The sequence below is a fragment of the Lucilia sericata genome, unplaced genomic scaffold (genome assembly GCF_015586225.1).
Source record: "Lucilia sericata isolate MDLA Ls3-8-SP2 unplaced genomic scaffold, ASM1558622v1 Contig000609F_arrow, whole genome shotgun sequence".
Taxonomy (NCBI): Eukaryota; Metazoa; Arthropoda; class Insecta; order Diptera; family Calliphoridae; genus Lucilia; species Lucilia sericata.
In genome coordinates this window covers 130,207-274,385 of record NW_023994616.1, presented here as the reverse complement: position 1 = coordinate 274,385, position 144,179 = coordinate 130,207, and the positions used below count along the sequence as shown (strand labels likewise).

Sequence of the window (144,179 nt, the reverse complement as noted above, 5' to 3'; positions counted from 1 at the left end):
AAACGTTTGTATAGTGTTTAATAATAGGACTTATCCTCCAATGTTCTGAAATTCACGACCAAGAGATCGTTGTATCTTTGAATTTTCCAATCAGTGTTACTAAAGGCCCAAATAGATTACACAAGCTGCTTATCAAAAATGCTTTTTTCATTCGCACACACACTACACAAACATTGTTCGTACAAACACCGATTTTTTCACGTTTTTGTGGACTTTCAAAGATACAGATCTTAATTTTTCTTAGAAATGTAAATTTTTTGAAAAATTTGTTATTGATGAATATAAACCATACAAATGGTTTGACAAAAATTCAATATGTTTGTGTAAAAATCAATTTTTTTAAATTTTTGTACAAACAAACAGCAAGCATTTGTACAAACACGAAACACCCTCATACACTACACAACAGGCTTGCACAAACTTAAAATATTGGTATGTTTGTCGAGCCGCTTGTGTAGTCTATTTGGGCCTTAAGGGATGTAGTATCTTGAATAACATCACTATTCAGACATTTGGATCTAATTTCGACATAAAAATTTCAATTACAGCGAAGTTTTCCAGGGTTTCATTATCCTTTCTGCAATCGCTACAATCGTACGGGTCTGTTCTACTTATTCTATGTTTACTAAGAGTACTCGTTTCCGTTTCGGAAACCTCATAAAATTTAAGTGGACCTTTGGTATACTCTCTCTTATATTTTAATTCAGCCTTTGTTACGTCGAACAGTTTAGCATCCATCAGTTTATAGCAAGTATACTTTCTTATTATGTTGCCTTGATAATAGACCCCAACTTGGTGTTATTGCAATCACGAAGAAAAGATGGATTTGTACCTCTAGTCTGCCTCTGGACTATAAACTGGTGATAATCAAATGTATATTCGGCCTTTCCTTGTAATGATTTGACATGGCGTCGTACCAGAGAACCACTTAATCTAGCCCACAGAGCAGAGTTTCGAACTTTTTTTGTCCCAGTTATTGGGATGTGGTTTAAAACCAAAATCACGGGAAGAGAATTTCGATTAAAAGACTGATGAACGGTAAGTCTATAATTCGGTATAAGTTCGGTGCTGTTGCCGAAGCCAAAAGATATCCCACAGGAGGAGTGACTGTGGGACTAAACTATGGAAATGAATTGGTTTACTCTTTTCATACCAGATTTACCACAGTGTGTTCTATATAAGAACTTATTTGATGGATTTGTGTCTACCGAACACGTCTCTATGTGCCGACTCAACAGGGACCATCCCATCTGCGTGGTTTTAAACGGAAGTGATGTGAGTCGTCTAGTCAGTTCACCCAGTGGTTGAAAAAGTACCACCGTGAAATAAGGCCAACAAGGCAGCTGTTTGCGTTAAGCACTTCGACATCTTGTATATTTCGATGTATTTTAATGTAGATTCATAAACTCGTTTTATCTTTCAATTGAGAGTGATTGCAACAACATATCTCAACGGATGTTTACTCTAATATTCCCTTTCACCACGATCTCGTGGGACAAATATCTTAAGGCTGTCTACAATTTATATTTCCCGTATTCGATCGGTCACATCTAATGTTTGTATATACATAATTGTCAATATGTACGTCCAGTATACATTGCAGATGTGTCTTCTAGATGACTTTGGTAAAGTCGAAAATTAATACAAAAGGAATGGTGAAAGAGTGTACTTTACTATTATATATTCTTCTGCATCTGAAGAACACTTTTTTTCATTTGAACACACTTTTCATTTGAATATTTCGTTTGACCACGATCGCGTGGGACCAATGTCTACAATTTATATTTCCCGCATTCGATCGGTCACGTCTAATGTTTGTATATAATTGTCAAATATGTATGTCCAGTAAACATTGTAGACGTGTCCTTCCAGATTACTTTGGTAAAGTCCAAAAAAAGTATTCTTCTTCTGCACCTGAAGATCACTTTCTTTCATTTGAACGAATTACTCTATACATTTGATCTTTTAGTAAATTTTTGTTCAAAAGGCAACCGATTCAGGTATAAGTGATTTTAGAGGCACCAGCCCACGTTTACAAAATTATCCCGGGTAATCTTCTCCAAAAATATTCATTTTCGTTTAAAGAGGAACAGATTCTAGTGGAACCTTTTGTAGATTTGATAAAATTGGATCAAAAAACAATCGATTATAATATAATCGATCAATAAGGAGAACTGTTCCCAATTCAACCTAATGTAAAATTGTTGAACTGGGAATCTGTTGACAAATTATAATGAATAATATTTGGAATCGCACTTCAATTAGTGAAGTGTACAGCAATGTTTCTAAAGCTTTGATAAAATGAACTTTAAGTGTGTTAAATCTATCTCATTTATCCTCTAGGTTTTCTGAGATTTTTTGGCTAATGAAATATGTGAATTCATATTATTTCTAACATAATTTTAAAACAATTAAAACATGTACATTAGAGTGGCTTCAAAACAAAAGTTGCTAATGTTCACAAAATAAGAATGGAAGTTCCGGAAAACAGCCATTAAAGTACTTTCTATGATAAACAACTCGCTCTTTATTCACCAATATTATCGCCAGGGACGAGGTCACCCTATTGTACATACATATGTGTCAATATAATCCTAATCCGTACTAAAGATAATTATTTACTCCTACCCTAATATGTCCACACCAATTTATTAAGATACATACATATTAATTCTTATAAATACAACCATGTATGTATGTATGTATGTATGTGGTGTATAAATATTGGACATATTACGTTTTTTATAAACATGGACTCATACATAGCGATAAACTTTCACACATCTTTAGAGAGTTAAAAAAGAATTAACAAGGACATTCGTTATAAGTGATGATGATACTGACGATAATGATGATGATAGCAGTGGTTGGTGATGGTGTTGGCAGTTTTGCGTACTATGAGACTAGAACAACCTCCTAGGAGTTACTGGTGCCGTATATTGTGCAGTATTGCTGCTGATGATATTTGATGATGCCAATGTATCTTCCTGGGGGAGAATAAAAGACATACGGCTTAACTTGAAATGAAAAAAACACACATCCACAACACATTGTTTTAATCGTTGTTCCGAAAAGTATAAAAAAATAACAACTCCAAACAATCTACCAACAGCTAAAACAAGACAAGAAATGAAACGAAAGAAAAAAAACAACAAACAGAAATACAAGATGAAACAGAAAACGTGTGTCAAATAACGCTATTATGGCTGTCATAGCAATGAGAAATATATTTTGATTTATGAAACTTTTCTTTTTTTTCATTTTGGAAATGTAAGTATGATTTTTATATATTGCTGGATTTTTTTGTAATACACGTTATGAAAACGACAAGAATGAATAAAAACCTTTCAAAAACTACACATACTACCCCTTATTTATACTTTATTGTAGGTTTATTTTTTTTCTTAATAATTTTATATTGTTCAAAAAAAAATACACACAAAAAAACGAAAAATATTTATAAATGTCTTTTATAGTTACATGATGTGTGTATTTATCTTCCACTTGATTTCAACTAAATTATAACTAGATTGATTTCGATTTAATATTGTGTATAGAGCATTTTTTATTTATTTTTTTCTATAGAAATAAAACCCATAAACTGTGCTGCTGGTAATTGGCTGTCATTTAATTTAAATTACGAATTCTTTAAAACTAATTGGCTTTATGAATGTTATTAAAAGTTATCAAGAATATTAATCAATTTGAAAAAATAATAAATTAACAATTTCTTTTTTTCTTGCATTTAATAATGCAGTTAGTGTTTTTTATAAAAAAAGGATCATAGAAAATGTTGCTTTATAAAATGTTAATAAAATTGAAAATTGGTTATGAGAATTATGCTTAACATTTTAATAGTATTATTCTATAGAATCGGAATCAGGAAACCAACATCACGCTTTTGCAAACATCATTCTTTTACTTACAAACGCTAAACTTTTTTTGGTCGTAGAATAGTAGATTAAAAACAAAAATTAACCTTAGATCACTTTAAATGTTTCAATGACCTCGAAACTTGTTCCCGGACGCTTTACGAGCGACAAATTCAAAACTTTAATTTCAAAATTAAACAAATACAGACGGGTTTTCCAAATGGACGTTTCATTGACTTGACAATGAGCGCAAGAAATTCATATTTGCTTAACTAAATTACATATGTACATATAACAAAATCTATCTTTTAATGAAACCTCCACGGAATGATTCTTCAGTAAAATTATAACCGTTAAGACCGTTGAAATATGTTTTTTCGCTTTTAATAAAATGGAATTTGGAAAAATTTATTACTAAATCCCATTGTAACAAAAGAAATATGTCTGGTAGACAATTTTAAACCTATAGTTAGATTCAAAGGCTCTGGAAACTTTATTATAAAACATGTTTATACCCTACAGCACCATTGTGGGAAGGGTATTATGTGCTTGTGCTGATGTATGTAACTCATAAAAATCTTGTTCCTACACCCACCGATCGATTCAGAATCACTTTCCATGTACGTCCCCTCCCTATCCCTTTCCGACCACCTGTCCGTCAGGCTGGATGGCCATGTAAACCTTGTGCGAAAGGTATAGGCCGGATTTTCCAGATATTTTAATGATATTTGAACCGTACGTATTTTTCGGCCCAATGGTTTGAAATCGGTCCATTATTTCACCTAGCATCCATACAAACGGACAATCCATCCGATTTGGGCTTTTTAGCTTATGACTACTCCAAATATATTTGTATTTATCTCTTCAGAAATTGGCACAATTAAGTAGTATATAAGTATAATTGACATTGCCAATTTTTGATTGCCCTTATTACTGGTGTAGGACATCATATGATCGATTATGCCCAACAATCCATTATTTTTTATATAGTTTCATATATCTAGCCCCTACTGTAACTTCAAAAATAATTTCCAAAATAATTTCAAAAGCCTTCAACTAATTCTGTCCATCTAGACTTTGATTTGGAACCACAGTGCGTATAACGATATTAATTACTCTATAATTTAATAATGAGTACCCGCTATGAATATTTGGTAAAAATCTAAAGATTTTGTCCATTTTCAATACCAAACAACACTTATCGTCAAAGAGAAAATGTATTGAAAACATTAGCATTCTAACATTAACTCTACCTGTTGTTTCCCAAATTCTTCCATATATTATGAGTAATTAAAATCTGACCTGACCATATCCAGAAACCTGTGATAAAAAAAATCGTTTGAAGCTTTATAGTCCAGACCTTGCAACGACCGATTGCTATTTGTTTCGGGTGATACTGAAAGCACACTCTGGGATACGCTTCGTGACCTCAGAATGAATAAGTCCGAGGCTAGTATGTTGGCATTTATAATTAGTGGATATACAGCTTTTCGAGTTCCACTGTATACTATAAAATTGAATGAAGGGGTTCAGATGAATGTGGAGCATGTAGAGGGGACAGCGAAATGCTGTAAAAGTATTTCTATCTTTGTCAGGTTTTCGTTAAAATTACATCCAAATATATTGGGAGCGATTTTTCAATATGTTCTTCGATCCTCGATTGCTCTATCCAAACTAAAGCCTTTTGACTATATTTAGCTTAGCCTATTTTTTTAAATCCCAAGTAGACAAACACCAAAATAAATATAGTTTAATATACCTATTAAAATACCCAATTTAATTGAGTTTAATCCACAAATCTTAATAATAGTTCTATCAATATGCATACATTAGAATAGAATTTATTGCTTTTCTCAAAATCAAAAGTACCATTCAATTTTGAAAACACACAATAAACTCAAATGCCAATATATAACGAACTATTATCCTATTCCAATATACACATTTATCTATTTTATGACTACAACAAAAAAAAACATTTTTTTGGTTAAACTTCTTCGTCTCCTTTTCTAATAAAATTGGTTTATGTGAAAGGTTGTTATCCTAATTTATGTCCTTTCCTTTTGTATTTGCAAATCCATCACTTTTATTAAAAGCTTAAATTTGTTGTTATTTTTTTTTTTTTTTTTTTTGCCTGATTTGAAAAGTATTAATATGTAAGAGTGTTAGTGCCAGTATAACAAATCTCTTATTGGTAGGATTTATTTTTATTTTTTTATTCATATAAAATTTATTTTTTATTTTATTTATTATCATAATGCCATTTAGTTTTCATGTATTCGTAGCATTTTGTGGGACTAAAAATAACGGATGTCCTTTGGCTTTAAAGCTTCCGTTTTGTTAATGCGATGATGATGATGAAAGGAAAAAAGAAAATCAGTCAATATTTTTGTATTTATATTAGTATTTTAGGCAATTTTTTTAATTTAATGCAAATCGATTTTCTTCTCATCCAAAAGTATCTAAATATACTTAATGTTTCTTTCACCATTTGGAGGTGTAGAGCTTTAACCCTGAAAGATCAACAAATAAGGATGTAAAGTGATTATTAGAATTTTATGGTCATAGTTATTTCATGGTAAAGATTTATGAATAAAAGTAATGGAAATAAGTTTGGCTTGTTTCTTGTAAGAAGAAAATCACCATAATTGTGGGTTTAGTTTAAGTTTTTATTAGTAATAAAATATAATGATTTTTGATTTATTTAAATTGTTAATTTTGGATATATAAAATGTTTGCATTCCCTTAATTGTTTTTTTAATTTTTGATTAATAAATGATTTTGTGTTTTAATTTATGCAATTAATTAGTTAATATTTTGAATTTAGTTAATATTTTGAAATTATAAATAAACTAGATGTAGCTAGTATTCATCGCGAACACCATTAAAATACAAATAAAAATCCAAAACTATTTAAGGTCTGTCCGCCCTACTTTACTCCAGACATGGAAAATTCAGTACTGTAGTACTTTTTGATATCGGAACTTTTGAAAAATAGTTAATAGACCACTAGTTCATAGTCTATAGTATAGTGTATAGTCTAGTCTATAGTATAGTGTATAATCTAGTCTTTAGTCTAGTCTATAGTCTAGTCTATAGTCTAGTCTATAGTCTAGTCTATAGTCTAGTCTATAGTCTAGTCTAGTCTAGTCTATAGTCTATAGTCTAGTCTATAGTCTAGTCTATAGTCTAGTCTATAGTCTAGTCTATAGTCTAGTCTATAGTCTAGTCTATAGTCTAGTCTATAGTCTAGTCTATAGTCTAGTCTATAGTCTAGTCTATAGTCTAGTCTATAGTCTAGTCTATAGTCTAGTCTATAGTCTAGTCTATAGTCTAGTCTATAGTCTAGTCTATAGTCTAGTCTATAGTCTAGTCTATAGTCTAGTCTATAGTCTAGTCTATAGTCTAGTCTATAGTCTAGTCTATAGTCTAGTCTATAGTCTAGTCTATAGTCTAGTCTATAGTCTAGTCTATAGTCTAGTCTATAGTCTAGTCTATAGTCTAGTCTATAGTCTAGTCTATAGTCTAGTCTATAGTCTAGTCTATAGTCTAGTCTATAGTCTAGTCTATAGTCTAGTCTATAGTCTAGTCTATAGTCTAGTCTATAGTCTAGTCTATAGTCTAGTCTATAGTCTAGTCTATAGTCTAGTCTATAGTCTAGTCTATAGTCTAGTCTATAGTCTAGTCTATAGTCTAGTCTATAGTCTAGTCTATAGTCTAGTCTATAGTCTAGTCTATAGTCTAGTCTATAGTCTAGTCTATAGTCTAGTCTATAGTCTAGTCTATAGTCTAGTCTATAGTCTAGTCTATAGTCTAGTCTATAGTCTAGTCTATAGTCTAGTCCATAGTCTAGTCATAGTCTAGTCTAGTCTAGTCTATAGTCTAGTCTATAGTCTAGTCTATAGTCTAGTCTATAGTCTAGTCTATAGTCTAGTCTATAGTCTAGTCTATAGTCTAGTCTATAGTCTAGTCTATAGTCTAGTCTATAGTCTAGTCTATAGTCTAGTCTATAGTCTAGTCTATAGTCTAGTCTATAGTCTAGTCTATAGTCTAGTCTATAGTCTAGTCTATAGTCTAGTCTATAGTCTAGTCTATAGTCTAGTCTATAGTCTAGTCTATAGTCTAGTCTATAGTCTAGTCTATAGTCTAGTCTATAGTCTAGTCTATAGTCTAGTCTATAGTTAGTCTATAGTCTAGTCTATAGTCTAGTCTATAGTCTAGTCTATAGTATAGTCTAGTCTATAGTCTAGTCTATAGTCTAGTCTATAGTCTCTATGTCTAGTCTATAGTCTAGTCTATAGTTCTAGTCTATAGTCTAGTCTATAGTCTAGTCTATAGTCTAGTCTATAGTCTAGTCTATAGTCTAGTCTATAGTCTAGGTCTATAGTCTAGTCTATAGTCTAGTCTATAGTCTAGTCTATAGTCTAGTCTATAGTCTAGTCTATAGTCTAGTCTATAGTCTAGTCTATAGTCTAGTCTATAGTCTAGTCTATAGTCTAGTCTATAGTCTAGTCTATAGTCTAGTCTATAGTCTAGTCTATAGTCTAGTCTATAGTCTAGTCTATAGTCTAGTCTAAAGTCTAGTCTATAGTCTAGTCTATAGTCTAGTCTATAGTCTAGTCTATAGTCTAGTCTATAGTCTAGTCTATAGTCTAGTCTATAGTCTAGTCTATAGTCTAGTCTATAGTCTAGTCTAAAGTCTAGTCTAAAGTCTAGTCTAAAGTCTAGTCTATAGTCTAGTCTATAGTCTAGTCTATAGTATAGTCTCTAGTTTAAGTCTATAGTCTAGTCTATAGTCTATTCTATTATTCAATGTTTCTCCGATATCCAAATTTTAGTATATGCTTCAGATGGGAGATATTAAGCTTACAGTTGCTAATCCAACCATTTAAGACATACTAGCCATGTATGTCCGTCCGTTCGCCTGTCTGTATGTCTATATTTCCGTCTGTTAAAATCACTATTGGGCCCAAAGAGAAGATAGGGTACGTAAATTTGTAAAAATATTTTGCGTGGATTCAGTTCATTTCCTATTGGAAGAAAGTAATATCGCTCCACTATTTCCCATACAATTATCCTTCCGAAATACTGCTCAAAATCTTATAAATATTACCCAACATTCATCATAATAATTGGACCGAATCCTTATAACAGGCTCTCCGCAAACTATAGAGATTTTGATATAAATATAATAATAATGTACGAAACAAAATGGAACTATAATGAGCCAAGTCCATATGTAGGTCCAACTTCTCAAATTTTCTTTAAATTTTGTAGACATGTTAATCTCTAAATCATAAAATCTATTCTAATATCACTAAAAGATTTTAAATTTAAAGGTATGACTTCCATTGTAAATATTTAGATTAGTTAACAAAATTATTATTAAAGATTAAGCGGTCTTTCTATATATGTATGTATAGAAAAAGTTAAGACCTTTTGTTATTATTAAACAACAAATACCAATAAATTAATTTATAAATTCATACGCACACACTTGCAATATCTAATAAAATGTGGATCTAAGCTTTTCTTCCTGTCAGTTCTGACAGACGGTATTAAAATATCAAATAACTAATAAAAGAGTAAACTTTACCAATACCATACTTTTGTGTATTTAGTACGTGATTACCAGTAAGATTAGTTTTATATACATATATTTTGTTTTTATAGCATTACTGTTGTTACTTACTGTTTTCTAATATTTTTTACTTTAATAAACATTTAACAGTTTCATATTTATTCTACAAAACTTAATCTTGATTTACGTTTTTATTACTTTCATTCTCTAGTTTTTCTTATATGCTTAGTAGTCATACATTGTTGTCATTATGTAGTAAGACTGTGATACATAGATCTCCCAAGCAGTTTTTAAGAAGTACATGTATCGCTTAAGATAGTAATTTTTTAATGTCTAACTATGTACTTAGATCAATATTTCTTTGTATCATTTACCACTTTGTAATTGTAATAATAAGTGAATTATCACTTTAGTGTTCTGGAGTACTGTGCATAGAGATCAATTGACACTTTAATTTCCCTAAGTAAACTAAAGAGTAATCAACTTCAACCACTTTATGTACTACACCTTAACTAACTATTTACTTAAAGCTCCAAAATTAAGTTATGAAAGTACTAAGTAAGTTCTAAACACCCAGCACAAACTGCAGGGACATTACACTTAACCCAGTTCAACGGTCTTTTCAGATGCTGCTAGTTTGTGTGTGAGTTCATGCGTGCTTCCCATAGTGCTTTCTGTGTCCAGAAAAAAAGTCCTATACTTTTAATATTTATTTATCAGTTTAAGTAAAATTTTTGTAGCAAAATTACTGGAATTTCATTTAATCATTTAAAATATTCTAAACTTAACCTATTATTTGGATATCAATATCTATTATCTTGACGTAATAGATTAATGGATTAATCTGACTATGAATGGATTGGTATTTATACGAGAAGATATAAAATTCCCGAATTAAAACTACCTTAGTTTTATGTTACAATGAAATTTTTAAAACCCTTAATTTAATTTTAACCACTGAGCTTTTGCCAACACCACTTATTTATAAATGATAATGAGAACTATTTCAAACTACTGTGCGCTTCCTGCATTAATATTCCTTTAAGTGGATGGATGCGTGTTTGTGTAAAAGAAAATCATTATGATTGTAAACCTTAAGATATATTAACTCACCTTCAAACACTTTATTATTTCCTTTGTACAATTTTTTGATGGTTCTTTTTTTTATCCAACTTAATTTTGAAGTTTTTTCTCCTTTTTTGTTGTCTTCTGCTTCATTTTATTTTATATTTTGTTATTTGTGCTTTTCACGTATTTTTACATAACTATATGTTGCTGTTTTTGTGTAGTAAGTATTGTGTATTTTTTTATTATTGTTTTTTTTTCTACTTTTTTATTCATATATAAATTTATAAATGTTTTCCCTTCCTTTTAACATTTTTGATTGCATTGTACGAAACAAAAACAAAATATAAATAATATAAAAAAAAGAAAAGAAATAAAATAAGTAAACATTTATATATTGTTCTTGTTGTATGTATCTCAAATTTTCTTTGTTGTTGTAGTTTTTAACTGATATAATCCCCTCGTATTTTTGTTGTATTAGTTATATATTATTTCTTCATCTTCTTGTCTTTAACATCTACGTATTTCTTGGGAAATTTTTTTTTTTGTAAGTTGTATTTTTTTTTTTTTTTTGTTTTATACACATTTCATAGAATCGAATATTTGTTGTTATGTTTCGTTATGTTGTTGTTAGTGTAAAAGAAGCATGTTGTTATTTTTGTACTTTTATTCCTGTGACATGTTATTATAACTACTTGTCTTTCAAGCCAGATGAAAAAAACACACAATACAACACATACACAATCTTACATACTTCATCCAAAAGTTTTTATCTAAAATAGAATCGTTGATTACGTGACTCTTTGTCAATGAAAAATGAAATCCAACCATACGCTGAGGAAATAGCAAAAGTGAAAAAAAGAAAAAGAGAATAGGAGGGCAAACCGGGGAGAGGAAGGAGGGGGAAAAAAACGAAAACAGGGGTGGGGCGAAGGGAAAGAAAGGGGGAGGAGGGGGGGGCGAACAGGGAAGACCAACAACAAGAAAAAAGCGGGGGCAGAGGGAACGAAAGAGGGGAAGAAGCGACACAACGGGAAAAGAACAAGAAAAGAGCGAGCGAGCGAGAGCGAGCGAGCGAGCGAGCGAGCGAGCGAGCGAGCGAGCGAGCGAGCGAGCGAGCGAGCGAGCGAGCGAGGAGCGAGCGAGCGAGCGAGCGAGCGAGCGAGCGAGCGAGCGAGGAGCGAGCGACGAGCGAGCGAGCAGCGAGCGAGCAGCGAGCGAGCGAGCGAGCGATAGATCTATCTAGCGAGCTATCGAATATCGATCGATCTATCTATCTATCTATCTATCTATCTATCTATCTATCTATCTATCTATCTATCTATCTATCTATCTATCTATCTATCTATCTATCTATCTATCTATCTATCTGTCCGCAATAACTAATTCTATATCTGATGTAAGCACCATTAGGCCCAAATGGGAACACTTAGGGAACTTAGGTCTGTTTTCGACACGAATTTCTTTATATTGGTAAATCCTGAAAACAGCGCAGCGTATACATACATCTGTACGTTGCAAAATATAATATGTACTACATGCTTTTGTATATTCGTAAATACTTTTTCTTCTTTTTTTTTAAGAAATTTGATTCGTTAATACTTTATGAATCAATACGTATGAATGTTTGTTTTTCGTAGTAGTACATCATGAAAGTTTTGTACTTGTAAGTATTTGGTTGCTGTTGTCATAACTAATGCTGCAAATGTGATTTTACAAACGACACATATTTTTCTTTTCAACCAAAAATGAAAACGACAAAATAAAATAATGAAACCGAATAGAGATGAAAATAGCAAAGTCATGGATTCTTTTTTTTTCATTCGTTAACAATACAAAATGTACTCTTATTCCAGTGTAAGTGGAGTAGATGTGATATTAAAATTATTGAAAATATAACAATAAAATAACAAAGATGAACTAAGAAAAACAGTTAGATAGTACAAAAACAAAATAATAGAAATATAAGCTATTAAAAATGGAGGAAAAATAATATTTTTATAACCTTTTTAATAATTATGTTGGGCAAAACATTATTTATGGATTTACTATTTTTTCAAGACTATCAAAATGATCGATGCTATTATTTATGGAACAGAACATCATTCGTCGCAAAAGTTTAAGTGAATACCTTGGATCCAATTTCCCATGTTTAGACTACCCAAAGGGTGTAAAAAGTGTGTTTCTGATATCCATACAAATTCAAAATATTCACAACTATTATAATTATAATTATATAATTATAATAGTTGATTTAGTATAGTATATGAATATGCTACTATATAATTATAGTAGCATATTCATATATACAATATAAATTATAGTAATTCTTATTTGTCATACTTAAATTTAAATTGTTCATAAAATTCGTTTATGTTTATGTACGATATTTATTGAGACTCAGCCACGAGCAAATAAAAAATGAATCAACGTATTAGACCACCTCTTGTGTTGGCGGTTTTTTAACCTATTTGTCAAATAAAATAGCATAATTTGTCGAGTTTAGTGTCTGTGTCTATGTTTTGGTTTACTTATAAATTTGACAAATAAAAGTATTAAAAAAATAACACTGTTTTTGTATCATGTTTTCTTAACAATAGAAATTGAATTGTTCGATGATAACAAAAAAAAAAAAAACACTGATATTTTTTTACTAAACTTTTGTTATAATTGTATAGCAATTGTTTGCTATTAACAAAGATAATACAAAAAAATCAAATAACATTGTCAATTAAACTCTTTGTATACTCAATCAAATACAAATGCAATGCGTATATGAAACAACGTCTAATATTTTATAATTGAATTTATTTAAGTCAAAAATAAAATAAAATCAAATAACAAAACGAGAAATAGGTTACTCTATCATGAAAAAAATATTTATTTATGAAATTATAAGCTCAGCTAACAAACGAATTGTCTGCGAAAATAATATAATAATTGTATTAAAATTGTTATTTTCATTTTAATTTAATTAAATTCTCATTAAAATCAAATCACAAAACACCCATTGCCTATTTTACAAATTCATTAAATACACACAAATATTTTAAAACATATAGATATAGAGATTCTATTAAAACTTTTAAACATGAGCTATAATTTGTATTACGGGGCATATGATTATTATCAAATTAAATGTGTGAACTACATATTAATTATACGAGGCGATGATTTTTTTTGTTTATTAGAAAATGTCATTTAAAAACAGTGTTGCCAGTAGCTTCAATAAAAAAATTGGTCTAAGCATTCGTTAGAGTAAAAAAATAAAAAAAAGAGTTTTTTGAAGAAAGTAATAAAAAAAATATTTTTAAAAAATTAAAAAAAATAAATTTTTTTTGGAAACATTGAAAAAATGCTATCTAAACTCCTTTGGTCAATTTTAGCTAGGACCAATAGGTGAAGAAATGTTAGTTAGTTAGTAGTTAGTTAGTTAGTTAGTTAGTAGTTAGTTAGTTAGTTAGTTAGTAGTAGTTAGTCAGTTAGTAGTTAGTTAGTTAGTTAGTTAGTTAGTTAGTTAGTTAGTTAGTTAGTTAGTTAGTTAGTTAGTTAGTAGTTAGTTAGTTAGTTAGTTAGTTAGTTAGTTAGTTAGTTAGTTAGTTAGTTAGTTAGTTAGTAGTTAGTTAGTTAGTTAGTTAGTTAGTTAGTTAGTTAGTTAGTTAGTTAGTTAGTTAGTTAGTAGTTAGTTAGTTAGTTAGTTAGTTAGTTAGTAGTTAGTTAGTTAGTTAGTTAGTTAGTAGTTAGTTAGTTAGTTAGTTAGTTAGTTAGTTAGTTAGTTAGTTAGTTAGTTAGTTAGTTAGTTAGTTAGTTAGTTAGTTAGTTAGTTAGTTAGTTAGTTAGTTAGTTAGTTAGTTAGTTAGTTAGTTAGTTAGTTAGTTAGTTAGTTAGTTAGTTAGTTAGTTAGTTAGTTAGTTAGTTAGTTAGTTAGTTAGTTAGTTAGTTAGTTAGTTAGTTAGTTAGTTAGTTAGTTAGTTAGTTAGTTAGTTAGTTAGTAGTTAGTTAGTTAGTTAGTTAGTTAGTTAGTTAGTTAGTTAGTTAGTTAGTTAGTTAGTTAGTTAGTTAGTAGTTAGTTAGTTAGTTAGTTAGTTAGTTAGTTAGTTAGTTAGTTAGTTAGTTAGTTAGTTAGTTAGTTAGTTAGTTAGTTAGTTAGTTAGTTAGTTAGTTAGTTAGTTAGTTAGTTAGTTAGTTAGTTAGTTAGTTAGTTAGTTAGTTAGTTAGTTAGTTAGTTAGTTAGTTAGTTAGTTAGTTAGTTAGTTAGTTAGTTAGTTAGTTAGTTAGTTAGTTAGTTAGTTAGTTAGTTAGTTAGTTAGTTAGTTAGTTAGTTAGTTAGTTAGTTAGTTAGTTAGTTAGTTAGTTAGTTAGTTAGTTAGTTAGTTAGTTAGTTAGTTAGTTAGTTAGTTAGTTAGTTAGTTAGTTAGTTAGTTAGTTAGTTAGTTAGTTAGTTAGTTAGTTAGTTAGTTAGTTAGTTAGTTAGTTAGTTAGTTAGTTAGTTAGTTAGTTAGTTAGTTAGTTAGTTAGTTAGTAGTTAGTTAGTTAGTAGTTAGTTAGTTAGTTAGTTAGTTAGTTAGTTAGTTAGTTAGTTAGTTAGTTAGTTAGTTAGTTAGTTAGTTAGTTAGTTAGTTAGTTAGTTAGTTAGTTAGTTAGTTAGTTAGTTAGTTAGTTAGTTAGTTAGTTAGTTAGTTAGTTAGTTAGTTAGTTAGTTAGTTAGTTAGTTAGTGAGTTAGCACCACGATCTCCTATCGGGGTTAATGTCTCAATATTCAAAAATTGCTACATTTCGGTTATTTCTGGTGTTAATTTACCATAATTACCTCAATTTGAATAAATTAGCAACACTGCATAATTGTAATATTTTAATTCTGTTAATTTTAAATGAAATATAAACATTATTATACACATACATTTCCTATAAAATTAATACATATTATTATAACAAATTAGAATGCTATCTAATATTAAATATCTTCCAACTATCAGCTGATCATACACATATTTATTAAAATCAAACTTCAGCACAACTCCAAAATACCTTTCCCACTAAACGGAAATAGCAAAATTTCTCAATATATGTAAACTTTAATGTTTAATGTTGTACTACAGTAAAATATTTTTAACTGTAATTTGATGTTCCCAATACAGTAAGATTGTAAGCAAATTAATAAAAAATGGTTCATTGCCCATACAAGTGTAAGCTTCAAATATTTGGCTTTTAAGTATTACCATACAATTCTGTTTGCATTACAACATACGTAAAATTAAATCAGTTACATTTTTATTCCGATATATTTCATACCTAAAAACATTTATAAGTATAACAGAGATAAATTTTCCAAAATCTACAAATCTTGTTTCCTAATGAACCATAAACTGGAACAAAATTTCTAATAAACTCAATGCAAATCATAGATAATAAAAAATAATATTAAGAAAAACAATTTTAATTGATAGATTTTGTTGAAGAATTTTAAGAAAATGAATTACATTTTTTTCCATTTGTAAACTACTTGAAAATTGTATTTGATTGCCAATGCCAGAGCACTTCATCGACTGTAAATAAACAAGAGAGCGATACAATATAAAATGAATGAATAAGAATCCATCTGGTTTTGTTTTAGAAATGGAAATAAAAAAACACAATAAAAACTTAAAGAATTGTTGTTGCATTTAAATCACTTGCAATACAAACAGAAAATAGAAAAAATATTTATTTATTTTCTTCTATTTTGTATTTTAAAAAGCACACAACACACAGAGACATGCACATTCATGCATGTATACATATTACATTTACAAGTACATTTTATACACTCACATTCATTTCATTACATTCATAGAAGCAGATACATTCATCCACAACAGCTTGCGAACTAACATATTGTAATTGGCTAACGTAATGCAAACCAACAACTGCAACTACAATAATAACTATACTACAGAAGCAGCAGTGGCAACAACAGCTACTACCATATAGCGTACAATTAGTGGTAGTAGTTGTTGCTGCAGAATAACATCAAGAGGAACTATTGTACAACATCAGTTGTAGAATCAACAGCAGTTGGAGCAATTAACATTGGAAGAAGACGTATGCTATTGCAATGAATAGATGAGTGAAATGACTTTTTGGCCATTGTAATTAAAATCAATACAGTTGAACATATTGGCTAAATATATACACACAGATATACTCATATAAACGTACATATATTATATACAAATTCGAATACATAAATATACATACATTTCACACATATTTGTAGGCAGATACTACGTATGTATGTTGGATATTTAAAAGAATGTGGTAAAATGAATATGTATTTGTATGTGTTGTTCATATGCACATATTTCCATTCGGATTAGGGTCGTATCTTAATATAGTTTGAGTATAATTTTTTTGCTACATCTTTGTATTGGGGAACGTGTTTTTTCACTCTGCATCATTATCCATAAGCTAGTCCATAGACTAGTTAATAGACTTATATATACACTAGTATATAAACTAATATATAGGCCATTTCGTAGACTACTCAAAATCCTAGTTTGTAGACTTTTATATAGACTAGGGAAAAAACTGAGCTACTGACTAGACTAGTCCAAAGACAAATCCATAGGCTACTCAATAGGCCAGCACATAGACTAGTCAATAGACTGGTACGTAAATAAATCAATTGTTTAGTCAATAGAATAGGCCATAGACCATATATAAAATGCCTTAGACTAGTCTATGGACTAGGCCTAAGACTAGACTTGCCAATATGATTTATCAATACACAGCACATACACATGTTGAATTTTATCCGGATATAATCATTTAATAATGGGTTATGTGGTAATGATTTTCAGAAGTGGACCTTACATGGGAGCTAATACCAATTATGTACCGATTCGAAAAAATTCCGTATAATGATTTCTACAAACAAAATATACACTTATGTCAAATTTTATCCCCATAACTTTGATTGTCAATGTGCGTTTAAGTAATTTTCGGAAATGGTCCTTATGCGGGAGTTGTTACCAATTATGGAACGATCTGGAAAAAATTTCACACACAAAACCAATTTAAGTCGAATTTTACCCCAAGTGCTTTATTAATTAATGAAATATGTATGCGCGTTTAAGTAATTTTTGAAAGTGGACTTTATATGGGAGCTTTGGTCAATTACGGACCTATCCGGACAAAATTTCGTAAAGTGATTCATATAAAAACAAAAAAGATGTGTGTCAAATTTTAAAAAGATAACTTTATTTGACAATGAAATATGTGCGTGTAAGTGAATTTCGGAAGTGTACCTTATATGTATGCTATGATCAATAATGAACCGATTCGGAAAAAACATATTAAAATCGAACTTTATCCCTATAGCCATGATTTTCGGAAATGGACCTTATATAGGAGCTATGACCAATTACATGCCTATCTGGAAAACATTTCGTATAGTAATTCATATATAGACAAAACATATTTGTGTCGAATTTTGTCACAATAGTTTTATTTATCAATGAAATATGATCGTTTAAGTGATTTTCGGGCCTTATATGGGAGATATGACCAATTGTGGACCGATACAGATCTACGTTGATAGTATGATTTCTGTTCATATTATATTTACATGTACACAATTATGTGTAGATACCAATTTATTGAGGGAGTTATTAATAATAAAGTAATTTCCGGGAATATATACCTTTGTATGGGGGCTATGGAAATTTTGGATCGATTGTAATGATTTTGAACGTAACTGATCCCTGCCTTGATAAAATAATGTTTGATATGGTAGTTTCTGAGAAAACATCTTAAGAATTATGAATTACTCATAACTTTTTACGATGTGAACCGATTTTGCTGATTTTTAATACCAAACTGCTTAGGACAATAGTAAATATTTTGTAATGAATTTGGTTCATTTCCTTTGCTAAGTTTTTACGTGAGCGTGTTATACACAGGCAGACGGACATAGCTAAATCGACTCAGAATTGCACAAGGACCCCGAATATATAATTATATACTATGTTGAGTCTTAGATAAATATATCTTGGAGATACACACGGAACGACAAACTTAGATATACCCTCTATCACCACTGATGGTCCCTACAACCATCTTAGTTATAATATACACATTCACTCAATATCAAATCGATTAAGCCATGTTCATCCATTTGTCCTTTTGACTGTCTATCGTGATAAAAATTGGAGCGATGCACAGTGGTATAGGAAAAAAAAAAGAGGGAAATAATTCGGTAACTTCTAAACGGTTAATCCGATTTTAATGAAATTTGGTATGCACAAAAAGGAGGTGTTGTCGAGTTTAGGTTTTGAATTTGGACCTTATAGGCCAACCAGGGGCCCGGCGGGGGGTCCTCAAATTAGGACACCTTGGATTTGCTACAAAACGTTAGCATTTGAAAATATTCATGAATTTAAAGATTTACTTTATCTTTTAGATATGGACTACTGTGATACCGATTATTTTACAAAATTATATTAATTTATAAAAAAAAAATAAATAAAGACTATTTTTATATAAAATAAATACTTGTTAATTTTTTTTAGGGATAAAGAATAAAAGATTAATCGTAAAAAGTGGCTGTAAAAATTCATAAAAATTTAGGTAGTAAAACATGCCTAACAAATGTATGGATGAAAATAATAGTGCTAGGTAAATTTTCTAAAAGATGTTGAGTTTTCCCTAATTAATTTGTCACTTAAAAAACATTAGGTAGGCATGTTATATATCAATGGAAAGGTAATTTTGTCTATTTTTCAAAACTGTATATAATTTTTGAAAATTAAAAAATTCGCGGAATACTTTTTTTTAAAAAAATTAAAAAATGTTTTTTATTCAGTTTTTGCGAAGATACAAATTTTTCAAATTGCAATAAAAATTTTATTTATGAATATTTTTTGATGAAATTTTACAGTTAGGTAGATTTTTTTACTCAAAATCTAAAATTAAATAAAAAGTTCGAATTTTCTTATTAGAAATCCCGGAATTCCCAAAAAAGTTTTAAAAAATCCCAAAAATGAGATTTTTTGGTTTTTTGCCTATTATATCCATACCAGGGGCGGGGTTATCGAAACCCGTTACAAAATGATTAAGAACATATTGGGTCATATAAAACAGGTCACTATAATTTGATATCGACTATGCGATTTGAGAATTTATGCTCAAAATTGAATTTTCTATAAAAAAATAGGGTTTTTTGGATGGACCTGGTCCCCTCGGTATCAAAAATTTTTAGGTTTTGTTTCATTTATCGTATTTTATGTAAAGTCAGCTTTTCAAAAAGTATAAATTCTATATACATCTTCTTAGAAACTTTTTAGATAACTTAAAAAGAAAAAGATACTTTTTTCCCAAAAAAATGGCAAAAAATCGCCTTTTTTTAATTTTTTAAATTAAAATGCCTATAACTTTGGACTCAGTCATGATTTTTACATAATTCTTTCACTGCTTGATATATAGACTTGTTGTTAAGCGAATAAAAAAAAATGGCGAAAATCGGGAATATTTGGACATGCTATTATCAAAAAACTAAAGTAAGGACGGTAAAAATTTTAAAATTTTAATTTTCAAATGCGAATATCTCCTAAACTATAAGAGATAATTTACTGCTATGACGACATTTTTTATAGTGCTCGATGGAGATTCTATATACGAAATTTTTTTTAAATCGGAACTCAAATGAAGAAATAGGATCGTTTTAAAAATTTAACATAGCCGAGGTGTCCTAATTTGAGGACCCCCCGCCGGGCCCCTGGTTGGCCTATAAGGTCCAAATTCAAACCTAAACTCGACAACACCTCCTCTTTGTGCATACCAAATTTCATTAAAATCGGATTAACCGTTTAGAAGTTACCGAATTATTTCCCTCTTTTTTTTTTCCTATACCACTGTGCGATGTTCTAAGTAGCATAGAAGTGGCATACGGTACATCAAATGTGAGAGAGATTTTTATTTTAACCATTACGATGCACCAACAAAGTTTTAATCTTTCTCGGTGTGTTGCTGCAATAAAAAATCTAGCGGCCAATAACATTTTTGGTTATACGCCTATTGTAGATATTCATGTATATGAGTAGGTACACATTCATTAAAAACAGAAGGGTATATTTACATATTAATATCTGTATCTGAACTGACAGTCAAATCTATGATCACTAGAAAATTTAAAAATTATTTTCTGGACATGAATGTGTTTTGAAACTGAAAATCACCATAAGATTTATAATTGTGTTGAGAATAAACAATATTTTTGTATGAACCGAAATCTATCGGTACAAGGCACCATAAGACGTGGAAAAAACATAAGGAGATGGCCGTTCTTTAAAATCTTCTTTATCTATTAGATCCATCCATATGCTGATATTTATTATTATTATTATTATATATTATAATACGTCAATATTAACATAATTTATTCCTTTAAATAAAAAATTTTTTTCGAATTGATCTTAATCTATTAATACAAATTGAAGTTATAATGATTTGTTGCCTGTACTGTAAGCATATGGTTTTAAAACATTTTATGGGAATTTTTTACATACAGAAATGTGTGTATGTGTTAAAGTAGATCGATAAGAATTTCACAAAACAAAAGCCATGTGTGAAATAATACTAAAATGTTTGGTATAACATTTTGAGGTTTTTTAATGTTGAACAATGTTTAGTCCTTAAATTTATTTCTGATGGTAATTTGCATGAAAATCGATTCACATACAAAACTACAATATACATACATATGTATGTACGAATATTTATATGTGTGTATAGGTATATAAACGTACATACATACAAAAGAGCATACTCGACTTTATTATTGTTGCATTGGTTGGGTCTGTTGTCGAACATGCATTAGCAATTGTTTTAGTATCGACATTAAGTGAGTAAGTTAGTATGTGTATGTTCTCTAAACACACAGATACATACATATGTATGTTGGGTCAGTCATACATATATGCTACAATTATCCCAAAAGTTTTACAAGGAGTCAAAGTATTCCTTTCAATACTTCATTGATGTTGTATAAATGTTTGGTTCATTTGTCACATTTGTAATGAAGAGAGGGGAAGAGAATCGCCAAATTAGTGTTCAAAGTAGTCACTTTAAAACATTTATAAGTAATGTTCTTTAGAAAGTAATTATTTACATCACCTGCAAGTTCGAAATCTCACTCGAACTGCAGGGTAGTACAACATACACATGTAAGTATATTTGCATGGACCAGTACGTTTCGATATCCACATACATACATTTACATATGTATTTCTAAGTGTGTATTTACATAACTTGGTTCATTGTGATGTCAAACTGTCAAAATTGTGGCTTATTTACATCTAGTTTAAATATGTATATATGTATGTATGTCTGTATGTATAGCTTTTGTAATATTATGTTTATAAATGGGTTTTATTCATGTAAACTGTGTACATATTAATCTAACACAATACGTTACAATCCTTTTTGACTAAGTACCCTTTAGTTAAGAGGATTTTTCTTACCAAATCAATATAATCATGATTAAATGACATTTAAAAGCTTAATTGTATAAAATACTTACATTTAAAATAATATAAAAAAAAATCAATAATATATAGTTTTTCTTGTAGTTTCTCAACACTCGTCAACCTCAAAACGACAAGGAAAATTGTTGGAAAAATAAATTGAAATAATGCAAATCGTTTACCTTAGTATCGCAACAAATCTCTCTACTTTTCTTAACTGTCAGTGGGATTTAGACGAAATGAGCTGCGAGCAAATTACAGAAAAAAGAAAAGCTGTAAAGAAATACACTGTTCATAATCATCACAAAACTTGAAACCTTTTTACGGGCATAATACTTAAGTAGCGTAAAACCGATTTGTCACCTGTTCTACTGAAACACTGAGTTTAAAGCAGACAAATACAAAAAAAAAAAAATTGAAAACTTCAACTCATTATCTCACACCCAGAGGAAGAGTGTCTGCAAACCAAGAGCAAAATATCAGATGCAGTGTAACGTTGTTCTTATGAGTAATACGGACGGTGGAGCAAAAGGAGTATCTTATTCGTAAGTATAGAGCAATCGAAAAATAGAGAACGAAAACGAACTAACCACAACTCACGTACGAACCACTAACTAACACGAACAACAATAGACGCAACTAACCTACCAACTAACAAACTAACAAACTAACTAAACAACAACTAACGAACTAACTAACAACTAACTAACTAACTAACTACTAACTAACTAACTAACTAACTAACTAACTAACTAACTAACTAACTAACTAACTAACTACTAACTAACTAACTAACTAACTAACTAACTAACTAACTAACTAACTAACTAACTAACTAACTAACTAACTAACTAACTAACTAACTAACTAACTAACTAACTAACTAACTAACTAACTAACTAACTAACTAACTAACTAACTAACTAACTAACTAACTAACTAAACTAACTAACTAACTAACGACTAACTAACTAACTAACTAACTAACTAACTAACTAACTAACTAACTAACTAACTAACTAACTAACTAACTAACTAACTAACTAACTAACTAACTAACTAACTAACTAACTAACTAACTAACTAACTAACTAACTAACTAACTAACTAACTAACTAACTAACTAACTAACTAACTAACTAACTAACTACTAACTAACTAACTAACTAACTAACTAACTAACTAACTAACTAACTAACTAACTAACTAACTACTAACTAACTACTAACTAACTAACTAACTAACTAACTAACTAACTAACTAACTAACTACTAACTAACTAACTAACTAACTAACTAACTACTACTACTACTAACTAACTAACTAACTAACTAACTAACTAACTAACTACTAACTAACTAACTAATATAATACAAAGAACTAATACCACGATAGGTTGATAGACTAGTTGGTATACCATTGTTAACATTTGACTCGTTAAGGAATCTACGAGCACGCATAGACCTGATGTTCCAACGAGTTCACTTATAGAGAATGCCGATTCTTAACTGATTTGTATAGAGTGCATCTATCAAGTTAGATGCCGAAACCGAATTTTATAGTACTTTCTTTCATTACACCATTTCGAAAAAAGGAAACCAATATCATCAGTTTTCATTACACCATTTCGAAAAAAGGAAACCAATATCATCAGTTTTTATTTAATGCCAAGTCCCACTGTACATCTTTAAAACTATTTAAAACAAAAATCACTAGTATTCACACAGTTACGAAAGGGTCCTAAATACATTTATATTAAAACTCAAACAAAAACCGCAAAGAGGTGATAAAAACGAAAACATTCATCGAGTATATACCCAGCAAACACTAGGATTTCGCATCAATTTAACAATGATTAAAAATGTCAAAATTTTTATTCCAAATTTGTTAATAATTTAAAAATTATAACAATCACAATAATTTGTAAAATGTATCTTTAATTTGAAACAAAAACTTTGTCGCAAATGAGTCTCAAATGTAGACAGGAACTCAGGTTTTTCGAAAACGAGTTTAATTCATTTTAATTTATGAACTATTTAATTTTAAGTCTATTAAGGTTAAAGGAAACGAAACAACACACATAATTCTTCAAAAATGTTGTCTCAGGTTTGTTGGGTATCTTTTGACATGTGTATGTGTGAGTAAATCTGAATATCAAAGTACTTTCATACATACTTAAGCTGAAAGAGAAGAGAACAGCATCATCAGTGGTATAAGTTGTCATGTTGTTTACTCATCATTCCCTATAACGGCAACATCATCAACAAAAACAACAATCAAAATAAAACATAACTTCATTATCATTATTCCTCTACAGCACTGTGATGTCAGGGATTCGTTAGTAGTGCCAACTTTGAACAGATATTAGCATCATATTTCTACGGGACTAACTTTATTATCATCATCATCTTCGTCGGCATCATTATGTAACAATAACAACATGACTGCTGCGGTTTTTCTCATTTAGTTTACAAACCAACCAACATTACAAATATATCAACTGTGACAATTTATAAAGCGGTAATATATGCACAACAACAACTACAGCTCAAACAAAAAATCCACATTATAAAAATGTTAGAATTTAACAGCAACAACAGGAGCCGCAACAGTAGCAACGGGAAAATAATCATAAACGTAAAAAGACAATTTGTTATCGTAACTCTCTATGCGTTAATAGGGCAGTCTGAAAAATTATTTTAAAACTATACAATACCACAACGGACTTTCATAATCTGCAATTAAACTAAAGAAACCATTTTGAAGAGCAACGTTTTTCATTAAAAAACGAAATAAATGAAATTTTTGTAAAATTTTAAATCACTTCTTACACTGCTCACTAGCATAATGTATTTCTGTTTGTGTGTTTTTAAAAACAAATTTTAAAAAACTACAACAACAGTGTACCATGTAAAGAGAATCTGCAAAATTGTTGATTGTTGGTCTACACCCTGTTGTATGTCAACTAGAGTTCAAAATGTATCTAGATACTAGACCAACGAAATGCAGACAACATTAACAACTAAAAACAGTTGACAGATTGGTTGGTACTTTATACTAAACAAGCACACATACACAACTACACACACACAAACATGTATACAAATTTTTACTAATACAACTGACTACTACTCGCACTGTTCCTGATGATGATGATGATAATGGCAGTAGCAGCATCATTACCGCTGATGTTTGTTGTACGTTGATGTTTTGATACACTGTGATATTATTTGAATACTTCGTTTTACGCATGAATAAAAAGAGTTTTTTTTACATAAAAAACGATTATATTTCAGGTATTTTTTTCTTTTTCATTTGAAACATTCCATTTTTAACGGCTACGGTTACAATAAAAAATTATTTAGTATGCAAGCGTAGACCAAATACAGTGATGCGTAAAATTGTTATACGATACTTGTCTATTTTGGATAACACTTGTATAACAACACAAAATGCTGAAAAGCAAAACTCTTTACATAATGTTACATTTCATGGAATTGAATTGAAAATTAAATTGTTAGAAATAAAGTAAAATACATTCAGCAGTTATTTAAAGACTTAAAAACAGAACCAGTTCGAAAGTATAAAATTTGAATTAATATAAATTTCTAACAGATAAAGATACCGAAACAAAATTTTAAATCCAAATCATTCCAAAATAATGCCGTTACTAATTTTCTCATTTTCTATTCACAAATACTTAAATTCCTGAATTGGAGAAAATTTGTCCCAAAAACCAAACTGTTCAACTTAACTCGAAGACACCTCCGCTCCAACCATGTTAATGTCGTTACGATATCTCATATAGTACCAGAGATACCGAATTATTTGCAATAACATACATATAAGAGGATTCCATGTCAAGTGATTTTTAAAAATCCATTAGTATGTACTAACTTTGGTGCAAATTTCATCCCAAACAAAAAACAAGTAAGAAATTATAGACGGGCGAGGCCGACCATATAATACCCTACACCTGTTACAAAAATGAAATGTGATTTTGTTTTCATAATAAAGCACTTAAGTTGAATTGCACCTTGCCTTGAATTATACTTAAGCCATTTATTGTTGAATAAAATTGTGGACATTTAAGTCAAATTTTGAAGGGGGATTTGTATAGGGGGGAGACCCTATGATTATAAAATTCATGAGAGTCATCAAGGCTAGTACAGAACTTGGTTTTGCAGCTTTTTGTCGAGATGCGAGTATATTAAACATAATTATAAATTTAAAATCCCTATTTGTCGGGTTCAGTTGTATGGGGGCTAGGTGAAATAATGGACCGATATTAACCATTTTCAATAGGCTTTGTCCCTGGAACAATAGAAGATCATGTGCCAAATTTCATTGGATTATCTTCAAAATTGCGACCTGTAGTTTGATTACAAGGTTTACATGGACGGACAGACGGACGGACATAGCTAAATCGACTCAGAAAATGATTCTAAGCCGATTGGTATACTTTAAGGTGGGTATAAGACCATTATTATTGTGCGTTACAAACATCAGCACAAATCCAATATACCCTCCCCACTAAAGTGGTGTAGGGTATAAATAACCAATTTGTAAATGCCTTAATAGGAGAGTATACTTGATGTAATAAATACATATTGCTCATACGTCCATATGGTTAATGCGCGTAAAAATACAAAACGTATCCAAGATTTGCACTTTAAATTAAGTAAAAATCTTTAAATTTTGAAAAAAAAATAATAATTAAAAAAAGTTTAATCTTGTATCCAACACTATTGTGGCGCGTTAATTAGTCTTTAAATCTTATCTAATTTACCATATGTATGACATATTCTCCCTTCCTATAAAGGTCTCTTAATACAGAAGCGATTATGTAAGTCGTAGTTAGTGTTTACATTAACTGGTTTAATGAGAAATGATTCACCCGATAATTCAGAAATTCCGCCCTTCGGACATTATATCTTAAAATGTTCTAATCAATGTTCCTTAAGATATAACATCGCTGATAAAGTGTTTGTTGCACTTAATTCCGATAAAGGCTTTGCAACGGCAAAGAAAGTGTTCCAGTATTTCCCTATTTTCACCACATGTTCTGAAGTTCTGCTCGTAACCTCGAACTTTCTTCCACTTTTTTCCTTAAGTTTAGTTTATCCCATGAAATTTAGTCTATGATCAGGTGAGACTTTTTTACCAATGCTTTTAAATCCGCTCACGTTGACCCGAACGGTTTCACATTTGTCAGGTTAACTTGTTCAAGTTTGAAGTTTAAGCAGAGGAAGTTAATCCGGTTAAAGATTTCCTAAGCCTCACATTATAAGCGGTTTGATTATCCAGGTATTTTTCAAGAGCTTTTGTCGACATAGTCCTCTGAAAAATCCTATTACACTTTTTAAGATTCTAAAAGATTCTAGCAGATTATTGAAACGTAAGTTGGAATTGGTCTAATCAGACTTTCATAAAGCCATAACCCCATTTATAATCTTTGGTTCTGCTACATAGCGTCCATTTTCCATGTCTCTAGTTACTCCTATCCTCTGGTTCATTTCTTAACTTTGATTTCCAGTCAAGGATTACGCTTAACTACTTGACTTTATTAGTCATCGATATCTTTTTTCCTAAGAAACCGGGTTTAATGTTCTTTTTCGTCTTCCTTTAAGATTTCAGTCTTCCCGGCCCTTGCTCAGTTAAGGTTCAATTCAAGGGCAAAGGAAACATATCTTACATCTCGCAGTTTGTATCTGATCCGATCAAATGGTACATTTTAAGCGTTAGAAGCATTTTTAGTAAAAAGATAATTAATTTTCCCAACTAGATTTTATTAGTAATTTGAGTGGAATATTTTTAATCTAATAGTTATAGTTAACAGTTAAAGTAACATTAAAAATATCACACGTAACATTAAAGTAACATTAAAAATATCACACAATTTCATTAAGTTAAAATCAAAATAACAACAATATTAAGAAAACACATAGATTTCGTTAAAATGTATTAAAAAAACGGGAAGAGTTAAAGAAATATTTGAAAAAAAAGAAATCATTCCATAAAAATAATTTTTTTATTATTTACTTACAATAAACATTAAATCAGACGCGTAAAAGTGTAAATAACAAATGAAAATAAAAGTAATATGACTAATGTAAACATACTAATCATACAAACTTACATACACATACACACACACACTATGTATTTTATACACACCTCTATATAAACATAAATACGTACAAACATATTATGTATACGCACAGTTAGTCAATAACAAAAAATTGAACATAAAAAATTACGAATGAGTTATAAATTTTATTATTATTATACCATTTTCTATATTGGAATGATTATGTGTCTGTTGTATATTTTCCCCCAACAGGCTAAAAGAAAAATCCATAAATAAAATCAAAACAACTATACACACTTATACTCACATATAAAGACACACGCGAAAAATGACACTTACACACAGATACAAATCCAGTCATATTTAACATGCATACTCTCACGCACAATAACATAAAAGAAGCAATGAAGCGCATCCTGTAAAATCACTTTAAGCATGTAATAAACTTTAAGGACGTTTTTACTCTTTTTACTGGTTGTCGTTACAATAGTAACAAAATTTATACACACTCACTCGTACCATTAAAAATAAGAGAAGTTAAAACTCTAACTGCAAAAACTTATTTTTATTTATGCCTAAAAACCTTTATTTTTTCCGTTATGTCAAACATTTAGTTTATAGATCACGTGCGAATGTTTTTATTTATATTTTTTTTCAGATTTAATATTTTGATATGCAGATGAATGTTGATGGGAATCTAGTAAATGGAATTGCTGAAATTTGAAATGTATGTTGAATAGAACAAAAAGAACAATTTAATAAAATTGGGGTATTTGTAAATCGTATATATATCCAACATAAAGATGTGTGTCATAAGTTTAAAGTCAATTTCAGAAAGTGGTCAAAGATGGGCCCAGCAAAAACTTTTATTAAAAAGTAATGAGTTAAAAAGCTATTAATACTATTTTTCACTGCTTATCTATTGGCATTTCAATCTATAATGTCATTGGAGGTAAATATTACATCGCTCGCTGACATATAAGTACTTGAATAAGTCACTACAAATACAGAGTTAAAAGTTGTTTTTTTTTATAAAAGCCATTATTAGAGTACTTAAAAGTAATGCAAACGATAGTATTTTTTAAATTGTAAGTTATTGTATATGGGTATGTCTTTAGAATCTAGAGACATCTAGAGTTTTAACGCAGTATCCGAATCATAGATATATTTTGCTGCCACCTGAGTGTTTTTTGCAAGTCATAAAAGGGCACCGGTGCATCATCTCAAGCTTTCGAAATTATTGGGAGCTACTTAAGTAGCAATTTCAAGGCGTTGGACGAAAGACCTTGAATAACGATCCGTAGTGCTACTTGATTACTGTAAAAGAAAATTATTTCTTTAAATCAATTTTTGTTTCGAATCATTACTTACTATTCAAATTGGATTCATTACGATAGCCCAAAGCTTAAGAGATCGTATTTAAAGTCCATACATCCACACAAATCTACATGAAAGCCAAGAATCTAGAGACATATAGAGTCTAAATACAGTATTTCAATCATTCATATATTTTGCTTCCACTTGAATGATATTTGCAAGCCATAAAGGGGCGTTGGTGCATCATCTCGAACCTGCGAAATCATTGGGAGTTACTCAAGTAGCAATTTCAGGATGTTGGACTAAGGACATTGAATAACGATGCGAAGTCCAGACATGAAAACGTAATATTCCACCATCACAGCGCTAGTCCACATATCACAATACCTGTTAAAAACTGTTTAGAAAGAAGTGATTAGAATGTTTTGACTCAATCGCGTTATAGTCCAGAGCTCTGCCCGTACTACTACTATATGTTTGGATAAATGCAGAACGTTTCTGATTTGCAGTTATTTGTGCACGGAATTCATTGCCAGAAAAATGGAAAATTTTAGCTAAACATATTTCATCTTCGATTAATCGAATAATTATTATTCCAATGACAACCTTACTAAGAAAACATCAACATTTTGAATAAATTCTGCAGAAATTGAGACTAATTCACACTCGCGTGTGAAAAATAATACGTTGAAATTTTCAACACTATTTCTAACTTTTCATCCTACGCCAAAGTGCCTAAGAATTGACATTTCCGTAAAATAATCGTTTTTTTTTAATATTTAAAATTTTTGTCAACTCTTTTGTAACTTTGCAAGAAAAAAAGGCGTAAGAAATTGTTAAACTTTTAAGGGGATGTTAACAAAAATCACAGACTTATTTACGCATACACAAACACACACAAATATAGACACACACGCAAAAAAAAACTTTCACACATTGTTAACATGAAAATGTTTAGGCTCAAGTGTTTGTGTGAATTTTATTTCCTGCAATACGGAGTGAATATCCCGATACATTAAATATATTACTTCTGGTGGGTTAAATAACTACTTACTTACTTTCAATATTACAGTACAAAACAATGTTTAAATAGTGCTCTCTTTATATAAGTATTTTAAGTTAGACTTTTTCTCGGCACTACAAAATATAAATATACTAGGTATATAGTTGGATATTTTGGAAAAAAATATACCTTAAAAGATAAACTGATTCCCTGTAAAAACTACTGGGTAATGTTGCGTTATTCACACTTAATCAGAACAAAATGAAAAATAATATTTAGAATACAAAAAAATATGCCAAGTTTGTCAAAATGTATAAGAAATACAAAATCACCCTTCAGGCTAAATATGACTCCAACAACTTCAGCAAACACTGCTTAATAAAAATGCGACAATTCAAGTTTATTCAAGCATTTTGATTTTGCAAAATGGCTTAGAAAAACATGAATCACATCATCATCATCAATTCTTTTTTTATTCATTCACATTTATTGTTGTTTTTACACAAGATCTCTCTCTATATGTATATTGTTTTTCCTTTAACGCCAATTTTTTTGTTTTTTAATATTTTATTCAACTCATTCTTATTAATGCTATAAAGAGAAAAAGGTTGTTGTTTTTATGTGTTGTTTATTATTATTTTTTTCATAATAAACTCTATGACAATACACGTTGATAGGAGGGCGTACGTGAGTGTTAGTTATCACCTTGATTCTTTAATCTGTTTAACAAATTTGTAAATGCGAAGGGAAGGAAGGCATTTCATTATTCCTTACATTAGTTTTTATTTATTTTGTATGTGTATTACCCGAACTAGAACTGAATTGAAACTGAACTAAAACTGAACTAGAACTGAACTAGAACTGAACTAGAACTGAACTCGCACTGAACTAGAACTGAACTAGAACTAAACTAGAACTGAACTAGAACTGAACTAGAAACTGAACTAGAACTGCAACTAGAAACTGAACTAGAACTGAACTAGAATGAACTAGAACTGACACTAGAACTGAACTAGAACTGAACTAGAACTGAACTAGAACTGAACTAGAACTGAACTAGCACTGAACTAGAACTGAACTAGAACTGAACTAGAACTGAACTAGAACTGAACTAGAACTGAACTAGAACTGAACTAGAACTGAACTAGAACTGAACTAGAACTGAACTAGAACTGAACTAGAACTGAACTAGAACTGAACTAGAACTGAACTAGAACTGAACTAGAACTGAACTAGAACTGAACTAGAACTGAACTAGAACTGAACTAAAACTGAACTAGAACTGAACTAGAACTGAACTAGAACTGAACTAGAACTGAACTAGAACTGAACTAGAACTGAACTAGAACTGAACTAGAACTGAACTAGAACTGAACTAGAACTGAACTAGAACTGAACTAGAACTGAACTAGAACTGAACTAGAACTGAACTAGAACTGAACTAGAACTGAACTAGAACTGAACTAGAACTGAACTAGAACTGAACTAGAACTGAACTAGAACTGAACTAGAACTGAACTAGAACTGAACTAGAACTGAACTAGAACTGAACTAGAACTGAACTAGAACTGAACTGAACTAGAACTGAACTAGAACTGAACTAGAACTGAACTAGAACTGAACTAGAACTGAACTAGAACTGAACTAGAACTGAACTAGAACTGAACTAGAACTGAACTAGAACTGAACTAGAACTAGAACTGAACTGAATTTGTTGCACGCATTACTTTTGACCCAAGGATGAACCGTATTGATGTTGGTTGATATCGGTCCATTATTTCACCTAGCTCCCGTATAATCGTCCCCCTAATTGGGATTGAAGATAATTATGCTAAATATACTAATATGCCTACTAAAACTGGCACAACTACGTTTTATAGTAGCATAAATGATACTGCAAAATTTCGTAATGAGCGGTCCTTATTTATGGAGATATTTTTGATCAAAAATAATATATTAATAAATTAAGGAAAAATTCAACATAACATGCTTTATTGTTAAAAATAATGCATATTTTAGATATACTCGATATACACGTTCGACTATACTTTTTTACTATAGGCTTGAATATATTTTTGTTCAGGTAAAACTAAATTTCTGCTATATTTATTTTAAATATTTTCAAATAATGACAATGACATAAAATTTACTTGAATTTAATTAGAAATGTATTCAAACAAATCTTTAAGGTGTAACACCAGAGTGGCCATATAATCCGAAATTCCGAACCATATAATTATGTTGGCAACCATGATGACATGCCTTTGAGCTTTGTTGACAAGCAAACAATCCACCTCAATAAAAATTCCTGGATCCTAAGTAAGAATAACAATATTCTTGAAAAGTTTTTTTAGAACAGCATACAAATTCTTACATATTGTCATTGAAATAAAATGGTCATCACACAGGCAAAAATACCTTTGAAGGTGAAAGTAAAATTAAAGCAAACAATACTCATATTTCGATTAAATTGAAATAAAAAAAATGTTTCTGTGCTACAATTTTTGAAAATAGAATCGATGAATAGAAAAAATCGACCTAAAACCAGTTCAGATTAACATGCACAACTGCACACGAAACAAACAAACATCTATCGATTTACGAATCTTAAATTCCTAAATTTTTTTTTTCAAATTACAACAACAATAAACCTTTTGACCTAAAAGTCACTGAAATATACAAACAAACATTCAATCAACCACACACCTACAGACATACAAAAGTACAAACGCACTATAAACAAGCCATCAAAAAAAGAATGGCAAAGATTTTGAATTTGAATACTAGTACAACCATTTCCTGTTTACAATACATGACACAACCAAACGATTTTAAATGTATGAGTAGTTGTTGCATCCTGGTACTTTTACTCTTACACAAGTTGTAATGAAAATTCAATTCTCTCCCCTCTCTTCTCAACTCCTTTTTGTTTGTGCAGTTTTTCCGTTTTGAAAAAAAAACCATAATCGATTTGTCCCTTACGCAGTTAAGCAACAACAGCAATAACGTATTTTTGGGTATTGTATACATAGTACATGTCAGCTACGTGATTTTCAAAAAAGCATAAAAAACTCTTAGTTTTACAAGAATTTGCAAAATGTTTGCTGTTCCATCCATCCATTCGGATTGGAGATGTGAAATAAGAATTACAAATGATTGCAAAGAAAACGATAAATTGTACTTTTCCCGGCCTTAATTGTGCAAAATTGTTTTTTCTAAAGATTAATAAACGGCCTTTAGCAATAAGTAGTGTGAAGCCTTGTAATATGTATGTATTGGACTTGGCACCTATGCTATTCAAAAGTGGCAAAGAAATTTGCACAGCTTCTTATCCAAAAATTATATTTACATATATTCTAGTAAATGATTGGAAATAATATCCCTTTAACTTCAAGAAAGCTTTAACGTTTGTTAAATTTAAAATAAAAAGAAATGAATAACCTGAAATGTTATGTATTAGTTTCACTTTACCCCGAATTGCGTATTTTTGCGCGTTTTGAGTAATTTAATGTTATGTATTAGTTTCACTTTACCCCGAATTGCGTATTTTTGCGCGTTTTGAGTAATTTAATATTTTCCAGGGTGCTACCTAATGAGCATTTTGAAATTTTATTAAAGGAGAACGCAAAGGATGATGTCCTTATCAGACATATGAATATATATCATCCTGGTATTCATGGTGTTTGCAAGGAAATGATTGAATTTAAAGGTCCGCATTAAGGAAGAAAAAATTTTAAATTAAAACGGAATTATTAATTCGGGCAGTAGCAACCGCAGCTCGAAAGAAAAGAACTTCACGCTGGAAATTAGTTGTAAACAACTTTCGCGAGTCAGACAAGTCCTTCCAAAATGTAAAATGTAATAACACGAGAAAAAAAATATTTTTTTTTTCGGCAAAATAGTTAGTTTGAGAGAAAATATAGTTAGTAGTAGTTAGTTAGTTAGTTAGTTAGTTAGTTAGTTAGTAGTTAGTTAGTTAGTTAGTTAGTTAGTTAGTAGTTAGTTAGTTAGTTAGTTAGTTAGTTAGTTAGTAGTTAGTTAGTTAGTTAGTTTAGTTAGTTAGTTAGTTAGTTAGTTAGTTAGTTAGTAGTTAGTTAGTTAGTTAGTTAGTTAGTTAGTTAGTTAGTTAGTTAGTTAGTTAGTTAGTTAGTTAGTTAGTTAGTTAGTAGTTAGTTAGTTAGTTAGTTAGTAGTTAGTTAGTTAGTTAGTTAGTTAGTTAGTTAGTTAGTTAGTTAGTTAGTTAGTTAGTTAGTTAGTTAGTTAGTTAGTTAGTTAGTTAGTAGTTAGTTAGTAGTTAGTTAGTTAGTTAGTTAGTTAGTTAGTTAGTTAGTTAGTTAGTTAGTTAGTTAGTTAGTTAGTTAGTTAGTTAGTTAGTTAGTTAGTTAGTTAGTTAGTTAGTTAGTTAGTTAGTTAGTTAGTTAGTTAGTTAGTTAGTTAGTTAGTTAGTTAGTTAGTTAGTTAGTTAGTTAGTTAGTTAGTTAGTTAGTTAGTTAGTTAGTTAGTTAGTTAGGTTAGTTAGTTAGTAGTTAGTTAGTTAGTTAGTTAGTTAGTTAGTTAGTTAGTTAGTTAGTAGTTAGTTAGTTAGTTAGTTAGTTAGTTAGTTAGTTAGTTAGTTAGTTAGTTAGTAGTTAGTTAGTTAGTTAGTTAGTTAGTTAGTAGTTAGTTAGTTAGTTAGTTAGTTAGTTAGTAGTTAGTTAGTTAGTTAGTTAGTTAGTTAGTTAGTTAGTTAGTTAGTTAGTTAGTTAGTTAGTTAGTTAGTTAGTTAGTTAGTTAGTTAGTTAGTTAGTTAGTTAGTTAGTTAGTTAGTTAGTTAGTTAGTAGTAGTTAGTTAGTTAGTTAGTTAGTTAGTTAGTTAGTTAGTTAGTTAGTTAGTTAGTAGTTAGTTAGTTAGTTAGTTAGTTAGTTAGTTAGTTAGTTAGTTAGTTAGTTAGTTAGTTAGTTAGTTAGTTAGTTAGTTAGTTAGTTAGTTAGTTAGTTAGTAGTTAGTTAGTTAGTTAGTTAGTTAGTTAGTTAGTTAGTAGTTAGTTAGTTAGTTAGTTAGTTAGTTAGTTAGTTAGTTAGTTAGTTAGTTGGTTGGTTGGTTGGTTGGTTGGTTGGTTGGTTGGTTGGTTGGGTGGGTTGGTTGGTTGGTTGGGTGGGTTGGTTGGTTCGTTGGTTGGTTGGTTGGTTGGTTGGTTGGTTGGTTGGTTAGACTACAGCTGTAACCACTAAAATACTGGGAGTTAAACAATTCTAAACAAGATGTACTAACAGTAGTATGAAAAGTACCAAATCTTTCTCCCAACTTAATTTTCTTCCTTTTTGGTGTTACCAACTCCGCTTATGTATGTGTGTACATTCGAAGTTTAAAGAGTCAATGTTTTTAACCTTGTTTTGTGACACTCACATACAAACAAACCCTAAAAAGAAAAAAACGGTAACGCATTTAAATTTTAGAATGTATGACATGGATGAGTGCTTCAGAGCAAAGTCTTTTTAATGTAGCCCAATATTTTTGATATGGCCAATTCGAATTGAAAATCATTTTCATGAAATTCTTAGAAAAAGACTTTATTTGAATTTCCAACATTGTTGTCCCTCCTTAATTAAAGCACTATAAATTGTTCTTTTGTTTTTGAGTTTTTGAAACTCAAAATACTGCATACAAACCTATTATTTGTCACTCAATTTATCCTGCATATGGAAGATGTTTAAAAATTGATCATTCTGTGTTATTATGGCATAAGAACTTTCATTGTTATTATTGAACGATTAAATAGCAAAAATGCAAGGGATACAACTAACAGTTTTATTACCGAAATATTTGTTCTTCTACCCTATTCTGCATTATTTAATAATATTAATTACATTATAATAAAAAATTTCATTTTAATAAATATAAATTTTAATCTCCAACAACTTCTTTCAGATATAAGACAATAAAAATGTAATTAAATAAATTAATTTGTTTCTGAGTACCATTAAGTGGTTAGAGAAATCTTTTTTATTGTATAGGTATATTAGGGTGGTACTTTTAATATGAAGGGAAAGTAAGGTCAGTATTTCATGAGCTGTAACAATAAAAATTATCCATTTAAAAGGTTCATATAAATATTTGGTACTTGTGATAAGATAAGCGCCACTCAAAGACCTTTCACATGACATCAATATTTCATATGATTTCTTTGAAAAAATCACCTTGACCTTAAACACACCATTTGTATCACCAGATAAAAATAATAAAATTTCGTTTCAGTGTATAACATCAGTTTTGGGCCCTCCCTAATATTTATGTGTATATAAATTTAATAATACATGCCTAACCTCATGTATTCACATACAAATTGACATACATACATGCATGCATGCATATTGACTAAATATATGTAAAAAATTTCTTTTGAATTTTTAAATATTTAATTCAGTTTAATTATGTAAAATACTCTTACAGTTCTAGGAACAAAAAAATTACAACATAAAACTAATTAATTTTTAATTGCCTCTTTGTAGGTCAAAAAACTATTCATACAAAAAAATAAATTTGTCAAATAAGATTTTCTACTCACCCATCATTGTTCTAAATATTTCATCATTACAATATTTTTATTGTAATTTAAAAGGAGTTGTCCTCACATTATCGTCTATATTACATTCTTTTTATATTCACAATCTAATAAAATAGGGAATGATATTAATTTTGTCATTTCCTTTGTAGCACATAGAAATATTGTGTAATTTGAAATCCGTTGGGGCTCAAGGGGATCGAGACCTTTAATTTTTCCCAAACAAATTATTATTGATCAAACTTGTTTGATATGAAAAATTGGTAAGGTGAGGACCGACCCTCATAAAATCTAGAGGTTTAACACATAACAAAAACTTAAGCGAAAAGTTTTATTGACTCCTTTGGGCGGGCCCCCGGGCATGTTTCCTTGATGATAGACCGCATCTTGGTGTATTGCAATCCGGGGGAAGAGAGGTGCTAACCAGTACATCTAGTCTGCCGGGACTATAAATTGGTGACGTCACTTCACTCCTCGGCTAGTCCTTGATATGATTTGACATGAGGTCTAACCAGAGAACCACATAATCTGGTACTACGGGTGGCCAGTTGTCCACAGGACTTTCCCCAAATTCGCGGGAAATTGTTGATTTAAGGGCTGATACACCCTATATATAATGCGTTGGCTAATTCTCTATTCAAATGACACAAGCTGGATTCCTGAACCCGATCGGTATTTCTTACCGGTTTGTTTTTGTCAGGTTAGCATTCAGTAGTTGCCTGTCATTCCGTAGAAAGATCTTTATGATAACGGGAATGGATCAGTTCCAAAAATTGGTGAAAGATTGGGAAAGTCTCCATATATTGGAGACTAGTACTGATTTGGTATGCCTTTTTACTCTTCGGGGAAGTTTCTCGGTGCTGTTGCCATCTCAACAGGATATATTGATTCATGCTACGCTACTATTTGTTGGGGCAATTATTGGGTTCAGTTGACTTTGGAAATTTCTACATCCTTTGTTACAGATCGGTTCATGAAGAGGGATCCTGATTTATTATCTTGGGTATTTCGGGCAACCAAATACGTCTCTAGGTGCTGTTGCCAAACCATCAGAAGCCATCTCAGTAGTGTGGTTGGGCGACTTTAACGAGGTCCAGGAATGCACTGAGGTGAATCTTTAGATGATGAGAATGTTTGTAGCGACAAAGCATTCCTCATAACATCAAAAGGGTGTTTTCACCTGATGTTGGGTACGTCTCTTCAATTGACTCTAACCAGTGATTGCCTTTTCCTTTATTGGGTTGGGGTAGATTGAGCTTGCTCATGACACCTGTTAAGCTCGTTAAGAGGTGTTAAGATAGCTCGTGTACTTCAGCAAAGTGCTGGTACATGGACCGGCTTAGCCATGTACAAAAATTGCCCCCTGATTTCTTCATTGAAGATTGAAGGGGCGATGGTAGACCGTTCTCAAGGCTACCCAGTGGATGAAAAAGACCACCGTGAGATAGGCCAACACGGCAGGTACTCACGTAAAGCACTTCGACATTCGTGACCTTTAGGCTATTTTTCTAACTCTCTTTCTCTCTGTAATCTATGGAGCAACGATTGACTTCCTCCTAGGAAAAGCACATGTTAAAACAGCTAGCCATGTGGGTAGTCGGGTAGGTTAAAAGGTAGTGGTAGATTAAAAAGCCAGTCTCCCTTCAACTGCTGGGTATTTATTAAAGATTAAAAATGATATAAAAAACGTTTCATCGTTGGTCCGTGTAATCTTCGGGTCATTCACTGAAACTCAATTATTTATGAGATTTTCTACTCGTAAAACAAAAACAGGCAAGCTATTCCTGCTATGTAGTCGCTGCAGTCGCCATAATTATGCTACAACCGAAATTCAATAACTTATTTACTTGTTTACAAAACATAACAACAAAAAAGGCACAAAATACACAATGTTTTAATGTACTTCGTGTTGAAAATTTATAATGTACAAAAACACTGTACTCATACAAATGCATTTATACGAATATAAGTGCATAGGAATAACTGACAAATATACCAGCGAGTTAAAATACAGGAATTGAAAGTTACTACTCTGAATGCGTTTACAATACGAACATAAATGGTATAATCAGTGTCGCCAGATGTGGGGATTTGTCCCCAAATTGGGGATTTCAAGTTTTATTTGGGGACAGATTTTCGTGGGGAGGGATTTGGGGATTTTCGTAAAATTTGGGGATTTTTTATAATTTTTGAGCTATTTTTGGGGATTTTTATATTTTTTCTGAATTTTTTGGTTTTTTATTTTATTTTTTTTTTCTTATAAATATCAATAATAATAACAAAAATATTTTTTACTTTTCATATTTTATTTATATACCTACTGCTTCTTTGCATTTCTCCGGGTTTATAAATTTTATTGTTTCTCTGGGTTTAAACAATTTATTAAGTTTCATGGCAATCATGTCTAAAATGTAATGCTACAAATACATACATGTGAATGTGTCAAAAAAAATGTAACGGGAAAATTTGTCAATTTAAGTGAAAATAAGAAGACGTGCACAAAAATTTGTTAAATGTGAAAAAAATTTGTTAAATGTGAAAGAAATGGAAAAGAATAGAAGACAATTTAATAACTCCTGGATGAAAGAAGACTGGACAAAAGGTATGTATTTATAAATTTTGTGTAAAACATAAATTTTAAAATAATTTTGTAATAAGCAGGCTGGCTTGTTCCTATCGAGCAGGCACCTGAATGGAGCCAAAGTGGACCATCTCATGGCGCGTGGTGCAAGGTTTGTAAAGTTGGACTGCAGTGCCAAAAAAAAGATTTAAAAAAACACGGACTGACAGAAAAACATAGGATAAATTTAAATTCGTTGAAGCCATCAAATACAATTGAAAATTATGGTAAGTCCATTTAATAAAATACAGAATATTCCCACCATCACAACATGTAACATTCCAGTTTTATTTAGTTACTCGGAATTATTTCTAACATTCTTCTAAAGTTTTTACATCTTGACATACCTATGTATGCAGATTGTTTTTAAATATATATTTCAACATTAAATGGTCAATAGACTAGTCAAAACATTAGCCTAAATAGTCAATAAATTAGTGCATAGACAAGTCAATTGGCAAGTAAATAAGCAAATCTATTGACCAATGAATTAGTCCAGAAATTAATGAATTCACTATTCAATAGATTAGTCAATGAACATGTCAATAGACAAGTCCATTAACTAGCTTATGTATGTGTTTATTGACTCTTCAGAGGACTAGTCTATTGGCAAGTCCATGGACTAATCTGTTGTATATTCTATGGACTGGTCAATAAATAAGTCTATGGACTTTTCAAACGACTAGTGCAATGTATTAGAATATTGACTACTATAGGTACTAATTTATTGATAAGTCCATGGACTAGTATATTAATTATTCTATTGAAAAATATATTGTCCAGTTCATGGAATAATCTATTGACATTCAATTGACTATTCTATGAAATTGTCTATTGAGTAGTAGTAGACTTTTCAAGAGACTAGACAATCGATTAGTCCATGATCTTTTCAAAAGACTAGTTCTCAGAATAATCAATGGACTAATGCAGAGAATAATAAATTGACTTATATACATATCGTCACCTGAAACGCAAACGGCCCTAACTAACCAAAATTTCAAAATCGATTTTATTCTTGATTCTAATGTATTGCATCAAAACAAATGTCCACACCAAAAAATTTTCCGACCAAAATGATCGATTTTATTGACAAAAACCCAAAGGCCCTATCTACAAAAACTTTTAAATATTGAAGGTAAAAAGTCCCATTTATCCATTTTATTATACGCCATTGTCAACTATCATAACAAATGATAGGTTTCACTATTAAACAATTTGATTATATACTACAAAAAAATCGCGTTGATAGAAACAAACTTTTCAATTAAAATAGTTTTTTGCTTCTCCTGTAAAATTTTAAAAATGTTAGATAGGGCCGTTTGCGTTTTAGGTGACGATATGTATGTACTTGTATACTGACTAGTCTATGAACAAATCAATAGATTAGTTTATGGACTTGCCAAAACTAGACTATATACCACTCAATTGGGTAGTCAATGGATGTTCTCATGGACTTTTCAAGAGGCTAGTCCATAGATTAGTCCATGGGCTTGTCAATAGACTTGTAAATAACCAATATACTAGTCATTTACATATTTGCAAAATTTTAATTAACATAGGGCGATTTACATATAATGTTACCGTATACGGAATAAATATTTTTGAATTAATCTGCAAAATTTGTTGAAATATAAGTAGACACCTGATAACTAATTTTGAAATTTTAAAAATATTTAAAAAAAATCAGAAAATAAAAAAATCAAAATCAACTTATAATAGTGAAATAATTTTGTATTTTAACGTCAAATTGAAGACTGTAAAATATTATTCAATTATTTTGAGGATAAGAGCCCGCGCATCTCCGCCAAATTTTGCAAAATGAAAAATTGCACTTTTTAGTGTTTTATTTTTCAAAAAATGAGGTGTTATTATTAATTTTTGAACCATTTTGTAGCAAAATCATAACGTATATCAAATTGTCCTTCCAAAAAGATAGAACTTAAAATTGGTAAAAAAAAGTTTTTAGTTATTAAAATTTCCCCCAAGAATTTTGTAGTTATGATGATGCATAAAAGTAAAAATGCCGGTACGAATTTTTGTTCAAATTGGATAACGCTTACTCGGTTAAGTCGGAAGTCAAAAAAGGGGGTAACAGTATCTGCAATACTCCATTTTCAAACTTTAAACAATTTTGTTAAATGGATTTAAAAAATGAAAATTTTCTATACCGGATTTTATAGGGGATATGTATAAGAATTAAACATAAAAAGAATAAGTTCAATACCTCTAGTAGTTTTGCGTACCTGCTATGTGAAGTTGAAGGATTTCGGGAAAAGGGCAATGACAATAATTAAGTAAAAATGATATTATTACAAATTGTTGCTTAATTTTGATGAAGTAAATTAATATTATCATTTCCGAGTTCATGGAAAGTTGTTGTTGATAATTTTTCTCAAATCCAGAATCATGAAACCTTTTCAAACCGGGGTCAGAGTCAAATTTATGTGAATTTGATATTTTTCATTAAAATACCAAAATATTGTGTATTTAATTATGAATACATTTGGTCAAACTAGGCGAAAATATATCCAGAAATCTAGAAATCAAACTTCTTCAAAAAATAACCCTATGAGGTACATGGGGTCAATTCTACAGACATTTTTATACCCTTCACCTTCGTGAGAAGGGTATATATAAGTTTGTCATTCCGTTTGTAATTTCTATAATATAATTTTCCGACCCTATAAAGTATATATATTCTGGATCCTTATAGATAGCGGAGTCGATTAAGCCATGTCCGTCTGTCTGTCTGTCTGTTGAAATCAGTTTTTAGAGGACCTCAGATATCGGCGAGATCCGAATCTTCAATAATTCTGTTAGACATGCTTTCGAGAAGATCGCTATTTAAAATCAGCAAAATCGGTCCATAAATGACGGAGATATAAGCAAAAATCCGAGACAACCTCTGAAAATTTCATTAAAAAAGACAATTTTTTCATGCTTTGATTAATAAGCAACAACAACAACACTGCTTATTCATTGAGTATTTCGTTTCACATGTTTGGGTGGCTGTGTGTTTCATTGGCATGTGTATATTGTTTTTGTTTCTTGGTGTATTCAGTTTCGTATGTTTGGATGTCTGTTGGTTTGATTGCGTTGTGTATTTTGTTTTGTTGTTTTTTTTTCGAGTATTTCGTTTCGTATGTTTGGATGGCTGTGTGTTTCATTGCCTTGTGTATATTGTTTTTGTTTGTTGGTGTACAGTTTCGTATGTTTGATGTCTGTTGGTTTTACTCAGTAAAGTGTATTTTGTTTTTTGAGTGTTTATTTCGTTTAGCGTTGTTGTTGTTCATTTTGTTTTGCTATTGCTATAATAATGATATAATCGGGAAAATTAAATAGGTACATAAATTTTATAAAATTTATATTTTTTAAATACACTATGGTGAAGGGTATATAAGATTCGGCACAGCCGAATATAGCACTCTTACTTGTTTAAAATAAATTTTCTTAAAGAATTAATAGATATATGTGTATCGAGTATTTGGCATAACGTATAATAACTTCTAAGAAGTTCCATCAATATCCATCAACAATTAACAACATCATGCTCTTATTTGTTCAAGATCATAAAATATTGCCAAAAATTGCCCTTTTTTAGAAATCCTTCAACTTCACAAGCAGGTACGCAAAACTATCAGAGGTATTGAACTTATTCTTTTTATGTTTAACTAGCTTGCTGCCCGCTACTTCGTTAGCGATAAATTGTAGTATTTAATTGAATTAAAATTAAGCCCTATACTACGTGGTAGCCAGTGTTCTAATAACGAAAATCTTATTCTCGGGAATTTTTAGTACCATAAACCTTCCGCGGCAAATCGAATTTTCTAAAACCATCCACAAACAAATTTACATGTATTTTTAACATTATAATCTATTATTTGGATACTAAATTTGAAAGAGGGATTAACCGCAGCCCCTACCCTTGCTTTTTCTCCTTGTAAAACAATGACACCTGAAACTTTCCGATAATGTATTAAAAAAGATAAAATTTTGTTTAGATTAAATATCGAAAACTTCAAAGCATTTGCAGCGGTTTTTTTTTAACGCTGGGAAAAAATAATATACTTTTTCGACGTACTATTTTATATGCTATGTAGTATGAATGTGTTGTTATACTTAAATGATATTTGGTGGTGGGAGATAAAAAACCTACATACATTAATAAATTATTTTAACAATAATTGTTCAAATTTTATTAAAGGTATATTAAAAACATCAAAAGAAAGTAAGATTTTTGAAATAAAATTGGCAATGTATATATCTACGCACACAAGCATAATATCCGTCGACCATTTATGCGATCTATTTCCCAAAACACTACAAATTAATAACAAATCACTTACGTTAAAAATGCATCGAACCAAATGTTCTGCTTTAATTAAGTATGTTATTGCGCCAACACTACTAGAAGAATTGTTATTAAATGTTGGTAATGGAAAATATTCTTTAATAGTTGATGAATCAACTGATATATCTAGAGTAAAGTGGATGGCAATTTGTATACGTTATTTTAATCAAAAGGAAGTCAAAATAATGACCGAATTTTTAGGAATTTTGGTTGTGGAGGAGGCAACAGCAGTTGCGTTATATGAAAGTCTCCGAGAATTTTTAAAAGGAAATAAGCTAAGCATAAGTAATTTAGTTGCTATTGGTACCGATGGGGCTAACAATATGTGTGGGTCCAGGAATTCACTTTACTCCCTTCTAAAGAAAGAAAATTCGTCAATCAAATTGGTCAAATGTATTTGTCATTCTTTAAATTTGTGTAGCTCTGAAGCAGCCAAATCAATTCCCAATTCTGTGGAATTTCTCGTTAAAGAAACGTACAATTACTTTTCAAACTCTCCATTGCGAACACTTAAGTATAAAAAAATTTTTGATTTAATTAATTTGGGTGTAGACTCAAATAAGTTTTACAAACTAGTACAAATTTCAAATACAAGATGGCTATCATATGGAAAAGCAGTTAAAAGGGTATTGGAGCAGTGGCTTGAGTTGCAATATCATTTCAACATTATAGCAACTAATGATAACGAGAAAATGGCACAACATATATCATTTGAATTACAAAACAATACAAATAAATTGTATTTACTATTTTTATATCCAATATTAAGTGAAGTGAATTCTGTCAATTTATTATTTCAAGGAGAAAACATTGACTTGTATTCCGGTTATGAGCACTTAGTGTTGCTTTTTATGTCAATTTGTTCCAAAATTATTAAACCTGAATTTATTGAAAACTGTGCCGATAAAATGTACATTATAATAAATAATGAAGATTGTTATTTAGATGTTGACGATATTGAAGTTGGAATAGAATGTTCAGAAGAATTGAAATCTCTCCCGCTATCGGACGTTATTGAATTTAAAAAAAACTGCTTTCGTTATTTAAAAATATTGGCAAAGGAAATGATTAAGAGATTTCCTGAAAATATAAAAAATTTGGAACATTTTAGAAATTTACAGTTTAAAAATATTAAAAACAAATTTGAATCCGTATATGGCATTTTGAAAAATTCGATGGATGATGAAATTGCAATAAGTACATATGAAAACCAATGGAATAAATTACAACATATTGACTGGCAAAAACACACAAACAACAATATACCTAAGGACATTTTTGGGTTTTGGGCAATTGTTTACGAATACGAAGATAATGCTGGAAATTACTATTTTCGTGAACTTGCTACTGCTGTTTTTCATCTTTTAGTCATACCGATAAGCAACGCATTTGTAGAGCGAATTTTTTCGTGCATGAATACAACTAAAACTAAACTCAGAAATAAAATGCAGTACGAAATGTTGGAATCATTAATACGAATCAAATCTTATTTAAACAATTACAATATATGTTGCTATAAATTTGAAGTTCCTGAATCTATGGTAAAAAGGTTTAATTCAGATAATATGTATAAACAACAACCAATTGAAGAAAACGACGATGAACTTGAGGCATATAATATATGGACATTCTGAAATGGCTTTAAGTAAGTTTGTTCTTTTAATATAAACGCTTTCAATTGTTTAATTTAATTTGTTTAGTTTCAGGAAATATATTTCAAGATGATCTCATTTAAGGGATTTTTACATTATATATTTAATTTTGATGTAGAGATATCAAAGTAATCCTTGACCAATAAAATATTTGCAATTTTCTTGCTTAACCGTCATAAAAAAAATTATATTTGTTCAATTAACAATCGGTGTCGTAGAGTTGTATTAAATGTAGTATTTTTCCATATATATACAGTTTTGTTTTCAAAAGAAAATAATTATAAAAAAATTATAATTAAATTAAAGGTTTTCTGTCAATTCAAACTCATTCAAACCCAAATTCGTACTTTTTGGTAAAGTATTTAAAGCAAGAAAAATAAATGTAAAAATGTAGCCAAAAAACTACATAATACTATTACAAGAAATTAATATACAGGATTGTCACAGAATTCCATTCGATCGAAATAACAAAATTATAATTATAAACCACTTTCTAAAGGAATGGAATTCTGTGATAAGCCTAATAATGTTATTATTTATTATTGAAGACATAATATAACTCTTTCATGTATGTAAATATTTTGGGGACAAATTTGAAGATTTCAATTTAAAATTGGGGATTTTTTGGGGACTTCGAGCTTAAGATTGGGGACATGAGACAAAATTTTTCTGGCAACACTGGGTATAATGTGCTTTTAAACATCTCTCAGATACATTTTTTGTATCGTTCATTTTTAATAAGTTCATATAACTACATGAAAATGTTCATTTACTTACATACACTTATGAACATATACAGCATAACAAGTCCAACAAACCCAGCTAGCATTTTCTTTCAAAAAAGGATCTTCCGCGATTGGAGGTGGCGATTAAATTAATCTTCCACGATATCGTATTCCAATTACGAAAGTTCAACGCAACGGGAGTAACTGTGTCACAGCCGCGACTCTTCTCTATGAATCGTCTACGATGTGTTAAAAAGAGTCTTGACACAATCGTCTTAATGAATCTTCTACGATGCGATAAACAGAATCTTTACACAATCGTCTTAATGAATCTTCTACGATGCGATAAACAGAATCTTTACAAAATCGTCTTAATGAATCTTCTACGATGCGATAAAAAGAATTATAGAAGAGTCTTGGAACGATCGTAAAGAAGATTTTAATTGATCCTAAAATGCCTAAAAATATGCTAAAAATAAAAAGTATTGATATTCGTTTTATACTGTTTATTGCATTGGCATTTTTTGTCAACTTTAAATAAAAAAAAAATTAAATATAAATTTGAATTCAATTATGAAAATAAATACATACATATGAATAATGGAAATAATTATGCAATAGAAAAATTATTAAAAAATAAAGTTATTTTTCAGCCAAATCGTCAATTTTCTTGGCTTCATCAATCTTTTTGGTTCGGTCACTCTTTCTGAGACGGTCACCAGCATGAACAAAATGTTGTTGTAATACCTTATTTATACCTGCATCATCAGCTTTCGGAAATTTTGAATGGCAGACACCTTTAAAAAGAAAATAATTAGAATTCAGTAAAATCATGTTATAAAAAATACTTACTTGTTATAATTTTCGTTATATTGAATTCCTGAATACTGGGCTTACTGTTCGTTCCACGCCAACTCAATTTTGCAGCCACATCATCGCTCAGCATTTTTTTAATTGCATTCCTGACAAACGAGTTGGAGCTGTCGCCACCCACTTTACCAATAACGTATTTCTGTAAAAATTTTGATATGAATATATGTATATATGTATGTTTATATTAAAAAATATGTATATAGACGGATAATTATATACATACCAATTGAGCTACAATATCCACGTTCTCTTCTATTTGTTTATGTAATTCTTCCAACTGTTTTACAGTTTTACTCGTTGACCACAGTTGTAGTTAACCCGTGTTTTACTGTCCAAAGTCTAATTTTCTCTTTCACACTTTCATTACTCGGCCAATTCACTTCTTCTATATATTCAACTGGAAAATTATCGCAAACGGATGATGTTTCAGTGAAATCCGATTTAACCAATTTTTCGAAAGAACTGACTTTCATTGGGACATCATCGCAATCAGATGTTTCCCTGCCTTTAACTTGTTTTTTGGATGATCCCACTTCATTATAAGCAGACTCCATCATTTTTTTTGCTTCTCGTTTGCTTTTTAATCTTATTGCTTTATTTGATAGCATTATAAATTATTTTATATTATAAATTTAATTTTTGATTTCTAATAAAACACTTTTTAGTTAATACACTTAGTATTTATAAGAAACTTTATTAAAAATTAAATTTTTAATTTAATAAACTTCAAAAACCACTTTTTATTCTTACTTGTCTCGACACTGATTATAAACTGAGTTGAAAAGAAGACAAAATAATTTGTTTTTGCTAAACGTTTATACGTATAACGGTAAAATTCGCCCAACTATCTCCAGAACAGTGTACACTTAATAAGGTAGCCTCGTCCACACAGCTGGTCATCAGCTGTTACAATCTTATCTGTCAAAATTCCTGTTTATTTACATTAAGAAAAAATCGCAAAAGTTGTAAAAATTTTTCAAAAGTGAAGAAAATTATGTTTTTAAATAAGTTTTCTGGGTCAATTGCGATTAAATGTCTTTGTTGTCCTCCTCCCTTGATAAAATAAGAAAATCTTTTGCTCCGGCATACGTTCCAAATCAGATTAAAAAATTTTTAGCACAACCAATTACTTTTCACAAAAAGCACGTTCTATTCGCAAAATTTGTCCTCCCAATAGTTATAGTTATGATTTTCAGGCATTCCACGTTTAATTAATTTAATATATTAATATTAATAGTTAAAATTTAAAATATTTGCTAAAAACTCGTATTTTTATTATGTTTATTTGTTGCTTTTTCATTCTCCGCATGCAGTTTATTTTGACAGATTGGATTATTTCACAATAACAAATCGCCTGTTGTTTTTGTATTGTTGTATTTGTTGTAGCGACGAGGCTACCTTATTAAGTGTACACTGCTCCAGAATCCGTAATCGGCGATTGTTGCGTAATATAAATAAACCGGTTTGACAATAATATATGCATCATTTGGAAGAGTAAAATATGATCGTTGACTAACAACAATCCTCCGATGATCGCTAAAATACATAAGCGACGATTAATTCGTTCAACAATCGCCAAAATTACTCGCAAAAGCATCTTTTGGTACATTAAAATATATATTTTTTTAAATAATCGTCAGGACGATTATAAAACGAGTCACAAAATGAAACAATCGTCTGGAAGATTGAAAAAAGATTCACAAAATGAGGACAATCGTGTGGACGATTAAAAAAATAGTCGCAAAATCATCGCGCTCGCCAATGAATCATGTAAATGCTAGCTGGGAAAGTGCCAGTCGTTGCTCGTAACTCAGCCAATTGATTTATATACCCATGCCATGCGTGTGGCATCAGTAAATCTATGAAACTTTTAGCATAGTTTTAAAATTGTGTTTAAAATAACACACACACACAGATAGAGTTTTTTCAGCAATTTTTTGAAAAATCATTACTGAAAACCATTGCGCATTACCGCTGCATTAAAAGTGGCAAACCACTACAACCAAATATGCTCGGAGTTTTTTTTTCATTTTACATACATAAATTCCTGATTTTCCCAGCAGTTTTCCTAGGATTGAAGTTGTTAGTATTATACTTTACATCTTTTATTCGTTTATAAAACAAATTACACACTAGTCATTAAACTAGTGCATAGGTTAATTAATAGACTAGTTCATAGACCATTCAATAGGCTAATCAATATAGAAGACAATAGATTAGACCAGTCAATACCCTAGTCAATGCATTAAAACATTGATTAATGCAAAGAAACTAGTCAGTAGACTAGCTATTCACTAGTCCATATACTATAGACCATAGACCAGTCAATTGGCTAGTCAATATTCAAATCAAAAGACTAGTACATACATATCTCAGTCAAGGCTAGTCAATATACAATTCAAAAGACTGGTCAATAAATTTGTCAGCAGACTAGTCTAAAGACTTAACAATACATTAGTAATAGTCTAGTCAAAATACTTGCAGTCACCCAAAACTAGCGGGATGTTAGACTGTATGTTAATATTTATATACATATGTATGTGTAATTTGGAATCCAGTGGATAAAAATCTCATTAATTGTAATTTGTTTCAAGATATACATACATAAGTACTAGAATATAAGAGAGTGTTACCACATTTTAATTTTTAAACAGATGTATACTTTGTTCATAAATAACACAGGCCAACGACATTTGAAAAATGTCGAAACCTTGAGACCAAGTTATACTTTGCTAAAGCATTGAATATCGTCTCAGAATTTCTCCATCATATATGGGATTTGAGATATGGTGTCCTGAAAGAGTTTAGTTCCTATCCAACTAGTGGCGCATTTTATCTCTATACTGGTATTCTTCTTGAAGACAGGTATGAGCGCTAAAGTCGTTTTATCAAGGAACCTTATATTATGGGTAGGTTCAATTATGGGCCGATCCTTATAAAATTTTACAAAGAGATTAAGGTTCCCAGAAGACATGCTTATGCCGAATTTCACCGCTATAGATGCTTCTTTTAGACAGTTATGAGCGTTAAAGTCATTTTCTGAAGGGAACCTTATATGGGCGCTAGACGAAATTGTTGGCCAATATAACCCATTTCTAATACCAAACAATATGCATCAATATAAAATATCTGTGCTTGCTACCTACTTCCATTTGGACTTTATCGTGTTTTCAACAGACGGAGGGACATGGAAGAGAGATTTCTATTATTATGAAACTAGTTGTGTCCAAATTTAATTCTTTATCGATATTTTAAAGACAGTTGTGTGTAAGACTAAGTTTACACCCAAATCGACAAATTTAGAAATGGGAGAATACGTTCTGGTTGAACGCTTGGCAGATCAGAAAGATCAGATAAATATGACGTTTGATAGCGAATAGTTTTTAGGGCAGTTACACAGAAAATGAGTAATTGTTTCCTCCTCTTCCTAATTTTGGCAGCTCTACAGAAGTCATTGTATGGAAGACACATACGACTTGCATGGTTTCCAAATAATAAAAGTTCTCAGATGCATTCTGCTGAGACCTACTAGATAGGCCACAAAATCGTAGCGATCGCGCAAGTATGCTCATGAGACCAACGCGTAAAAATAGAAAGTGCAGCTCATACTTAAATAAATAATCATTATGGAATATTAAAAAAATAAACTATTAAATAGAGAATTTTGAACCATATTAAGCCCCGTTAACTTCACCTCCGGTTATCGCTTAACCTGTAGATATTCTGCCAGTAAAAATATTTTTTGTATGAAAACTGTCAATTTAACCTTACGATAAAATATAACCAGACATTGAGATAATGCGGGTAAGTAATTGAAAATTTTTAAAACTAATTATTGAATTATCAATTACTATAGTAAAACAATTCCCTTAAAACTTTTCGTAAATTATTATTTTTCTCTTGTATATTGTTACTTTACAGGATACGAAACAGTGACCAATATTTATTCAACTAAAATTATATAAAATTGCTATTTTCTTTTTTGTAAAGAAAAAATATACGATTTACTGCATTTTATTAAATCGTTACCATAGAAATTCACTTAATACCAGCAAAAGCCATTTCATGATCATTTGAAACAATAAATTATTATCAGAGATATTTGTATGCATTTTTAAATAAATATATAAATAATAATAAAATAAATACATAAATATGTAAATAAGTAAATAGGGTGGAATCATTGATGAATTCCTATTAATTGTAATAAATTCTGTTATCAAACCACAAACACCAAATACAATAAAGAAAACACGGATGGACGCATGCATGATTGCATGCAATTATCTACTTTATATCGAAATATGTATGTCCATATTATGTGCACTCTGCAGATCTTGTTACTAGTTCTGACTTAAAAACCCACTTAACTAATGAAACGTTTTTTAAACGTTTTTTAAAAATTATATAAATTCACTATACACAACGTATAGTGAATTTATATAATTTTTTTTAAAGGAATATATTAACTACTAAATTGACAATAGTTTCATCAGAACAGCAGGGTTTCTGTATAATTTTAACTTTAAACGCATGGACACTCGAAAAAACCCACATCGCAAGCAGTAGATTGTTTAATAAATTCTGAGTTAAACATGTTTAATGTTTGAACATTGGCTGCTGTTAAACTTCCATATCTGCAACAACATTTGAAGCCATCCCAGCAAAAACTTACATTGAAAAGTAATGAGTTAAAAAACTACTCACTACTTCATCATTACCATTTCAACTCATTATTAAAGCACGGTGATGACATTAGAGGTACTTACTACGCTCGCTTCCAAATCACTACTTAAATAAGTACTTACATATAAGAATTTAAGAAGTTGTTTAAAAAACAAATAAAATTCTCACACAGAATACGAACCTGGGCTTATTGTCCGCTTGTTCGCAATCTTACTCACAACGCCACTGCTTTGTTACTTTATTGTATTCTGAATGTGTAAAAAACAATTTCTAGAGCAATTCAACAAAATGTGTAAATAATACAGAAAAATTCAAAGTACTTACTTATCTGATTATATGTAAGTCATTATAAGAGTACATAAAAGTAATGCAGACGGAAAGTAGTAGTAATTGAAAAGTAACTTGTTATTTAAGTACAACCCATTACCGAGTTTTTGCTTGGATCCTGTGCATCAACTCTTATTTAAATATTCGAGTGTAAATTGAATATAAAACAAACGCATAAAAAGTCAATTACTAGAAAGTAAAAAGAATGTTCAAAATATTTCACATATTTATTAAATTTTTAATAACAATTGACATAAAAATTAATATATTGTTTAAGATTTTAATGTATCTACTCGACGTGCATATTCTCTGGATTGCAACATCATCTGTAAGTACATATGTTGATGAAGTGGCTAGCAACTGTAGCTGTACTTGTACATCACAGCTTACGGAAATATTAATTTATTACTTAGTACCCTAGAGGTCATCACTTATTGAATTATTTGATTTAATTAATATTATTGTAGTATTAAAAATTCTGCTTTTATGATAAAAGTTTAAAATTTGAATACAGTAATATAAAAATTTTTCGAAAATAGTTTGGTAGATGTGGAACTAATTTCTCACGGTTGGTGATAAGGTGTCTTTGAGTTGATAATTGATGTAAGCGATCGTAGAAGAAATGAGGCCATAGGGTAACTCCTCAACTAACTAACTAACTAACTTACTAACTACTAACCTAACTAACTAACTAACTACGAACTAACTAACTAACTAACTACTACTAACTAACTACTTGAACGAACGAACGAACGAAAACGAAACGAACGAACGAACGAACGAACGAACGAACGAAAACGAACGAACGAACGAAGAACGAACGAACGAACGAACGAACGAACGAAGAACGAACGAACGAACGAACGAACGAAAACGAACGAACGAACGAACGAACGAACGAACGAACGAACGAAACGAACGAAAAAAACGAACGAAACGAACTACGAAACAACGAACGAACGAAGACGAACGAAGAACGAACAACGAAAGAAACGAACGAACGAACGAACGAACGAACGAACGAACAACGAACGAACGAACGAACGAACTAACGAACGAACGAAAAAACTAACGAACTAACAACGAACGAAAACGAACGAACGAACGAACGAACGAACGACGAACGAACTAACGAACGAACGAACAACGAAACGAACGAACGAACGAACGAACGAACGAACGAAAAAACGAAACGAAACGAACGAACGAACGAACGAACGAACTAACGAACGAACGAACGAACGAATAACTAACTAACTAACTAACTAACTAACTCAACTAATAACTAACTAACTAACTAAACTAATAAACTAACTAACTAACTAACTAACTAACTAACTAACTAACTAACTAACTAACTAACTAACTAACTAACTAACTAACAATACTAAACTAACTAACTAACTAACTAACTAACTAACTAACTAACTAACTAACTAACTAACTAACTAACTAACTAACTACACTAACTAACTAACTAATAACTAACTAACTAACTAACTAACTAACTAACTAACTAACAACTAACTAACTAACTAACTAACTAACTAACTAATCATGTTGGCAACATGTGGTGTGAATTTTCTCGTTTTATATATTTAAACCACTACTGACTAGTTTTAAAATTCTTAAAATATTATTTAATAAAACCTGTATAAAAGTATATGCTTGTAAATCGGTACCTCTGTAGCTTTCACTGTAAGTAAATAATTCAGTGTTATAACGCAGTATTAAAAGCCATAATGCATTTTGACTTGCAACACAATTTTACGTTAAAGGCTTTACAAAATACACCGCGTATAATTAATTTCAAAAAGAATTTAATAAACAGTACATGAAACAGCAACAACATGTTATTTGAAATAAAACAGGACTATAAATCATAAATATTTCTTAAAAAATAAGTAAAAGTAATAAAATACTTTAAAAATAAAAACTGTTTGAAGTATTTTCTTAAGTAGAATTTTAGCAGTTTAAAATTACACATAAATTTTTACAGTTTTAAGGCAGACATAATATTGAACAATACTTATAAAAATATTTTTATTTTGCTTTAAAAATAACAACTTCAAATTTCGATTTTTATTTGATCTTTAAAAAACCAACTCTGTATGCAATTTAAGTACGTTATAAAACCATAAACTATACGTTTAAAAACGAACACAAAAAGTGACCATTTAAATTGTATTAAAATGTTAACAACATAAAAAAGTAAAGAAATAATAAAATCGAATAAAAACAATAGCATACGAAAAACGTATAGATGTTGGAATATTTTCTGAAACTGGTTAGTTTGCCGTAAAATGCGTTTAAATTGCATTTTATCCTTATGGTTTTCTAAAAAATATTTTCCTTATAGCCATGACCATATTAAGGAATATGCAGGAAGAAAAGACGGACATATAGACTAACACACAGATGGACAGAGTGGTAGATAGAAAGATAGACAGACAAACAGATAAATTGTAGACATAGCCATACACTAACTAATATAAACTTAACTTGTTGGGATAGACAGCGGGTTTAGTTGGAAAATGCAGCTGTAATAGATGGTAAAACTGGCAAATATAATCCATAGATAGACACAGACGTATATTACATACTCACATACATATGTATGTATGTACATGTATGTACATGGCCAAATAGTATGCACGCAAGTATTTCTGGATACGACCAGACGTTTCTAACACACACACATTTAAAGAAATAACTTACCTGTAGATCGGAGTGTGATTTTAAATATAATTTAGAGTTAACCAAAAATTAGCTATGAGTCTAGTTACCCAGCAAAAACTTTCATTACTAAAAAATGCCCAAAATAAAAAACTTTTCATTGTTGGCCTGTGTTATGAAACATTTTAGAAATACATATATATAATATATAGCAAAAGGAATACATTACCTCTTACACAACCGGGTATAGCATTGGAAAATTATTTTTGCTATTTCCGGTATGCTAAAGTTACAAACACACACACACTCTCACTCATACGAACTTAGATTCCTGCAATTACACGTACACACACACGTAATCTAATCGTACATACAATTTAAAATTACTTACATTCTGATCGTGTTTTAGTAGCAGGACACAATCATTTTAATAAAAAAAAAGCTAAAAGAATTAAAGACAATGAAAATCGTTTAAAAAAAATCAATTGCACCATTAAGGCTTAAGGACTCTGTCTGTAATTTAAACAGAAGAAATTGTGATATTTTTTTTTCAGAAAAATTATATTAAATAAGGGTTTACTTGAACGTGCATTATGACCCTAGGTCTCTTATAGACATGTAAGTTCTCCTTCAAAAAATTTCTTTAAGATTCATTTAAATTTAAATATTCTATAGTTCATTTGGAACTACTATATATGCAATTCATTTTTTACATCATTACAAACCATGCTTACACTATTCTTATTTGTTTTAATGTTTTCTTTTGTGTACCGAACTTTTAGTGAAGCCCCTGCAGTTCTAAATCTTACAAATTGACATATTGTAGAATATTAACAAGTTAGAGTGCTATATTCGGCTATGCCGAATCTTAAATACCCTCCACCAGCAAGCTACATTTTATTAAAACTCATTTAACTATCTAATTTTCAGATAACTTGGCAAGTTTTTGTTTCCGTATTGAGGGTACTAACATTTATGCATATGTCAAGCTAATTTTAATTAGGTCGAGAAAAATGTATATTAATTCCGTAGGATGATTTATATATACAAAATACACATTTATGTCGAATTTTATCTCTATAACTTTGATTGTCAATGTGCATTTGAGTAATTTTCGGAAATGGTCCTTATATGGGAGTTGTGACCAATTATCGGCCGATAAGGAAAAAATATAGTATAATGATTTATATGCCAAAAATAAAAAATTCAAGTCGAATTTTACTATAATTAATGAAATATGTGCGTTTAGGTGAATTTCGGAAGTGCTTTATATGTATAGGAGCTATGACCTTACACCAAACATATTTTTGTCGAATTTTATCAAGATATCTTTATTTGATAATGAAATATGTGCGTTTAAGTGATTTTTTTTGAAGTGGACCTTATATAGAAGCTATTACCATATATGGAAAAATACGGAAAAAATTTAGTAGATTGATTTATATGCTCACAAAACATATTCAAGTCGTACTTTATCCAAATAGCTTTATTATTCAAAGAAATATATGCGTTTAAGTGATTTTCGTAAGTGGACTTTATATGGGTGCCTATCCGGAAAAAATTTCATAGAGTGATTCATATAAAGACAAAACATATTTGTGTCGAATATTATCTAGATAACTTTATTTGACAATTAAATATGTGCGTTTAAGTGTTTTTCGGAAGTAGGACTTATATATATGAGAGCTATGACCAATAATGGACCAATCCGGGAAAAAAGTGTTAGAATGATTTATATGTACACAAAATATATTCAAGTCGAATTTTATCCTTATAGTTTTAGAATTTAAGGAAATATATGCGTTTAAGTGATTTTCGGAAGTGGACTTTATATGGGAGCTATGACCAATTATGAGCCTATCCGGAAAAAATTTCGTAGAGTGACTCATACAAAGACAACACATATTTGTATCGAATTTTATCAAGATAGCTTTATTTGACAATAAAATATGTGCTTTTAAGTGATTTTCGGAAGTGGGCTTTATATAGGAGCTATGAACAATATTGGACCAATCCGTAAAAAATTCGGAAGTGGATCTTATATGGGAGCTATGACCAATTATAGGCCTATCCGGAAAAAAATTCGTAGAGTGATTCATGTTTAGGTAAAACATATTTTTGTCGAATTTTATCAATGTAGCTTTACTTGGCATTGAAATATGTGCTTTTAAGTGATTTTCGGAAGAGGCCTAATATGGGATCTATGACCAATTATGGACCGAGAAACTTAAATTCGGTTGAGATTCAACAACGTTACTGACTTATATATGCTTAAAGCTAAAAAGCGGTTATCTCATGATTTTGAAGGTGTTTGGTAAATTTCAATAACAGATTCATGTTCTAATCGGATCCACCTATCAAAAAAATAGTATCACTTCCCAGATATTTCTATTTTCGTTTATTTTGTCTCACTATGTTATGGGCCGACATGAAAAAATTTCAGAGAATGATTTATATGTATATTTACCAAACATATTCCGGTTCAATAAAGGGTCAATCCAAACAAAATTTAGCTGGATGAATTATATATATATACACAAAACATACCCATGTCCGGATAAGATATCCTTAAATATTAATGAAATATGTGCGATTAAGTGTCTTTCGGAAGTCGACACTATGACCAATTATTGAATGATTCGGAAAAAAAATTGCAGAATGATTTGTATATACACAATATATACTCATGTCGAATTTTATTTTATTTTTTATCAATGAAATATGTAAAAGGGGACTTTATATGAAAGTTATGATAAATTATGGACCGATCCGGAAAACTTTACCAGGATTGTTTATATACATATTCATGATTAATTTTATTCCAATATTTTTATTATCTAATGAAATATGTCTATTTATTTTATTTTCGGAAGAGGACCTTATATGGGAGCCATGACCAATTACGGACCTATCCAGGAGAAAATATTCGGAATGATTTTTATATTTATACAAAAAAGTTAATTATGTGGAATTTTATTCAAATATCTTTATTTATTGATGAAATATGTATGTGCTTTTAGGTGATTTTCGGAAGTGGAGCTTATATGGGATATATCTTATAAATACTTTAAAAACATTAATTCTTTATTTTGTAATGAAATATGTACGTTTACATGATTTTCGGAAGAATATTGTATAGACCGATCGAGAAAAAATGTTGAAAAACGTTTTGAATATACACAAAATATATTTTTCTCGAATTTTAGTCCGGCATCACTTTTATTTTTAAAATATGTGCGTTTCAGTAATTTTTAAAAAATGACCTTACATTGGAGGTATGACCTATAAAATTTCGCAGGGTGATTTATATACACTATCCCTATATATTCTTTATTTAGTTATGAAATATATGTATATGTCCGTTTATATGGTTATGGGAAGTGTACCTTGTATGGGAGCTATGACGAAATATGAACCGATCCGGTAAATATTTTGCAAAGTGATATATGTATACACAAATATATATGTCGAATTTGATTCTGATATTTTGATTTCTTAATTATTAATGTACATTTAAGTGATTTTAGGGAGTGAACCTTATATTAACTATAAATCAATTTCCGGGAATATGTATCTTTGTATGGGGCTATGGGAAATTTTTGATAGATTATTTTGATTTTGATTCATTCCTGGGTGAAAACTGAATTACACAAGAACCCGGAATATATATTTTGTTGGGTCTCAGATGAATATTTCTTGGTGTTACACTGAAATGACAAACTTATTGCTAACAATCCCACTAGTTCCACAAACTGCAGGATAGTTTAAGTGCATCAGCAAACATACACATACGTACTTATTCCAGACATTTGCAGTAATACAAAAATGGGATTTTAGGATATAAAAATTATGATAGATTACTTGCATGAACATGCAATGACTAAAATGGACATTTAACCAAAAGGATTTCAATAATCTTAAAGTTACAAAAAAATAAAATTGTTCCTTTCTTTATTATTAAGTCCTTCCTCCGTCTATTTTATTGAAGTTAGAGTTACATACATACGTAAATGTAAAAAATCATTAGATTTAAAATGTTTTTAAGTAAGTTATTGTGAGAAAGAAAAAATGTACTGACAGAGTTTTTTATAAAATCAAATGTTTAAATTATACTACATGCATTATACTAATCTGGAAGACTTCTATGGATAAAATTGTAATATCAAACTACTACAGGGAATTCAGCGTACATGCTGCTTGTGTTTATTGGTGCCATGAGCACTACGTCAACCAAGGATCTGGAAACATTGCTATATATTCCACCCATTGAATCATATATAAGATATGAGGCATAACGACTTATAATTTTAGGCGAACTGGCCAGAAGCGCTATACACAACAATCGAATGTACCTGATCACATGTCAGGCACAGAATGTCAAGCGGAACATTACAGAAAATACCGGAATCTGTTGTTATCAGGATGGCTCTAAATTGAGGGACATAGGTTCTAGGGTTCTATATTGAAGACCTAGAAGCAGAAATATACCACCTAATTACAACAATAGCATCAAAGCAGCAGTCCGAACAATGACAGAAATCGTAAATAAGATTAGACTAAATATGGCGCCCACAGGGCTTAACATATTTACAGTCAGCCATAAGGCAATTAGAGCCATATCCAGAGGTAAGGTTTATATCAAATTTATACCAGGGCACTAGGGAGTAGTCTGAAATGAAAGAGATAATGTAATAGCTTTAAAGGGAAGAAAGCTTGTGGTAGTTAACCTGACGAACGCAAAACAATTTGACGCAACGAGAACAGAATTAACAAGTCAGAGTGTTATATTCGGCTGTGCCGAATCTCATATACCCACCATAAAACAGTATGCCGTAAAATAAATGCTCTCCTATAAACATCAGGGTGATATTTGGGATATGGATTAAGTCAATTATGGACCGAGCTCTTTTGAACTAACAAAATATTAATTTTTAAAAACAAAATATTTTTGTTCAATTTTTAAACCGTGAGCGTATGAGTAATTTTCTGAAGAGGACCTTTATATACGTCAATTATGAACCGATACTCATAAAATTTTGTCATAGATTTCGTTTTGTATAGAACTTGTTTATGCCAAATTTCATCACAATACTCATATTTTAAATAAGGAAAATTCGTATTTTAATAACCAAAACTCTTTCCTGAAGGGAACCTTTATAGGGGCTAGGGTCAGTTATAGATCAGTCCTCATTAAATTCGGAATGAAGAATTATGTTCCTAAGTATAAACTTTTTATGTCGATTTTCATCGCTGTACTAGTAACTATCTGCATTTTTTTCATAAAATTTTCTAAAGAGGATATTATGTGGGGGGGTATGGTCCTATCCTATCCTCATAACTTTTTGTAGACCGATTTTGGTTCATATAAAACTTGTTTACATTGAATATCATAGATGTACTCGCATTTTTATGCCAGAATTCGCGTTAATGTAATTTTCTAAAGGGGGCTTATATGGGGGGTAGGGTGAATTACCGACACATTCCGCATGAAATTCGGTAGCGAAATCCATAACCGTATTTCATAACTCATATTTTTAAGCCAGTAATGATCGTTTAAGTAATTTTCTGAAGGGGGTCTTATATGGGGTGTAGGGTCAATTATGGACCGATCCACATACAATTTGGTAGAGAGATTTTGGCTCGCGAGGAACTTACATACATGTATCATATTTTATCGCTATACTCGTATTTTTTAACCAGTATTTTTCTGAAGGGGACCTTGTATGGGCGGTAGGGTAAATTCGTCTATAATTGGTGGAAAGATTTTGGCTCGTATAAAACTTATGTCACTACATTCATATTTGTAGTGTCGTCACTACATTCATATTTTTAAGCCAGTAATGAGCTTTATAGTCATTTTCAGAGGGGGCCTTATATGAAGGTAGAGTCATTTATGGGCCGATCCAACAAAAAAAATTGGTACAGAGGTTTTAGCTTGTAAGAAACTTATGTGTGTGTCACATTTCATCGCTTTACTCGTATTTTTAAGCTAGTAATAAGCGTTAAAGCCATTTCCTGAAGGGGATAGGGTCAATTATGGACCTATCCAAATAAAAGTTGGTAAAGATTTTGGCTCGCGAGGAACTTAATTGTGTTAAATTTTATTGCTATATTCGTATTTTATAGGCAGTAATGAGCGTTAAAGTCAATTTCAGGAGGGGACCTTATATGGGAGGTAGGGTAATTTATTGGCCAATCCTAAAAAAAATGTTAAAGAGCTTTTGGTTCGCAAGAAACTTAATTATACCAAATTTCAAAGTATAAATATACCAATTTAGGCCAGTAATGAGTGTTAAAGTCATTTTTTGAAGGGCACCTTATATGGGGAGTAGGGAGGTTAGAGTGGTTTTGGTTCGTAAGAAACTTACTTATACTGAATTTCATCGCTATAATCGCATTTTATCATTTCAATACCAAACAAACCTTAGTAATAGAGAATATTTATGCAAAATTTCAACTGTCTAGCTATTTCCGTGTGGTCCCTATCGTGATTTCAACAGACGGACGGACATGGCTAGATCGCCTTAGAATTTAATAAGGACCCAGAATGTATATACTTTTATGGGTCTATTACCAATATTTCAATGTGTTACAAACGGAATAGCAAAATCAATTACCCCCCATCTTTTTGGATGGTGGGTATAAAAATATGGGTCAGAGAATCCCATAATAATGAAACGGTGGGTAGAACCCCAAAGATCCTATGGAGTGATAACGAGAGCCCGACGAGAAGCCTCCTCAAAATGAGCAAGTCTGAAGTTAGTATGATGGTACGAATTCTGATGCACAGGATAACGTGCACAGCTATTCAAAATTGGACTTGCGGATTCTGACCAATGTATAGCATATAGAGAAGACAGTAAAACTCGGAAGCTTTTTCTTTGGCATTGTCAGGCTTTCGCCGAAATCTAAATATCTTGGGAGTGATGTTATCAGGAAACAGAGTTTTTGAACATCGGACGATAATACATTCAGTGAATACTATATAAGGTTTTAGTTTTACCAGAAAACATTTTTCATGAAGAAGAGCGCACAACAGTATTTTTTCTGATCTGATGTAAATACATTATTATATCAACCTAACCAAGCCTAACCGATCAATGGTAGAGGGAATTTCGAAAGAAGTTCCTCTGTGGGCGTAAGTTCAATTATGTAACAATTTTTTACAATGATTATAATACCCTCCACCACCATCAGTGGTGATAGAGGGTATATATAACTTTCTCATTCCGTGTGTAACACCAAGAAATATTCATCTGAGACCCAACAAAGTATATATATTCTAGGTCCTTATCAAATTCTGAGTCGATCTAGCTATGTCCGCCTGTCTGTGTAAAACAAGCTCACGATAAAACAAAGCAATATAATTTAACCAAATTCACCCAAAATGTTCTTAATTTTCCTAAGTTGTTTGGTATTGAAAATGAGCAAAATCGGTTCACATCGGGAAAAGTTAAGAATCAAAATTTAAAACAAATCCGAAAAAAATAAAAAATTTTTACACATTCTGATGTAATTTTCACGAAAACTATACCATGTAAGTCCATGAAAATCATCATACGTTCGTTTCTACACAATAGCTTGATTCCTGTTGAAAATTGGAGGAATCGGTCCACAACTCATATACCTCCCATACAAAAGTACATATTCCCGGAAAATGAGTTTATTGTTAATTACTTCCGTCCGAATATTGATATCTACACAAATGAAAATCGAATGTCAATAGATGTCATTTAGAGAAAAAATTGTCTGGATCGGTCCATATTTGGTCATAGCTCCCATACAAGGTCCCCTTCCGAAAATCACTTAAACGCACGTAACTCATTACTAAATTAAGATGTCCATACAAAATTTGGTACAAGTATTGTTCTTATATACACAAATATTACTGTTATCGGTCCATAAATGGTCATAGCTCCCATACAAGGTCCCCGCCCGAAAATCACTTGAACGCACATAATTCATTAATAAATTAAGATATCCATATAAAATTTGGTACAAGTATATTTCTTATATACAGCAATATTACTGTTGTTCATAGCTCGCATAAAAGGTCCCCATTCAGAAAACACTTATACGCACATAACTCATTACCAAATAGTGATATCCATAAAAAATTTGGCATAAATACTATTTTTGTATACAGAAATATTGTTTTAAATTTTTTTCACAATCGGTCCATATTTGGTCATAGCTCCCATACAAGGTTCCCTCCCAAAAATCGCTTAAACGTACATAACTCATTACCAAATATTGATATCCATACATTTAGCACAAATATTGCTCTTATATACAGAAATTACACTATAACATTTACGATCGAGCCATAATTGGTCATAGCTTCCATAAAGGTCCTCTTACGAAAATCTCTTAAACGCACATTACTCATTACCAAATAAAGCTATTGATATAAAATTTGGCACAAATATTAGTTTTGTATACAAAAATTCAAAAAAAAATTGAAGATTTTTTCGCGATCGGTTCATAACATGAATGCGGTCGGTCCCATACAAGGTTCACTTCAGAAAATCACTTAAACACGCATAACTTATTACTAAATTAAGATATAGATGCAAAATTTGACTGAAATATATCTTTTATGTACAGAAATTTTGCTTAAAGAATTTTTTACGATCGGTCTCTAATTGGTCATATCTCCCATACTAGGTCCTGCCCCGAAAATCACTTTAACCGTATTTAACTAGTTGCATCATCTTTCACAAACATACATACATACAAATTATTAAATATAACTAAAGCATATCTTAGGGCGCTATAAAAATATAAAGAAAATAGCGTTTGTAATGTTCAATAAATCTTGCAATCTTGGGGTTTTTCTATTTAAGACATGAGACAACTTATTTCTACAAATATTGATATATTAAAAAAGTATTAATATAAAAGTAGCTGGTGGAGGGCATTCATGATTCGGCTCAGCCGAATATAGCACTCTAACTTGTTTTTTAGAACAAATTTCCTTTGATGGAATATAGGATCCAATTCAGAAGGTAGAAAGATTAAGGTTAAGTAAAAACTTAACCTTAATTTGAAATGAGGATGTATGTTTGTTTCAAGAAATCCGAAGAAACACACCTAGGCCTTCACCGGTCCTGTTGTGCGCTCCTTTACCAGTGACTCTGGTGGGAATCGAACCCACGGCCTCCGGTCTAACAGACTAAAACACACCAACCCACGGGAGGCACACTACTATAAAACTTAGACGTGACATAGTCGTCAGATTTCTCGAACTTACTGAGATCCCGTTTTACCGATTCTTTACTTTGATTATTTTTGTAAAATTTGTTGAGCGCCACTTTTGTTCACGCACACAGAAAAGAATTAACCACAATTGTTGATAATACCGTTATTTAAATTTATCATAGCCACAAACCCATACAGGGCTAAACATGTAAAATAAAAACGCACATTAATGCCTATACTTTGAATTAGTACAGACCCGAACCCAAATCACAGGGTCCGTACGATTCACATAAAATGTGCTTCAATCAGCGACATTAATATTTATAAAAATTTATTGATGAAAAACTGATTTTAAAAAATAGTGTTCATGTAGCGTTCTAAGGTCAAATATGGGTGGATCTTAATAAAATAGTAGAGATTTATGTTTATATGAAAGTTATTTAAACTGTATTTTTTCGCGATACTAAAGAGAAGTTTCTCAAGGAGAATTTGTATGAGGGCTAGGGTCAAATGAGGCTCGATCGTTAAGCAAATCGGCAATATAATTTGTGCTTATATCTATGCATGTAGAAATCTCTTGTCCTTTATGCATTAGAAATGTTATTCAAATTTAGAAATTGAACTAAACAATCACAAATAACATTAATGATCTTTGAATTTGTTTCTTTACCGCATTCATGATGCTCTAAAAATTAAAAAAAAAAACAAGTAAGAAATTATAGTCGGGCGAGGCCGACCATATGATACCCTACACCAATTGCGAATATTAAATGTGATTAATTTCAATAATGAAGCATTTCTGTTAATCTTATATAGGCTCCAAATAATGCCTGTTCATGTTCGGTTGTATGCTGACTAGGAGAAATAAAAGACCGATTTCAATCATTTTCAACAGCCATCGTCAGTGGATCCAGAGAATAGTATGTGAACCATTTTAACAAATCATATTCAAAATTGCGATCTTTTGCGTGCACACAAGGTTTACTCGGTCACAAAGACGTACATAGCTTAATAAGGACATATATTTTTGAGTGTTACAAACATCATCACATTGTGCCGACTTTTGGATAGATAGTAGTATATTAGACGTAGTTAAAAGATAAACGGCCGAAATCGGAAGGTCCGGATGTATGGGGGCTAGGGCAGAAATTGAGCCGATCCATATATACAAATGAATGTGTGTTTGTTTGTATGTTCATATGTTTGTATGTTTGTGTGTTTACATGTTTGTATGTTTGAACGTTATAGACAACTATACGGCTAAACCGATTTTCTTTAAATTTTCACAGCACATTCCTGTATGTCTGGCAATAGGCTACTTTTTATTTCCGATCATGGCGAAAAATGACAGTGTTATTTATAATTATATCAAACTTAGTTGTGCCAATTTTTAGGAAGATAGTAGCATATATATCGTCGTTATGAGCTAAAAGGCCCAAATCGGTAGGTCCGGTTGTATGGGGGCTAGGGTAAAAATTGGTCCGATCCTTATAAAATTTAATGTCGACATTTATGTTTATATAAAATCTATTTGTGGCAAATTTCATCGTGATATTAGTGTTTAAGTGAATTGTGGACATTCAAGTCATTTTCTGAAGGGGATTTTGTATGGGGAATAGGGTCAAATAATGCCCGATCATTATAAAAATCGACAGTGTTATTTATAATTATATCAAACTTAGTTGTGCCGATTTTTGGAGAGATAGTAGTATATTTGACAAAGTTATGAGCTAAAAGGCCCAAATCGGAAGGTCCGCTTATATGGGGGCTAGGGTAAAACTTGGTCCGATCCCTATAAAATTTATTGTTGGGAATTATATTTATATAAAACTCATTTGTGCCAAATTTCATCGTGATACTAGTGTTTATAAGTGAATTGGGGACATTCAAGTAATTTTCTGAGGGGGACTTTGTATGGGGGCTAGGGTCAAATAATGCCCGATCTTTACGAAAATCACTAGCATTATTAAGATATATATAAAACTAAATTTTTCCAATTTTTGTAGAGATAGTAGATCATTTAACATAATTATGAGGTCAAAAGCCCTATTCGGGGGGTCCGGTTGTAGGGGGGCTAGGTGAAATAATGGACCGATTTCAACCATTTTCAATAGCGTTTGTCCTTGGACCAAGAGAAGTGTATATTCCAAATTTCATCAAATTATCTCAAAAATTGCGACCTGTAGAGTGCGCACAAGGTTTACATGGACACACAGACAGACGGACGGACGGACAGACGGACATAGCTCAATCGACTCAGGAAGCGATTCTGAGCCGATTGGTATACTTTAAGGTGGGTGTAGGACCAATATTTTTGGGTGTTACAAACATCAGCACAAACGCATAATACCCTCCCCACTATAGTGGTGTAGGGTATAAAAAAAATCATTGAACTTGACACTGTTCTTAAATGCATAAAATGATACACCTATTCAATCTGCATTTACTACAACAAACAAAAATTCAAAATTTGCAAATCTTGCCTTGGAATTGATCAAATATCAATACCCAAATTCTAAGAACATTTTCAAAATAACTATCTAGTTACTGCTTGATTTAAAAGAGACAAATCAATATCCATTGAGTTCTTTCAAGAAAATTGAATGAAAACCGCGTATTAACTCAAGTGGGAGGGGAGTTACTATTAGTAATTACAAACCACCCAAACCACACATAAATGGCAATGACCAGTAGCCAAAACTCGATGTTAAAAACTTGAAATTAAAATGTTTCCATGATGTTTACAATGATAAAAATAAATTAATGATGAAAACAACCACAGACTACAATCGAAAAGCAACATTTACCTGAACATTAAAGACAGTAAGTGAGAAAAAAAACCAAGTACATACACCCAGAAGAAAATTCAGATAATTTTTCCATAAAGTGATAGATAGATATGTAATACCATTGAAAATTTAAGCTCCCTCATTAAGTTAGTTAGTTAGTTAGTTAAGTTAGTTAGTTAGTTAGTTAGTTAGTTAGTTAGTTAGTTAGTTAGTTAGTTAGTTAGTTCAGTTAGTTAGTTCAGTTAGTTAGTTAGTTGTTAGTTAGTTAGTTAGTTAGTTAGTTAGTTTAGTTCGTTAGTTAGTTAGTTAGTTAGTTAGTTAGTTAGTTAGTTAGTTAGTTAGTTAGTTAGTTAGTTAGTTAGTTAGTTAGTTAGTTAGTTAGTTAGTTAGTTAGTTAGTTGGTTAGTTAGTAGTTAGGTTAGTTAGTTAGTTAGTTAGTTAGTTCGTTAGTTATGTTTAGTTCGTTAGTTAGTTGTTAGTTCGTTAGTTAGTTAGTTAGTAGTTCTAGTTAGTTAGTAGTTAGTTAGATTAGTTAGTTAGTTAGTTAGTTAGTTAGTTAGTAGTTCGTTAGTTAGTTAGTAGTTAGTTAGTAGTTAGTTAGTTTAGTTAGTTAGTTAGTTAGTTAGTTAGTTAGTAGTTAGTTAGTTAGTTAGTTAGTTAGTTAGTTAGTTAGTTAGTTAGTTAGTTAGTAGTTAGTTAGTTAGTAGTAGTTAGTTAGTTAGTTAGTTAGTTAGTTAGTTAGTTAGTTAGTTAGTTAGTTAGTTAGTTAGTTAGTTAGTTAGTTAGTTAGTTAGTTAGTTAGTAGTTAGTTAGTTAGTTAGTTAGTTAGTTAGTTAGTTAGTTAGTTAGTTAGTTAGTTAGTTAGTTAGTTAGTTAGTTAGTTAGTTAGTTAGTTAGTTAGTTAGTTAGTTAGTTAGTTAGTTAGTTAGTTAGTTAGTTAGTTAGTTAGTTAGTTAGTTAGTTAGTTAGTTAGTTAGTTAGTTAGTTAGTTAGTTAGTTAGTTAGTTAGTTAGTTAGTTAGTTAGTTAGTTAGTTAGTTAGTTAGTTAGTTAGTTAGTTAGTTAGTTAGTTAGTTAGTTAGTTAGTAGTTAGTTAGTTAGTTAGTTAGTTAGTTAGTAGTTAGTTAGTTAGTTAGTTTAGTTAGTTAGTTAGTTAGTTAGTAGTTAGTTAGTAGTTAGTTAGTTAGTAGTTAGTTAGTTAGTTAGTTAGTAGTTAGTTAGTTAGTTAGTTAGTTAGTTAGTAGTTAGTTAGTTAGTTAGTTAGTTAGTTAGTTAGTTAGTTAGTAGTTCGTTAGTTAGTTAGTTAGTTAGTTAGTTAGTTAGTTAGTTAGTTAGTTAGTTAGTTAGTAGTTAGTTAGTTAGTTAGTTAGTTAGTTAGTTAGTTAGTTAGTAGTTAGTTAGTTAGTTAGTTAGTTAGTTAGTTAGTTAGTTAGTTAGTTAGTTAGTTAGTTAGTTAGTTAGTTAGTTAGTTAGTTAGTTAGTTAGTTAGTTAGTTAGTTAGTAGTTAGTTAGTTAGTTAGTTAGTTAGTAGTAGTAGTTAGTTAGTTAGTTAGTTAGTTAGTTAGTTAGTTAGTTAGTTAGTTAGTTAGTTAGTTAGTTAGTTAGTTAGTTAGTTAGTTAGTTAGTTAGTTAGTTAGTTAGTAGTTAGTTAGTTAGTTAGTTAGTTAGTTAGTTAGTTAGTTAGTTAGTAGTTAGTTAGTTAGTAGTTAGTTAGTAGTTAGTTAGTTAGTTAGTTAGTTAGTTAGTTAGTTAGTTAGTTAGTTAGTTAGTTAGTTAGTTAGTTAGTTAGTTAGTAGTTAGTTAGTTAGTTAGTTAGTTAGTTAGTTAGTTAGTTAGTTAGTTAGTAGTTAGTTAGTTAGTTAGTTAGTTAGTTAGTTAGTTAGTTAGTAGTTAGTTAGTTAGTTAGTTAGTTAGTTAGTTAGTAGTTAGTTAGTTAGTTAGTTAGTTAGTTAGTTAGTTAGTTAGTTAGTAGTTAGTTAGTTAGTAGTTAGTTAGTTAGTTAGTTAGTTAGTTAGTTAGTTAGTTAGTTAGTTAGTTAGTTAGTTAGTTAGTTAGTTAGTTAGTTAGTTAGTTAGTTAGTTAGTTAGTTAGTTAGTTAGTTAGTTAGTTAGTTAGTTAGTTAGTTAGTTAGTAGTTAGTTAGTTAGTTAGTTAGTTAGTTAGTTAGTTAGTTAGTTAGTTAGTTAGTTAGTTAGTTAGTTAGTTAGTTAGTTAGTTAGTAGTTAGTTAGTTAGTTAGTAGTAGTTAGTTAGTTAGTTAGTTAGTTAGTTAGTTAGTTAGTAGTTAGTTAGTTAGTAGTTAGTTAGTAGTTAGTTAGTTAGTTAGTTAGTTAGTTAGTTAGTTAGTAGTTAGTTAGTTAGTTAGTTAGTTAGTTAGTTAGTTAGTTAGTTAGTTAGTAGTTAGTTAGTTAGTTAGTTAGTTAGTAGTTAGTTAGTTAGTTAGTTAGTTAGTTAGTTAGTTAGTTAGTTAGTTAGTTAGTTAGTAGTTAGTTAGTTAGTTAGTTAGTTAGTTAGTTAGTTAGTTAGTTAGTTAGTTAGTTAGTTAGTTAGTTAGTTAGTTAGTTAGTTAGTTAGTTAGTTAGTTAGTTAGTTAGTTAGTTAGTAGTTAGTTAGTTAGTTAGTTAGTTAGTTAGTTAGTTAGTTAGTTAGTTAGTTAGTTAGTTAGTTAGTTAGTTAGTTAGTTAGTTAGTTAGTTAGTTAGTTAGTTAGTTAGTTAGTTAGTTAGTTAGTTAGTTAGTTAGTTAGTTAGTTAGTTAGTTAGTAGTTAGTTAGTTAGTTAGTTAGTTAGTTAGTTAGTTAGTTAGTTAGTTAGTTAGTTAGTTAGTTAGTTAGTTAGTTAGTTAGTTAGTTAGTTAGTTAGTTAGTTAGTTAGTTAGTTAGTTAGTTAGTTAGTTAGTTAGTTAGTTAGTTAGTTAGTTAGTTAGTTAGTAGTTAGTTAGTTAGTTAGTTAGTTAGTTATTCGACAGTTTTGAAGGTCAGTCGATTGTTTAAATATTTCGAAATAGTTTTTGAATAAAATTTATAATCGAAATGCATTTATTTCTGAGTGTACAATAGGTATTAAATTAAAATAACTATACACATAAAAAATTTAACAATATGAGTTTATATTAAATCAAGTGAAGGGGCGTGCGAGTCACTATGTTGAGTTCAGTATGACTCTAAATTTGTGTTGTATGTAGCATTTTTTGTAGCATGTTTTACAATTTCATTTGTTATTTTTTTGATTCACGTTAACATGTGTTGTTTCAGCTTTGACCGTAAAAAGTATTCACAATTCCACTCAATCGAGTTTGAAACGTCGAATTGTTTTCAAGTCTAAAAAATTGTTAGCGCACTTGCGCGTAATCACGTTTAAATACAAAACGCGCCAAAAATCGAATAAAACTGAAAACGCAACAAAAAACAAAGTGTTGCACATTGTTTTTTTTTTTTTTTTTTTTTTGAATGGTGAATAAAATAAATATGAATGCTTAAGAAAAGCATTTAAGTGTTGCTAAAGGCAAAAATATTAAATATTATTTTGACCAATTTTTTTGTACTTTCCTATCCATCAAATAGTGGGTGACTGCGTGCGCTCGTAACGTGTTGTTTTTCTGTCAATTAAAACGTGAGAGCTTGATATTCGTGTTAAATTACCTTATTAAATATTAACACCTTTCTACTTGCATTTTTTTAGTGAATACTACTCTTGTCCATTAAAAATACTAAAGTAATTGTTTATTTTAAAATAAATTTGTTAAAAGTTAGTTTATTGATTATTTTGTGTTAAAATTAGATCAAAAATTTTCCACAACTGTTAATTAAAGAATTCAATTTTAAACATGGGAAATACAAGTTCTATTTGTTCAAATAAAAATGCCGTACGTCATTTCGACGACAGTGGGTAAGTATAATAATACATGTTTAATTTAAGTGAAATATTTTAATATATCTTTATTTGCGGTTTAATTCGCAATAGCATTTCGGGGATAAAATTGAGTAATTCAACTTGTCATGAGAAATTGATTTTTATATAAAAAGTTTTTTTTTTAAACACTCCATGTGTATACATACATCGAATGAATCAAGTCCAATAATTCACCTAAAAGGACTTATTCATATACAAATCTTTATTTTATAAATGGTTTATGAAACAAATTTTGTATGGACAGTTTGTTTTATAAAAGTTTTATAAAATAACAATTAAGTTTTTCTATTTGCCTATGCCGAATCTTATATATCCAAATTATGTGCAGTAAAATTATTATTTGAAATTCATATAGCCATCAGAGTGATTTTCGGAATAGTACCTTTAATGTGTGCTGGATTCTGAAGGTGACCTTATATGAGGGTGGGTCAATTATGGACCGGTCCTCACAAAATTTGGTAGTGAGATTTTGGTTCCTATAGTTAGTTAGTTAGTTTTGAATTTCATCACCTGTTTTTTAGGCAGTTATAACGTCATTTTCGGAAAGGGACCTTGTATGGGGATAGGGTCAATTATGAACTGATCCTAATCAAATTTGGTGAAGAGATGTTTATTCTTATACAACTTCTTTGTATCGAATTTTGTGACTATACTGAAACTCATATTTAATACGTAATAAGAATATATTTAACGTAATGACATGGTTTTATTAGAATATTTCCCAAATTTATTTTTAATTTTTTTTATTTTTTTTTTTAAATATTTCACATTTAAGTGTTTTGTGACACTAAATGATCGGAGAAATTTGTAATAACTTTTACAATTTTTGACCGATTTTTTGTGTTTTATATCTTATTGGAACGATAATTGAATATATATTCCAATTATTTGCTGTTAAAATCCAAAAAGATAAGTTTATTGCCAAAATGTTTATAAAAACCATTTTCCCCTTCAGAGCAGTGGTGCCACTAGTTAACATTGCGTCTGGCTGGCTGCCAATGTAAACCTTTTGCGCAAGCTACAGGCCAGATATGTTGATAAAATTTGGACTATACGTGTTTTTTAACACAAAGACGATGCCTATTGAAAATGGTTGAAATCGATCCATTATTTCACCTAGCCCTCGTACAACCTGACCTTACGATTTAGGGTTTTTAACTCATAACTACGTCAAATATACCTCTACCTCTCCAGAAGGCAGAACTAAGTTTTATATATTCATTAATGACTATGCCGATTTTTGTAAAGATTGGCCGTCGTTTGACCCTAGCCCCCAGACGAACCCCCTCTAAAAATTGACTAATAACCATTACTATAGCCAAAGAAAATCAGCATAACTAACATTTATATAAAAATACATCCCTTCTCCCAATTTTTTGAGAATCGGCCCATTTTTGACCGGATCTTCCATATAAAGCCTCTTTTTGAAATTTTGTTTTTCATTGCTTAAATACATCAGAATTAAGGTAAAATTCAACATAAAAGTTTCTTTATGAAAAGTAAATAATTTTTAATATATACTCATGGTGTAGGGTATCGTATATACTTTCCTACTTGTTATGGACCGATTTGGCTAATATTAAATAGGAAATTTCACATTAGCATATATAGTACTTATTATAGAATTATTGAAGATTTGGATTCCGAAGATATCTGGGGTCTTCTGCTACGGACATGTGTAGCTAAATCGACTCCACTATCTATAAGAATCCAGAATATAAACATACTTATTAGGATTGTAAAATTACTGTAATTACGAAAACCTTAATTTAAATGAATAAACATTTTTTGAAAGTTCTACATTTTAATTTAATGACTTCATTTGTAATTGTTGCGATTTTTTTTTTTTTTTGTAGAAATACAGAAAACAATAACAAAATACATAGAATGAATAAACATACAAGTTTCAGCAAAAAACAATAAAGAAAAAAACTTGAAAGCCTTCAAGTGACTGACATACAGCATTCAATATTTGATTATAAGTTGCATTTCAAAATTGTAACAACTAATAATAATCGACTACAGAAAAGCAACAATAATAAAATGATCTAATTGAAAACCGTCTAACTGTCTGGTATCTACAAAATACACAGTTTAACTATGTATTTAACTGACACGCAATTAGAGCACGCATTTTTTAAATAAAATAACTGAGAAAAAAACTATACACGCATTAATTGAATTTTTATGGTTGAAATATTTACACAATAAAGTGCTATAGACCTAAATACTATTTCGTGTATTTAACAAACAGGTGTATAATTAAAATTAATTTAATAGAAATGGAAACAAATCTTATGTTAAGAATGTTCAACAATAACTCGACAACCACCAACAACTTGAACACTTGTTTCTCGCTCGATAATTAAGGATGAATGCCAATAATGAATGCGAGGTGTGCATGCAGTACCTTCAAAAAAAATGTTTCAAATTCGACCAACATAAAAACAAGCTGTAATCAAATGTTAATCGAGTCCATACAAATTCGAGGTCAATAGACAATGTACATACTAGATTTTATATAGTTTTAAAAAATAAGTTAACCGGCATGTGTTTATTACTGAAATCTTTACAAAACCTTAAAACATGGTCTTTTGTTTGTATTCGAATAAAAAGTACAACCAAATTAATAACAATTAAGTTTTTAATAAAATGCACATAAAACCACTCAACCATTGAAAAAAAATATTAAATGTTTTAAATTAGCCAAATGCTCTTTTTCATAAATTCACATTATAACTTTTTACTTTTAAATATGTTTGACTTTGAAGTCAGTTTCTTTTGTTAATTTTGACTTTAATGACCATTTAACGAATCGTATTTGTTTAACTTTAACAGCAGTAGTTCTCAAATAGGTAAATTTCTGGATTCCCTGATCGAACGAATCGAAATGTATATGTATTTCAGAACTCCTGATTTATATATTTCGCTACAATTTAAAATTGGTTAGTCGACCATCAAAAGAGATGATGATTTTGTCATTCCATTTGTAGCATATAGAAATATTGATCACAGACCCTCAGAAGTTTTAGATTCTAAAACATTCTTGGCATGTCCGTCCGTCTGTTGAAATCATGATAGTGTCCGATCGGAAGGCTGAAATATTCTCAATTGTTAAGGTTAATTTGGTATTGAAAAGATGATATACAGGTCTACGATGATACCTAGCCCCCATACAAGTAGCTCTGGAAATCAGTTAAAAATATTTTAATAATATAAAAATTGTGTTAAAATATTGCACATGCTAGTTTATTTCACCGAGAAATTATACTGTAAGGTTTGATTAACATAACTGCCATATAAGGTCAACATCACCCAAATATTTTTCCCAAGACAATTGAGTTTTATTTCATTTAAAGTATTAAATTTAAAGATTTAGAATCACTGACAATAATTAAACCTAAAGATAATCAATAATTTCATGTACATTTAACATGCAATTTTTATATTTGCGCAAAAAAAAGACAATATATTTTGCAATAATTATTTCCTATTAGATCTCTTTCTAATTGAATGATTCACCGTTATATTCCAAACACATTATAATATTAAATAATAATTATAATTTTTAGTTCAACCGAATTATGAAATCTAAACCTACACTTGAACTTTCGATCATCAATCATGATAAAATTGCATTAAAAACTAAATGTGCGAATTAAATAACACAATTGGAAAATTATCATTGAATTTTGACAATGATCAAACTTTTGGCAATTAGAAAAAAGTAATTAAATAGAATTGTTAATTAAGAAAAATGACAAATTGGTAATTAATTACTAACAACGAAAACTTTTAAAGAAAACAGTTGTTTTTGATAATTTTAAATACAAATTTGGAATTTTACAAAAAATTTTCGTGGGGAATATCGATAAATTATCGATAAATGTTATATTTTTAGAAAACAACCGAAGTTTTCCAAATGTCAATTTTCGGACATCTAACAACATTGTATGAGATCCCCGAAAAGTTATGGAAAATAATAGAAATTATTAATATTCGTAAATATATAAGGACTTTATCGTAATAAATTTCAATACCCACCACCAGAATATCATAATTAGTTGACTAAAACATCGAGTGATCTTAATATATTTTCTTCATATTTTCAGTTATCGATCGATCCTTATCAAATTCGGTAGAAAGTTTTCATTATCACTGCTTTATGACCAAAGTATACTTTTTTAAAGGATTGAGTAGCGATGAATCTGAATCAGAATTTATCAGGTTTTCCAGATATCGTGGCAGTTTGGGAAATGCCGGTTTTGGCATTATTTGAGACGCTATAAAAGCGCGAAGATACATTTATTTATGAAATCTGTTATGTCATCTTAATAAGACTGTCTACATGTGTTTCCAACACTCTAGACAACCAACACAATTGCATGTTTGCTTCATGGTATATCTCATCTTGATGCAATCCCGGGTTATAGACGAGCTACCAATGCCTCCAGTCTGCCGGGACTATAAACTGGTAATGGACAAACGTGTCCTCGGCCTTTCTTTGGAACGATTTGACATGAGATCGAACAAGAGCGCTAAATAATCTGGTACTACGGGTGGCCAGTTTCTCACAGGACTTTATCCTGGCTAGTCAGTTAGTTGAAGTTCCTTCGGGATCCACGTAGTGACTGTAGTTTAATACCCAAATTCGCAGGGAGAGAAGTTTGCTTTAAAGACTGATATATACAAATGTCATATATGTCTGGATTATCTTACAGGTGGTGTTGCCATCTCAAAAGATGTCACTGGGTGATGTGACAGAGGAACTTATGCTGGATTCCTGAAACTGTTGAGTATCTCTCAGTATTTGCGTAGTAGAGCACCAGTATAGGTTGGGGAATTTTCGGGTTGACACTCGGTAGTTGTCTATCATTACGTAGATCATTCTTTATGGTCTGAGAATGGAATTGATGTAAGTTGGTGAAAGATCTGGTAAGACTCCCTTGTCTACGCGACTAATGGTTAAGGCCCTCCACTCAATTTGTCGGGTCAATTATTGGGTTCGTTTGACTTTGGAAATTCTTACATCCTTTGTCCCATTATCTCGACATACAGAGAGTGCTGTTACCGAAACAACAGAGCCTTGTGGTGTGGTTGTACGGCTGACGCATATACTTTATGGTCTCATCTCGTTATTACATCGTGATTATGGAATTATAGTGTGCGTTTGTTGGAGTTTCGTTACTCCTGTTTTCTGATTTGACGGGCACTTCTTCGCCTATCGAGGTAGTATTGTTGCTACTTGTCATTTCGCAACGTGATCACTTGAAAAGAGATTATATAGCTCGATTACTCCAGTAATGCATATACCTGATGGTCCATCTCGTTGTTACATCGTGATTATGGATTTATAGTGTGCGTTTGTTGGAGTTTCGTTACTCCTGTTTTCTGATTTGACCGGAACTTCTTCGCCTATTGGGGTAGTATTGTTGCTACTTGTCATTTGGCAACGTGATCACTTGAAAAGAGATTATATAGCTCGATTACTCCAGTAAAGTGCTTGTACAAGGGCCGGCAAAACCATGTACAAAAATTATCATCTGGGTGTTCTTCATCGAAGTCACTCGGAGGCGTGTGATAGACCGTTCTCAAGTCCACCGTGAAATAAGGCTGTCAAGACAGTTGTTCACGTTAAGCACTAAGACATTCTTATCTACACGTGTGTAAAATAACATTAATGTGCCTTAATAAAAAATTGTCACTTTTTTAATAACCCAAAAAATGACCGTCGACAATCTTTCTATCCGTTTCCCGATTTCTTAGAATCCTATACCGACTAAAATTTCTTGGAAATGGCAACTCAGACAAAATAACGTCACCAACAAATGTTAATTCAACAGTGTTTAATTCTGGTTGGCATAAGTGCATTATTTATACTACAAACGTACTGTATATATACATACATATATATTATTGTCGTCTCTGTTTTGTTGTTCTATTTTTTAAAATTCGATTTTTTTTGCAAATCAAATATATATGTAATATATAAGAGACATGTAAACAAACTGATAATGAAATATACTTTCTAATAACAAAGATTTTCTTTAATTTTCCTCAATAGTCTTTACAAATCAGTTGTTTTACAAACGTTCAAAAAGCAGGACAGTGGAATTTTCTAAATATTTTACTTTAAACATTTCTTTAGTGCTTATTGATTTATTTCTTTCCCACAACAGACACCTTTTTAAATAATTTAATATACACATTTTTTGTTTATTTCAAAGTTCATTGTGTTTCAATTTATATTTCTTTTATTTTACTATTAATTTGAAATTATAAAACATTTCTTTTAAAACAAAATAAGAAATAAAACAAAAATATGCAGATTAAAGTTTTACCAACACTATTAATGTCAACAAGATTTTTGCGTTATGGAAATCGGTAAGTTTTAAAATTTCACAATTTCTTTACTAAAATGTTTAGCTCCCAAAAAATAAAATCAGCTGTTGCTTTTACAATTTTTGCAGATTTGTTATTGTTTTAACACTTTTTTCATAAGTATGTATGTTTGTATTTTTGTATATTTTTATTGATAATGATTGAAGAAATATTTCCTCTTTATAACATCAGCCGACTTAAAAATAAATTATGTACCTAATTATCATTTGTTATTTTGTAGTCGTTATCAGTTCTACAGCGCGTTGTCTAATGTTTTGAAAATGATTTTTGTACTCATAAAATTTAATAACAAAAACAAACACTGAAAAAAAATCTTACGTTCAAAATTTGTAATAGTCGAATCCGTAGAACCAAGAAAAATACATTTAAATTTTATAATGAGATGATGAAAAATTATAAAAAATTGTATAAAGGTATTTTTAGACTACAATACTGAGTATTAATACTTGTCAAAAATGTTTGTATCATAATACAATTTACTAGTCTAAATATAATTTGTAATTTGATTTTCAAAAATATTACTGATTTTTTTGGCATACGGTCGGTATTCATAAATTTTTTAAAACAATTCAAAAACTTTTTATTTTCAAACGTATTCGGTATGTATTTTATAAATACAATAAAAAACAAACAAAAAGTGTAAAATACATTAAAAATAAGAACGAAAAGTGCATAAATAATTGAAAATTGGATAAAAAATATTACAAATATTATAGTGTAAACATAAAATGTATTTTTCGGATTGATGTTTTGAAAATGCGAATTATTTTCATAATATTTTTAATTTGAAGTGTGTTAATACTCAGTATTGTAGTCTGAAAATACCTTAAATAACAAATGAGAAGAAATTTTTTTTAAATTTAAATTTTATTTTTATATTTTTACAATAAAAAATCCCAAACCCTGTTCAAATAGTTGAGTAATTAGTAAAGGCCCCGAAACCTCATATTCTTGCACATATTATAGGATATAATATCTCGAATAAATAGTTTATTTGCTATACATAATGTACAAATGTATGCCTAATTAAAGATCTTTCAAATATCTCTTTTTTAATATACACATTACCTCCGTATATCTGCATTGCCTCCGAAATATATTCAAAATTCTAAAAAAATCTTTGTTTTTGGATTTTTTCATAACTGCGTTATTTATGGGCCAATTTTGCTGATTTTAAATATCAAACTTCCCGAAAGCATTTCTGATAGAATTATTCAAAAATTTAATTCCAAAGATTTGCTCTTCAGAAATTTGATCTCAATAAAAATAAAAACAGACGGATATAGCTAAATGGATCCAAAATACATATGTATATGACGTCTACACAAACAAATGAAATAATTATATATAATTTACAAAACTGATAGGACTTTTAATAAATTCATAAAAATTTTAAACACCTTAATAGTTTATATACCCACATAGATATTTTTTAGGACCGTATATTGCATTAATATATTTGATATTAGTACTATGTTCGAGATATTTAGCTCTAAATAGCTATAACCAAAGTAAATTTATAAAGTAGACTCATTTGAACAGCTGACTATTTTTTTTAACTTGGTATTTGTGGACTTACTTGTCAAAAATGTTTATGTTGCCATATTTGTTTTCATTTTAACGCTTGCTTTTGTACAAATTTCTGAGTAATTTGTTGTATTTAATGTGAAAAAGTGTATTTTAAGTGTATAATATTGTTAAAAATGTTCTAATTTTTAAAAAATAAAGAAAACTCTGTGACTTTTAATATAAATAACAACATATTTTTGGAAAGTACAACCATAATGCCATATTTTCCATTAATTACTGGTTCATTTTTGTAAACAAATTTTGACAAGTGAGTATTTCGAACAAAAACAAATTACCTGTGGTTTTTGTAGACGTTTGTTGTACAACAACTCGTGTCGCTACTTTATTAATTTACTTTGGCTATAACCATATAGTAGGGATATAGGCGAAACTGAAGGGGTTGTCAAACAAAATTTGTTATTCTCTTCACACAGACGAGTTCTGAGAGAATAAAACACACTTGAGAGAACTAAACGCACTCACAAAACTTCAAATTTTCTTCCCGAAATTGAGAGGATATTAGCACTTAATAGTTTTTCTTCTCACTTAAACTTAATATTTTTTATTTTTTGCCACACTTTTAATGTATTTAAAACCCCGAAAATAATTTATATTTTACAAACGAAAAAAAAGTTTTTTATTCTTTGACATTTCATTTTAATTAAAACTGAAAAAAGAAAAGTTGTAAATTTTCGTATTGAAAATGAAAAAAGTATTTCACATATTTTTTTTCTTTTTCCATCAGTGCAGAAAAAGATAACAAAAAGACGTGTTTATAATTTGTTTTAAGATGAAATATCTTCTTAAAAAATTAATTAACTAATATTTTCATTCACTAGTATCAAAAATACATTTATTATTTAGTACATTTTGAACAACCGTGTTTATTTTCCTGCTTCTACTAATACATTCTCAGCAGTTAGGTTTTTGACATAGGACTTAGGTCTTTGACAATCCCTTTCGCCTATATGCTACTATATGGCTATAACCCTGATTATTCTGATTAAGTTTATTATTTTCTCAGTGTATTAATTTCCAAACAAAATATTATGAAAACTGCATAATCATAAAAACAATAATAATTAAAAAAGCGAATCATCAATACCTTTCAAAATTTGCGAATTTGGGAATGTGCCAATGACTTGACAAACCTACAAACCAAAAAAAATATCAAAGATCAATTTTTAGTATGGGAGGAATCGTTCATCGTTCATTTACGACAAAACTGGTATAATTAAAAAAAATGCGGCGCGTAAAAAAGCGTGAAAAATATGAATTCTAGTTTTTACGTTTACGTTTACAAATATCTTTCGGAACGAAATTTATTAAAATTTTTGAAAATAAATTATCAATATGAAAGATTTTAGAACGGTCCATATTTTGTAGTACTTAAAAAAAGAAAACATGAATTTTGATTTTGCCAGTATTGCAGTAAATGAGCCACATATGTACTTTAGACACATAAACAGTCTTCTGAAGAACTACAAGTCAGGTGTCCGCTATCCGAACTATTGAAGGTCAAAGATGATATTCTAAAATTAAGGTAAATGTGCGTTTCATCACGCAATTGGAGGTGTTTATAGGACTGAATAGAAAACAAGAAGGAAAGTATAGTCGGTCATGGCCGACTATATGAAATAATTAAGAGATTTCACTATTTTAAATAGGCTTTGTCCTAGGGCCGCAAATTTCATCAAAATATCTTGAAAATTGCGGCCTGTACCTTGGCCTTACCTTGTCTTAATTGACTCAGAAAGTAAATCTAAATCGATCAGTATACTTTAAGGGGGGTGTATCAATATTTTTCTGCGTTATAAACATCAGCAGAAACGCTTAATACCATACCCGCTATTGTTCTGATCTCCAATAAGCAGTAATTCACAGTAAATAATTAACAAGTACATAAAGTGTTATACTTTAAGGAGGTTTTTTGTCGAATTTTATTTTAATTTTATAATTTTTGAATGATTTTCTTCAAGAATTGTTATATGGGGTCAATTACGTTCCGAAAATTTCGGTTAATATAAAACTATTTTCTGTCGAATTTCATCCCTATACTTTTATTTTTAAGCCTGTTGTAAACCATAAAGTAATTTTCTGAATTGGCCCTTGTCTTTGGAAAGTGATTTTTTAGAAAGGACCTTATATAGGGTAAATTTTGGTCTGATGTCCGATACATTACAATATAATTTTTGATTGTATACAACTAAATTGAGCAAAATGTTATCATGATTACTATATAATTAACAAACTTATGACCATTTAAACTTGTATGGGAGCTATTTTTAGCATTCTTAAAGAAATGCCATAAATATAGCAGAACCCAAGCTTTTTGGATTAAACAGTTTCAATAAAGAAAGAACAAAATTGCGCAGGTTATACCCTTTTTTGAAAAGGTAGGATTTTCAGACGACAAAAAAATTTTATATAATAATAATACTTAGTTCACGCAGTTATAACGTCTCGAATATGGCGAAAACGGAGTTTCTTCAAACTTTTTGTTAAGAAAACGTGGTGTGATTCATTAAATTTGGATTCAGTACAATTCAATCCATTAAAAAGTATACCCATGTCCTTATATTGCGATATATGTAAACGATTTCAGTGCCAGAGCTCTGTTATCCGATTAGGCTAAAATTTTTTATCAGTTAGTTTTAGATAATGAACAAAAGTCTTTTAATTGCCACTTTATTACACCCTTCGTTATCCATATTCACACACAATAACACTGGCCAAGAAAGATTTTATAATAATTTCAAAACCTTTTAAAAATATGACATCATTTTGTAAATTCCCACCATTAAAAATACGGTCATTTATTTAGAACTGGCTAGGTAAAAGTATAGATTTTTTGCAACAAACATATTCTTAATAAATATTAAGTAATTTCAATAATATCAGGAATACAAAAACAAAATTATTTTATTTATGAACACGCGTGTGTCATTTTAAAAGTAATTGAATTAATTTAAATTACTTTCAAAAAATAAACTGCTAAATTTATAAATAAAATCTTTTTAATAAAAAATTTAATATACTATTCATATAAATTGCTATAATTTAATTGAATATTTTGTTGTTTTTGTTTTCTAAATTTCAGTTCACCCGTATATCCAACGGCAGCAAACTCATATAGCCCCTCTCATGGCCAAACAACACCAAACGAGCAACACTTTTATAAAACAACAATACCAATAAACGAGCAACAACAGCACCATCACCATCAGCACTGTAGTAATAAAATCAATGGAAATGGCACACTCCAAACAGCTGATCAACAGCTAAGAGAAACAACAGCTGCTGGTTGTGCCAGTAGTGGTTGTCATTGTAGTTGTGGCTATAGTGACGTCACAACCAATACACAATCTGGGGTTTCCTCACCATCGCCAAAAACTTGTCATTGTATGAATAGAAATGCGAACACCACCACTATTATGTCTACTATGCGCAATAGCCAAGCGAATGGAAATCATACGACTACACCATTAGCAACAACAACTACCACAACCACCACTATTGAATATGAGTTGTCGAACGGTGTTGCTAAGCTTTGTAAAATCAGTACTAGTCGTATCGCCGCCGAGCAACAACCAAACCAGTCGCTAGACACCGTTAACAATAGTGTTTTAAATTTTACTACAACAGCAGCAGCTGAATCATTGTCGGGAAAAGAATTCACTGAAAAGGAAAACGAGAAAACTACTTCCAATTTACCGCTTCTAACTCCAGCGGATCTTAAGGATTTAACACGAAATGTTAATGCTATAAACGCCTTCAATCAAAATTTACGTTATTCATTCTTAAAAACTCCTCAAATAAATCTACAACAAAGCGCAAATTTCACCATGTCTTGCACAAATAATGGTTCCTTGAATAATGCTGCCCGAGATCGTTTAGGTCTATGGGGCTGTGGTGGTGATAATGATGTACCTGGCAGTGTTTCCGGTCTGGAACGTTTGCAGAAAAAGAAATATAACAAGGTAATTATTACGATTTTTTTTTCCACTTTGGGCTGTTTTTTTTTGCAAAAGCTTTTGGGTGCATAATAGTGTGGAAAAAAGCTTTCAAAGTCTTAAGGGTAAATTTTTTATTAAAGCTTTTGATGAATAATTTATGACGCTTCTATTGAGGGTTAAAATGTTTTAATGACGGAAAAGTAACAAAAAAGTAACATATTTAAATGTTATTTACAATTAATTAAATGTTTTTTATGGCTTGAGTGAACTTTGTGTAAATGAGCAGACGGATTTTATTTAAAATTCAAAATGTTGTATTACAAAGTTTGGGTTCAAAATTTTCGAACTTTAAAATTTCCACAACACATAATTTTGTGTTGCAACAGTAATTTATTATAATAAAACTTGTCATAGGTCGGAAATTTTTCCTTTTAACTTTAGGTCAACCAGTTCTTTAAATACCTTCTATAGAAATTTGAATTTAAAAATGTTTAATTTAAAATTTTGATGTCTGTTACTTAGTAACTACAGAAAAGTGAAAGAATGTAGACCAACTAAAGCCCAATTAATAGATTGTTACATACAACACATAATTTTTGTGCTATTCCATGGAGGATTTGTATTAATGTATTGAATAAAGAAATATCCGGGAATTTGATTTTTGTATTATCAACACATTTTATCAAAATTCAGTCAACTTTAAATCAGATCCCGTTTTACTGCATACGTGATCGAATAGGCTTTCCTATCAAAAACAGAATTTAATAACGAAATTAAGCTAAAATGTACTCGATTTTATTAGATATCTAATACCAGCCATCTCAGAAAATTTACAATCAATTTTACTTGATTTTATATGCGGTAATACGGAACGAGATCCCGAATACTGTTAACATAATATTGAGTTTATTACGGCTAAAACATTTAAAACGTATTTTTTTCCTAACAATTTCGATTCTGAATTTAAAATATTTTATAAAACTTGAATGCACTAAAACGTCTGATTTATGAGGTATTCCTACATCAGATTCCCCAAGAAGGATATCTGGAAGACTTTAATATGTTGAAAAATTTTAAATTTAAATTCGATAATAGAAAAATTTTATTGTTCGCATTACTGGATGAAGTGGTATCAAGAAAAAGTCTACTTAGCGGGCGCTGAGTTCGCCATATTCCAAATTTTGAAGAAGATTAATCGAAAAGAAATGTTGTATATGCTACAGTAACCCAGCCTTAATCCTTATTAAGCATTTAAGATGTAGATCGAAAATTTCTATTAGAAATTTAGAATAGCAGACATAATCCAAATTTCAAATAATAAAAATGTATGTTTGATAATTTTGAAAGTTTTGATTTCATGGGAAAATTTTAATCTTTAAAAAAATATATTATTCAAAATTATATAGATTAATGGGTCTTATCAAAAATATCGCAAAGCTAATCTATTTTATCTACAAACACACTTAAAATTTTAAATTATTAAAAGCAAATTTTCAAAATATGATAACAATCATGTCATTTATAAAATTCTTTATCGTCATATCAAAATCACCCAACAATAATAAACACTTGAAATGATTTTAAACCTAAGTGAGCTATTTATATTATAATAATAATAATAAACTCCATTTGTTAAACAATGAGTGTTGCCGATAATTTAGAAAACAATATTCTGTGGAAATTTCCAAAATAACTGGTGTTGTTAAGCATTCAAAATTTAAACTATCTGAAGTATCGGTTCTGAAATTTATTTGTGGAAATTTAAAGAATTTGTTTTTATTAACATCAATTTATTATAACTTCTGGTAGCTCTGTATCGCATATCCATAATTTAATTCCTGTATTTTTCCACACTCGGTCATTTATTCAAGGTCATCATCATGTAGAACTTGAATGTGCGAGTATGTTCGTTTGTTTGTATATAGTATCTTAATTATTACTTGAGAGAACAGTAAAACAAAAACTCATCATTACTTAATCGATGTAAGCAAATACTATATACAAACATTCAAATACATTTTTTAAAATACTATATAGAAAACCACAGGCACGTTTTGTTAGAGAAAATCGATATATGTACATAAATGTGTATAACAATTGTTAATACACTGTGAAAATATTTAACGTAAGAGTTTAGGTTAATATACTTTTTAACAGAAACGTATGTATCAAATAGATTTTGAAATAAAGGCCGGATTACACCGGCTATCGATTCGAAAGAAAAAACTTTCGAAAAACAATGTTTTTGGCATACAAATTCGAACATTTTTACTTAGAAATACTATTTTTGTAAAAAAAATTATTTAACAAAAAATAGTGGTGGAGAATGATTTCAAAATATCAATAATTTTTCGAAAAATTAACTATTTCACAATGTTTTTAATTCAATTAAAATTAATCAAAGATTAATCTGCGCTAAACTCGTATATGGCCTCTTCTCACATAAGGTTTTTGAGATATCCAAAAATTTGAAAATAAATCGGAATTTGTGTCAATATTTGAGACGTGAAGACATCTTTGTTTATAAATAATTCATATGTCATCTGAAAGTCAACTGTGTTGATATAATAAACGCTTTTAACCCCCGTTATATCTAATTTCTTCTTCGATAAATCTAAACCTAAGATTTCTTGAAGAATGATTGGACCTCAGATGACAGAACAGGTTCTGGAAACAAAAATGCCTTCGTGCTGTTGAAAAGTTTCAAATTAAGGATTTTCAAACTTTATGACTCGATATCTCGAAAACCCGATGTCATGGAGAAATCTATACACTGGTATCTGGGTTTAAAAATTGCCGGTCTTTGTAATTGAGACAATGTTAACACATACCAACATTTTTTAATCCAGATTATAATTTTTCGTATTTGGCATCAGTTTTACCATATTTTATTAGCCTGTGCAATTCATTAACTGCATATTCCACAATATTGGCCTTCAATCTTAACAAAAATTTCTGAAAAAAAGTACTAGTTCCATAACTGCTATGAAGACGGTCTAAAGCTTACCTAGAACTAGTTCCGAAGGTGGCAAGTTCTTTTAATAATATTTATTCATAATGCAAAAAATTTACAACAAAAATTCGTTGAGTGTTTGCTAAATAATAAATGTCAAAGTCATTCCGCAAACAAATACCTACTTTTCATCATAATAACAAAAAAATATCATGACTTTTGTTTTTATTTTATCTAACAAATGTGTAAATTTCGTCATGTTTGATGAATTTTTTAAAAAGAAACTAAAATACACATTTGACTCACAAAAGAAAACACTAAAAAATAAAAATCATTGTGAGTACATAGACAATTTTAAGAGTATATGAAAAGTGACGTACATACATACATAAATATGTGTGTCATTTGAATAACATAATAGCGGTACTTCCCCCCGAACTAATGACAAAATATACTATATTTGAAGAGATTAAAATAAAATGCTAATAAAGAAATAAAGAGCCTCTTAGTACTTAAAATACAAGTTTTAAGCAAATATTTTTATTTATTTAGTTAAAAGTTAAACAAAATTCGGTTAAATAAATATGAAGACAAGCCGCTATATAAACAAATAGTTATAGGTGTAATCATATTAGATACATGGGACGTGTTTAGGAGCAAAAACAGCTATCTTAATTTTTTGTATAAACTAAATTTATTAAATGTTTATTTAGCAATCAAAGTTACCAAAAGACGCTAATGCCCATTGAATATTACTTTTTTGAGTTAACGGTAGTTATTTAACATTTAAAACTAACAATTTTGTATATAAAAGAGTTTTTAGCATCATTATGACCATGTTAATGCTGTTGTATTTATTATGAAATCTTTATATATGACCGCCAGCTATGTGTGATCACTGATCATACAATATTTAATATTGCATTAATGTTATTGTTGAAATATTTAATGATCTTAAAGATCTATGAGTAAATGTCATGGTCATTTTGGTATTTCCTCTTTTTTGTTGATTTCAAAAACAAAATTTTACTTTTTAATCATCAATTAGCAGAAACTTTTAATACTTTCCTTTTAACACCATTTTTACACAACACTAATTATGGAAGAGAGAGAGATAAAGAGAAGGAATGATCATTGTTTACCCAAAAAAAGTAGTTTTGTTTTTTGTTTTTAACTATTTGCCTAGTAATAGTGATATTGAAAATAAACTGAAAAAACTTTTTATTTTGGTCAATAAATCATGCGATAAACGGGCTTATGCCTGAGTAACTAAAAAAAAACTTTAGCATACCAATGTCAGGGCCAATTTAAAACTTATCAAAACAAAAGTATTTTTTTGATAATAATTAAAGTATGTTTTTACAAACATAATAAAAACAAATACAAACACTTACTAAACAACTGATCGTATGATTTAATTAAAAACAAAATATTACTAAACATTCCATATGGAATTGTACCCAAAATCAAAATTTCTAAGTACATAATGATTATATGTTAATCGTATGTTAATTCATAGCTGATGATCATAGTAAATGTACTTAAATATATTTATTATTTAGATACAAATTTAATTACAAATATTATTTATACATATGTACAAAAATCGTGCAAATTTTACACGAAAAATTAAATAAATTTGCATGATAAACAAAATTTGTAATAATTTTGTTGAATACAAATAAATTGTAAAATTTCGTTTTTGCAATTTTTTTCTATAAAAAAATTTAATTATTAAAATCCCCCATTAGGTATACGTGATCATATTCATATGTTGTTTTGTTTTATAAAAAAGATTATTTTATATATTTCTAATGAAATGTTATTGTTGCCACGTTTTTGCCAAATTTATTGATAATGACCGTAAACAAATCAATTTGCAATAAATTGTATTAGATATTTTCAAAACAGGTCATATTAAAAATAATAAAACAAACACAGCCAAACACCGGTCAACAAATTTTTAACTCGTAGATCAAAGTATACTTTTCTGAATCCGAATCTGTGCTCAAATCACATCATAGTTTTGAGATATTGTCTCCTGAACTCGTTGTAATAGCGCGATGACGTCTTTATTGATTAAATTTGTCATCTTTAAGTTTAAGTTAAGATATTTCGAAGACTGATGAAGTTATAACAGAGGTAAAATCTTTATTTTAAAGTCGACAGATTGGACTTTCAGACGTCATAACTGATTATATATATAAAGGTCTCTTTCCGTTTTTATAAGGTAACGAAAACAGTTTTTTCCAGTTTTTAGGAGAAGGTATATTAAAATCCAATATATTGTCTAGTTCTACATTCAAAATGGTCTAGTAGTCTGTAGAATAGATCATAGCATAGCCCATAGGCCATTCCATAGGCTGGTCCATAGACTAGTTGATAGACTAATCTATAGACTAGTCAAATCCAATTTAATAGTCGAGCTTAGTCGATATACCTGTCAAAAAAGCAATAAATATACTAGTTCTCGGATATGTAGACTATTCAATAATTAAACCCCGAAAAATTATTTAATACTTTTAAAAATTGCAATTCTCCAAGCCTACAACACTAATGAATAATTATCATGACCTTCAAATGATCTATCAAGAGCAATGTTATTTTATTTTTGTTTATAAATTATTGTGAAAGTATCTTAATGCTGTGATTTATAGATACGATTAATGATATACATTAATATCTATAACATATATAGATAATAAATAAAATTTAGTTAGAAAATAACATTAGACGATAAAAAAAAATTAGAGGCCATTTAAATACTGTCTAATAAATTGTTCACAACCTAACTATAATTAATAACATATCTATTACATTTAAAATATTTTTTACAGGGTCTTGCATTTTCCCTTGAAGAACGTCAAATCTTAGGCATACAAGGCCTTCTGCCAGCCAGAGTTAAAACCGAAGATGAACAAGTTCAACACAGTTTGCTATTGCTCGACCGTTTGGAGAATGATCTGGACAAGTACATGTATTTGAATAACTTGGCCGAACGCAATGAACGTTTATTCTATAAAGTCCTATCGTCAGATGTTGCTAAAATGATGCCATTAGTCTATACGCCCACAGTAGGCTTAGCCTGTCAAAAATTCAGTTTAATCTTTCAATATCCCAAGGGCATGTATATAACAATTAACGATAAAGGACATGTTTATGATGTTTTAAAGGTGAGTTTAAATTAAATGAAAATTTGTTTATAAAAAATAATAATTATTGTTTTATGGTTATTCCAGAACTGGCCCGAAACAGATGTTCGCGCTATTGTTGTTACCGATGGTGAGCGTATTTTGGGTTTAGGTGATTTGGGTGCCAATGGTATGGGTATTCCTGTGGGTAAACTATCACTTTATACCGCTTTGGCTGGCATCAAACCCCACCAATGTCTACCCATCACTTTGGATGTTGGCACAAACACCGAAAGTATTTTGAATGATCCTTTATATATTGGTTTGAGACAAAGGCGTGTCACCGGCCCAGAATATGATGAATTCATTGAGGAATTTATGACCTCGGCCGTTCGTCGTTTCGGACAAAATTGTTTAATACAATTCGAAGATTTTGCTAATGCTAATGCTTTCCGCTTGTTAAAAAAATATCGCCACGATTATTGCACTTTCAATGATGACATTCAGGGTACTGCCTCTGTAGCTGTGGGAGGTCTGTTGGCTTCACTGAAAATCAAGAACACTCAATTGAAAGAGAACAAAATTTTATTCCTCGGTGCTGGTGAGGCGGCTTTGGGTATTGCCAACTTATGTTTAATGGCTTTAATGAAAGAAGGCCTTTCGGAAGCCGAAGCTAAAGAATGCATTTGGATGGTTGATAGTAAGGGCTTGATTGTTAAAGATCGTCCAGCCGGTGGTATTACCGAGCACAAGCTACACTTTGCTCAAGACTATGAACCAATCGATACTCTGGCTGAGGCTGTTGAGAAACTAAGACCTTCGGTACTCATTGGTGCAGCTGCCATTGGCGGTGCTTTCACCAAGGAGATACTTGAAATGATGGCCGACTTCAATGATATGCCCATAATATTTGCCTTATCTAATCCCACCAGCAAAGCCGAATGTACAGCCGAACAGGCTTACACCTATACCAAAGGCAAATGTATTTTTGCCTCTGGTTCACCTTTTGATCCCGTGGAGTACAACGGCAAAACATTCTATCCCGGTCAGGGTAATAATTCATATATATTCCCTGGTGTTGCTTTGGGTGTTCTCTGTGCCGGTATGTTGACCATACCGGAAGAAGTGTTCCTAATGTCAGCTGAACGCTTGGCAGACCTATGCGAACCAGAAGATTTGGCCAAAGGCAGTCTATATCCACCTCTAAGCAAAATTACAGAATGTTCCATTGAAATTGCTGCGTATATTATGGAATACGCCTACAAAAATGGTAACTATAACAGCTAAAAATTGCAATATGTATTCACTATCTAAAAAATTCTTCAATCTTAATTTAACAGGTTTGGCAACTGTACGTCCTGAACCCGAAAACAAACGTGACTTTATTAAATCGCAAATGTACGATTTATCATATTCATCATCTATACCAGAAGTTTATGCATGGAGCCATAAACTTTAAATCATACTACTATTTAATCTATTATTACTTATAAACAAAAGTCTAATTTATGTATGTGTGTAAAAATTGTGTAAATTAATCAAATTAAAAAGTCTACAATGCAAAAAAAGTCAATATTGAACTTACACTTTATGAGGAACATTTTAACTTTAGAACTTTAGTAGTATTGTTTTATTTCATTATTTTTTTAGTTATAAAATACAATTGAAATGATTTTATTTAATATTTTTATTTGTAATTCTTATTATGGTTAACGACAACCTTATCATTCCATTTTTGTTTTTTCTTTTTATTTAATTAATTTTTTAACTTGAATGCTACAAGTATGTAGTTTAAATTTTTTATATTGTTGAAATTATTTGTTAATTTTATAATTTTTCTTATTTTATGTAAGGGTATGATGATGCTATTTGATATTAAATAATTTATTAGAATAAAACTCAAAAACAAATACTAAAGTGTTTAATTATTTTTTTGCACGACACTGTAACACTTAATTAGAATAGCTTCAAGAATTGCTTACACTCTGTGATAGCGAAAAATAACTCAATATGTGATGAAGTGCGATTTGTAGATCTAGTTTAGTAGATCATCCTACCATATTAATAACTTTTAATATACATACCGCGAAAATCTGAATTGATCCAAAAAATTGTTGGCAGACTTAGTATTGCACTCGGTTACGTGAATACCATATTCACTTTATGTAATTTTGTCACACCGCATTATTATTAGGTAAATACGTAAGTACAATTAGTTTATAAAAAATTAACATTTACCGAAATATTCGAACCCTTATGAAATGTTACATCTTTTGTTGTTGTTGCTGTTTCCTCCGCTTCGTTTGGTTTACTGGACTTAGCCGCCTGTTCATTAGTTACTTTTGATTTCATTAGATACTTTCTTACCAAACACTGTATATCCCATACAAAATCTCCACGTTGTGATTCATCTATATCTTCCATTTGTGAAACAACTAAATCTCCAACCCAATCATATTTTCCACTTGATTGCTTTTTATTATTATCATTAAGATCTACGTTTTCGACTTTTGGCGTGGTCTTGTTTTCTTCATAAATAGTTTCATTGGTTTTTGCAGCCTCTTCGTATTGAGCTTCATCGACATTATCGGCAAGCACATCCTCCTTTTTATATATCTCCATTAGCAAAGAATTATCTTCGTTGTCGTCGTAGTTAAATGTTTCTTCATCCGAAAATGTATTGGTCTCGTCATGGGATGTTGGCTTAAAATGGAAACAGTTATTAATATTCCAACTCGTGAAGAAAATATAAAACAAAACATCGTAAAGACCCGAGGAGCGAGCGAGCGAGAGAGACGAGCGAGAGCGAGCGAGAGCGAGAGAGAGAGAGAGAGAGGAGCGAGAGAGCGAGCGAGCGAGCGAGAGAGCGAGCGAGCGAGAGAGAGCGAGCGAGCGAGAGCGAGCGAGAGCGAGCGAGCGAGCGAGAGAGCGAGCGAGCGAGCGAGCGAGCGAGCGAGGAGCGAGCGAGCGAGCGAGAGAGAGCGAGCGAGGAGCGAGAGAGCGAGCGAGCGAGCGAGAGAGCGAGCGAGCGAGAGAGCGGAGCGAGCGAGCGAGCGAGCGAGCGAGCGAGCGAGAGAGCGAGCGAGGAGCGAGCGAGCGAGCGAGCGAGCGAGAGAGCGAGCGAGCGAGCGAGCGAGCGAGCGAGGCGAGCGAGCGAGCGAGCGAGCGAGCGAGCGAGGAGCGAGCGAGCGAGCGAGCGAGCGAGCGAGCGAGCGAGCGAGCGAGCGAGCGCGAGCGAGCAGCGAGCGAGCGAGCGAGCGAGCGAGCGAGCGAGCGAGGAGAGAGCGAGCGAGCGAGCGAGCGAGCGAGCGAGCGAGCGAGCGAGCGAGCGAGCGAGCGAGCGAGCGAGCGAGCGAGCGAGCGAGCGAGCGAGCGAGCGAGCGAGCGAGCGAGCGAGCGAGCGAGCGAGCGAGCGAGCGAGCGAGAGAGCGAGCGAGAGAGCGAGCGAGCGAGCGAGCGAGCGAGCGAGCGAGCGAGCGAGCAGCGAGCGAGCGAGCGAGCGAGCGAGCGAGCGAGCGAGCGAGCGAGAGAGCGAGCGAGCGAGCGAGCGAGCGAGCGAGAGAGCGAGCGAGCGAGAGAGCGAGCGAGCGAGCGAGCGAGCGAGCGAGCGAGCGAGCGAGCGAGCGAGCGAGCGAGCGAGCGAGCGAGCGAGGAGCGAGCGAGCGAGAGAGAGAGCGAGGAGCGAGCGAGCGAGCGAGAGAGAGAGAGGAGCGAGAGAGCGAGCGAGCGAGCGAGCGAGCGAGCGAGAGAGCGAGAGAGCGAGAGCGGGAGAGAGAGAGCGAGCGAGCGAGAGAGCGAGAGCGAGAGCGAGAGAGAGCGAGCGAGCGAGCGAGAGGAGAGCGAGCGAGCGAGAGAGAGAGCGAGCGAGCGAGCGAGAGCTAGCGTCGACGAGCGAGCGAGCAACTATCTTATCTATCTATCTATCTATCTATCATCTATCTATCTATCTATCTATCTATCTATCTATCTATCTATCTCTATCTCTCTCATCCTCTATCTCTCTATCTATCTATCTATCTATCTATCTATCTATCTATCTATCTATCTATCTATCTATCTACTATCTATCTATCTATCTATCTATCTATCTATCTATCTATCTATCTATCTATCTATCTACATCATCTATCTATCTACTATCTATCTATCTATCTATCTATCTATCTATCTATTAATGCTATAAAAAACTTACCGTTTCCTTGTTATTTATTGACGTAACACATGTTGTATGCTTCTCCAAAAATGATAACTTATGATAGCACCACAACTTCGGTTCATACACTTTTCCATGGACTCGTGCCAAAGACAACATACGATTCTCGCGAGCATATTGAGTGCGTAATACTTTCATTTTGCGTCGTATGTCTCCTATTTGTATGGCAGGTTTATCCTTTTGCATTTCATGCAGAATATATTCACATATTTCGTCCTTAATGTGACGATTATAGTAGAATTTGTTTTTATTATTGTATAAACATTCATGTTCCTTTAAGAGTTCTATGAATTTCTCTATCATATCTCTGGTCCAAAAAAGCCACTTGCTGTAAAATAAAATAACTGCAAACTAAAAGAATTGTGATTATTAATATTTATTTGAAAACTTACCGTTTAGTAAATTGTTTATCGGACATTTTTAGCAGAGGGCAATATTATTGTCGTCGAGGGCAATATTGATTTTTCTTATAATTTTTGCACAATTAAATAGTTTCCGTCAATAATAAACAATTGAAAGCAAGTGTCTTCTTCTTGTTAGGACAAGATGTTGCGAGCACAAGTGAATTGATAACACGTATTTCGTATTTAAGAGTGACCAGTTTAATAGTTGTAAAGTATTTATATTTTATCAAAAATAGGTACATATTTATAGTTTTTTTTTGTAATTATAACATCAGCGATTCTTGATACGATTTTGTAATTTATGAAATCTGAGAGATTTGCTTTATAGTATCGAACAGCAATTTATGAAGTAAATTAAGTCGTATCATGTTTCTTGCTGTTACAAATTAATAATTTTGCCAATATCGTTTTACGAAACCGCAAAGAGACATTACCTATGGATAGAAGATCCTCTTTAATCTTTCTTTCTTCAAAGGTTATTAAAAAATTGGATTCAATCAAAAATCCGTTTTGTATGTTAAAAATTCTGAATATAATATAGTTAACTCTTATTCACCCACAAATTGCACTAGATCACGCTTTTGTTACACGATGTAACAATCGATTTATGATTGTGTTAATAAAACTGCAATTTTCAATTATTTTTCATATAATTTTTCAAAAAAATACACTAAAAAATTAACTTTTTTATTAAAACAACTTTTGTATCATTCAGAAATTCTTAACTCTAAGATTACACAAAACTTACATTAATTGACACATTGGAAGAACGAGATAGAACAATATCGCGCGTCATACCTGTTGTTTTCTGCTTATTATTGACAGATACTGATGCTGAGCAGGTTTCTTCATCTTTCTGCGCTCTACTTTTCAAAATATATTTCCGTACTAGACATTGTACATCCCATACGAAATCCGCATGGTATTTTGGTGAGATTTCTTTTAATTTTGTTGTAACTAAAGTGCCAAGTGATTCACATTTCATATCAGTTTCTATATTTATCGGGCTATACTTATTAATGACAGATATTTTAGTTACATTACAGTCTGTTATATTATCTGAGTTAATACAATTTGCTGTTGGTAGTTGTATGTTTTTTGTAGTGTCATCGATGGAAGCATTTACACATTCATACTCCATAGTATTTTGAGTGTTTATTACTTTTAGATCCGTTTCATTATAATCACAGTATTCTTCGTTAATACAGTTTGTTGTTGGTTCTATGTTATTCGTATCGTCGCCCATAGAAATATTTACACATTCATATTCCATGGTGTTTTTAATGTGTCCATAATTAATACTGTTTGCATTTCTGGATCAGTATCAAAAACTTGTTGTATTTCTTCAAATTCCAATAATTCATTGTGATCATTATTAGGAGTTTCTTCCACTTGCTGCATTGAGGATATATTATTTTCTATCTAGGAATATAATTAAAACTTTTAACTTTTTTTTTTACAATACACACTTTTTTATTAATAAACTTACTTGGTTATCATTTACCTCTTTTATATTAGAGTTAGTATATGCACCATATCTGTTCTTATATAACTTAGTCAACATATCGAAACACCACCACTTTGAAGTTATTTTTTCATTTTTATTTGTTTGCTTTTTCTTTAAACGATCCAATTCATTTAAATAACATCTTCGAAGATGTACTATTTTATCATATATATGTTTTATATTAATTTTTGGATCAACATTTTTCATTTCTTTCTGAAGTTTACATAGGGCTTTTCTTCTTAATATCCGGTGTTTGAAGTCGCTGTAATTCGGATCCAATAGTATTTGATATCCTTCAAGAATATTAATAAAAATCTTAGTAACGACTGGATCCCACCTATATTTTCTATAATAGAAATATTTTAATTGTTTATAAATGTACATACATATGTTAAACAAGTAAGAAAGTATAGTCGGGCGTGGCCGACCATATGATACCCTACACCAGTTATGAATATTAAATGTGATTTATTTTTCATAATAAAGCATTTATCTTCAATATTCCCTTGTGCCGATACATTTAAGCAATTTATGGATGAAAAACTAATTTTCTGAAAGAGGCTTTATATGGGGGCTAGGGACCAAGCCCGATAAAATTTTGTGAATATATTTATATTTACATAATATTTTATTGTGCTGAATTTTATCGCGATATTTGTGTTTATAAGTTAATTTGGGACATTCCAGTAATTTTCTGAAGGTGACTTTGTATGGGAGCTAGGGTCAAATGGGGCCCGATCTTTATGAAATTTGGCAGGGTCATCAAGACTTCTATAAAACTTAGTTGTGCCGTATTTTATCGATATATCTGTATATTTGACATAATTATGAGCTCAGAAGCCCTTTTCGGGGGGTTCTGTTCTATGGGGGCTAGGTGAAATAATGGACCGATTTTAACCATTTTCAATAGGCTTCGTCCTTGGGTCAAATAAAACGTGCGTGCCAAATTTCATCCAATTATCTTGAAAATTGCGACCTGTACCTTGCGCACAAGGTTTACATGGACAGCCAGCCAGACGGACGGACGGACGGACATAGCTTAATCGACTCAGAAAACGATTCTAAGCCGATTGGTATACTTTAAGGTGGGTCTAGGACGAATATTTTTGTATGTTACAAACATCAGCACAAATCCAATATACCCTCCCCACTAAAGTGGTGTAGGGTATAAAAACTTGTTTTTCTTACGGTTCAGATTTATATTTGTCTAGAATTGTTGTAAGGTAAAGATGGAAATCATCACTATCATCATCACTATTTTCAGAATGATTTTCTTCTCCAATTGCGTTTTCCTCATTTGAATCCTAAAACAAAAGTAATTGTAAATGAATTAAACGACAAAATCGGTCTGACTCATATTAATTTTAAATTAAAGAGATATTCCACAATGAATAAAAGCACTTATAATTTAAGTCAAACGGAAAATCAATTAAATTTCGGATCATTCTTTGGTTTTGTATCTTAAAAAACTTCGAGTAACATAGTTTTCAATTGAACCGTTTACCTCTTAATATTTGCTATACCTTTTAATAATGCCATGGATGCAGCCATGTTCTTTATTTATTCAATTTAGCAATAAAATGCCTTTAAGGACAAAATAATTCGCCGCTAAAGCTACATATTTATGTTCATATAGACAAAATGAAATACACATATAGAAATGAACTGGATAGTATTTTTAATGTTAAAGAAGCAAAATCTTAGAAAAGATCATGAATCTGAAACATCTTCATGAGGAGACTGGTTCTTCTCGGTCAGAAAACACACTGACAATTTCAGTTAGCTTTTCAGCCCAAATAACAGATTCTAGTGCAAGATCTCAATGCTCATAAATATACCCCCCTATTTTATAGGGACATATCCAAGAAGAATGCTCAGAAATTATTTAAATCATTAAAACAATATTTGATACTTTACATTTCTAAAAACCTTTTAAAATACCTATGTAATGCAATCTAATTATTTTCCAACTTACAGTATCATCTGTTGGCCAACATGTTAGATGTTCACGCAAAAATTTCAGCTTCTCAAAACACCATAATTGTGGAACATACCCAACTCCGGCTGCATCAGCAAATGTAACCTCCTCACTAAATTGAGCACGAATAACTTTAATTTTATCTTGTATATCTACCAATTCCAACGTGGGTAAAAATTTACGCATTTTTGTTAGCATACTTTCCAAGACATTGGCCTTTACTCTTTTATTATTATAATCTTGGTGGCACTTGTCGTACAAACATGCATTCTCCCTATAAAGGTCTATAAACATTTCGATCATTTTACGATTCCAAAACAATTGTTTGCTAAAATTATTTACAACAATAAATTAATGTGGTCGGTCATTGGAAATAAAAAATTCCTACCTATTTTGTGCATAATCATGCATTTTTAATTCTTTTTTTTATAAAAACAAAAGTTAAAAACTGTATTTTGTGATTGAAAATTATAAATTATTTAATTTTAGTATTGAAAACAAATATTGCAACAATGCTGCTTTTTTATTTTAAGGAATTCACATAGAAATGTTAGCACATTATTCTAGGTGGCATCACTTCTGAATGAGATTCTATATAAATCGACTTTAAAATATTCAAGAATCGACTTTTTGTTTAAAATTAAAAAAATTCGAGTCGACTTTTACTACAAGACCGGAATAATTCAAAAAAATTGCTTTGAGTTTTTAATGACATTTTACTATTTTTTTAAATAACTTTTGAACAAATCAAGGCATTTGAAAAATTAAACCAGATTCACATAGTAAATGTTAATATATATCTCATTTTAATTTAATTAGTTTTATTCATGCAATATTCGTAAAAACATGAGTTTTAGTTCTCACGTTTACAACTAAAAAATCGATCTCACGCCGAAAATAATAATTTGGAAATATATCCGGATTTTCTGGGTATATTAATAATTCTAAATATGGTAGGGCATTCTACTAGATTAGATATACAAACCACACTTCGTCACTTGTTGAGTAGTTTTTCGCAATTATACAATGTAATTACATTTTTTTAAATCGATAAACTTGGCTAAACTATCCATATTTTATCTGAGAAGCTGTCTACGTCTAATCCTAGTCTATAGTTAACAAAAAAATTAATTAACAAATTACTTTACTTTTAGAAATGTCCGTTTATATCAAATACATATTAACTTTAACGAATAGCTAGTTTAGAGATACACATAAAACTTAATAAATACGGCAATTCCGGTAAAAAATCATTTACACAAAACTAAGATTAAATGAAACATTAGAAGTACGTGGTAGAACAATATTCTGCGATGTACTCGGTTTTGGGTTGTTATTAGTAGTGTCGTCAGATGTTTCGCTATCACCTGTTTTACTTTTCACAACGTACTTCCGAATTAAACATTGAACATCCCAAGCAAATTCGGTATGATATTTTCGTGATATTTCAGCCATTTGTGATACAACTAATTCGCCAAGCCAATCATATTTCGGATCTTTATCAACTTTTACGGATGATCTTTTATTCTTTTCCTGTTTCATATGACATTCCGTTATTTCAAATTTAGTTATTTCATTCAAATCCGTTACATTATCACAATAGTCTTTGGGCAGACATCTTTTCTTAGTCGGTTGTACATCTTCCGTATTGTATTCAAAGGAATTTACACACTCATAGTCTATAGTTGTATCGTTATTTTGTGTGAAATCCATAGTTTCAATATTGACAGATTCTTTTTCATAGTCCTCTTCGTTTTCTATGATATCTTGATGTATTTCTTCGAATTCCAACAATTCGTTATTAGCTGTGTTGTCAATATTAAATGATTCTTCCGATACATGGCTAGTATCATTCTAAGAAAGTAATGAAAAAGAATAAAATTATATTATTAACATAATGTTAGTGTATATATAAAATTATTGTATTATTTACCGTATCATCAATATTCCGTCTAAAACGTGGTGTTTTTGGCTTTACGTCTCTATATAAATTGTCCAGCAAGTCGTAACACCACAATTTTGGTGTATATGGCTCATTCCTTTTTTGTGCATTTTTTAGACTATGCAGTTCTTTTAAATACTGATTTCGAATACATCTTATTTTACCTCGAATTTCTGTTAAAGTGATTTCTGGATGAAGATTTTTCATAGTTCTCAGTAGTTTATTATATGCAGCGTACCTTATCTGTTGCTTTGAATAGTCTTTATGTTTAGGATCGTATAAAACTCTATACCTTTCCAGCTGTTTAATGAAAAGTATAAGACTTTCTCGTTCCCATTTAAATCTTCTTTCAATTTTGTCACTATATACAATAAAGATACAGAAATACAAGATCTAAGTCAGTTGTATTCAATGATTTAATCATGTATTATCTTACCGTTTCTTTTTTGTATTGAGCTCCGTATATAGTGAAACTTCCGAACCGTCACTTTGATAATCAGCATTATCATTTTGAATTTCTTCGTAAAAAACTGGCTCCTCCTTTGTATCCTAAAAATAGAACATTGAAGTAGATACTAGTTATTGATCAAATATTTTACCACAGTTTTGAAAGAATTAATTTCCAAATTATGTATACTTTTATTTATTCTATACTTTTTATTATTTGCTGTACAGCTTGATGTTCCTATCTATTGACTTGAAAAATTGTGAAGTTAGATTTGAATTCGCAGCTTAAGCTTTTAGAAAGGTATACTTTAGCCAGTAGTCGTCTAAGAGCTATGTGAAAATATTTTTTGCACTTTTAAAGACGGTAAAAATGCTCTTATTTGTCTATTCCTACCCGCACTCATCGAGAAATAACCGTTCCAACTAAAGGTAAACTAAGTACCACAAAATAGCAAATACATATGTAGTACATATTATGTACCACAAAGCCGTTTCACTTAAAAATGTTTGCTTTTTTAACGATAACCCGTGAAACTGAAATGTATGTTAAAATTTAAAATATGTATTTACTCACACTATCTTTCTTAGAACTCTCTGTTAAATGGTCGCGCAAAAACTCAAGTTGTTCAAAACACCACAAATTCGGTTCATATTTATTGCCGGACGCCTCAGCCTCTTCAATGAGCGATATTTCTGCTAAAAGTTGAGCACGAATAGCTTTAATTTTATCTTGAACATCCTTTAATTCCAAATTGGGTAGATATTGTTTCATCCTTTGGGCAATATTTTTTAAGGCGTGCATCTTTACTGTTTGATTATTGTAATTTTCGTGGCTCATGTCGTAGAGACATACGTTTTCTTTATAAAGTCCTATGAATGTTTCAAGCATTTTACGATTCCAAAACATTTGTTTGCTAAAATGAATGTGAAATTAAATGTTGCCGAAAAATGTTAATTAAATAACTCACTTGTTTTGTCCACTGGTTTGCATTTTCTGTTCAATTTCTTAATTTTTATTAGATGAAAAGTCGATTGTTAGCAATAAAAAAAGACGCAACAACTCTCAGCTCTGTGTAAAACTAAGTACAGCGGCTAACATTAACTTCGTCGCCGGCTGACACGAAAATAAAGTCAACGGCGGCCACAAATCGCAGTAGCCGTCAAGATTTTTTAACGAACATATTTAATTGAAATTGGAGGACATTTAAGCGACATAGCCACACATCAAATTTGTTGACTCAAACGGTAAGTTCTTTAATTGTGTTAGTGAAAAAAACTCACATGTATATATGCGGTGTGAGTTTTTTTACTAACACAATAAAAAAACTTACCGTATGAGTCAACCAATTTGATGTGTCGCCAAAGCGCTTTAGAACAGGTTAAAAATTAAATAACAATTAAAAATAAGATCATTTAGGGCCAATATTTAGGTGAAAGATTAGCGATTAAATTAAAATTAATCCTCGAAAGATGTTTTTGAGTACTCAATTAGTTAATTTTGTTTGCAAGTTTAAGCGCCCAATGGAGGTGGTTTAATCTTAAGCACGAAATGCAAAAGTGTAAACAGCTGATGCAAAAAAAAAAATAATACAATTTTTATAAATATAAACATTAAAATGTTCTATTTTTTGATTAGTATAAATTATAGACACTTCAAAATACATTTTTTTGTTTTTAATTTAAGTTTTCATTAATTTTCATATTAAATTTACAATTCTCTTCTTCTTTTTTATAAAATATGCATTGTTTTGATAACAAACAGTGAAGTTTTCTGTTGTTTTGTATGGCAACACTGCGAAGTTTAATCTTGTACTCAAAAACATCAAAGGGGATTAACATAAGATTAAATTTATTTTTAGATTAACTAATCTGATTATTAATTGGCATTTGATTATCATTTCAAAAACCCGCTCTTAAACTTTGAGGGAATTTAATAAGTTGAAGATTAAACGCCAATTAATAATTAGATTAGTTAAGCTACAAAATTAATTGAATCTTTGGTATTTTTAGTACAAGTTTAAACTGTGCAGTATTACCATACAACAAGTCACTATTTGCTATCAAAACAATTCATGTTTTATAAAGAGAAGAAGATGTAATGTGAAAATAAATTTAACAAGAAAATCTATTTAAAACCTTTAATTTAATCATTAAAATTCTTTAAAATTTATATAAATCAAGAATAAAACATTTTATTAATATTTCTCTGGAAAATTATTTGCCCGATTTCGAATATGGAGAACATCCAAACCGTATAAAGAACTTATTTTGAAATGGAAAATTATCAATAATAAACGAATTCAAAGGAACATGTATTTTGGAAAAGTAAGTTTTGCATCCATTTGTTCATGGACTATGTATAGGAGATACATATGTAGGTATACAATTTGGAACCGATTATAATAATTTTCAACCTTGTTAATCCCTAGACGAAAGAATACAGCTGCTATAGTTTCTTAATAACAAATCATGAATGCAAAAAACTATTTTTATGAGTTGTTTCGAAATTTTGTTCATATCTCCGTTATTTATCGACTGATTTTGCTGATGGTGAGAAGGCGCATAGGATTTTTTATAACCTATTAGCTTTAAACGATCATATGTAACTGGGTTTACACGAGTCGTTTACAAACAAAATTCAATGCAGTTTAACAATGTTGTTTTTATAATTTCGTCACATGAAACGCAAACAGCCCTAACCACTAAACACCGCCCTAACAAAAAAAAATGGACGCCTCTAACCAATATTTGCGATTTTATTAACAAAAAACCAAAGGTCATTCAAACACATGTAGACATTTCATAAATAATGGACTAGTTATTGATGATTTATAACAGGAATTTTATATAGAAATAAACCAAAAATAAAATGTTGATCTTTTTATGAACACAGAAATAAATATAGAAGCCCAATAAACATCGATTCAAACCTGTGAATATTTTTGAAAATTTTCTTAACTAAATAATGTATTTTCCAAATTGTTTTCAAATTTTAAAGTTTAGCCTTTGAAATAAACATGATAATTTCAAAAAACGTTTAAAAAAATATAATGTGTGATATTTATAAAAATTTCAAAGTTTTGATTTAATTGAACTTAGAAAAGTTTCTTTCAAAAAATAAATTATTTTAGAAAAATAAAAACAGAACATTTTTTCTACAGCAAGGGAGCGAAAAAACGTTAAATATAGGAGAAATAATCGGAGATATAAATATGCTAAAATAAATATATGAATGTTTTATTTTCAAGTGATGTAAAAAAATATATGAATTTTGCAATAGTTAGCATTATAATTAGGGTTTGAAATATGTATGAAAATAATAATAAAGAATACTTGAAATACGTTTGAAAATTTTTTTAATTTCAAGCTTACCTCTAGCATTTTTTTAAATTTGAAATACATTTGAAAAATACGTTTGATTTCTAACTGCCTTTTTGTTTGAGAAGGCCATAATTTTCCATTTGAAAACAAAAATTTTCAAATTTGTTCTCAAAGGCTATGTATGAAATTTGAATAGGTTTTCAAATACACATTTACATCATTTCAAAGGTTTTTGCTTATTGGGAGTAATCAACATTTTTGTTATATATAACAAAAATGTTGATATGTATGATATGTATACATATACCAACGTATTACATACACACATACGTTAGCTAAAATTTAATTCTTATAATTTTAAGAACTTAAATGTAAATTACACATTTACAGAAAACTTATATTAAATGAAACATTTGAAGGTGGCTCTTGAACATTGTATCTAGGAATACTTCTTTTTTGTTTTCTATTATTTATCCCAGATGATGATGCTGCTGGTGATTCCTCTTCTTCCGTATTGCTTTTCGAAATGTATTCACGTATTAGACGTTGTACATCCCATGCAAATTCCGTATGATAATTTTGTGATATTTCTTCCAGTTGCGATACTACTAATTCACCAAGCCATTTATAATTTACTTCTTCACTATTATTTTTTGAATTTTTAAAGCTTCCATTAGTTTGAGTCGCATCCATGGTTGGCAAATTTACTTGATCCTCATCAAACTCCACGTCGTCATCATCTGTCTGTTGAATTTCTTCAAATTCAAATAATTCATTATTAATTGTACTTTCGTTATCAGTTATTTTTTCTCCAGATTGATGTGTTGATGTAAAACTGTTGTTATCAGACTAAGAAATTATGTAAAATAAATATTATATACTGATTTTATTAGGTAGAATAAACTTGTAAAACTATAGTCGAACTTGGCAATATATTTATGATGTAAATGAAGCGGAAATAGTTTTATTTTATAAAAATGTCGGTGTTAAAGTAATGTAAATAACTAAGTTATTATATATTTCTTACAAATCTGCACAATAGATTTGGTCTTAGCTCCCATATACATAATTGTGACATCGGAATAAAACTCTACACGAATATGTTTTGCATATACAGTGTCTCTCATAAGTATTCGAATTTAGGTAAACTATGAAAAGAAACCAAATTTAATAATATATTTTGTGTGGAAAATAAATAAATTAATTTGTTATATTGTCTAAATAGTCCTTAGTTTTGATATCACGCCCCTTAAAACTTGAAAACTTTACATTTACTTAAATTAGTTGTGTTTTTTTTAAAATAGTCCATGAAACTACTTCACAAAAGTATGCGAATTTTTCCTGTATTTCATATTTGATCATATTATACGATATAAAAAATTTAGAATCGCATGGTTTTATGCTTAATATTGTTTTAAGGGGTTACTATCAACCGCATGGATATATTTTTGGCCCATTTGGCCCACAATTTTGGGGGATTTGTACCCTCTTTTCATGTAATATCATTAAAATGGCGATTTTTGGCTATATTTGTAATGTTTTCACCCTTTTTCCAGAGATAAAACCAAAATTTAATATTGGAATTTAATAGAACCCATAGGGTATCTAAAAATAATATTTTTTGTTATAAGGATCTGTACTTAAAAGTTCCAAGATGTATTTTTGGTATCGTTTTTCAGTTTCTAATTGAATTATCTGGATCATAAGTCCCTTTTCGTACCTCTAGGGACGATATTTTCCGACAAAGTTGTCTAGTGTATATTGATGTACATATTGGCACTAATGTATTTTAAATTTTCAATATATTATAGCGGTATACAACGCCAAAACATGCCTTAACAAAACGTCATCCTATATAGTAGATTTCAGTTTTTACTACTCGTAACTTTCACGCTTATGTTGCCCGTTACAATAACACTGTAAGTCCTAAATTTTGGTTTTAATTTGATCATAGTAAATAATATTTAAACACATATCAACATTTTTGATGTGATCATAATGATATCATGCCATGCAGCATGGAGGCCATTGGTATATAAAAATAATGATTTTACTATTTTGAATGGTGCTTCTTCGAGGCATGTTTTGGAGTTGTACACTTCCACAACACATTGAAAACTTAAAATGTATAAAAGCTGATATCTAAAAGAATATATACCAGAAAACTTTCCCGGAAAATAGTTGATCCTAGTATTATAAAAATGGACTTAAGTTCCAATATATTGAATTAGCGACAGAAAAATGATCCGAATAATTTATCTTGGATAGTTTAAATACAGATTCTTGTAACAAAAAATATTATTTTTAGATACCCCAAGGGGTCTTTTAAGTCCCAATATCAAATTTTTGTTTTATCTCTGGAAAAAAGGAGAAAAATTTACAATTATGGCCAAAAATCGGCATTTTAATGATATTACATGAAAACAGGGTACAAATTCCCCAAAATTGTGGACCAAATGGGCCAAAAATATATCCTTTCCGTGGATAGTAACCCCTTAAAACAATATTACGCATAAAAACCATTTGATTCTAAAATTTGTGTTGCGTATAATATGATCAAATATGAAATACAGGAAAAATTCGTATACTTTTGTGAGGCAATTTCATGGACTTTTTTTAAAAAAGCACAATTAATTTAAGTCAATGCAAATTTTTCAAGTTTTAAAAAGCGTGATATCAAACATAAGGACTATCTAGACAATATAACAAATTAATTTATTTATTTTGCACACAAAATATATTATTAAATTTGGTTTATTTTTATAGTTTACCCAAATTCGAATCATTATGAGAGACACTGTATACAAATCATTCGGTGACACTTTCTGGATTAGTCAATTATTTGTTTCTTGTTTAAGCTTTCAAAATTTAGAAAATGTTTATTTCTATAAATATTCGACGTGTTAATAAAAAACATGTTTATAGATGAAGGGTTTTTAAGATTCGACATAGCCGAATGTAGAACTCTAACTTGTTTTCTTTCGAATAATTAACACTAATCATCCTGATCAGGATGTACTAAGTACTACTTATCACATCATTATTCTACTACTAATCAAGGCACAAATAATTTTTTAAAATTAAAATTTTCACAAATATATTTACCGTATCATTAATAATCAGCTTACTGTAAGATTTTATGCCAAATTCATCGTAATATAAATTAAGCAACAATCCAAAACACCACAATACTGGTTCATATATTTCATCATTTTGCTGGGCTCTTTTTACTAAACGTACTTCTTTCATATATTGCTTACGCAGACATCTCATTTTATCACGAATATCATTTAATGTAATTTTTGGATCAAGTTTTCTCGTTTCTTTAAGGAGTTTTTTATAAGCAATAAACCTTAATTCCCGATTTAAATAATCTTTATGGCTGGAGTCATATAAAACGTTATATTTATAAAGTGATTTAATAAATTTCTTTAAATCCTCTCTTCTCCACCTAAATTTTTTCCTATATATTCTAATAGACATAATGGGATATTAAAAATTGTGATAAACAGATAAATAGTCTTACCGTTTAGGCATTTGTATTTCAGCATACTGTGATCCCTCAGAATTTTCTTCCGGAACATCAATAGCTTCTTCCAATAAAGGATTTTCCTCCTTTATCTTCTTAAAAAAATAACAAAGATCAAGTAAATTTTGCTTTTAAATTAAAATAATTTTTTATATTCGATAGGTACTACTATAAAACTATTTCCATATTCCTAAACTTTGGATTTTATCTCGGTTTATTATTAATACACAGTTTCAACTTACATTCTTCGACTGCGAAGGTGTTATGTGTTTACGCAGAAATTTGAGTTGTTCATAACAATATAATTTGGGCACATAATTATTGCCTAACGCTTCAGCCACCTCCATACGAGACATTTCGTCCGAAAGTTGTTCATGCATTATTTTTATTTTTTCTTCTACATCGCTTAATACCAAATTGGGGAAAAATTTATGCATTTTTTGAAGGATATTGTTTAAGGCATTCGATTTTACCATTTGGTTGTTGTAATCCTCATGATTCTTATCGTACAGGCATGTATATTCTTTATAATGTGCTATGAGGAAGTCTGTCATCTGATTACTCCAAGAGAGTTTTTTGCTAAAATTATAAAATCAAATAAAATCGTATTGAGTTTATGATAAATTAACGTACTTATTTTGCTTTTTATCAGCAGACATTGTGTGCTCGAAAGTGTAATAAAGTCAAACTTTGTTAAAAAGCCTAAGATTTTTTTCTTCGCATTAAAGCAGAGACCACAAAAATATCAACAATAATTTGTCTTCTTTTTGTTTAAAAACCATTCACATTGTATCAATCATAGAAAAATAAATAGAACTGAAACTGAGAATAAGAAATATTACTCTCTTACATGTACAGGTTCTGTGTGAATTTAATACAATTGTATGAGTATTTTTATTTTTGTTTACATAAAATAACAAAAATATGAAAGTACAAAATGTATCCGAATACATCATACCCTACCACATTGCGAGTAAGTAGCAATAAGTTATTTAGTATTTTTTAATGTAGAAGTTATATTCAAGAGATTGATGTTTGCTTAATTAATGAATGTACTACTCATTATAACAATATATAGTCAAAATTTCGTATATATAAAATTTGTTGAGTCGAATTTTATAAATACCCTATTCTTGTATAGCATGTACCGCTTACAAAAAAGTTCAATAGGCTAATTTATGGGCGGATTACATGATTACATCGACGCAGGTGTTACAAACTTTAAGACGTAAACAAAATACCGTTCCCATTAGTGTGGTGTAGGGTGTATTTTGACTGCATTTGGGCTGCTTTGAAATTAACAATAATCGTTCATATCAAGCGTTAATTTTAGCATTAGCACAATTCCTTTGGCAAAATAGCCCCTGCTGCTGCAATAAACACTGCTAAAAGTTATGTTTTCCCATAAAATTATTGAAAACATTTTCAGAAAAAAAAAAACAAATTTTTCAATCGTTTTTATTTTTTAATATTATTTTCAAGTGTCAATATTGACTCAACCCAGCAACCACAAAGAGTTTATTTAAAATTAAAAATAATTTTTAATGAAGATCTTTCTTACATTGGTCAACTGATATTGAATAAAAATGGCTAATTCAAACCATTATTTCATAAAATATCGAAATATAATATCAAACAAAAATATAAAAACTTTTTAAACGAAAGAGTTTGTGTTTGTTGGGTTACATATTTTTCAACTAATACATTCTCACGACTTAGGTTTTTCACAGCAGACTTAGGTTTTGTCATACTCAGTTTCAGTTCTATGTATACCTTTTCTATGGTATCAATAATAACATTTCTTCTTTTTGTTTAAAAACCATTCACATTGTATTAATATCACAGACTTGCTGATAATGTGGCAATAGTAACAGTTTTTTTAGTCACTATTTACATAAGCATAATAATCTTTTAATAAATCGATTTTTTTTCGAAAGTCGACTATCTTCGACTTTAATTAACCCATGGACAAATTTATTTTTTTTTTTATTAATTTAATTGGTTTTAAAATTTTTTTATTGCAAACAATTTTCTAAACCAATTCAGTAGGGTGGCCCCGTTTGTATGGAGGAAAAATAGGGTGTCGATGTTCCCAACTTAAATTAAAGTTTAATTGATTATAAGATAGCGTTTCTCAAAATTTTTGTCCTGGGGAAAAAAAAACGGTCCTTTTTGAGTTTTTTATGATTTTTTTCATATGTCTTCCAAAGGAAAGATAAAAAATTTAGTATCATAAGAAAGATCATTGAGAGACGATTTCGATCGCTTATCAGAAATTTTTGTATAAAAGTAATCTAAATTTTCGAATTTTTCGTAATATTTTCAGATTTTTAACATAGAGGAATTTAATATAATTCGTTGAAATTAATACACAATAATCCTCTATAAAATCTACGAAACGAAAACGAAAAAAAATTTCGTTTTTCAAAATTCAATCTAGATCAAATTTTACTTAAATTTTTGAAACCTATGTAGGCTACCAAAATTTGATTGATAATAGAATGAACCATATACCATTGTAAATCTAATGAAATTACGCGTTTTCTGATGTACATATTAAGTTTGTTAGATAAATATAGCTAGCAGAAAACCTGGAACAAAATAGAGTTTAAAATATTAAAATAAAATACAAAATATAACTAATTTCGAAAAACAGAAAAAGCCATTTTGTGAAATTACATGAGGTTTATAATGTAATAATTTCAATTAATTACATTATATAATTCTATGTAATAATTTGAAAACCTAAAAATTTTCCGATGTATGTATGTATAGGTATTAATTATATAATTAATATATCTTGAGTTAGAGTACCAAATTTGGCTATGCCTAATATTAAACACTCTTCACCTCTAATATTTATAGAAATTTCATTTGCATATAAATTTTAAAAACATAAATAATAAACAAATAATGGACTTATCCATAAACTTATGTATACGCATAAGTTTATTATTTACGATTAAGTAAAGAGGACTTTACATGGAAGCTACCACTAAGTATGGGCCGATCAATTCGCTGAAAAAATATTGTGTTAAATTTTGTATGGACCGGTACAGTTTTTAGTTGGTAATACAATTTCTATTGATATTAGAATTATATGCAAAATTTTGTGGTAATAACAATATCCTAGAGAAAGTTATTAACAATAAATCTATTTCCCCGATGTAAATTTGAATGGGAGCTACATAAAATTTTGAATCGATTCTAAATACTTGTGATAAAATTTGTTGAAATAGTTCCTTTAGTTTCTGGAAAAAAAAACAGTCTAGCATGAGAAAAATGTAATATGGTATTTTCAAGAATTGTTTCGGAATTTTACTCATATCTCGGTTATTTTTGGACCGAATTTGATGATTTTAAATAGCGAACTTAGTTTATTAACAGACCTAGTTACATACCCAAAGAAAATTCCGAAACATATAAAAAAATTATAATGATTATAGGTATAGGTAGGTGTTTTCAAAAAAATTTCAGTCAAAATTTTAACTAAAATTTATATTTAATATGTATGTATGTATTTAATATAACTAAATTACTAACGTGAGTCCGCATTATGTTACAAAGTTTTTCTATGTATTTAGATTTATAGCTATTAAATTAAAATAATAAATTTAATTGCTATTATTAATTGATGATCCAACAACATAATCAACTAGAATACTCTTTCTATTGTTGAGTTGCAATATGATGTTCTGGTATGACTTCAACAGCATAGGCACCATTTAAATCTGTTGTTGCTACAATGGTCGCTTCGCCACGACTTAGACGCTCTAATTCTATACGTGCTTTTTTCGCCTGTAAAGCAGTCAAATACTTTTGCATGCGATAGTAACCTGCTTTTTCGCGGAAATAATCAGTTTCCATGCGCAAACGATCTTCCTGCAGTTTAAGGAGTACTTTTGCTTCTAGAGGAGGCAGTAGATTGGTTGGTTGCAGCAATTGTGTTTGTGGTAGCTGCTGTTGACTTTGATATTGCATAGAGGATTGTTGATGAGGTGAGTTTGCACGTGATGAATGTGCTGACAAGGGATTTGCTTGTGGCATGTCCTGCATTAGCTTAAGTAAAAAAATAATAAAAATGTACCCATGTAACGATATGATTAATAAGATTAATAAAATACTTACACTGGGATCAAACGGTTCTTCATCATAATTATTAGGATCTTCCTCTATGATATCATCATATAAAGAATCGTCCTTTTTAATATTTGTCTCATCAAATTCGGTATGTATTTGCTGGTCCTCAGCATCATCTAATTTTGCCCATTTGCTATCATAATCGTCGTCGTCATCAGTATCCTATAAAAACACATTTCAAAAGTTTCATTATTAAAAATTGAGAAAAACATACGATAGGTAGTGCCACACAAAAACCGGTAAAGGGCTTAAAGAACACACAATTCACATAATTCCTACTTACAAAATCAACATGTCTATTCCTTTTTTTAGTTCTCATTATAATTGGTTTACTGTCGCCATTAAGATTTTGATTATTAGTTTCCACCGAATGCACCATGGCCAAATGTTTAACTATTGTCTCCGTATCCTTTGTCTCAAATAGAGCATCACACATATTACACTTTGTACGTTGTTGATCTTCTTCCAATTGTGAACAGAATTGCCAAATGAAATCAACATTTGCTGGCACCTTAAAGTTATCCTCCTTGATGGCAACAAAATCTTCGGTAGCCTTGCTAAGGCGTCCATGTGTTATAACACCATGCATTCGATGCAAGTGACGTTGTAAATTCGAAGTACCCTGGTAAGAAAGATTTTTCTTGCAAAAACAACATCTCACTTGATCCGTACTAATACGGGTACAAAATTTCCACACTACACTGGCCGTACTTAGAGATTTTCGACCAAATTTTTTACCCTCATACTCAGTATGCTCGTAATCGTCATGTGTTTCTAATTCAGTAAAAGTTTCTGGTTTCGCATTGATAATTTGATTCAATTGTGAGCCCGGTTCGCCGAGTACATTATGACGTCGCTGCAAGTGTGTTATAACATTGGCAGTGCCATGAAAAGACATTACTTTGGTGCAGAGTCTGCAGCGTATCGTATGACGTGAAAGCTTTTCAACATAGTTCCAAACATAGCTAGCTCCGCGACGTTCTTTACGTTCGGCCGATGTTATATCGGCACTAGACCGTCCACCGTTGTTTTGTTCGTCATCATGATAGGTTGTTGTGTTAGAGAGCGAAGCTGTGGCCTGCATAGTTTCATCATCCATTTTTATAGAATTTGAAAGATTCTGTAAAAGTTAAAAGGTTTCACTAAGTTGTAGAAATTTAGTATTTAAACTTTTACCTTATTCTCTTTAATTAAATCGGAATGCAAACGTCTTAAATGTTTGCTGATATTTGCTGTATTACCACCACCAAAGTATAAAATCTTGTTGCATAGATGACACCGGGCGTGTTTGGAATCCTCCTTGGTGCAGTATTTCCAAATGAAACTGCGGCTAGGACGTATACGTACTAAGTTATCTAAACGTTTCTGCAATAAAATAATGTCATTTATTTATTACAGTTATCTATTTTTACAGCTTTTACAGTTGTCTATCTATCTATCTATCTATCTATCTATCTATCTATCTATCTATCTATCTATCTATCTATCTATCTATCTATCCATCTATCTATCTATCTATCTATCTATCTATCTATCTATCTATCTATCTATCTATCTACCTATCTATCTATCTATCTATCTATCTATCTATCTATCTATCTATCTATCTATCTATCTATCTATCTATCTATCTATCTATCTATCTATCTATCTATCTATCTATCTATCTATCTATCTATCTATCTATCTATCTATCTATCTATCTATCTATCTATCTATCTATCTATCTATCTATCTATCTATCTATCTATCTATCTATCTATCTATCTATCTATCTATCTATCTATCTATCTATCTATCTATCTATCTATCTATCTATCTATCTATCTATCTATCTATCTATCTATCTATCTATCTATCTATGAATAATGCATGATATTATCAATCAACAGATTCCTACCAAAGATTCAATTCTCAATATCAAACATTCTTTTGAGAACAAAATTTAAATTTCATCCGTTTCGAATCTTTTTTGGACAAACTATGCTTGATTATCAACATCTGCTGGGGACCAGCAGACGCTATTCTAAATAATATTATGTTCTACATATTTCCATTCATATGGAACACTTTATTACTTACATCTCTTTGCTTGCTGATATCATGTGCAGAAGCCAAATGTCTGGCTAAATTGCTAGTTTGGCTGCCAACACAGGATTGACACAACAGACACTGAAACTGGTTTGTTCCGACGACGGGTTGAAAATATTGCCAAACAAAACTATATTTACGTTTGTTAAGATATTTAATTGCTGAACAATCCTTTGGATTTGTTGCCGTTGTGGTAAAACTATCTTCCGGTGGTTGCTGCTGAAAGGTCTCAAAATCGACCACTTCAATGTCATTAGAATCTACGCTGCCCTCAAATATTTCACTAACTTCGTAATCAGTTTCAATCAATGTTTCTCCATTGTCCTGAATTTGATACTCTTCCATTTATTTGTTGTTATTTATGGGGACAACGGATTTGTTTTGATTTGATTTTTTGCAAATAATCGGTATTTAACATTAGATATTTAGTTTTTCCTCAAATGGAACATATAATTGAGTAATCAGCTCACACAACCCAGAAGAAAAAATACCAATTTATTTTCTTCCAACACCACGAGTAGTTGTATATTCATCAACGAATGAAGAAAAAGAAAGAGACGCCAAAAAACTATTCGTTCCAAAACGAATTTTTATAGGGTGAAGTAAGCGATGAATTTATTCTTTTTCATTTAAATTTTGACAGCATTGGTTTTGTAAAAACTTTTTTATACATGGAGTTTGACAGCCAAGGCATAACTTTTTATGTACAAAAAATAATCAGCTGGTAAACAGTCATTTACCTGTACCAGTTCGCCTTGAACGAAAGAAAAACAGAAAGAGACGCTAAAATCGTCAAATTTTGTTTTGTTTTTGATAGAAATGGCGGCGAAAGAGCAAAGCATTAAAAACAAAACATAAAATAACAATACTGGCAATGCTTACCAACAGTACAATCTTGAGTATTAATTAAAAATGCAAAAAAGTGTTTCCATTTTAATAAATAATACATTTCATGAACTGTTATAAACAATAAATTTAACACAGCAATAATAACATTCCATTCTGGTTACTTGTTATTTTTTATTCTAAAATACTCATTACTTGGATTACTCTCAACATTATGCATCACTATTAAAATACAAACCGGATTTCTGCAAAGTAATTTTTTACCTTTTACCCTAAAAATATTATACGAATAATTTTTTGTTTATAACATTTCAGCAACAATAATTTCCGTTTTGTAACCTCAATTTCAAATTGTAGCAAGACCGTTATTAGCCAGAGGAAAAGATGAATGATAATTGCTTGGACAATATGAACATGGATAGCTCAGATTTCGACAATACAAATCTGAACCACGCAACCTACGACAACAATACAAATTTACTCAGCAGTAGCACTTTGAAAAATTCAACAAATTACGAGGAGCAGCAGAAAAGGAAACGTAGTTTGGTGTGGAATTTCTTTGAGAAAGTGGGACTCAAAAGGGTGCGTTGTCGTATTTGCAATCATGAACAGAACTATCAGGGAACAACTGGTAATATATTGAGACATTTGAAAGCTCGACATGATTTGGATGTAACTTTAAAAGGACAACAGGATCCGCGTAATATGCAGCGTATCAATGAATTGAGTAACATGTCTTTGCCCTTAGCAAGTGAAATGAATATTGATCGTAAACCTACCGTACTGCCAAAAATACGCAAGAAATCAGTGAGTAGTGATACATCCGATACACTAGATCCTTATAATGACCATGAAAATAACACTAAACAAGAGGTGTGTACATACTATTAAATGTACATATAATTCAAACTAAAATAATTTATTGGTTGAAATTTCAGAATTTCGAAAATGATATGTTTTACGAAAGCATGCCTGAACTGCAGGAAGACTGTTTAGAAGAATCCTTAAATGTTAAGCTAGATGATCGTAAAACTGCTAAACGAATTAAATTGGAAGAGGATCGTATTGTAGCCGAAACGGAATATTTTCGCGAAAAGGCCGCCTATTTTCGCATGCAGAAACATTTTACGGCTCTACAGGCTAAAAAGGTTAAATTGGAAATAGAACAAATTAATTTAAACAATAAAAATTTATCTTAAATCAAATTACTGCCCAGATCTAGTTTGCTTTTTGGTTAGTAAAACCTTCATCATGTGGGGGGTATGTTTATAAAAGCAATTTTAAAGGCAAGTTGGTTGTAAGCTTGGTAAAAATCTATAATTACAGTAATGACGAGTAAGATTAGAGTTTGTGCCGATATGGCTATTTGTTAATGGAATTTAATGAGACCTATGGTCGATTATGGACCGATCCAGGTTTTGGTTGGTAGTACAATTTCCATTAATATAAGATTGATATGAGCAATTTTGTGGTAATACCGATGTTCTGGAGGGAGTTATTAACAATAAATTAATTTTCTGGCAGTATGTAAATTTATATGAGAGCTATATGAAGACATGAACCTGACAGACAAACGGACACGGCTACATCGACTGGTTATCTCTAAGAACTCGCAATATATATAATTTATAGGGTCAAAATTATATTGCCGAAATTACAAACAGAATAACAAACTTATATAAATACCTATAGTCTTCTCACGAATGTGAAGGGTATGATAAAATTGGGTATGCAATTTACTTCAATAGCTCCTTTTTCGTTAATAATTTGCGTATTAAATTGATTTTATTACTAATTTTATTATTGCATTTTAATTTAAACTATTTGCTAATATTAAGTCACTTAAAGTTAGTATGTATGTACCTATGACATACTTATTGCAGCCGATTATTTAGCATACAATTGCTCCAATTCAAATTTAACCTTTTTGGCTTGTAAAGCCGTTAAATGTTTTTGAATGCGAAAATATGCCGCCTTTTCCCGAAAATATTCCGTTTCCGCAATAATACGTTCATCTTCCAGAGTAGAGCGTTTACGGTTTAAATTGTTCTTGGAATTCCGATTATTTTCGAATGGTTCCCCTAGTTCATCTTTGCTAGTATAATGATTGTTACTGTCATTAAAATCGATGAAAGGCTGAAACAAAAAGAAAACAGTGTTTTATAAATTAGGGTTTATTACATTAGTCAGAACACTAATAGTGTAGGAAAAGGCAATAAAAACCTCTTCATTATTTCCATAGGGATCTATGTCAGCTTCATTATCATATACCGATATCCTTTGACGATTACGACTATATTTTGAATGACCTACATCCTCACTTTCGTCTTCTCCCTCCTTCTGTCTACTGCCTTCCGTACGTTGATCCTCATCATCTTCATCAAAACGATTTTCACTTTTAATATTTATAGCCGCAATTCTCTGCTCAAATGGTATGCCGGAAGTGGATAATGCTTTCATGCGTTTAACATTTTCTGGATCGGCTAAACCTACCGCTCTGGCATCTATATCATGTTTAGCTTTTAAATGTCTCAAAGCATTGGCTGTGTTGCCCATATATCGCTGCTCGTGCTGGCAAATACGACACTTGACACGGACACTGCTTAATTTCTCAAAATATTGCCAAACCAGACTGGCTCGCTTACGTAGAGGCACATCTTTATTCGACTCATCATTATCGCTCATTATGTGTTGGCGGTTTATTTAAACAACAGTTTTCTGATAGTCAATGTCAACAAATAATTTTCGAATAATTATCTTATTCGCTTAATTTCAAAGGGTAAATATTATATTGTTTTTTTAGCAATAACTCGAATAAAATTTTTCGTATTCGTGTTAAAAGAAACAAATGAGTAAAGTGTATTAGTGCTGTACAAACAAATGCAAAGAATCGAGTAATTGTAGTCGATTAAAAGTAATCGGAAAGATTGAGTAACTGTATTTGATTTGTAAGTAACTGTCATAACTTACAGGTTAAATATAAAAAAGCAGTTACATTTTTAAATTTTTATAAAATATCTTAAATGTCCTGCATAAATGCCCTGCACTGGTAATAATTTTTTTTTTTTATCATAAAATGAGGTTCCCACTGAAAATAAAAGGAATGATATTATGTGAAAGGTCTTTGTGCGGCGTTTACAAATTTTGAAAAATGGAATGTTTCAACATTCCAACTATGTAGTAAGTATTTTTTTAAATCTGTCAAAACGTATTTCCTATCCGATCTTATGTTATCTATTTAATATGTAATTTCGATTATTTACAATAATATTTTTGTAATCGCATATACATAAATGCTTGATAAATGCTTGACATGGCTTTGAAATCGCTTTTCGAAGGTTTTTCATATGATATCAAAATTAATATATGTATTTATGTAATTTTGGTTTCATATGAAGAAATATGGAAAAAATCATGAATATCTCACAAAATATTTTTTTATCCTTTGATCTAGCTCACAAAATAAATATTTATTATCTGCGCGAACATTAGCAAATTTTATTTTGGTGCCATCTTAATGTACATATCGTAAGTAAAAAACGATTTCTATTTTACCCCACTGTAATAATGATATTAATGTGGCATCACTTTTTTTGTAAACATTACATTTACGCACCTACCTAATCAGATGTTAGTATGTATTTGACATTTTATCTACATACGCCATTTTTACTTGACGCGTCAACTTGTTAACATTAGTTTTATTGTGTGTCTGAAAATTAAAATAAAACTAAACAAATTTTTTATTACTTACATAAATCGAAACAAAAATTCATATAAAATGAAAATGTCCGGACGTAAAACAAGCGCTGCATATGAATTGTATGGTTTTATACCAAAAGTGGAAAATGGCAAACATGCAGCGATTTGTACGTCGTGTAATCGTGTATTACAAAATACGGCGGCTATACGTTTACAAAAGCATAGGTAAAAATTATTATTACATATAATTTTTTGAAGATTTTATAGAAAATAAATAAATGCTTTAACATTCCTTTAGAAATTCTTGTTTAGCTGCTCGAGCTAATGGTGGGGATCCTGTACATTTTCCAAATTTAGAAATAAAGGTAAACAGTGAATAAACAGAAAAATGTAATAAATACAAATAACATGTGTATGCACACACGTAAACACCAATCTATACACATGCATGTAATAATACCTGAATAAAACAACAAATAACATAATGGTGAAAGAGATGGGACAACTTTTATCGTTTATAAATATTTACATTAGGCTGGGACTTGAAAATATAACTACATATAATGTAGTTATCATGGTATAAAAAATATTTATACCATGGTAGTTATATAAAAAAATTCGTAAAAGAAACCCAAATGCTTATAAAATTTAAATGCAAAAGTTTATTCAAAACCTTTAGGTTTTTGGAATGAATAATTTTTTTGTTGATTAATTACTCGTCAATTCTACGGACTGAAAAATATCTAAGTTGTAATAAGAAACTCTAGTCATAACGAACAAAACTTTTCACTCAACTTTAATGATATCAATCTAAATCTTCTACATATTTACAGAAACGCATAACACTCAAAACTGATGCAGTGGTGCAGCAAAATGAAAACATAAATACAAATGTTAAAACGGAACAAAGTAATATGGAATTTGAAGATGCAACTATTAATGATAATGCAAATGATAATACAACCTATGATGATGCCGTAGAGGTAAGTACATACATATGTAAATATTTTTAGTTTTTAAATTATGACAACAATAAAAAATAGTTAAGAAAATAACACAATTTAAGTCGAATTATGAAACATAAAAGAAACGTAAAAAAACAAACATAATTTTCTGTTTTGTTTTAGAATTTACAAGATTTTATACCATCACGTAAATCTACAACAAAAAAGCAACGAAGTGATGATAAATTAAAAGCTAAAATACAATTTTTCAAGGAAAAATCCAAATATTTTCGTAGCGAAATGAATAATTTAAAAATTGAGAAAACTATGATGGTTTTAAAAGTAAAAAAATTGCGTTTAGAAATAAAGCAATTAGAAATGGATAATTAATTAATTAATTTCATAGAACAGTATTATACCTAGAAAAAATACGTTTTATATTAAATTGTTCATCAAAATAAATGCATTTCTCTTAATTTTTAATACTGCTTTTAATTAAATTAATATTTTACCTTTAAAATATTGGAACGATTTAAATATTTTGATTTAAACCTAAAAATATTTTTCCCTAGGGGAGAAATTCTAAATGTTTATCTATTTTTTTTTTTTGGTAAATCAATTATAATTTTAATAATTTATTTAAAATTTAATTGCAATTCATTTCACAAGGCTACAAATACCGCAAAAAGATTATGCAAAACTTCAATACGTGAAACTCTACATAAAACAATTGAGGTAAGTTATTTAATAAAAAAATTAAATAAAACCTTTTTAATTTTCAATTTATTCTTGCTATTTAGTCCTCTCATAATGGGGTACAAAATGAAAATCCTTTACAATCACCTATTACCACCACACAAACTCCCCATCGACCAGAACCATTTGAAACTTATCATACTACAAATACCTCTGCTCTCGATATGACTGCTGATGATGACGACAATGATGATGATATCGAGGAAGTCAATGATGAGGATTTAATTAATATCGAACAAGAACTTGATGTAATACAAAACCTAATGCCACGTTCTAAAGAATCGAAACAATTACAGGATGAATTGTCTAAAGCTGAAGCGGAATATTATCGTAGCAAAGCTGCCTACTTTAAGAAGTTATCAGAAAATTGTAATGTCAAGAGAACTTTAATGTTATTGGAATCGCGTAAATTACAATTGGAAATCGAAAGGCTTACCAATGAATCGTAGTTTAATTTTGTTAATTGTTTTAAGTTTTAGTTTAAAAGCTAGTTGAATGCTATAATATTTTTTTAACAATAATTAAATTAAACATTGTCTCCCAAGGTTGATGATGGAATTTAAATATAAAAATTATACTACTGTTAAAAATTATCAAAAGTGCAAAATTTTGTTTATTTATTAATGTATAGATAATATAGCTGGATAGATAGATATCTTTAATAACTGATTCTTTTATTTAATATTGGCACTACCTTCTTTATTTTTATCATGCTTATTACATTATGGCTTGGATCTACTTACGGTTGTCAAGTTATAATCGAAAATTCTGAGAACTATTTGTCAACAAAATCTCTTCGATTTTAATTAAAAATATACATACGTGCGAATCATTTTATATATTTTTATGCAATTTTAACCAAAAAATATACAAAAATAAGATAATCTAAAATTATGTCGAAAGAACTACTACAAAATGACACAAATGACACTAAATTATGTGGGAATGATGAAATAGATTTGGTAAATTTTGAACTGCAACAAACAATAGCCTCTCCAATAGGACCAATTTCAAATGGATTGCATGATAAACAACAGTCCTTGGTAGAAAAAGCCAACAATACATTCCAAGAACTATGTAAAACTTTAGAAAATGAACAAACTAAACTGTTGGAATTAGAAGAAAGACGCAAAAAATTACAAGAAGAAATGTTACTTTTAAAGGCGGAAATTGAAGAAGAAAAAAAATCATTTAATTTGAATATAGTACAATCGGTAGCTGAAAATTTGAGTGCCTTAAATAAATCAAGTGCTAATGATGATAAAGGTAAATAAATAAAAATAATAGAAAAATTAAAATAAAGAATTTTAAACTGAAATATTTAGATTTAGACTGTAAACAAAAGCTAGAAATGGACGAAAATGGAAAATTTAAAAACTTATATACTTGCTATGAAGATGAAGAACCGTTACAAGTTACAGCCCGTAATATAGCTGCAAAAAATACTACGGAATATTTACAAGAAGAAACCACTATACAAGAACATGTGCAATATATTAGAAGTGAATTACAAAATGTACTCACTGAATGTATATCTGAACAATATGATAAATAATTTTTAAATGTAAATATGTATATGTATATTTTCGTTGATTTATTAAAATTTTAACAACTTTATACTGTTATGTATTTTGTAAAAGCTTCTGTTTTTAATAATCCTGCGAGATTTTGTTGAATTCTTCGAAGTTTTTCAGTTATGTCGGAATTTTTTAAATGATAGTTGAAAGTTTCCAATACAGAAGTAATGACCTAAGTGATATTTCAAGTAATATTTAAAATTTGTTAGTTGAATTTATAGGGCAGTGTCACACGTTCAATATATATCGTGATATTTGCTGTATTGTGATATGTATTGAACGTGTAGCATGTAATATTGATGGATCATATTCCATATCACAGAAAACCCCAATTTTGTGAAATCCAAAATTATTATCAATATTTATAATGGATCTCGTGATAAATATTGAAGGTGTAGCATGTTTTGTGATATCAATCACTATACTTTTGTAAAATTTGTAAAAATAAATAAAATAAAACAAATAACAATGAAATATTGTTTTAAAAGTTGTTAAAAAATATAACAGAAAATTACTTTTTTCTCATGATACAACCATTTGTGTTAATTCCGGATTTTCGAGGCATTCGTTTAATCATCTGCTGACCCGTATACCATAAAATATTGCAAATACTGACGTAAAAAATATTGAACGTGTAGCATACCCGAGGTATTCATCAATCCATTAAAATGGGTCGTGATCCAAATTGATCAATATATATTGAACGTGTGCCAGTGCCCATAAGCATTTCTTACCGGCATTATTATGTCTTGCTTAGCTTGGTGCACTTTTATAGTTTCCATTAGTACGGCTATAAATTTGTTAAGAAATATAATTAAATGTGTTTCTATTACCGATAATTTTATGGGTAATATAGACAGTATATAGATCTTGTGAATTTCCTATAATTAATTTGAAATATAAGTTTTATCGTTTTTTTATTTTTATATATAGAAATATACCTGTAATAGTTGCAGGGTGTTTTCTGCTGTTTGCATTAATTTATATGATTCTATAACAAACATTTGTAATATACTTTTAGCCCATCTATAGCAAGTGTAGCTAGTATTTGCGTTCGCCAATAAACGATACTCGTTTACATTTTCCATCTGTGTTAAATCTTTTATGAAAAAATCCTCAAATTCTTTGTGATTCAAGGTGAAATAAACAATTAATTTGTTTACAAACTTTAAAAGACACATAGAGGCTGCATTGTCCGGAGCCAAAGATATATTACGTAGTAAAACTTCCATCATATCATCTAAGTAGTTCCACTATATACATACACATATGTAAAAAAATATATAAAATATATATTTTATTCTTTTCTTTTTTTTACTTACCGTAAAACTATCGAAATTTGTATAAAAATCTAAACATTTTATTAAACAATTCCATTGTTTATTAATAAATAGAATTGAATCCATAATGTGAATATCTTTGAAGACAGCATCATAAATAACACTGTGTATATTCATGGAAATAATGTCGTCATTAGCCTTTAAGTAAAAAACACTTATTTACAATAATATTTTAAAACGAAATAAATTAAAATATTTACCCCTTGTTGCAGCATAATCAAAAATATTGTTGTACTTAAGGTTTTATAATGGGTTTCGTAACAAGTTCTCAAATTTAAAGCGACAGATAAACAAAACATAAGGAATTTTTGGCTCATCTTACGATCATGATCAAGAGCATTACAAAAACGAAACTTGAAACATAAAAATGGTATAAATATGACTCTGTCTTACATAGTTTTAAAAAAATTACATACCTCTAAATATTTTACAAAGCCATTTACAGCTCCCAATTGCCTCTTCCATTTATCATTATGTAATTTGTCCTCGTAGTATTTGAATAACGATTCATCTAATTCTTTAGTTAGTTTAGGAGTGTTTTGTAAAACTCTTTCTGCATTACTAATCAATTCTTTGCGATTTAATTGATAAATTGTATTGGAAGAACTGATTTCACAAAGGAGCACAATGAGTTTAGTTTCTATCTAAAGGAAAAAAATAGGTACATACTATAAATAATAATTTAATTGGAAAACATAATTTAAAAAATAATTATCAAATCGTCCTGGATTAGGCCTTGATTTTGTCTAAAGTGATAAAATATAACAGGTATCTGTTTACATATGTATCTACCCAAAAATCATTGGACATTTGACAAATGCGATAGAAATAACGTTTAGAGTTAACTTTTATATACCTACATATCGTCACCTAAAACGCAAACGGCCCTATCTAACATTTTTAAAATTTTACAGGAGAAGCAAAAAACTATTTAAATTGAAAAGTTTGTTTCTATCAGCGCGATTTATTTTTATAAAATAAACAAATTGTTTAATGGTGAAACGTATTATTTGTTACAACAGTCGACATTGGCGTACATAAAAATGGATAAAATGGACCTTTTACCTTTAATATTTAAATGTTTTTGTAGATAGGGCCTTTTGTTTTTTGACAATAAAATAGCTAATTTTGGTCGGAGGAGTCTAATTTATTTTGTGGACATTTGTTTTGATGAAATACATAAGAATCTGCAATAAAATCGTTTTTGGTTAGTTAGGGCCGTTTCAGGTGACGATATGCATGTATGTAAGTTTGTAAATTTAAATATTTATAATATGCATACGTTTTGGTACATATGTGTTCCTTGTTACTTTACAAGACCTCTTTAAAACACTGGTTTTTACTCTTTAGCTTCAAAGTGTTAATATAAATAGTTTAGTACTTTGATTTTTTATTTTTATCCTACATAACTTTGAATATACCTCCAGTTTAGCTCCTTCACATGATTCTTCATCGGTCCATACAAAATTATTTGGCTGTTGCTGGATCCAATCATATAAAAGAGGCAATTGTAGTTCTAAACAATCGTGATAAGTAGTAAAATGTTCTCGTTCAATGGGAATGCTGTCCAGATCATGTTTTAGCTGCGGCAGTAAACAAGAATCCAATAAATTCTTTATTTTATCCAAAGAATCCATGATAAACATTTGCACCGAGTTTGTTGATATTTCAACACAACAATAATAAATGATGTCAATTTAGCGTTTTTTTGAAATCATAAAGATAACAAAAAAGTAATTACCTATTTTTGCAAAAATTTTTCAAAAAAACAAATCAATTTAACAATCTAAAAAATAAATTTTTTATTACTTACCAAACTACTTTTAATATTAACATAAATACCCTTTTTAAAAGAAAATTATAATTTCACCTTTTATTTTTGCAATTATCTGTAGCCATCAGAGCCCTGAGCCGACAAATATTAACGGCGACGGCGACTGACACTAAATATGTCAGCGGCGGCTTAAAATCGAATGTAAGCCGGCTAAGTTTTCAACTACGTTTAGTTTTTAAATCTTCAACGATTTTAAATAAAAACGGAATCCGAGAGATCAGAAAGTGGGATTTTGGAAGCAAATATATTGTTTATAACAACAAAACAGAGCAAGCACAAAAGTTGTGTGAGAAATTATGCAGGGATGGATAACAAATTCTTGAAAATTAAAAACAAATTCTTTTCCAAGTTTTACGAGGATCGGCCTATATTTGACCCTATCCACCATATATAACATCTTGCAGAAAATCAGTTTCTAAAAAATTTTGCATTAAGGAAATGATCAATAACGTAAAAACAAAGATATTTTATTTATTTACTAGCTATATCCAGTGTACTTTGCTACCCTAAAAGCAATATAAATAAGAAACCCACTTAACGATTTTAAAGATTCTAACTACAATGGTTTTCCAGATATACAATTTGTTACATATGTGAGATTCCATGCAAATTATTGCAATTTCGCCAATTTTTAATTTAATCTGAATGAAATGCCACATATTTGGGCTGCACAAGTTAACAATAATGCGACAATTTGTTAAAAAAATATCGTGTGTATCATCATAAGCACACGAATTTTTTTTAGCAAATTGTCGCATTATTATTGTCTTGTGCAGGACTTTAATACATACATTAGGATACATCGCATCAACAAGGGCGGCTTTAATGACAGACCAAAAATTCGATTTGATATTTACAGTGTCTCTCATAAGTATTCGAATTTAATGTATTGAATTAGTGATTTAAAAGTTGTTCTTGTAAATATATACACATTTTCAATGGAGTTTAAGTCCAGACATTAACTCCATTGAAAATTTGGTGAAAGAAGATACTTAGTGTTGTAAATGATCAACATTTTCACGTACAAGGTCGTGTATTTTGGATCGTTTTTCTGTTGAAAAATAAATTGAATGGGTTGTAGCCCCATTTTGGTGGTACTAGCATGCAAATTCTGCTCTAAAATTGACAAGTGGACCTTCTAGTCTACACAGAACCCCAAAATATGGCAGAGCAACTTGGGTCTTTTACAGTTGGTTTTAAGTTAGATAATTCCAAGGCATCTCCAAGCTTTCGCCATATCATTTGACGACCATCTGAGCCAAAAATATTATATTTGTTCTAATCGTCGAAGATAACCTCCTTCCAGAATCCAATATTCTTACTTATGAGTCTATTTGCGGAGTCAAGACACTTAACATCGATTAACTTCGATATGAGCGGTTTCCACCTTGGTACTTGACCATGCAAATTATTGCTCCCTAGTTCTTTGCGCACAATTTCGACACTAATTTTTATTCACAGGACTGTCCTGAGTTTTGAATTAATCAACTCTTTTTCTTTGAACATTTTAAGAGCTTACACAGGAAGGATTTACAACATAATTATGCAAATTTCCAAAAAATATAATGTTAAATATTCCATATAACCAATACCTGCATAATGGGTTAATAAATGGGCAATAAAACACGTGTTCAAGGATTCTAAAAAAAGTTCTTAGAAAAAATTGACCCTTTTTGGGTTTTTTCCATTTTCTTGGAAACCATTAATGAGTTTTATTACTTTTTTCTTGTATTTCGTAAAAATAATATAAATTAATAAAATTTCATTAAAAAATTTTAAATACTATTATTATTATTAAAGTAGCATCATAAAATAACACAGTAATTCATAAAAAATAATAAATTCGAGACACTGTATGCATATACATACAAGTAAGAAATTATAGTCGGGCGAGGCCGACCATATGATACCCTACACCAATTGCGAATATTAAATGTGATTAATTTCAATAATGAAGCATTTCTGTTAATCTTATATAGGTTCCAAATAATGCCTGTTCATGTTCGGTTGTATGCTGACTAGGAGAAATAAAAGACCGATTTCAATCATTTTCAACAGCCATCAGTAGATCCAGAGAATAGTATGTGAACCATTTTAACAAATCATATTCAAAATTGCGATCTGTTGCGTGCACACAAGGTTTACTCGGTCACAAAGACGTACATAGCTTAATAAGGACAAATATTTTTGAGTGTTACAAACATCATCACATTGTGCCGACTTTTGGATAGATAGTAGTATATTAGACGTAGTTAAAAGATAAACGGCCGAAATCGGAAGGTCCGGATGTATGGGGGCTAGGGCAGAAATTGAGCCGATCCTTATAAAATGTATTATTGGGAATTATCTATATACATATATACAAATGAATGTGTTTGTTTGTATGTTCATATGTTTGTATGTTTGTGTGTTTACATGTTTGTATGTTTGAACGTTATAGACTACTATACGGCTAAACCGATTTTCTTTAAATTTTCACAGCACATTCCTGTATGTCTGGCAATAGGCTACTTTTTATTTCCGATCATGGCGAAAAATGACAGTGTTATTTATAATTATATCAAACTTAGTTGTGCCAATTTTTAGGAAGATAGTAGCATATATATCGTCGTTATGAGCTAAAAGGCCCAAATCGGTAGGTCCGGTTGTATGGGGGCTAGGGTAAAAATTGGTCCGATCCTTATAAAATTTAATGTCGACATTTATGTTTATATAAAATCTATTTGTGGCAAATTTCATCGTGATATTAGTGTTTAAGTGAATTGTGGACATTCAAGTCATTTTCTGAAGGGGATTTTGTATGGGGGATAGGGTCAAATAATGCCCGATCATTATAAAAATCGACAGTGTTATTTATAATTATATCAAACTTAGTTGTGCCGATTTTTGGAGAGATAGTAGTATATTTGACAAAGTTATGAGCTAAAAGGCCCAAATCGGAAGGTCCGCTTATATGGGGGCTAGGGTAAAACTTCGTCCGATCCCTATAAAATTTATTGTTGGGAATTATATTTATATAAAACTCATTTGTGCCAAATTTCATCGTGATACTAATGTTTATAAGTGAATTGGGGACATTCAAGTCATTTTCTGAGGGGGACTTTGTATGGGGGCTAGGGTCAAATAATGCCCGATCTTTACGAAAATCACTAGCATTATTAAGATATATATAAAACTAAATTTTTCCAATTTTTGTAGAGATAGTAGATCATTTAACATAATTATGAGGTCAAAAGCCCTATTCGGGGGGTCTGGTTGTATGGGGGCTAGGTGAAATAATGGACCGATTTCAACCATTTTCAATAGCGTTTGTCCTTGGACCAAGAGAAGTGTATGTTCCAAATTTCATCAAATTATCTCAAAAATTGCGACCTGTAGAGTGCGCACAAGGTTTACATGGACACACAGACAGACAGACAGACAGACGGACGGACGGACGGACGGACAGACGGACATAGCTCAATCGACTCAGGAAGCGATTCTGAGCCGATTGGTATACTTTAAGGTGGGTATAGGACCAATATTTTTGGGTGTTACAAACATCAGCACAAACGCATAATACCCTCCCCACTATAGTGGTGTAGGGTATAATAATGCATACTAAGATGATCTTTGCTATTTACTAAAATTGTGATGATCAAAAGGAACCACCAATTGATACCTTCAGATAAACGTTTTTATACCCTCCACCACCATAAGTGGTGATAGAGGGTATATATAAGTTTGTCGTTCCGTGTGTAACACCAAGAAATATTCATCTAAGACCCAACAAAGTATATATATTGTGGGTCCTTATCAAATTCTGAGTCGATTTAGCTATGTCCGTCTGTCTGTCTGTCTGTGTAAAACACGCTCACGTTAAAACTAAGCAAAGGAAATAAACCAAATTCACCCAAAATATTTATTATTATCCTAAGCAGTTTGGTATTGAAAATGAGAAAAATCGGTTCACATCGTAAAAAGTTATGAGTAAAAGTTTCAGACTACCTCGAAAAAAATTACGTTTTTTTCATAATTCTTTTGAAGTTTTCTCAGAAACCACCAAAGACATTTAGATGAATTTTGTCATACATTATTTTTTCAGGGCAGTGATCAATTATGTTCAAAATCTTTACAATCGATCGAATATTTCCCATAGCCCCCATACAAAGTTATATATTCCCGGAAATTAGTTTATCGTTTATAACTCCCTCAAATATATCGGTATCAACACGAAATTTTGTACATATAAATATAATATGAACAGAAATCATACTGTCAACGTAGATCTCAGTCGGTCCACAATTGGTCATAGCTCCCATATAAGGTCCACTTCCGAAAATCACCTAAACGCACATACTTCATTGATGAATAAAGCTATTGTGATAAAATTCGAGTTGGATATGTTTTGTGTACATACAAATCATTCTACTAAATTTTTTACGGATCGGTCCATTATTGGTCATAGCTCCCATATAAGGCCCACTTCCGAAAATCATTTAAAAGCTCATATTTCATTGTCAACTGAAGCTATTTTGATGAAATTCGACACAAATATGTTTAGTCGAAATATAAATCACTCTACGAATTTTTTTCCGGATAGGTCCATAATTGGTCATAGCTCCCATATAAGGTCCACTTCCGAAAATCACTTAAACGCATATATTTCATTGAATTATAAAGCTATCGGGATAAAATTCGACACAAATCTGTTTTGTATACATACAAATCATTCTAAAAAATTTTTTACGGATCGGTCCATAATTGGTCATAGATCCCATATAAGGCCCACTTCCGAAAATCACTTAAAAGCACATATTTCAATGGCAAGTAAAGCTATATTGATAAAATTCGACACAAATATGTTTTACCTAAACATTAATCATTCTACGAATTTTTTTCCGGATAGGCCCATAATTGGTCATAGCTCCCATATAAGGTCCATTTCCGAAAATCACTTAAACGCATATATTTCATTGAATTCTAAAGCTATCGGGATAAAATTCGAAAGAAATATGTTTTGTGTGCATTCAAATCATTTCACTACTTTTTTTACGGATCGGTCCCTAATTGGTCATAGCTCCCATATAAGGCCCTCTTCCGAAAATCACTTAAACGCATATATTTCATTGAATTCTAAAGCTATTGGGATAATATTCGACTTGAATATGTTTTGTGTACGTACAAATCATTTTATAAATTTTTTACGGGTCGGTCCATTATTGCTCATAACTCCCATATAAGGTCCCCTTACGAAAATCACTTAAAAGCACATATTTCATTATCAAATAAAGCTATCTTGATAAAATTCGACACAAACATGTTTTGTCCAAATATGAATTACTCTGCGAAATTTTTCCCGAATAGGCCCATAATTGGTCATAGTTCCCTTATAAGGTCCACTTCCGAAAATCACTTATACGCATATATTTCATTGAATTCTAAAGCTATAGGGGTAAAATTCGACTTGAATAAGTTTTGTGTACATATGAATCATTCTACCACTTTTTTCTCGGATCGGTCCATTATTGGTCATAGCTTCCATATAAGGTCCATTTCTGAGAGTCACTTAAACACACATATTTCATTGTCAAATAAAGTTAATTTGAGAAAATTCGACATAAATATGTTTTGTCTTTACATAAATCACTCTACGAAATTTTTTGCGGATAGGCATATAAAACATTGTACCAAATTTTTTCTGGATCGGTCCATATTTGGTAATAGGTCCACTTCAAAAAAATCCCTTAAACGCACATATTTAATTATCAAATAAAGATATCTTGATAAAATATGATTTGTGCACATATGAATCACTCTGCGAAATTTTTCCGGATAGGCCCTTAATTGCTCATAGCTCCTATATAAAGTCCACTTCCTAAAGTCACCTAAACTCACATATTTCATTGATTAATAAAGCTATTGAAGTAGAATTAGACTTGATCTTTTTCTGCATAAAAATCATTATACTAAATTGTTTCCTGATCAGTCCATAATTGGTCACAACTCCCATATTCTGTGTATAGCTACATCATTCTATTAAAATATTTTCGAACTGTCGTATTAATATACATTTTTTTGGACCTAATCAAAATTAGTTCGACAAAAATTTTGGCAAGTTATCTAAAAATTAGATAGTTAGATGGGTTTCAATAAAAAGTAGCTGGTGGAGGGTATTTAAGATTCGGCATAGCCGAATATAGCACTCTAACTTGTTATACCCTACACCACTTTAGTGGGGAGGGTATATTGGATTTGTGCTGATGTTTGTAACATACAAAAATATTCGTCCTAGACCCACCTTAAAGTATACCAATCGGCTTAGAATCGTTTTCTGAGTCGATTAAGCTATGTCCGTCCGTCCGTCTGGCCGGCTGGCTGGCTGTCCATGTAAACCTTGTGCGAAAAGGTACAGGTCGCAATTTTCAAGATAATTGGATGAAATTTGGCACGCACGTTTTATTTGACCCAAGGACGAAGCCTATTGAAAATGGTTAAAATCGGTCGATTATTTCACCTAGCCCCCATAGAACAGAACCCCCCGAAAAGGGCTTCTGAGCTCATAATTATGTTAAATATACAGATATATCGATAAAATACGGCACAACTAAGTTTTATAGAAGTCTTGATGACCCTGCCAAATTTCATAAAGATCGGGCCCCATTTGACCCTAGCTCCCATACAAAGTCCCCTTCAGAAAATTACTTGAATGTCCCAAATTAACTTATAAACACAAATATCGCGATAAAATTCAGCACAATAAAATATTATGTAAATATAAATATATTCACAAAATTTTATCGGGCTTGGTCCATATTTGCCCCTAGCCCCCATATAAAGCCTCTTTCAGAAAATTAGTTTTTCATCCATAAATTGCTTAAATGTATCGGAACAAGGGAATATTGAAGATAAATGCTTTATTATGAAAAATAAATCACATTTAATATTCATAACTGGTGTAGGGTATCATATGGTCGGCCACGCCCGACTATACTTTCTTACTTGTTTTTTCGTTATGAAGGAGTCAAAAATATTGTTTGAATGTTCACTGGTTTAAAAAAGTACCAAAATACAGTTTTACCCGTTTATTCCCTAAAGAGGCCGAATTTGAAAAAAAAGTACCAGACACCTGTCTGCTTATCTTTTAAATGAACGACGATAAGCTTTAAACTGTTTTTGTATCTTTTCTGTTTTACCCCCTAAACATTCGAAATTCCAAAAATCCCGTCTTAGTGGATCTATTTAGTGGGAGACCAACCTCCTGTCCAAATTTCAGCTCTTTAGCTTCAACCGTTTAGGCTGTGCGATGATTAATCAGTCAGTAACGTTAGAATTTTATATATATAGGTAGATTTCGTGCCATAAATTATACTATAAAAACATTGTAATGTTCGACTTGAATTCAAGTTTCCTTTTCACTGGAGAATGCTATTGAATTAAAGCGTAATAAAAGTGTATTTCAACACTTGAAATTTGAATGTTTGACTGGAATTAAACTTGGTTTAAACTTTAATTCCAGCAAGAATGCTTATTGGGTATAGTGTGACAATTATAAGGGATCTAAAGTCGACATAAAGCCCACAATGGTTAGTACCAATATTTTGCCCAATCAACATTTACGACAACCTAGCCATGTTATATCCTCTAGGTCTGGGAAGACATTCTCTACAAAGCTATAAATTTGTATGAAAGGCGGATTACCAATTGTTTCTTGTAAATATTCGGCCACCATAGTGTTTGGAGACAACAAGAGCTTCACTGAAAGGCACACCAGACATACATCGCGCTCTATTATGGGTGTATGGCAGTGATTCTGCTGAGATCAATGGTATAATAATAAGTATGTATCCTTGTGGTAACCCCTGGATACGGCAATCAGCGTCCGTCCATTGCTAGAGGCAATGGTGATAATATACCATGTCACCACTAGCCGACCGACCACCATCCGCCTAGGTGACTAGGGAGGTATACAATTGCCACTCTCTTGTGGGCATTCTTCCAGGAGACCATCATGATGCCTCCTCTTTCTCAAAAAGAAAGACGTTCTTTAGAGACAAATAAATAATTAATTAACATCATTACTTACATTTTTTAATCTTCTAGATCTCACAAACAGGCCAAATCAATCAATCCCAATAAGCATTTTTGCTGGAATTCAAGTGTAAATCAAATTGAATTCCAGTCAAACATTCAAATTTCAAGGGTTGAAATACACTTGCATTACACTTTAATTCAATAGCATTCTCCAGTGAAAAGGAAACTTGAATTCAAGTCGAACATTACAGTATTATTACACTTTAATTCAAGGCTTGAATTAAATTATAATTCAAATAGAAAAAATGCTTGAATTCCATCTTTGAAATACAGCTTAATTCAAACCTTTGAAGTATAAGGTAATTCAAGTAAAACAAAACAGTTTTATTCAAGCATTTTTAATGCCATTCTACTAAATTCCTTAATAAAATTAACTTGATTTTTTAATATTTAAATTATTTCAACATATGTATTTATTTTTTCATATATTTATGTAACACAAAATTATGTTAACAACAAAATATTACTATTAAACATTAAAGAAAAAAATATGTAAATTTAAATATTAAAATGTTTAATAAATTAACATAAAATAACGTACTGATATACATACATGTATGTAAAATAATCTTTAATTGTTTGCAAATATTAATTATAAGTAAAAATTGGTTAACGCAGTTAAAATAGAATAGGCCAATGTAAAATAAAGTTAGAAACATTTAGAATATATTACAACAAATTAAAATGATTTCTTTGTTTTTTGCCGTGTCGATTTTTTGCTTGCTGGAAAAACATTATAACTACTTTTTCAAATTCTGATTCGCTGTGATCGGCAAATTTTTGGCGGTACGCAACTGAAATATTTGTAAATTTAGTCGAAAAATCCCACATCTAAAATATCAAATTTAAATAAATACCTTTAACTGCTAACATAGTTGAAAAATTTTTTATCTCCATTTTATCTTTGGAACCTTGCCAACAAAACTGTTTAGCAACATCATCTTTAATAAGTAACCGCCAACAATTTTTAATAAATTTCACGGAATTTCCGCTAGTTTTTTCTTTAAACTCAGTCACCTGTAAAATATTATAATTAATTAATTTGTAAGTTATATCCTACTGATTCTGGTATACTAGTTTCTCAAAATTTTCTTCCGAATCTTGAATTTTTGCCTCAAACTTAATAAAATCTTCTTTTATTGCATATGAAGTATTAGGCAAAATGTTTGTTGTTTTTGAAAAACGTATTGAGTTTGAATTATTTTGCAGTAGTTTTATTTCTTCCAACAGTCTTTGTAAAAGTCTCGTGTTAGTATCTATTTTTTCTTTAAGCTCTTGAATGTCTGAAACAAAATAAAATCTATTAAATCATATCATCATTACTTTTATTTATAAAGATATTTACCTTTTTTTGTTGCAAGTTCAACAATTTGACTCTCTTTTGGACGCGAAAACTGATCATTAAAATCCATCTATTGTATTAATGAGAGGGATGAAAAGGAATGCGTTTTTTTCAAGGTTTTCAAACATTACTATTTTATTTTCAATAAATGTGGAGCAGTGTTCAACCATTGCATTGTTTACTTGGAAATGATCAGTAGATTTTATATTTAAAAGGCCAGATGCCATTGGGTAGTTGAAATAATTATTAAGATTTAGTATTTCATGAGATTTTACAATAGTTTTATTTCCTTTAATTATAGAATGTATCATAAAAAATTTATTTCCGATACTATATATATTGTTTGGCCGATTTGTGGAAAATATCATTCCGTTTTTATAAATGTTTTTTTTTACTTTTTTGGTATTTTAAAGGAACTATAAGATTTTCCTCCAATTGCAACAAATTTTCTTCTACAATTCGTTTATAGAGTTGACTGCCAATCTGATGATGTTTTCTCAATTTCTTTTTTACTTGTTGTAAGTAGTTTTCAAATGGGAAGGCGCTAAATGAACCTAAATCACCATAATTTTCTACATCATCACATAAATGCAGTAAACAGTGAAAATTGAAAGTGAGTAAACTTTCATCAAAAAATGTTGGAATTTGATTTAAAAATTCCTTCAGCATGTTATAAGCACAGTTTCTGTTTGTTAAGCAAAGTTGTTTGTCCAATAAAATCCTTATAGATAAACTTAATAACAAAAAATGGTTATATTGAGACGGCTCCAAAATATCTTTCAACACAAAAACACCGGTGTATAATAAAAATTGTCTATATTCTGTTGCTTTATACCGTTCAAGTTCATTAAATGGGCGAGGCTTCCTTGAAAATTCTTTAGGAATTTGATTTTTTAAGAAAAGAAGTCTTGACTCTAAAGATTTGATTTTGTTGGTATTCATGCAATAATTTGTATTTCTTTTCTTGATCCAATTTAATAACATCGTTTTTGTGACACCTAAGCAGACGACGTGCATGTAGTCATTTGGAAAGTTTTTTACCATATCTATGTCCAATTTTTCTATTTCCAAATTTTCCATGCAATTGTGGTGGTTTGGATCCACTCTCAACCTGAAATCCTCATCAGTACGTAGACGGTGATCTTCCAGTTTATAAATCATTTTGTGGTTTACATAGGAACCCTTTTGAGTACATTTTGGGCAGCTGTGATATCCCGTATGTACTTTTATTCCAATCAGGAATGCACGGGCAGGAGCATCACAAATAAAAGCTCTACATTTTACTTGGTATGTAATTCCCTGAAATCTCACCCCATTTAGCTCAATTTCTTTAATTTCTTTAGAAAATGTTTGCATTAACATGTCAGATGTTGGAGGTTTTCGATATCCGCAAAAGGCTGCTACAGCATATACGTCTTTATAGCCATGAATATTTACCAAAATTGGCCAAATTTGGCTGTTGGAGCTTTTTGAAAGGGGTAATCCGTCAATATTGATGTTTAATTCAAGATTTTGGGGAGCTGACTTGTTTTTAAGTAGAAAATTTAACAGAGTATCTCTTACACCGTAAAACATTAACTCCCCTGTACCAATTTTTTCGACCACTGAGGCTTTTGGTGTATGTTTTAAAGAACGTGAGTCGGATGGTAAGCCATCAACATGATCTTTTAGAATATACAAAAGGTTATTTACTGCAATATTCGATATATTAAAGAATATTGCCCATTTAGCTAAATTAATTTTCAATTCATTACTTCGTTGACCAATTTGATTGTTGACGGTGTAATTTTTGATTGAAACTTTCAACGGTGTATTTTTTAATCTATATTTTCTTACTATATTTTATTAATTATTTTTTGATTTCACGGTTTAAATCTTGAAAATCACAAAATTACCAATTTTTTTTTGACAATAAAAATTAAGTTTGAATAAAACTTTAAAATAATTCAAACATTTTTTTAACTTGAAAAATATTTGAGAAATAAGCTGGAATTCAAGTTGAATTCCAATTAAAACACATGCACTTGAATTTTAATGTTTTGAGTGCTTATTGAGATATTTTTAGTATTTACACTTAAATACTTTTTCAATAAACCACTATGTTATTTCCAAAACCAAAATTATATATATTTTATAACTTTTTAAAAAAAATTCAAACAATTTCCAAACTAAACACGTTCTACGTTTGTTACAAACATAGCTGTAAAATAATGATTAATAATCGTAATTATTATTAATTAGATTATTTTTATTAAAAAGGTAAAATTAATGATTAATTAACGATTATTTTCAATTTTTTTAATTAATTATTGATTACGATTAAAAATAATCAGGGATTAATTGGAATTAATGAAAATAATAAAAAAAAAAAAAAAATTAATCAAATAATTAGTTGATTATTTTCAAGGATTAATTTTGATTATTTTCCATATATTTGGTATAATTTCCTCCAAAAAAAAAAACTTTAAGAAAAATTTAATTATTTTTCCGGTAATCCGCTAAAAAAAAACCCATTTCGAAAAGATTGCAGTAATTTTTTTCTAATATGTTGTACTGAGATCAAGATTTTCAATCGAAATAAACTTGATAAATATATTGTTTTCAATAAAACAGTCATATAATCGAATAGAGTGTAACTTGAAGAACAGTTTTCCATTACACGTAATGTAAAAAGATAGATAATTGTACTAAGTATATTGAAATTAATCAAAAATAATCAAAATTAATCCTTGAAAATAATCAAATTAATTATTTGATTAATTCTGATTATTTTTAATTATTTTCATTAATTTAAATTAATCCTGATTATTTTTAGATTAATTTTAATCGTAATCAATTAATAATCAAAAATTTTATACCAGAGAATTAAATAATCATTACGATTATTTTTGAAAAATAATTTAATTGATTATTAATCGTAATCGAAATTTTACAGCTATGGTTACAAACTCAAAGTGTGTGTAAAATGGCAGAAGATCAAATAAAGAATTTGCAAAAATTGGCTCAAAAACATGCAACTGCGCGCAAAAAATTGCAGAATTTTTCCGTCAAACGTATTTTGTTTGATGTCCCATTTAAAATACATTGGTTTGACGACCTAAGAAACTCTAGTTTGTCAAACAGCAATATAATTTTCGTATCTCGTGTTTGCTACAAACACAAAGTGTTTGAAGTAAAACCAGCCACGAGAAGATAACAAACTCTGGCTGGCAAACTTTTTTTACTCGATTATGGGAGAGAGGGAGAAAATTATTCTTTTGTGCAGAAAATGAGTATTATTTGCAGAAATTGAGTTTTTTGTGCAGAAAATGAGTATTTTCTTTGCAGACTCATGCACTCATCAAGGATGAGAAGTGAATTAAATGTAAAGAATTTCAAACAACAATATACGAAATTATTTTTGAAATATTATAAAATAATTTATTAAAGGTATTTTAAATTTTTTTGTTTTGGAATACGGTCGGTATTTATAAACATTTTAAAACCATTCATAACTTTTTATTTCTAAACGTATATCTACCAATTTAACAAAAATATTTAAATTTCAAGTACCCATATTTTCCAATTTATTTTAATGTTATATTTCAATTGTTCCTCCAAAATTTTCAATTGGATGAAAACGTCAAAAAGTGAAAAACTATTTTTAGAATTTTTCATATTTTAACATTTTATATTTATAAATTTCATTTATGTCTTAAATAAACTTTTTCTCTTAACAGATTGTCATCAATAAATGTTCAAACCTAGATGTTGATAAATGGGATTACTTAAAACGTGATTACTAATATTTGAATCATCTAAGTCAACCCAATATGGATTTTGATGATGTCTTCCTAAAGGCTAGAGTTTCCGATTGTGACACACAAATCGAATATCGTTATGAGGATTACGATAAAATCTATAATTTATTTGCTGCTCGTTATTAATTTCATGTTAATTGTTATAGTCTACCCGAATATACTACATATCGTCACCTGAAACGCAAACGGCCCTAACTAACCAAAAATTCAAAATCGATTTTATTGTTGATTCTAATGTATTGCATCAAAACAAATGTCCACACGAAAAATTGGATTCCTCCATATATAATTATCGATTTTATTGACAAAAAACAAAAAGCGCTATCTACAAAACATTTAAATATTAAAGATAAAAAGTCCAATTTATCCATTTTTATATACGCCATTGTCAACTATCATAACAAATGATAGGTTTTACTATTAAACAATTTGTTTATTTCCTACAAATAAATTGCGCTGATAGAAACAAACGATATATTATGCGATATATTATGTGATCATATTCTTAGTTTTGCAGTACAAGAAGTTAAACATGAACTTGAGAATAAATTGGTAACGGAATTTGGTGCTAGAAATATGGAAGAATTTTGTACAATTATCCGATAACAATAATATGTTACAATTGGTTAAGACTAGACTATAGAATCGACTATAAAGACTATAGTCTAGTCTATAGACTAGACTATGGACTAGACTATAGACTAAACTATGGACTAGACCAGGGGTCGGCAAACTTCTGAGTCGGAAGAGCCAAAATTTACAGTTTACAAAACATATGTTTTAAAAGAGCCACAACATTTTTGTTTATTAAAACTTTACAAATCTTCATATGAAATCCAAAAAGCCCTAAGTTACAAAAAAATCAAAATCGACTTTTTGATTGATTATGACGCACCGTATCAAAATACATGTTCCTGCTAAATTTTACACTCCTACAATTAAAATCAGTGTCCCTATCAAAGAAATTCTAAAAGGTTATGTTCTAAAATTACCTTAAAATTAATGAAAATTTAAATTTTTAACTTCGAAACTGTGAAATGTTATAAATTGGCATCAAATAAAACAAAAATGGCAGTTTTAGCGAATCCTTGTAATATAGAGATTATTTTAACAGTTTTAGAATTTTTTCAAAGAAAAATTCCGAAAATCTTTATGAAAACAAAGAAGCCTTATGACTTCCATGTTTCGGCCTATTTGACCAACAAACCCCGATTTGAATTTAGTTGAAAATGTTAAAACTTACTATTTTTAATGTAACTTACGCCCTTTTGTGTTTCAGAAAAAAAATTCTCAAGGGCGTAAATTTCATATCTCCGTAAGCAAAACAAAAACGGTTTTTTGCTTCTCCTAAAAAATTTGTTCAATGTAACTTAGGGCTTTTTGGATTTCATATGACGAAATACTTTATGAATTCACTTCAAAACATAATTTTTGATTTAATTATCTACAGGACATTCTTCAAGGAATCTTTCTTATAGATTTTGACTACAAATACTTTTTGAATTTTTATGTGTCATTCGAATACATTTTTTAAAAATATAGAAGTTTATTAGAGTAGGGCGACAGTGTTATAATTTAAAAGGCTTTTCGAAGTATACCAGGAAATGTAAAAATAACGAAAATTGATGACGCAGCTAATACAGCATAAAGTAATATATTAATTTGGCGGCAATCAAGATAAAGATTTTTTTTATGCATACAGAAATTATATTGTGATGTATTGCGGACATCGAACCATATTTTACCAACCCCAATATAAGGTCCTTTTCAGAAAATGACTAACGATCATAATTGACTTAACAGTAGCAATATTTCAACGAAATTCAAAATAAACAACTTTTATAAGAACCAAATTTGATTTCAACGCTCATAACTGTCCTAATAATAACTGTATTATGACGAAATTCAATACAAACAAGAACAAAAATCTCTTTACCAAATTTGGTGACTATCGACTCATAATTGATCCTACCACCATATAAGATCACCACTAGAAAATTACCCTTTCGCTCCTAAGTGACTTAATAATAGCAGTAAGCGACGAAATTCGACACAAACAAGTTTTATAAGAACAAAATTTCTCGACCAAATTTTAAGAGGATCCGAACATAATTGACCAATCCCCTTTTATAAGGTCTACTTCGGAAAATGACTCTAACGCTCATAACTGATTTAATAATACATATTAGTATAGCGACGCAATTCGATACAAACAAGTATTATAGGAAGAAAAATCTCTCTCCAAAATTTTTTAATGATCAGTTCATTGTTGACCATACCCGCATATAAATTCTTCTTCAGAAAATGACTTTAACGCTCATAACAGGCTTAATAATAGTTGTGAAATTCGTCATAAACAAATTTATAGAAACAAAAATATCTGTACCAAATTTAATAAGATGGGTTCCGAATTGATACTACCAACCAACACCCAATATTGAAGTTTTCAAATAGACCAAGTTTTTAGTATTTAACTATATCCAAACTCTCCACATTATTAATTAATTAATTAATTACGATACATTCAATTTTCAAAAAATATGTTTTAATTCGAAAAACATGAAAATTTCGAAATGTAGGATCAGTGGCCTCCGGTGGGTTAGTGGTTAGTGTTCTAGTCTGGTAGACCGGAGGTGGTGGGTTCGATTCCCACCTGAGGCACTGATTATGGAGCGCACAACAGGCCCGATAGAGGCCTAGGTGTATTTCTTCGGATTTGATGTATATATGTACATCCTCCTTTCAAACTAACTAACTAACTACGATCATGATTTACATCTTATCTAATGGCACTTCGTAGGAGCGCTCATGATGCCCCATTCGTTTATACAATCAATTAAAAATTTAAAGAATTAAACATTTTCTTACAATACTAACTTATACATGGAACAAATTCAGTGGGAGAGATAGGTTTGTATGGCTTTAGAAAGTTTCACAAAAGACTCTAAACATTCATTTGTTAGTTGGCTTTTTACCTAACTCTATCAACTGGCTTTTAAACTTTGACAATTTTCCGTAACCAAAGCTTTACTTTTTAAATTGATCAACTGCATTTCTAGAGATCCAGTACCAATTCCAAATGGCACAATGGTAAATAAAAGCAAGGAAATGACTGAAAACTAATTGTTTTGTTTTCGTTCTTTCTCGCCCAAAAAGAATTTGCTTTATTTTGCTTACGTACAAAACGATTAAACAAAGATGAAAAGTTGTGTATATTGTAAAAACGTTTGCGAATTGTTTTGTTAGTTTTAACAAACACTGCTCGTTAATCGATTCAGAAAGATTTTAAAATATATAAATATTTGTTTATAAAATAAGAAAGTGTTTATGAAACTAAAGAGCCACAGCTCCACATCCAAAGAGCCGCATTTGGCTCGCGAGCCGTAGTTTGCCGACCCCTGGACTAGACTATAGACTACACTTTAGATTAGACTATAGACTAGACTAGAACAGTTCTTGATCAGTTCTAGTTCAGATCTATCTTCTATCAGTGCTAATTCTATTTCCATTTTTTAATCTGACCCTGGATCTGGATGGTATCCACATATGAATCAAATACGAAGAATCGTATATCTGGAAAACGGTTAGGGCTAGAACCCTCAAAAATAACGAACAAAAATATATTGAAAAAAAACACAAATTATATTTAAAAAACTTCATAAAAATACAACATAAAAAAGCAATTCAAACTTATATCTAAAAAACAACAAAAAAACAATTCAAAAATATATCTAGCAAAAAACATAAAAACCAATTCAAACATATATACATATAAAGATGTTGATGTTGCTGTCGGTGGGTTTGCTGGGGATGTTACAGGTGCTGGTGGTGGGGCGGCCGGCTGGGCTGCTGAGTAGCCCTGTTGCTGGGCCGGATAGCCGTGTTGTTGGGCTGGGTAGCCATGTTGCTGAGCCGGGTAGCCCTGTTGCTGGGCCGGGTAGCCCTGTTGCTGGGCCGGGTAGCCATGTTGCTGAGCCGGGTAGCCATGTTGCTGGGCCGGGTAGACCTGTTGCTGGGCCGGGTAGCCCTATTGCTGGGCCGGGTAGCCTTGTTACTGGGCAGGGTAGACCTGTTGCTGGGCTGGGTAGACCTGTTGCTGAGCCGTACAATCTGGTTGCTGGGCCGGTCGGCCTGAGTAGCCCAGATAATGACCTGGTTGCTGGGCCGGAGCAGCCAGATAGCCTGGATGTATCGGCCGAATATTGAACTTTTTAAAATTAACTTTAATGGTCATGTTACAATATGGGCACTTGTTGATGCACTGAAATAAATAAAAAAGAAATATATAAAAACTAAATTCCAAACTCTAAATTTGAAATAAGATTTCTTTCTAAGAAATCTTCGTTCGAATTAAGAGCAATAAAGTACTTACCGTCATCTTCAAATGATTTAAATGGAATGAAGTCTATTCGCGCAAGTACATAACCATTCTATTCTAAAAATAATTTTTTACAAGGTTGTATTTTTGTAAATGTCGAACATCACGATCGACTTACAAAGAAGTATATATTCCTTACCATTAACGAATTTTATTTGGCAACATTATTTAGTAAGCAGGCATCACTGTTAAATTTTTATTTCAAGGCTGAATTGTGTGCTGGTTGGAGAGGTAAACAAATGTTTGGTTAAATTTATTATTAATTTTTTATTTATTATTTATTTCCAGAGATCATAGGCGCTGGAAGAATAGAACGGGCAAGAAAAATATTAATAAGAACTTGCCCTTGACAAATTTTTCTGGAGAAGCGAAAAAACTATTTGAAGAAAAACTTGCAGTTTTTGTTTTACTTACGGCCTTGAGAATTAGTTATTTTAATTGTAGGATTTGCAGGAACATGTATTTTGATACGGTGCATAATGAATAAAAAAGTCGATTTTGATTTGTTTGTATCTTAGGGCTTTTTCATATGACTTTTTGAGTTTTCTATAATATTGAACCTAGAAACATAAAATTAAGCATGTATAGAAGATATTAAAGCCCACTTTTTGGTAATTTTTGGTTCATTGACTTGTACTTTTTGATTTTTTTAATAATATTTAACCTAGAAACATTAAGTATGTAGAACCCGGAGTAAATAAGAACTAAATGCCTGCACAAGACAACAATAAGGCGACAATTTGTAAAAAAACACGAAATTTTTTTTTTAACAAATTGTCGCATTATTGTTGTCTTGTTCAGGCCATTAATAAGAACCTATATAGGGGACATTTTGGTACTTTTTAGTTCTTTAACTGGTACTTTTTGAGATTTCTATAATATTGAATCTAGAAACATAAAATTAAGCACGTATAGCCCGTAGAACCTAATAAAGGCCACTTGTTGGTACTTTTCCATTCATTAAGTGGTACTTTTCGATTTTTTTAATAATATTGAACCTAGAAACATGTATATAAGTATGTAGATTCCGGAGTAAATAAGAACATATAAACATGTTAGTATTTTTTCGTTCTATAATATTAAACCCAGAAACATAAATTAAGAATGTAGAGGACCTATTAAAGGCAACTCTTTTGTACTTTTTTTAAATAATATTAAACCTAGAAACATGAATTTAACCCTTAAATGCATAGCGTACCATATATGGTACATGACTTTAAATTAACGTAATTCTAACAAATTTAGCGTAAATGTGGAAAAAAAACATTCAAATTAATTTAGACAGTGTAGCGGTTCATATAAATAGCATTATGGCCCCTTTCCGATTTGAATCAGTCATCAGTAAGTCGTCAAAGTTATCGTTTGTGTTTTTTGTACAAAATGTTAAATGTAAATTTCAATAGAGTAAAAAATTATTAAAATATTGATATTTCTTATAGTGGTCATTACTATTGAATCAATTGTGCTTAATTTTAGCTAACTGTAATAAATTTTTACCAAATTTAATATCTTGGGATAGTTATTTTTCACATTTTTCTATGTACTATATATGTTACGTCATGCATTGTCACGTTATATTTTTTGTATTAGACGTATATCAATTAAATATATAAGTTATAAAAAAAGACATTGTTGTTGGCCTAATTTTAAGAAAGTTCAATAAAAACCTATAATGAGCTTATCTCCTGTCACTCTATTAAAAAGTTCCATGAAGTAAAAACGGATCACAAATCATTAGAGTTTATAATGTCCACATGGACGCTGTATTATGTGTTTTTACATAAAAGTAACTTGTTCTCGAAAAATGTTGAAAAAAGTTGAAAAATCTAAAAACGTCGAACAAGCTTAAAAATCGAAAAAAAGTTGATAAACGTAGAAAAATCGATAAATTAAAAAAAAATCGCAAAACGTCGAAAAAGTCTAAAAATCGAAAAAAAAGTCGGAAAAATCGAAAAAAATTTAAAAAAGTTGGAATAATGTCAAAAAACTTCGAAAAATCGAAAACAGTTCAAAATAGTCGAAAAATCTAAAAACTTAGAAAAATCGCAAAAACGTCGAAGAAGTCTAAATATCGGAAAAATTTAAAAAAGTCCAAAAATCAAAAAACGTCGAAAAATCTAAGAAGTTGAAAAAAGTCGAAAAAATATTGAAAAAAGTCGAAAAATTTAAAAACGTCGAAAAAGTCGAAAAACGTAGAAAAATCGAAAAAGTAAAAATCACAAAAACTTCGAAAAATCGATAAAAGGCAAAAAATCTAAAAAAGTCGAAAAAGTATAAAAATTGAAAACGAAGAATCAAAAAATCTAAAAACGTCGAAAAAGTGTAAAAATTGAAAACAAAGAATCAAAAAACGTCGAAAAATCGGAAAAAGTTGAAAAAAGTAAAAATATTAAAAAACGTAGAAAAATCTAAAAAATCAAAAAGTCGGACATTTTTTCCAAATTTATATAAATTTTATTACTTTTTACAACTTTACTATTTTTAACAACATTTACTACTTTTACAACTTGTAAGACTTTTTTAACGACTATTTTTTAAACCTTTTAATCATTAAATATTATATACGTTATTTTTTCTTTGCAGGGAATTTTGATGTGCCTCCAGATTTAGTGTATGTTTATTTTTATATTTATTTTATATATTATTATTATTATTATTATTAGAAAATTATGAAAAAAAGCTTTTGGAAAGTATAAATTACTTAGAATTGGAAAGTTTTCCAATGGAGCAAAATTATATATCTGCTTTGCTGTCTGACTCTGAAAGTTTAGAAACAGCAAATACAAATTTAAATGAAACAAAAAATATCGACAGTTTCAATCAATTCTTCGGTTACAAGAATTATTAGTGTTGAGGATTTTGTTTCCCACAATGATGTTGTAAATGAAATTGAAAATGTTGTTGATTTCAAAAATACATCTAATAAAAGAGAGTTGGAATTAATGTTGAATACCATTTTAGACGCTAAATTAAATAAAAATGTTGATGAAGTCCCACATGATTCATTTAAAAAATTGTGTGAAGGTTTCGTTCAAGAATTTAGTTTAATAACTTGCGATTTAAAAAATTCGAATGAAAAAATTATAATTTTGAATGAATTTTCCTCTAGTAATGAATCCAACCTAAATGAAATTAAAGCTTATTTAAAAGAAATTTTAAATGAGCTTCAATCTGAAAAAAAACTGCATAAGGAAGAAATTTCTGTAGGAACTGTACAGTGTTAT

General features: G+C 30.3%; 10 protein-coding genes across 12 annotated transcripts; 4 read left to right on the top strand and 6 right to left on the bottom strand.

Moving 5' to 3' along the window:
• Positions 1-76,839: 76,839 nt before the first annotated feature.
• Positions 76,840-90,703, top strand: LOC119606658 (NADP-dependent malic enzyme-like). Its single transcript, XM_037960214.1, has 5 exons — positions 76,840-77,164; positions 81,852-82,731; positions 88,498-88,833; positions 88,900-90,061; positions 90,132-90,703. The coding sequence occupies exons 1-5, from the start codon at positions 77,103-77,105 to the stop codon at positions 90,248-90,250; spliced, it is 2,559 nt and encodes an 852-aa protein (XP_037816142.1). The 5' UTR covers positions 76,840-77,102; the 3' UTR covers positions 90,251-90,703.
• A 211-nt stretch (positions 90,704-90,914) lies between these two features.
• Positions 90,915-93,560, bottom strand: LOC119606659. Its single transcript, XM_037960215.1, has 3 exons — positions 93,397-93,560; positions 92,984-93,332; positions 90,915-91,494 (listed from the first exon to the last, which is right to left on the bottom strand). The coding sequence occupies exons 1-3, from the start codon at positions 93,420-93,422 to the stop codon at positions 91,009-91,011; spliced, it is 861 nt and encodes a 286-aa protein (XP_037816143.1). The 5' UTR covers positions 93,423-93,560; the 3' UTR covers positions 90,915-91,008.
• A 502-nt stretch (positions 93,561-94,062) lies between these two features.
• LOC119606665 lies at positions 94,063-97,432 on the bottom strand. Its single transcript, XM_037960223.1, has 5 exons — positions 97,282-97,432; positions 96,891-97,221; positions 96,104-96,219; positions 94,898-95,261; positions 94,063-94,830 (listed from the first exon to the last, which is right to left on the bottom strand). The coding sequence occupies exons 1-5, from the start codon at positions 97,302-97,304 to the stop codon at positions 94,663-94,665; spliced, it is 1,002 nt and encodes a 333-aa protein (XP_037816151.1). The 5' UTR covers positions 97,305-97,432; the 3' UTR covers positions 94,063-94,662.
• A 600-nt stretch (positions 97,433-98,032) lies between these two features.
• On the bottom strand, positions 98,033-106,941 carry LOC119606651. Its single transcript, XM_037960204.1, has 9 exons — positions 106,766-106,941; positions 106,375-106,711; positions 106,130-106,227; positions 105,709-106,075; positions 102,989-103,452; positions 99,857-100,196; positions 99,272-99,384; positions 98,827-99,196; positions 98,033-98,747 (listed from the first exon to the last, which is right to left on the bottom strand). The coding sequence occupies exons 1-9, from the start codon at positions 106,789-106,791 to the stop codon at positions 98,148-98,150; spliced, it is 2,715 nt and encodes a 904-aa protein (XP_037816132.1). The 5' UTR covers positions 106,792-106,941; the 3' UTR covers positions 98,033-98,147.
• Positions 106,942-109,621: 2,680 nt separating this feature from the next.
• Positions 109,622-112,920, bottom strand: LOC119606652. 2 transcript variants are annotated; one of them, XM_037960205.1, is made up of 5 exons: positions 112,355-112,920; positions 111,449-111,637; positions 110,556-111,392; positions 110,261-110,434; positions 109,622-110,191 (listed from the first exon to the last, which is right to left on the bottom strand). In XM_037960205.1, the coding sequence occupies exons 1-5, from the start codon at positions 112,706-112,708 to the stop codon at positions 109,802-109,804; spliced, it is 1,944 nt and encodes a 647-aa protein (XP_037816133.1). In that variant the 5' UTR covers positions 112,709-112,920; the 3' UTR covers positions 109,622-109,801. The 2 variants fall into 2 exon arrangements, with proteins under 2 accessions (XP_037816133.1, XP_037816134.1); XM_037960206.1 differs by having other exon boundaries at positions 109,622-110,182.
• A 149-nt stretch (positions 112,921-113,069) lies between these two features.
• Positions 113,070-114,414, top strand: LOC119606655. Its single transcript, XM_037960209.1, has 3 exons — positions 113,070-113,461; positions 113,525-114,082; positions 114,148-114,414. The coding sequence occupies exons 2-3, from the start codon at positions 113,594-113,596 to the stop codon at positions 114,406-114,408; spliced, it is 750 nt and encodes a 249-aa protein (XP_037816137.1). The 5' UTR covers positions 113,070-113,461; positions 113,525-113,593; the 3' UTR covers positions 114,409-114,414.
• A 574-nt stretch (positions 114,415-114,988) lies between these two features.
• Positions 114,989-116,077, bottom strand: LOC119606656. Its single transcript, XM_037960211.1, has 2 exons — positions 115,433-116,077; positions 114,989-115,345 (listed from the first exon to the last, which is right to left on the bottom strand). The coding sequence occupies exons 1-2, from the start codon at positions 115,892-115,894 to the stop codon at positions 115,097-115,099; spliced, it is 711 nt and encodes a 236-aa protein (XP_037816139.1). The 5' UTR covers positions 115,895-116,077; the 3' UTR covers positions 114,989-115,096.
• A 769-nt stretch (positions 116,078-116,846) lies between these two features.
• On the top strand, positions 116,847-119,212 carry LOC119606654. The gene is made up of 5 exons (XM_037960208.1): positions 116,847-117,136; positions 117,210-117,276; positions 117,745-117,894; positions 118,525-118,590; positions 118,656-119,212. The coding sequence occupies exons 1-5, from the start codon at positions 116,991-116,993 to the stop codon at positions 119,058-119,060; spliced, it is 834 nt and encodes a 277-aa protein (XP_037816136.1). The 5' UTR covers positions 116,847-116,990; the 3' UTR covers positions 119,061-119,212.
• A 158-nt stretch (positions 119,213-119,370) lies between these two features.
• On the top strand, positions 119,371-120,194 carry LOC119606657. 2 transcript variants are annotated; one of them, XM_037960213.1, is made up of 2 exons: positions 119,371-119,877; positions 119,943-120,194. In XM_037960213.1, exons 1-2 carry the CDS (start codon positions 119,505-119,507, stop codon positions 120,164-120,166), a joined length of 597 nt encoding a protein of 198 aa, XP_037816141.1. In that variant the 5' UTR covers positions 119,371-119,504; the 3' UTR covers positions 120,167-120,194. The 2 variants fall into 2 exon arrangements, with proteins under 2 accessions (XP_037816141.1, XP_037816140.1); XM_037960212.1 differs by having other exon boundaries at positions 119,937-120,194.
• LOC119606653 lies at positions 120,167-123,464 on the bottom strand. The gene is made up of 8 exons (XM_037960207.1): positions 123,342-123,464; positions 122,950-123,269; positions 121,945-122,172; positions 121,729-121,881; positions 121,511-121,666; positions 121,130-121,441; positions 120,923-121,069; positions 120,167-120,360 (listed from the first exon to the last, which is right to left on the bottom strand). Exons 2-8 carry the CDS (start codon positions 123,172-123,174, stop codon positions 120,226-120,228), a joined length of 1,356 nt encoding a protein of 451 aa, XP_037816135.1. The 5' UTR covers positions 123,175-123,269; positions 123,342-123,464; the 3' UTR covers positions 120,167-120,225.
• Between the last annotated feature and the right edge of the window lie 20,715 nt (positions 123,465-144,179).

Bases quoted from the DNA above. Each gene is read 5' to 3' on its own strand.
- LOC119606658 (XM_037960214.1), top strand. From the start codon at position 77,103: ATGCAGATTAAAGTTTTACCAACACTATTAATGTCAACAAGATTTTTG. The intron at 82,732-88,497 runs GTAATTATTACG...TATTTTTTACAG, and splicing joins AGAAAAAGAAATATAACAAG to GGTCTTGCATTTTCCCTTGA. The intron at 88,834-88,899 runs GTGAGTTTAAAT...TGGTTATTCCAG, and splicing joins ATGTTTATGATGTTTTAAAG to AACTGGCCCGAAACAGATGT.
- LOC119606659 (XM_037960215.1), bottom strand. From the start codon at position 93,422: ATGTCCGATAAACAATTTACTAAACG. The intron at 93,333-93,396 runs GTAAGTTTTCAA...TTTATTTTACAG, and splicing joins GATAAACAATTTACTAAACG to CAAGTGGCTTTTTTGGACCA. The intron at 91,495-92,983 runs GTAAGTTTTTTA...TTCCATTTTAAG, and splicing joins CAATAAATAACAAGGAAACG to CCAACATCCCATGACGAGAC.
- LOC119606665 (XM_037960223.1), bottom strand. From the start codon at position 97,304: ATGCATGATTATGCACAAAATAG. The intron at 97,222-97,281 runs GTAGGAATTTTT...AAATAATTTTAG, and splicing joins CATGATTATGCACAAAATAG to CAAACAATTGTTTTGGAATC. The intron at 95,262-96,103 runs GTAAGAAAAACA...TTTCTATTATAG, and splicing joins GACAAATATAAATCTGAACC to AAAATATAGGTGGGATCCAG.
- LOC119606651 (XM_037960204.1), bottom strand. From the start codon at position 106,791: ATGTCTGCTGATAAAAAGCAAAATAA. The intron at 106,228-106,374 runs GTAAGTTGAAAC...TATTTTTTTAAG, and splicing joins CACCTTCGCAGTCGAAGAAT to AAGATAAAGGAGGAAAATCC. The intron at 100,197-102,988 runs AATGTGTAATTT...CATTCATTTTAG, and splicing joins TTTAATATAAGTTTTCTGTA to CAAACAAATGTTTTGGAATC.
- LOC119606652 (XM_037960205.1), bottom strand. From the start codon at position 112,708: ATGGAAGAGTATCAAATTCAGGACAATGGAGAAACATTGATTGAAACT. The intron at 111,638-112,354 runs GTAAGTAATAAA...ATTTTATTGCAG, and splicing joins ATATCAGCAAGCAAAGAGAT to AAACGTTTAGATAACTTAGT. The intron at 111,393-111,448 runs GTAAAAGTTTAA...TAACTTTTACAG, and splicing joins ATTTAATTAAAGAGAATAAG to AATCTTTCAAATTCTATAAA.
- LOC119606655 (XM_037960209.1), top strand. From the start codon at position 113,594: ATGAATGATAATTGCTTGGACAATATGAACATGGATAGCTCAGATTTC. The intron at 114,083-114,147 runs GTGTGTACATAC...TTGAAATTTCAG, and splicing joins AAAATAACACTAAACAAGAG to AATTTCGAAAATGATATGTT.
- LOC119606656 (XM_037960211.1), bottom strand. From the start codon at position 115,894: ATGAGCGATAATGATGAGTCGAATAAAGATGTGCCTCTACGTAAGCGA. The intron at 115,346-115,432 runs GTTTTTATTGCC...TTTTTGTTTCAG, and splicing joins CCTATGGAAATAATGAAGAG to CCTTTCATCGATTTTAATGA.
- LOC119606654 (XM_037960208.1), top strand. From the start codon at position 116,991: ATGAAAATGTCCGGACGTAAAACAAGCGCTGCATATGAATTGTATGGT. The intron at 117,137-117,209 runs GTAAAAATTATT...ACATTCCTTTAG, and splicing joins ATACGTTTACAAAAGCATAG to AAATTCTTGTTTAGCTGCTC. The intron at 117,277-117,744 runs GTAAACAGTGAA...ACATATTTACAG, and splicing joins TTCCAAATTTAGAAATAAAG to AAACGCATAACACTCAAAAC.
- LOC119606657 (XM_037960212.1), top strand. From the start codon at position 119,505: ATGTCGAAAGAACTACTACAAAATGACACAAATGACACTAAATTATGT. The intron at 119,878-119,936 runs GTAAATAAATAA...TGAAATATTTAG, and splicing joins AAGTGCTAATGATGATAAAG to ATTTAGACTGTAAACAAAAG.
- LOC119606653 (XM_037960207.1), bottom strand. From the start codon at position 123,174: ATGTTTATCATGGATTCTTTGGATAAAATAAAGAATTTATTGGATTCT. The intron at 122,173-122,949 runs GTATATTCAAAG...TTTTTCCTTTAG, and splicing joins GTGAAGGAGCTAAACTGGAG to ATAGAAACTAAACTCATTGT. The intron at 121,442-121,510 runs GTAAGTAAAAAA...GTATGTATATAG, and splicing joins CAAATTTCGATAGTTTTACG to TGGAACTACTTAGATGATAT.